This window comes from Strongylocentrotus purpuratus, unplaced genomic scaffold (assembly GCF_000002235.5).
Source record: "Strongylocentrotus purpuratus isolate Spur 01 unplaced genomic scaffold, Spur_5.0 spur5_scaffold_6, whole genome shotgun sequence".
In the NCBI taxonomy this organism is placed as follows: Eukaryota; Metazoa; Echinodermata; class Echinoidea; order Camarodonta; family Strongylocentrotidae; genus Strongylocentrotus; species Strongylocentrotus purpuratus.
The window spans coordinates 10387022-10531200 of NW_022145612.1; the positions used below are offsets into that span (position 1 = coordinate 10387022).

Here is a 144179-nt window from a genome sequence, read left to right on the forward strand (position 1 = left end):
GAATTCCCTGATGCGATGACGGCCGTTATGATGTTCCTCACTTTAATCAAAATGTGTTGATGTATGCAATTCTAGTTCCATAAACGAAAAAATACATTATTCCGATTATCTTTCACATATGAAAGAGACACCCTTGCGGGAAGATTGATAGGGTAATTTTATTTATTGGCGAGGAATGGGAAAGCAAGGTCGACATGCTTTATTGCAATAACTATACGCAGAAGAGCTCGTGCAATAAACCATTCCATGACAATAGCCTCATGTCAGTGGCAATTTCTTGTATTTTTAGGAGGTATGACTTAAAGGTACTATGTCCCATTTGCAGGCCCAAAAAATGAAAAAGTTAAATTCCAACTGCATTTGAAAGATAATACTAATTAAGAACTTCCCTTAAAAAGGTGGGGCTTGAAAATGTCTTCAAGTGGGAAAATAACGACTATTAGTTGTCAAATCGACTTTAGGGCTATAGAGCCCAAAAGTAATAGTCTTGATTTTCAGACAATTGTACCAAATGGTCATACGTTTTATGCTGCGCAAAGATTCAATCAGTTTAATCTTGGCCATCACAAGAAGTGGGTTATTGATGTACACAAATGCTCATGTACCCTTTACAACTCTTTTCATGTATGTTATTACCAAAGAAGAAAAAAAGCCAGTCAGTTACTCAATAGTGTCTGACAGTGAAGTCTAGCAAGTAAACAGGTTTCCTTGCATAATTTGAATATGAGGACACTGCTAACGTTTAAATTTCACAGATAGGACATAATATATTCATAATTCCTGCAAAGTTCTACAGCATTTGAGGTTGGCTGCAAAAGGGACATAGTACCTTTAACTGCGCCTGCCCAAAATAAATCGCGAGAAATATGTAGAAAATGAAAGCAAGAATCCCCCTCCCCCCAAGTTCGACATGCTTATGACAATATTAAGACACAAAAGGGCTCAAGTCCCCAAAATTCAAGCTCGCCCGCTCCCCCCCCCCCCCCCAAAAAAAAAATAAATAAATAAATAAATAAATAAATAAAATAAAATAAATAAATAAATAAATAAATAAATAAATAAATAAAAAATAAAAAAATAAAAAATAGCACTGAAGCACATTTTGAAATTGATTGCAAAAAAACCAAAACCCCAAACCCCCAAAAGATTCGTGTATATATATCAATAAATCTAAATAATATATATTTATCTTGAACCACTCCTACCTCGTTTACTTTTGAGCTTGATCTACCTCTCGTTGTCTGAGTGAAAAAAAGATGGATTCGAGCTTAGAAGCGGAAATCGAACATTCCTTTTATTTCAAAACATGACTCGTTTCATCCCTTATTAATAGGTTTTCCCAGATAAATGGGAGTCGTTATGTTGTTTTGCACTTTATGTTGGCAAATACTATAGGTTAATAGAGCGGTAAGGCTTTAGCAAATGATATTTTGTTCCGTTCCCATCTATCACTAGACTTCCAATTGTCATTCTGCTGGATAGCATCTTTTCTAAATCACTCTCGTTTGAGTGAGCATAATGACTATCGGTCTTTGGGTCAATACCTGTGTATTTATGGTAACCATGGCTATATTTCATTGATCAAGTATTATTGAAGTAATTCAGGCCTGAAATACGTATGCTTCTCCCTTTGTTTCTTATTGATGCTACGGGAGAAATGACAAGCATCGTAGTAATATTTATATCAAAAGCTTTTAATCAGCGCTTACGTTTCCCCTTTATTCTTTTTTTTTTCTTTATTTCTTTTTCTTATTCTTGTACAATGAGACTGTCGACCCTGATAAGACTTTGGTTGGTTGGACTCAATTCGTGTACATGTATATTATGCTGTTCACTATTATAGGCAAAATGAATTGATAATAATTCTAACGCAACAAAGTTGATGATGAATATAGCAATTATGACAATGGCCTTTGATAGTACAATGCCAACCAAAAAGGATTGAACCATAAGTGATATAACCTGTATTTACCTAAAGAGAAAGAAAACTCTTGGTGATTTTACGTGATAGCAAATAAAAGTCCCCTTTTCATACGGGTACGGCTATTTCCCCCCATTAAGTGTCCTTAGTATTAATAACTTTCGTATAGGGTTAACCCTAACCCTATTCGCCCACCCCTTCCCCCTTTTTCCCCCTTTTTTTAATAAGAAAGCCTGGATCCGCCCCTGCTCATAATATCCAATTACCAGTAACAGATAGCTGACAGAAGACTTCTAAATCTTGTAATCCTAGATCGGTTCCACAAACACATACTTCTAACCCACGCATACCCCTAAGAATCAAACTTGTCATATGTTGTCTTGTCATCAATATTTCTTTTCTTGTCTTAAGCTCTCGATTTATGTCTTCTTCCTATTTTCTTCATATTTTTCTGCTTCACCTATTTCTTCTTCTTCATCCCCTCCTCCCCTCCTCCATTCTCCTCCGTTCTCCTCCTCCTCATTCTTCTTCTTCTTCTTCTTCTTCTTCTTCTTCTTCTTCTTTTTTTTTTTTTATCTTCTTCTTCTTCTTCTTCTTCTTCTTCTTCTTCTTCTTCTTCTTCTTCTTCTTCTTCTTCTTTCTGCTTCATCTTCTTTATCTTCTTATATTTCTTCTTCTGTTTGTTCTGGTGGGCTCCCAGCTTCGCTTTGATGAAGAAATTGAGGACAATGTATAAAACATTTTAAAAACAATTCAAAGAGAAACAAACAGCGTTTTGAGACTGAACATCACATTGATTGCATTCTTTCTTGAGCTAATCAAGCCGGTGAATTTGTAATTTGCCCACACACCAGTAATGCAATGCAGCATAGTATTTAAACGGTTCATTATGCAATTACTATTTTGTTCTACGATGTTACTCTATCATGACACGTCAAAGACAGAACCAGTCACTGACACCAATCAACGTCAGGCACATGACGCCTCGTGTGAAAAGGGATTAGATGGTAACATTGACACCCCTCCCCTCCCCAAGGCACATACAGTGTATAACCTCCAAAATCATGGTCTGAATGTGTTTTTGTACATTTTAAATATGGGAATTGACAGATTATTCAAGAGGCAGAACCGCTTATAATAGACACTTCTCAATGACTATTCACTAAACAATCAAGATTCTTTAATCTGTATTCATTCCAAGTGGATGATCGTTGTAAGTAATTTGGAGAGCATTCGACTGCTGCATTTTCTCATAACTTTTATCCCCCCCCCCTGGTATTTTGTTGGGGGGGGGGGGGTGGTGCGAGGAAGCAGAGTTCATTCCCAATGGAGTACATGTACATTCGTAAGCTACAGTTATTTATGCCTATTGAAAGTGTGGATTATTATGAGTACTCCAATCGAGGAATGATTTCTGGTTGGCGGGCGTCTTTATGAATTCATCACGGGTAACAGTGAAACCGAACACCGCGATTCTTCATTTGATACTGTCAGATGGCGTGATGCATTTGGTAGCAGATCGATCGCAGAGGGGGTACCAATGGAGGCTAAAACTTCCCTGCACTCCTTCTTATGCCACTTGCGTCATGTTTATTTGCAATGCAGCACGCGCCGCCGTAAAAACACTTACCACTCATCTGATTTCACTCCAATGTTCTTCCTGTTCTGCTTCGAATCTATTTTGGTGCGCGCGAAAAAGATCCCCTCTACACTCCATTTGCATACGGGCATCCTGTTTGCATGTTAAATTTGTTTGTTAAATGCACTTGTAATGCCCGGGACGAAAAAGAAAATACTGATGTTTGAAGAAATATTGATGAAGACACCTATCCGGTAATGATGGGTGAATGATTCAGTGAAAGAGTTTTTTTTTAAAGTAGCTATTTTTCTGTCAAAGACCTTTGTGATAGCGACATCATCATGACATGAACATAGTCATACACTCTCAAACAAAGAAATAAGACGCTTTGCTGTTAGGACGCTACAATGACGCATGGAGTGACGGTCATGCCCGTTAAAACACGACGCGTCATTTCGCTTGCGTCAGTACTTGCGCATGTGAAGGCAGTTAGACCATTCACCAGTAATGCAATGTGTTATACAGTGCGTCAGAGACCGCATCAGTCACATCAGTCACTGACGCAGTGCTACGTCAGGGACATGACGCATTTCGCTTGCGTCAGTATTTGCGCATGTGAAGGCAGTAAGACCATTCACCAGTAACGCAATGTGTTATACAGTGCGTCAGAGACCGTATCAGGTCACTGACGCAGTGTTACGCCAGGGACATGACGCATCATGTGTAAAGGGCAAAATATTTAAGGGGTGAGAAATGGGTTTGTTTCGAAAGAAAGATAATGGATACATCATGTCAATTATAATTAAGTTGCAATTTAAATATATACATATTATATACAATGAATCCTGTCTATAAAGACCACCCAAGGGAGACAAGAAAAGTGGTCTTTAAAGGCAGGTGGCCTTTATTTACAGGTTCCTTTAGTTCATGATTCAATAAGAAACCATTTTCAAGAGGAAAAGAATGTGGTCTCTGTCAGGTGGTCTTTCTATGCAGGTGGTCACTAAAGCAGGTTAGACTGTATATGAAACTATGATCATGATGATTGAAGCATGAGAAGAGCGAATATTTGAGGGAGATAGTAGACATCAAGGACATCATTGTGAGAAAGAGAAAGATATAAAGTCTAAACATTGGTAGGTATCTGATACGATTTCGATGGAAACTAAGATTTGTTATTGAGCATCTGTTACTTGGCCCATATATCTCAAGTTAACTTTGATATTTCCTAGATCTCAGACATCTTTTTTTGGATTTCAATGCCAAGGCGTAGAATATTGAATATTCTACGTTGTTCATTCAAAGGGAATTTCCCTTTAAATTAACAGTATGCCCCCCGCTCTCTCTCTCTCTCTCTCTCTCTCTATCTCTCTCTCTCTCTCTCTCATTCTTCTCTTCTCTCACTTTTTTTGTCGTTCTCTCATCTCTCTTACTCTCGCTTTCTTTCTACAATTCCGTCTCCCTGTTCTGTTTCTTTTTTGTCCCGTCTTCATTGTTCTTACCCCCCTGCCCCCATCTCTCTCTCTCTCTCTCTCTCTCTCTCTCTCTTTCTTCTTTCTCTCCCTACAAAATCCATCTGCTTCCTACATCTCTCCTTCTCTCGCAAGTAGCTTCCTTCCCGTCTTCCTTTCTCTGATTCCATCTCATCCTCTCCTTCCCTCTCCCTCCAGGCATTTAACACCATTCCATCTCCTTTTCGACGTGATTAAGAGACGCCGAAGGGCTGTAATACCTATTTCACCAATCAGTCATCATACACTAGCAATAATCTTCGTTAACTTTTACCAAAGTATTAAACACTGCACCGGATGTTTCCAGAGCATAAAATCAGGTTCAATTTCACATTCGTCTGGTAATACAAGCATGATTAACAAACAGACGAAAAACCTGAGAAAATAATGAGCTAAACCTGAGGCTACTTTGGTCAAACATCGACAGTTCATAAGTACAGGTGTATTAGATCGGCTTCATAAGTTGGAACAAGATACATATATGTTGATTTTTGAAAAGGTTCGTTGGCATTCTGCTCGTAGAGGAATACATTATCACCACAAGAGTGTTCTGCTTACGCTTTTCTCATTTGATAGCTATTTTCCTCCGATTTTGTCAAGACAGTGTGCAGTATGAAGGGGAACATTTCAATTTGAACATTTTGAAAGGGATGCTTACACATGGCAGCTCGCAAGTAGACTAACCACAATACAGACTGATGCAGACTTTTAATTTGAGGTAGTGAAAAGAGGCTCGATTAAAGAAACTTTTTATACGTTCATATAATTCGAATTTTTAACAGTATTGTGTGAAATATAAACATTAACATTTCATATCCTAGATGTAATCCATTTAGCGCCTATATGTAAATTCGATTTCTAAAACATTGTTCATCATTTATTCACGCGAATTTCAATTCCATACATGTATTACAATTCACTTTATTTAAAAAGTCAGACACCTATACAGTAAATCATTTCAAAATTAACAAAACTTTGTTCATTTTTCCTCAAAATTTCATCAAATTGATTCCTTGATTTTTCTTTCACATCTCCGCACACTACTACCCACATACTACGACTTATCGATCTCTGTTCTACACACGCTCTCCAGTCTCTTCACTCAATTATCATTTGAACATAAAGGAATGTCAGTCACTCAAGACAAATAATTGAAACAAACTAAAACAAGATATGCAAATGTACTATACAATTTAATATGTACAAATGAATACAAATAAATACGTACATAATGTATGTAAGAATAAATTCATCTTGGCCGAACCAACCAACAAGGATAATCTTCATTTTTTAAAAATTTATTAACATTCATTTCCTTCTCAACAGTACAATATGAAACTGAATGTATAACAAAATTATATATGTAACAATGATTTCAACATACAGTAAATAATTCAGATAACAGGAGGCGAAAACCTGAAAAGCATAGCTTGAGTTGGGAACGCCCATAATAAGTTAACGCAGTAACTGAGAGAACATTATAGATATTATTATGAATATTACATAGTGTATAACAGAACGTTGATAGGGAAAAAAAATAGTAAACGGAAGAAAAACTGAGAAGAGAATTAAGTATTGGAAGGCATGTTCACTTATAAAGAGAAAGTTAACTCAATTGCAAAAGCTAAATGAGGATAAATTAATCATAGATAAGTTCATCTTCATTAACACAGTTGAATAAAGATAAATTCATCTTAGTTTAACAGCTAAATAAGGATAAATTCATCTTCGCCAACACCATACAATAAGGACATTAAGAGAAAGAGATGCGACAAAATTGGCAACAATAGTCAATTTTTTCTAATAGCCATTTATAATAAACGAAGAAGAAGAAAAAGAAGAAAATTAATCTTCGTTAACACAGCTAAATGTGCATGGATAAATTCATAGATCTGGTTTGTTTTATTCCCATCTTCTAACAAATTCTATCGATTTACGGCATATACATTCTTTTTGAAGGTCAAAGTTTTGAAATATTCATTCAACATCATTATCATTAAATACTGGCTACAGCCCACAAGACCGAAATGTTTGTATTTCTTTGTTTGTCGGTCTACTTTCTTCTTTTGTCGGTCTTGTAATCTATCGGACTGATAAATGTCGGTCTCATGGGCCATGAATCTCTTGGAATTTAGTTCTTCTTTTCTATATGTTCTCATCCATTCTTTGTTTGTTCGGTCTCGTGGTCTGTCGGTCTCGTGGACCGTCGGTCTTGCGGTCTGTCATTCTACCGGGGATGAGCCATACTGCTAAGGAACACGTAACGATTTCGTAATTATTTCCGCAAGAAAATGGTCTTAGACATGACAGATTCGATTCACTCTACCTTCCCTCAAGCATAGAGTCTAACGATAAATGAGATTAACATGCCACAATTGATCAACGTGATGTCACCAACCAACGTTCCTGTGTACTTTTTTCCTCTTCTTACTCCATAAGTCAATAAACCTAGCGTCCTTATGAAAACTATTCACGAGCATTTTCTTTCACTGCGTCATTTATCTGGGGACTATCACATATCATTTTTGTAAATTATTCTTGTTTATACAGTATTTATCTTATACCAGAAACAATAACAGCAGGAGATGGATGAAAATTGAGATTTAACGAGGCTGGGCAGGAATGAAAATTATCGTTCAATTAGAGTCCGTCATTTGTCATTACATTTATACTGGATTTATGGCAGAGGGGTGTTTTTTTTATTTGATTGATTTTTGTACTATACATGTACCTTCATGTTATGCGCATTCTTTCGTTGTTTTTCCTTTATTTTCTGGAGCCTATTTGATATCATTCATGAAAAGGGAAATTAATTTTTAGTAAATGTATCATCATTCTTATATTACGATATTGAATTAATGGATTAGATACTTGAATACAAACAGCTGATAGGAACGCATGCACGTGTTATTTTATCTTAGTGCATTTAAAACAATGATGACATTGCTAAAAAGGTAATATTGTATTCATTTCCCTATTCTGAATGTCATACTCTATTTGGAGATGATGTAAGATCCAATTAACAGTAATAAATTCCATTTGTTTATAAGAACAATATAAACATGTATTAAATAATGTGTGTTCTATAAGGGTTACGTGCTATTTTTTAGTGATAATGGGATTGAATGAACCCGTGGCATATATTCACGGGCCAGAATTACAATTGTACGCTTCGACATTTTGTTTCGGCAGTTTAAAAAAAAAAGAAGAAGAGGATCGGATGGAGAGAATAAACCAGAGGCCAGATTGAGCTGCCTTGTGTCTGGGGACTATCACGCAGAAAACAAGCATTGGTTTATTTTCGCTAACCAATAATTTCTAAGAAAATGGTAATTTCATTTTCAATTTATATCTTCCTTTTTCTGCTGATAAAACCGACTCGGCGAGAGAAGATGCGAAGTGGGACGTTATTATGCCCCCTTCCCACAGAGACGGGTCAATCACAGATGTCAACGAATATGAAATTGACGATTAAACTTCATTCCAATAATCGATACGATTCGCCGCCGACATAACTCGTAATTCATGAGCGTCGCGAGCTGTTTAGAAGCTACATTATACACTCCACACTACAGGGTAAGCTTTGCAAGGCGACTGGAGCGAAATAACAGCCGCCAGACCTTCTTAAACTTTGAGTTATTGCGTGGTGGGATCTATTTTCTCCCTAAAGTTGATAGTTGCTCTTTTTTTTCTATGTTCATGTTTTCTATTATCTTATCCTTCACTGCATTTCCTGTTCGATCTTTCCCCCTTTCTCTCTTTCTTTCTCTTTCTCTCTCTCTCTTTATCTATCTCCCTCTCTCTATTTCCAATTATCTCTCATTTTCTCTTTTTTCAAACCAGCTTCTCTCTCCATCTTTTTCTCGCTACGCTCTTCTTCCTCGTTTTATTTTCATTCTCTATAAAAAAAAAAAAAATGATCATGGGACCGTCCCACGCGCAACAAGTAGGCGAAAAACAACATATTGTTTACATTACTCTTTATGTATAGAAAAGATGTTTGTTTAAATTCAATATTGTGAGGATGTATACTGTTCCGTGTCACGTTTGAACTTTTAACCTCGGTGAATATAATATTTTGGGTATCTATTTGCTTATTGATCAATGTATTATTGAAAATGATGCGCAAAAGCATGGATTTTATAAAAATCAAGGCTAAAAAAGACTAGATTTTTGTTTGATATGAGCGATTTCAATGCACACTTTAAAATGAATTAACGTAAAGGATTATGAAGGCACTAAAGTACAAATGTAGTTTGTATCATAAAATATTATCTTTGCTTTTTAATAAAAAGAGATGTTCAAATATGCTTATTAATATTGATTAAGCAACACATGTTTGTAAGGAAAGCTTGTTCCTGTATCACTTTAGTATCATTAAATAATGTTTTTGTTTTTTTTATAATTATAATACCAAGATGAAAGACAAGTTATATATCTGCGTATTAAAATTGTATATGTTATTATATATTTAGTGGCATTCACTTCAACCTTTGAAGCAATGTTGTATATGAAACAATTTGATTGAAAGAAGTGTTGTTAAAGTATTTTGTTCTATTAGAGCTAAAGATAAATCCGTTTGATTGATACGGTATCTAAAATGAAATGATTCACCAATGAAAGTAAGGGGGACTCAATCACACACAATATACACACCCTCTCTCTCTCTTTCTCTCTCTCTCTCTCTCTCTCTCTCTCTCTCTCCCTATATATTTCTCACCATGTAAAGTAGATTCGTAAAATACCATTATTCTTGTAAGAAGATTCTTTTGCCCATGAGCTTGAACCTGGCATCCCGCGGCCAATGGCACCATACAGGTATTAGTAAACACGAGCACATCTGCAAGGTAAAGTTAAATCCGAGAGTTGTGGAATTTGTCACCTTTAGATTTAGATGCAATCGACAGGGGACGTGGGACGTATAGGGTGGATTTTCATTATTCATTTAGTGAAGCTTTGAATGGCTGCGTTAAACCCCACCTTACCTGGGAATCAATATGATATCCACCCCCATCCCCTCCGGCTTGTAGAAAATGCATGAATGCGGGACGATCGACGCAGGCCACGAATCTCCTCTCCTTGGCCTTCTTTCTGGTAAGTTTTGAAACAGCTTTCGAAATGTAGAAACAAATATTGACAACCAAGCGTAATTCTTGTTCGCACGTATACAAGGTAAAATAAAATTTGAATGAAAATCAATATTTTGCTGGTGGAGTTTTCGTAATCATGCTACTATGCACTTTTTCCTAAAAGAATAACCATATCATAATTATTTTTATCTGAGTTATCAGTAGCACATAAAACTTAGAATCTTATTCGCGTGGGTTGTATATATAAAGAAATTGTAACAAATTAAAGAAAATAAGTTATAAAGTTTTCCCATCAGAAAAGTATTTGCAGCGATATGCAGAAAATCTTCGTGTCGATAAGAAATGTTGTAGCCGAGATCTTATAGGGTCCAATCGTCCCCAGCCCCCCCCCCCTCCCCAAGCCAGCTTTGTGAACACTAAATCTTTGAAAGCCCAATATGATATGAATAGGGTGGATTCAAAATTAACAGCGCCCCCTACTCCCGCGGTACTTTTCAAGCAACAAAGTCCGGCCCTTAATACACAAGAATTCGGCCCGTTTTGACTTTAGACACCGGAGATAGGGGTTTGCTTTCAAAGGGAGGGAACATGCTACGCGTTCCCTAAAAAACACTGAGTGGGGGAGGGGGGGGCCTACCCACAAGGCGCGACAGGCCAATTTTTCAGCTCACGAGTCGATATATTTCAACTAGAGAAGCGCAGCAAAACACTAGCCATCGATCGGGGAGAAAGTATTTTATTTTTGATTAAAATCACCTGATATTCGGGCATCCGCCATCTCATATTCGGACAACTTTGACGTCCGTTAATTTGTATAGAAATATCTCGTTCTTGCGTATATTTTTATGACATGATAACATTTTCCATGTATTAAAGTAAGTGTCAACATTTAGACACTCCACCCCCCCCCCCCTCCCCCCGACGATACTGGGTTCCGTACACCTATGCTTGTCTAGCTTAAAGGTCAATCATCTTAAACGTATACCTGTTGATTCTAAGTGCAATGACGCCTGTTACTACATCAAACATTATTATGGATCAATGCTGGGCTGATTTAAGAGCAATTCACTATGTTTATTCGATTTTTGCGTCTCTGGCGATCCTTTATGCTGAGAAAAGTCAGTTGACATTCAGTCTTTGAATTCGAATTGCAATAAATTGCTAGGACTATGACAGGGACGATTCTGATGGTTAATTAGATTAGACATGTTATATAAATAGTATTAAAATGGCAAGCTGGCAAACGGTCATGTTTATATCAAAAGGAAAAATATTAGAATGCATCTAAAATTACTGATATAGGTTTCCTCTAATTTATTCATTTATTTACTCCGTTCGTCATTATAAAATTGTTCTGTGAGTGACATTCTAAAGACCGAATAAATTGGAAACCTAATATTAGTTCTTCAAGGATAATAACACACACAAAAAAAAAAAGCAGATGTTGTCCTCAAAAAGGAAAAGAATTGAACAAGAAAAACACCATAATTATGAAAGAAACCTTAGCGGTATAAGTCCCGCACTCACCTGAACATTTTTTTTAAATAACAATTTTAACGAAAAAAAATATCCTCACGTGATCACGGTTAAATTCTATATTGACTTAAATCGAATATAGATAAACAACAACAACAACTACTACTATTACTACTACTAGTTACGGGAGCTAACCTAGATAGTTGGACCCTGCGGTTGACCACTGTTACAGAAGCGTGTATATAGGGTGTAGCACCTGACGAGGGAGATCGGCGCCATTGAAGGGTACAAGCGGGCAGGGGCGGACTGGGACTAAAAAAAATGGGGGGGTTGGGAAAAGACATGCGATTGTGCTTTGCTGAAGCTTACTTTTTATATTTTCTTTAAAACAGTGTTATTCATAAATTTATAGTAATCAAATGAGTTATCCACCGGCCCTCAGATCAGTTCAACCAGCCCTCAAGTCAAAATATCGAGCGACCCTTGGGGAAAACTCCCAAATTCCACATGGCCAGTCCGCCCCTGCCAGTGAGTATGATGGGTGTTCTGGGTTAGAACAGTAATGAAGCCGCATTTCGAGGAAAAATATTATTTCGAGTTCAAGGTTGTTCTTTTTACGTAGAGCAACTATGATTGCTCGTATATATATTTTTTGTACCAGCAACATGGCTTGTAGCCCCCCACCAAAAAAAAATGTATGCTTACGAATCACTTCACCTTGAACATCCGAACTCCGAAGGATACGTATACAATCGCTACAAATCGTTACTGGTATGGTATATAATTACTCTTGAATGTCCTTTTCCCTGCATGGACGCAAAGTTAAAAATCTAAGAAGAAACACAAGAACAGAGCAAACAAGTCATTTTCTTCTAAAATTGCAAACCCAGAATCCTGCCTTGGTTTATGATCCTCCAAAGGCTTATATAAGCTATAAGCGGGCACGTGCCCCCCCCCCCTCCCTCCCTCCCACCTCCCCGCTCGATACGCCACTGGGTGATTTCAAGTTCGGTGTCGAAAGCTGGTGTTGGTGTTTCAACAGCAACAGCAACAGCAACAGCAACACCGAACTTGAAATCACCCAATGTTTAGATAAATTCTTGGCTCGGACCACGCCCTTCGTATTCCCAGTCAACTAAACCACGAAACAACAACTCTCAGTCATGCTTTAAGCTGTGCTATTCGAAGATTCATTTGATTGCTTTGATTTGATTATAATTATAAAACAAATTGTATCGGAAATTTAATACTTTTAACATGATAATAGATGTCTTTGTATTCGATTCATTTCCCAATCTGGGGCATGGACACACCATTCGTCAAGAGTACTATATTGTCTGTTCGGAGCATGAAGGGCGTTAACTCTGAGAAAAGGTCATTCAGCGCAACTTTAGTACCATACGAAAAACATCTGTTCATCTTGTGAATAAGGCATCTGACCTAAATAAACAGCGACAGATAGATTTTGCTATTATATTTTAAAATTAACCTTAATATGAGTGATATCATATGACGATATTTGCTATCGTCTCTGTTTATTTTGAGCGAAATTTTTATCATTCTTTCAAATTCTATTCAATTCAACCACTTTCTACAAATTTAAGTGTGATAAAATTGGATCAGGTTAACTGAAAGAGCCATCTGTTATGACGTCAGATGCCCTACCCACTTCCATTGTATCTACTTAATACTAAAACACTGAACGGATACTTCGCACAACACAAATATTATATGAATGGGAAGATGATTGTTGTAAAATCATGGAAAAGGACGTTAAGAAAATGTCAAACCATAAAATTAACGCATGAGTGGGGATACACCTTTGAATTCCCTATACAACATGAAAGTTTTTTTTACATTTTGTTCACCTCTAAAAAAAAAAAATCCCTCTATATCTTTTCATTTATTAATAAGGCACGTTAATAAATAGTCATTCAAGATAACCATTTGACAAAATTAATTAGTCGTTGTTTGATAGATTGAATTCTATTGTCAAAATGTCTAGATTCTAATAAGGAGTTGCCCATATACAAGATAATGACGTTCACTCTTTCTTAACTTTAATTGAACCTGATATGGCATGCACAATCACCTTGAACACAATTTTACCCATCATCAGAAAGAAAAACAGTCCAGAAACAAGACATATTATGGCGAAAAATAATACATCTATAAGATTGCGTTCAATAAAATTGAGATCAACAGAAGGCATGCGATATTGGTCTCCGCCATGTTTAATAACATGATCAATCCAAAATGCTGCCTTCTCTGCAGGAGACATTGGTCTATCACGAAACATGGCGGACAAGCGCTGGATATTACGCTTGTAGGAGACCTTGGTGGTGATCTCTCTGAGGGCGCTGTAGATGCTGTCCTCTGTAAGGCTGAGCTTGTCGATGACGGTGCCGATCCTGTGGGCGTCGACCTTGGCTCCGGTGTCGTACTGATCGCTGTAAAGAGGTACGACCGCCATTGGTACGGCGTGGTAGACGGCTTCGTAGAACCCGTTGTTACCTCCGTGGAAAAAGAAGGCACGTGTCTTTGCGTGACCGAGAAGATCGTTCTGAGGCAGCCATGGTGATGTATGTACATTCGAAGGTAGAGAGATACCAGGTGGGATGGTACTTAATTGGAAGATTACCTTTTGAGGAAGACGTCCGAAGGCATTCAAGAAGGTTTCCAGAATTTGGATAGGTATCGTTGTGAGGTAGGTACCGAAAGTGCAAACAATGACGCCATCTTGTCCAGAGCTCTGCATGAAGTCCTGAAGGTCACCTGGGAGTGGAAGGGACGGTCTGGTCGTAAGGCCCCCAACAGGAATCACATTGGGTGGTATGGCGCATGGGAATTCCACTGAAAAATCAGTATTTACCAAGAACAGTTCACTTTGGGCGATCAGTTGAGGAATGGAAGTATACGGGGCAATATTGTATTTGTGTTTAAGTTTGTCGTACTGACTGTGAGAGTATCCGAAAAAGTATTGCATTCTAATATAAGCGAACAAGTTCACCACGCGATTCCTGAAGTTCATTTTGTTGGAGAAACCCGTGCGCATTACTGGTACGAAGGCCAATGAATAGGACAAGGTAGATGAACCGGTGATTGTACATGGTGATGACAGAGCTGATTGAGCAATGTAAGGTATCTGGAGATGTTTAGCTATGAGCATGGGGCACAACCATGTAATATCATAGTACACGACGCTGAAATTAGAACTTCGAAGACGAGACATAATTTCGACGTCGGCTAGTAAAGCGTCGCAGTCAGCCACCGGACCGTCACTCATGATACCGGTTGATCGCATATGAGACTTGAAGACACGATTAGTGAATGCGTTGTATCGCTCGTGAACTGCTTCCACTGGAAAAGCATGGCGGAATATTTCAAACTCGAAGAGGTTGGAATATTTTGGGTCAGTGGCTCGATGGGCGTAAGCATTGCTGATAAGGAACGTTACATTATGTCCCTGTCCAACCAAACGTTCGCCCACAGATGCTGCACATAGAAAATGGCTTCCCTCTCCAAAGATAGCATTCATCAGAATGTTATGCCCACTTGCAAACTGCCCATAAAGAGTAAGAAGTAAAAACGAATGATACCAAACAGAAGCCCCCATCTTGATAGAATAAACAGTTTTCGTATATGGCTCCACTCCACTACGACTGGATGAACACCGGTAACATAATATGAAGCTACATTTTGAAAAATAAACAAATAAACAAAAACAGCATCAGTTGGAAATGGAAGCAAGTGCGCCCCCACCCGTTTCCACCATCTACAAGCGACACGTTTTGTATGGCTAGTCAAAATGGCATGCTTTCGGTTATGAAACTTTTTTCTCCTCCCCCCCCCCCCCATCCCCCCATCCCCCCCCCCCCCCCTCCTCCTCCCATCTTCCAACAACTGAGTAAAATGACCAACAATTTCCCAGACTCTTAATAATTACTTCCATCTGGGATATATATTTGCCCAAGTGAAAACACCCATACACCAGCGATATGAGAGTTAAAACACCTCCCTGTATACACTATGCTTTTGCAATACTTGTTTTTGCGTACCAGCAACTTATTAAATAGGTCAAACCAAGAGTTTGCCCAAAGTAAGAACCATGCAAAATAGAAGAAGAAAAAAAAACACGCAATGAACTACTGTTAATTTCAAACTCACCTTACCACCACTTCCATCATTTGTTTTAAAATATATTTTTCATTGTTTATTATATCATTTTTTTTCTTCCAAATTGGTGTTCAAAATGTTTACCCACAAACAAGGGTAAATTCCATCATACATCGGGCTTTGTATTCGTCATGTATTTTGTTCCAAAATGCCTGCTTTCTTTATTCCATTTGCGCTGGTTTCTTTTTTCAATCATTCGCACCCGAAAACAGGGCAAAGTCCGTTTAGACTTTGCGACGTTGGTCACTATTTTGTTGTAATCCGGGCAACCATTAATGGTGTAGAGACACAGGCAATGCCTTCAACATGGAATAAAATCTTATGATAACAATAGAATTATAGACAGAACAGAAATATTAGTGACTGGATGTAATACAGAGAGAGAGAGAGAGAGAGAGAGAGAGAGAGAGAGAGAGAGAGAGAAAGAGAGAGATAGAGAGAGAGAGTGGAGGAGAGGGTAGGGCATTTAAAAACAGGACTGTTAAGATGACAACGATGATGATGATGATGATGATGATGATGATGATGATGATGATGATGATGATGATGAATGGTGGTGGTAATGATGATGGTGATGCTTATGATGATGATGACGACGATGATGAAGACGATGATGAGGATGGTGGTGTTACGAACCTCATACGTATTCATGTATATGTTAAGTATGCGCATGAGCAGAACGAGGAGGTAACTAGCACTTTTGTGTTACGAACCTTACAATTTTCAATGATGATGATGATGATGATGATGATGATGGCGGTGATGATAATGATGGTTGTGGTGATGATGATCATCATCATTATGATCATGATAATGACGATAATGATGATGGAGATGTCGATGACGATGAGGACGAAGATGATGATATTTATTTCGATAACGATCAGATGATGAAGAGGAGATTTAATTATTATGTTGGTGACGATGATAGAAATGTGCATTTTGTTTCTATCATCCAAACATTTTGCTCTTTCGTATAAGTTTACACCAGATTTGGTTTTATTTTTCATCCCAATTCCATGGTAAAGTAATAATGTATTAATGTTTTTTTGTTTGTGGTTCTGTTGGTGTCTTGTCAAAACCAGAACAAGAACAACGAAATGCGATTTTGCAAAAGGAGTTTTCCAATAGATATTAGGAAAAGTCCAATAATAATGTAAAACGTTAAAAATATTGCGACTCTAAAAACCTTTTTCTTTTTCATTCATTACGAAACGAAGATTCTGAAATGCATTCATAAGCCACAGAAAACGGTGGGATAGACGGTTAAAGCCCCCGCCTATCACAGTCGCGGTTTGTACATACGTGTATATCAAGAGAACCACCGCGACCTAACATACTTTGTCGATAAATCGCGTAGGATGCTTTCAGTTGATCTGATTACTTCTATTTTAAGTTGTATTGTCGTGATAAAACATTCTTTACGTGCACATCGTGCAAACCGTTTGTTTTCGCAGAGGGATCATGATTATAGTCGCGCCTCTCTGAATTGAAACGAATGCCAAATAGTTATGGTTGTTGCCACTGAGGGGGCAGTGAGGGGGCAGTTGCCCATTCCAAATAAATTTTGAACGTGGTTTATTTCTAATTCGATACCAGTGATTTACAAAGTTTGCTGCAATGACATGATTTTCGGGGGGGGGGGGGTTCTCACTTTTGTGTAAATCATACATTTTTTATGATGCCGACTTTGTTTCTGCCTCCAAACAAGTGTGAAACAATTTCTGATGCAAGTGAGGAGCTAGGATATGACAAAGCATGGTTGTAGTTCGCTTTCAAGAAATAAAAATCGTTAAGTGTGACTCTACCGTTACTAGGTTGGGTCAGACCTTGCCTAAAAACACAAAATGCGGCCGCATTTGTCCGAGTTTGGCGATAAAACAGTAGCTATAAGCAACGGATACCGTCGGTGATTTATCTCTCAAAACAATTACAATTGCAGCCCTGCAAGACATCTCAATTTCCTGTACGGAACTGGGATTTTATAACATTCGGATTTGTTTCATTTCCTGATTCTGTTTTGTCCTCAACAAAAATCTTGTTTCCAGGTGATAAGGGTTTAGGGGTAATTTAACGGAGTAATGAGATAACTGAAGTTTGGAAGAAATTTTAAAGAAACGGGGAGAGAGGAAGAGAACAAAGGAGGAAAGAAAGAAGAGAAGAGAACAAGAAAAAGGGGAAGAGAGGAGGAGAACAAGAGGAAAAAGGACAAAGAGGAGGACAAGAAGAAAGGCGGGTGGTGAGAACCCAAAAGAGAGGGGAAAGAGAGGATCGTGGAGAACAACTACAAAAAGGCCAGAGAGGAAGAGACGAAGAAGAAACAGGAGAGAGGGGGGGGGGGGGGGGCAAGACAGTGGATGATAAAAGAAGACATGGGGAATAGAGGATGAAAACCAGAATAAAGGGTGAAGAGAGAAAAGGAGAGTTTGGGAAGAGAAGAAAGGGAAAGTGAGAATAAGAACAAGAACGGAGAAGAGAAGAGGAGAACGAAAAGCAATGGGGAAGGGGAAGAGAACAAGAAGAAAAGAGGAAGGGGAGGAGAACAAGAAGAAAGGAGGAAGGTGAGGAGAACAAGAAGGAAGGCAGAAGGGGAGGAGAACGAGAATAGAAGGAATATAGATAAAGGCAAATGACAGAAGACGGTGAAGGAGAAATGGATGGACACAGAGCAAGTTAGAAAATAAGGATGCATGGAGGCCATAGAGAGTCAAGGAGACAACATGACATTCGAAAAACACCCTCCACTGGCGGACTTTCCCCATTTAGGAGCTGGTGAACTTTATTGTTATAAAATGGAATATCTCCTAGCTACAAAATACAAAATACTCTGATGACGCAATGTGGGCGGACTCTAATACCCCGATAAACAGGCCTTTCGATCACAGACAGTATTTGATTGAAAACGTGTTCTGAAAATCGTGTCTCGCATCATTTGCATCCCATTTTTTCTTTTGATTCATATACCGCACTTCCATCTTTATTTATAGGATCAAAAGATCTGCAGTCAAGTTTTCTCTCGGCAAAACACTCTATTCCCTTTTATTTAGGAGAACGCGCTTTTAGGAGATCGCGCTTTTAGGATATGAACATAATATTGTTTACATCATTGGCGATTTCGGCCCCTGTCATCTCCCCTTAATAACATACTCAATATACAATCTCAGAAAGCTTGTTATTTGATACGGCGAGTTGTCTTGTGTCTTGACCTTGAATTCTATTGTCGATATGATAATCATTCCGATGGGAAAGAAAACAAGTCCTATACATTATCGTTTCGTACTTAGGTCATAACACATGTCACTTGTTATTTTTACGAGATGTTGTTTTGATAGATTTATGTCAATATGTTGTTATTTTCCAAAATCTCTGATATTTCTTATAGGATTATTCGGTTATCATGTATATGACGTGAGGGGTAAAAAAAAATCGTCATTAAACAACTTGCAAGACCATGCAGAACAGTCTCCATTTCTGTTTGGAATCAAAAGGTTGTTAGCTCAAATCAACAACTTATTAGCTCCAAAGCAGACGAAAACATAAACCATTCAATTCATAGATCGCGTACTTTAATCATTTGAAGAAGGACAATATTGGAATCTCACATGTCATTGTGACCGTGACAAAAATCTAAATCATTCTAAATCGAACCAAGTGCCCGAATAGTCATAAAATTACCCATTAGAGCAAATGAGATTCATAAGCACATTAAAAATTATAAAAAGATAAAATATTTAAATTTGAAATTTGATTGTCTTCTAAATTATAATGAAATTGTTGTATAATGGTATAGTTGTTTTGTTTTGTTAAAGAAACTGCAATAAAAAAAAACCAGATACATATAAAGTTATACGACAAACGACATTAATTAAATGTAATAATTTGTTCAAACATATGTGAATGTATTTGAAGTAGTACATGTATAACAAATGAGCTTAATCAACACCAAGGGCGAGTAGTAAGACAGCACAATAATGAGCCCCCTCCATAACCTAATAGGCAAATCCCAATTTTTGCTTTGTTTTGCAAAATTTTGAACAATTCTCTCTCTCTTTTTCACCCCTTTCCCTTCTACATTTTATCTCTCTGTGTTTCTTCCTCTCTTGCACTATTTTTCACTCCCTCTATCCCTATTTCACATCCCCGTCTGTCTTGCTCTCTCTCTCTCTCCCTCTCCTGTTCTCCACCTTGTATCTTTGTGTGTCTCTTCTCTTGCACTTTTTCTTATTCCCTTTCTCTTTCACATCCCCATCTCTACCACCACCCCCCCCCTTCCTGAATCTCTCTCCCCCCCCCCCCCCCCTCTCTCTCTCTCTCTCTTTCCTCCCCCTTCTATCTCTCTTCCTCCCTCGCACTACTTCTCACTCCCTTTCTGTCTCTCTCCCCCTCCCCCTCCCCCTCTCTCTCTCTCTCCCTCTCTCTCTATCTCTCTCACCCTCTCTCTCTTTTTTTTGCATTTGAGGCACAATTATCAATACTTGAACAAATAGATTCGTTAACAAATAACAGTTTATAAAACAGACAACACACAAATGCAAATATGCAATAACATTGAAAATTTGTAATATTGCACTTAGCTTTTAAGATAGTATCATATTCAGTTCTACAAGAGTTAACATTTCCTGTTGTCAGCTTATATTCTGCTTCTCCAAACACAAATAAAAGCAATAAAAGGAAAATCTAGATCAAGTAAACAAAAAATGGTGTCAATAGATACTGTTTGATAAGCAAATGGCTGTATATTCTCTTTACATACATAATAGTTTGCTCAGCATTGTGAGAATCTGTAAATTGGCTCCTGGCTGGATGGCTCCCTTTGGAGTGGAGAATTTGCATAGACTGTGTGGGTAAGCCTGAATCTAATGACTAATATATCTGTAAAGCACTTGGAAACATTGCTCGTTAATGAATTTTTTTAAAGCTCTATAACAACCCAGAATATCAATATCATTAATATTGTACTGTCTATATGATTGTAACCAAATGGATGATATAATATTTCTACCCTCCTTCTAATTTGAATTTCAAATTTGTGTGAGATTAAAATTTCAAATTGGAAAATCAAGTGAGCACCATTAACAATTTGGCAAAATCTGTGTAGCATAAAGTGTAATAAATATTGAGTAACAGAGTGCATTACAATGACAGAAAATCATGCAGTGCTGAATTATTAATGCAATGTAATAGCAGCATATTATTAGGTAATTTACAATTAGTGTAATAATGATATTTAATCACTCTAAGTACACACTCATCTGCATTAATCATCCTCTAAGTAGACATGAAACCTGGAGTAAATATCACTCCCACATTAATAGGATGTGCCATTTACTTTACCCTCATATGAATATTTTTCAGTTTGTGCCACATTTTCCACCTATAAATAAATATTCTCCTCCGGACAGTACAGAAAAGAACATCTCTCATCCATATTAGCGCAGCTGGGTTTCATCCTCTACACTGAAATAATAATCTTCTTAATGCATGTCCATCAATTCATTGTCTAGTTAGCACAGATTCTGAATCTCTTACATACAGGACAGATCTTATAATTCATTCAAAGTGTTTCTTCCAACAATTCAAAAAAAGCCTTCAAAGCAGCATAGCTGATATAGATGAAAGAAATCCTTACCATTTCTAGTTATCTTTAAAACACCCTTTTATGAATATCAAAACTTGCATTAAACAAATTCATTATTATAATCGACTCAAATATATCTCTTTCAGTCCATATCTGATATCCTTAATGACTTACAGCTGACGAGAAAGGTGACACATATCCTTCAACCTTTCATAATTTTTATTTCATCTTAATGATAGTTCATAACTATTAATTTTTTTACAACTAACACAACAGATCTTTCTCCTGGAGATAGTTTTGAAAAGCCTCTACACATCACAGATGAATAAATTTTTCACCCTTACCTCTTAGCTTGATAAAAACATCTTTAATGTTATATAAATATATTTTCTTTTAAAGATCTTTAATTTGGTTCTTGTAATCTGGACAACACACAGGACACATCTTAAGCTACTTGTAGAAATAGTTCCTCAAAGACTTCTAAGCAGCACAGATGAAAGACAGAGTTCCTCCTTTCCTCCTACCTTGAAATTAAAAATCTTCAGTTCAGTGATAATCAGATTCACAAATATATGAATTCTTCCTCCCCTCACAGGTCCTGAACCCTTTTCTGATACCCTCCGCGGCATACAGGGCAGATCTTCTGCACCCCCAACGACAGTTCTTCAAAGGCTTCTAAGCAACACAGATGAAAGACATGGGTGCAGGAGAGCAGAACAGTGACGCGTTTGCCTTGTCTAGGTGAGTCTATCTCTGCGTTTCCCTCTGAGATGTTCCCAAGAGGCATGATGCAGATGGGACAATCTTTCTCACATCTCTCAACGGCCTGCAGTCAATGAAAAAAAAGGGACAAGAAATAAGAGATTCTCTGTTCACTGTTCACTGTTTGACATCATATGAAAATTAATCTACCATATCTGACAGCCTGTTCTTTTTACAATGGAAACGTGTATTTTTTCACACTAAACAATCAACATTAAATTACAGTACATTGATAAATGCACACAATAACAACGATAATACATGTTTTGGCAAGACTTATTTGACTGAAATTCATCCAGAATTCATTATTGTGATGGGGGCAAAGTTGTGATATTGAAGCTAGAAACCATGCAATGAGTTTTAAAAAGTGGTTGAGGACATGGATGATTTTTTTAACCGGTTCTTAAACATGAACTACAATGCAATGAACATTCAACGACTTCCTCACTTTTAAAGGCCTTTGCTATGGAAATGTATTTCAATAGTACTCATCTATCATTTCAGATACTCTAACAGCTTTACAATATTTTACATTGATTCATTCTATAATGATCATTCAACACATATGCATCAGTACAAATTAACAATGCAATAAATTTTTCAACATACTCACAAAAATTAAAATTCAATACATTTATACCACTTTAAGAGTGGAGACCAGGAGTATCAATATTTGGTTCTACACCATGTATTCACCCACTCCCAGACTCCTTCAATCATACAACACAATATATCAATCCCTTTATAAATCACCATGTTCAGACCGTGAGGCACACTTCAGAAATCATTGACTGTTTTCCTCATCTCATTTTACAACATATGATACTACACAGCTTCAGTTTTCACGCCAAGGGCAAACACCGAGAGTTACATTGATTGTCTCTCGGTCCAACGGAGACGAGCCCCTTCATATTTCCGCCATCTGAGGTGATTCTCTCACAGGTCATACCCTCTGTTTGGAGCCAGAGGGGCATTAGCTCTGTGTTAAATTATAAGAGATAATTCCTTTCTGGCTCTAATCAAATGATCTAAGGTTTGAGTAGCTTTAGATTGCCTCTAGTACTTTCTTTGTTCATGCACAACTATGAATATATTAACATGTAGTAGGGAATAGCCTAAAATGTATGTCACAGGTTTTCTAGGTACACTGCATTGCTAAAGTAAGTTGAAAGGGGGTGGTAAAAATATTTCAAGAACTTGTAAACAAATAATTGAGATGTATGTAAAAGTATGGCTTGTGTGGTGCTTCAAGGAAAGCCACAACATTAAATATTTTCAAGGAAATTTCCAGCATGGGAAATGAAAAACAACCGAAAAGGGAGGTATATGTAGCTGATTCTTTAAACTGCAGTTCATATATTCTGTATACAACTTATATTGTTCAATGTTTGATGGTCATGCATCATATTATTATTAATAGATTTTATATACTAGAAGAATTGATCATAATATAACTACTTCATGAAATGTATTGTTATAAAAGAATAGTCTATGGGTATGATCTTGATACATATATTTGAGAGAAGTCATTTATTCATATTTGACCCTGTGAGCTTACATTCATACATTACCTTTAAATCTTACAGACAAATATCACAATTCAAAACTTACGATCATCTCTGAGATGATGTGCACATTGATATCTAAAGGCAATGTGTGGTAACCCAGTTGCAATCATTATCAAATGATAATACAACTCCAGATATGATAAAGATGGAAAAACAATAATCAAGTCTCCTCAGTTACCCCCCCCCCCCCCCTAATAAAAAACAACAACATGTTAGTCACAATAAGGCACAGGAGCGACAACAAAATCATGTGATTGAAAAGGAGATAACTTCATACCTTAATTTAAAACAAAAAGAGGCCTATAACCTGAGGGTAACATATAGTAAATTATCACAAGTGCATCACCAGTCAGGTCTAAAGCTGAAGTCAATATTCTAGGTTACACAGAATTGCATACTTTACTCGTCGCATAAAATGCCCTTGGTGGATATGGCCCACTTTCATTTCAAAAGCAAAGAACCATGCTAATGTAAGCTAAATTAAGTGAATTAAAAATCTGATGTAATGGAATCCCAGAGGCTAACATCTATGCAGAATTAATAAGGAGTGAGAATCTAGTGCGTTCGTCTCTTTTATAGGAGCTGGCGCTCATACCTGCTGACGTCAAAGCTCAATTTTGAAAGACGTTACTGAAAGGAGAAATAGATCAAGCTCATGAATTATATGAGGGAAATACCGAATGATAGGAGATACAAGATTAATGATGGTGTTGATGGTGGGAGTGACTGTCTTTGATTTTAATAATTTAACCTAGCAAGCAATCCCTATCTTTATATCTTGACAAAAAAACGCTCAGGGCAAATGATGAAGCAGCAAATGTCTCAGTCGCAAACGTTGAATCACCTTGTATTGATGTGTATATAAAACATTGCTACAAAATGTTGGTGACTAGCAGATGATATAACACATCCTCCAGCAACAACAGCTACAGGCTTTATTTTATTAAAGATTATAAAGTTAGGTTTAGATGTCATGTTTGATCCAGGAACAAATATAACTGGAGGATGTTGCATGTAATTGTCACACTGAAAAAGTTGTCCGACAGAAGCTAGAAGAGCATTATCATATAACACACAGTTAGCGCCCTTTTGCATCTCAACAGACAACATATTATAGTTTTGTTGCTGGAAATAAGTAGTTTTTTTGTAATACTGCCAAAGTAGGTCATTGTGTCAAGACAACTAGAAATTGAAAAAACTGTTTTGTTGGATGATAACATTCACAGTAAATGGATGAGTCCTTCTTTCTAGCATTTGTAAAATATATAAATAACACAACAACTACAACAATAATATAATTTCTTCAAAAAAAATGTCGCTTTCCATCTGATTGTATCTACATCATATCTATGATTCGATCCCACTTTCATCCACAGGACTTAATGACTTCCAGGAAACAGACACTTGTTTCCAGACCAGATCTAAATAATGCCAAAGAGATATGAGGCATCAAGACAAAATAACACTTCTACAGTTAGAAAAAAAATGAAAATAAAAGACCTTGGAAAACGAAAAAACGATGAAAAGACGTCCCCTACTTCTCGATGACCTATCCATCCTTCCGCTCTTTCCAGGATCCACCGGCACATATCATTTATTATTCAATATTATCTTGTTTACCTTGTACTGGATCTCGTCCCACTGCTCTTCCGTGATCGCCCTCAGCAGTGACGAGGAGTCCAGGCTGTTGAACACGCTTCGACTGTCGGCCACTGACCGGTCGATTTGCGAAAGGAATTCCTCCACCCTCATGTCATATGATCTGACTAGCCGATCGGTGATGGCCTGCAGCTGTGTCGCCATGGTGATGAGAGGGCGGAGAAGGAGAAAAGAGAGGTGTGTCAATTTCTGTTTTTTTTAATTGGGTGTCAGGTTACATGGGTATCCCTACTGTTATTACAACAAACTTGTAGGATCAACAGCAGAGTAATACCAGGGAGTTTCCCTCATCATATTATCTGTAATGATTTTTCCATTTTTAAAAATATCTTCTTTCTATGTTCTTTTCATCTCTCAAAGGCATTTCTCCTCATCATATTATCGGTAATCTTTTTTTTTTTTTCTTTTTTTTTGAAACCCACAATAAATAGAAAAAAGGCTGTAGTATTTAACAAAGGAAAACGAATCTCTTTCCGCTATACATTTGCATCAAGGAACACATTTTCACCAATGTCAAAACCTTGCCTAACCCTGTGAATTACCTCTCATGCTTTTAATACTTAAGTACCATCACTGTATCTACTTCAAAATATGTTCAGCATATACGTATTTTACATATAAAATGAGATAAAGTGCAAAATAAAATAAAATGCTAAATCAAAATGACATGAGGCCTAACTTTGAGGGAAAAAAGATGTCTGAATATATTGATATATGAAGAAGAACCAAACTTGTAAAGAGCAAAAAATATCCAATGTGCGATATTTATGTGTAAACAAAGCATGCAGTGGCTTCAGAAAATGCTGCAAATTTATATTTTATCACCCTGGACATCCTTAAAAAGGGAGAAATAGTAAGAAATAAGATTGCATAAACAATCTCTTCTAATAAAAGGTCTACCATGCCTTCCACACTTTTATGGCCATCCTCATTTGTGCTTGAAATTCCCAATAGAGAACCCATGCGTTTTTTGTAATGAGTAATTTAAAAAATAATTACATTTATATAATTTATATATGCAAGTTATGTGGCAAAAATAATACACATTGTTTCATTTGCTACATGTGCTATGTTTCATCATTAATAACACAGGAGATCTAATTACATTTTTAGAGCTGAAATGGGGCATCTTTTTTTTTTTCTTCTATAAGCATTGTACGTGCACCTAACCCAATATTTTTCCCTGTAATAACACTTTTTTTTTAGATCTATGAAACTGAATACCAGTATCTTGTTTTTAAGCTTTAGCATTAAAAAAAAGAGTGAAAATGCTGAAATGGATTCCAATGTACGTGTAGTTGAGATCCTAGATAACTATTTTCTTTTCCGCATTGGAGCCTTCAAACCTCGACCCGTATTCCTCGACAAAATGATTAAAAGCAAAGATTGGAGGCTTGCCCGAGGATATGTGGTTAGTTAGCTGGGTTGTGATAGGGCAAGTGGGGATATTGTGTTATTTGAGAAGATAGTCGGAGCAACAAAATTTCAAATCAAGCCAAACAATAAAAGGGTAGCCCAAGGATATTTGCGTCTTTCAATATCAGTATCCTGGCAAGACATCGCAGGAGGAAAGATGCCACATTTTGACATGGGATATACAACAACAGGTTGGGTGCTTTGTAAAAGATACAGGATGCATTTCAAGAGAATAATAATCTTGTAGTGTCAAATATATACCTAGTTTACATGGTTTATGATAGTTCTAAACTTGTCAAGATTTATATATTGATGTTTTACTTTATATTTCAACATAAATGATTACAAAATCTGCAGAATGATAGATATGTCAGCATTATAAAGTGAAATGAAAAAGAAAATGCAATGCTCCCATTTTTGAAGATCAACGCAACTATATGATAAGGGTGCTCACACTTAAGTTTATAAATAGATAGAAAATAAAGGGAAAATGGAAGATTTTTCAAGTGACAGCGTTTGTAATTTTTTTATGGGATTTCAGTGTTTTATTTCACCTAACATCGTTTTTGCTCTGAGTGAATCAATAAATGTACCACAACTTCAGGCCAATCCGGGGTAGCAGAGAGTTATTGACTAAAAAAATCAACATTGAATGTCATTCAATAATGGCAGATAGACTTAGATAAATACAGTACACGGATATAAATATACTATAAGAAAGAAATCTGAAAGCGTTCCGGTGATAAAGAATATCTATAACAGACAGGCCACATATGTACAAAGAGAGAGAGAGAGAGAGAGAAAGGGATATATATTATTAAGTCATTTCAGTGCTACATTTACTTTTACCTCCTCTAATCTCTTTATCTGCAAATCCATAATGAAGGTGAAACAAAGTTTGACAAATTTTCTGAGATTGAGAATAATTGAGATGCAGTGCCTGTGCCCTTCTTTGCACTATCCTTTTCCTAAATCTCCATCACACAAATACTACTTTGTGCTCTGAAGTGTATTGAACCGTTTGGGTTAACTGTTTTGAATCTTGCAACAAATTACACCAAAATATGTATGCATGTATTTTTTTCAATTAACAAGTTCCATAATAGAATATTAAGAGTGAATATAAATAGTGTACTTTTTTTTTCATGGCGATCAATACTGGCACCTGATATTTCCTTTGAGCATTACCTGCTCAGAGCCAGAAGGGCATCAACTCACATGACTGCAAACACATTTTACGTCCTTCTGGCTTTAATTAAGAAACATATTGAAACGTCAACGTATACTATCCAACATTTCACTGGATTTAAAGGAAGACTAGATCCAGAATGGTTTATAACATACGATTTGAATGTTTCAGAATGTTTCATTTAGGGCAAAGCAGCATCTTTAACACCTGTAAAATGATATGTATTTCTGGTAATAAATCACAGACACCTTTCGGTTTGATAAATGAATGTTATGACAGCAAAATGCCAAGTTCCTCAGGCAATGTAAACATCATGAAAATACGATGTTCCCTAAATAAACATCATCTGGTGATGGATTTGTCTCTTTTACAGAATTGCTGGTATATTTGTCGGCTAGCTACCATCGATTGACATCCACTATTTACCTTTTAAACTCTTTTGCATCCCAATTAGGATAATCAACCCAGATCATTAACAGAATTTTGATTTACATTATAACTACTTGGTTAGATAATCAACAAGAAAATGTGCTCCATGGAAGAGGAGAGTTCTGACTTTCACATATCCACCGTCACATTTGTACATTACACTAGATTCAATATATTTTTATGATACTCATGTATGTGTATATTTATATTATATACATTTTCATGTACAATAGGAATCAAAGAACAGGGACATAACTGACCTTTGCTTCATAGAATTTCTGTCTTAATTTTGGATCCTTAGGTGGAACAGTTTCTCTGAGCTTCTTGTACCAGGTTCGCACAACATACCCTCTCCAACACGCCTGTATCCTGTAAGAAGAAAAAAAATGAAAAGGTAAAATTAAAATGTAAGTCATCTGCTGAGAGCCAGAAGGGCATTATTGACTTGTTTTTTTAAAGTAGACAGTGAGTTAATACCCTTCTCACTCTCAGCAGATTATGTTATTTGTTTTTCTTCAATCAGCACACTTTGAAATAGTAACATAACCATAAAAACCTTGATAATTTCAAAATGTTGGCCATTGTTACTAACTTTGAAAATCTACTTGCTCCAAAAGTTTTGTCAATGACTGTAAAAAAAAAAAAATCAGCACAAGTGTATGTATACCAACAAAAGCAGTTGTATGATTCATAATTTCAGTCAACATGTTTTTCATATAACTTAGAATAACTTATTTCATGACTTTTTGTAAAATATTTGTAACCATTTCCTCCTCGCATTCAAAACACACAAATCATTTTATACTTATGCAAACCGTGTTGTAAATAAATCCTATAAAAAGAAAAAGCAAATATTTGTTCACAATGGCCTGTAATAGAAAGTAAGAGAAAGAGGGGGAAATATGACAGGGCTGTCTCTGACTGTAATCTGTGCAGTCCTGAAATCATACATCCCCTCCCCCCCCCCCCCCCCCTACCCCTGCCACACCCATACCTCAATCAAATGAATATTAAGAGCCACTTTCTGTAATGTTTGTTGACACAACCATAATGCCATTTCAGTTTGATTCAACATGCACTCCAAAGGCCAGTATAGCACTTTTTTCCATCACATATCAAAATCCAATGTAAGGAAGTTTCATAGCGAAAATGTACTAGCATGTACCACTCTACTCAAAACACTTGGTTGTATATTAGGTGAAAAGAGTATTTTGATATCTGTATTAAACTGACCTTGTAGCACAGTGATGTCTGTGATAGGTAGCACCTTCATGTATCACCCTGGTTTGGTAAGCCTGCTTTCGACACATGGGACACGTCTTACGACCGGTGAATCTCTCAAATGCTTGAAGACAATTCTAAATAAGACATATGACATAGTCAATGGTCAAAAATAGTCAAAAATTACAGAGGAGCAGAACTGAATAGCATTACATAAATCATAGTAGAATAATCAGATCCATGAATGCAGTTTATCTTTACTAACCTATCATTCTTTATTTGAACATTTCATAGAAGGCAATGTTTTGCATACTATAAGCTAAAAGATATAAATGTTAGCAAGAACCTCTAGGGAATACATTTTACAAAAGTACAAGTAAAGCCTTGTGCCATGGTAAACCACAATTTTTAATGCTGACGTAAAGTGTAATATGCTTCATGTTTCTGCATCTTCTAAGAGTTGTTGCCAGATGCAATTTATTTACACATGAACAAAACAACATTGTCTTGGGGTTGTTTTCTTGCATGGGTTTACTGCATCATATCAGAATTAGCCTTAAGTATTACCCTGAGAGCTATACCCATTGAACAGAAATTCTACGATAAAAGCTGTCATTACTATCAACAATTTTAATGAGCAATTATTGAAAAGAAACTTCTTTGTAAATGTGAGCACAGCAGAATGGTTCTAATTTCCAGAATAATTAGATTTGTATTGAATAAGAATTTACATAACGCATTCATGTAGTGGGCCTGGAGTGATCCTAAAAATCTTAGTAAGATACATTAGTAGGTGAAGCTGCTTAAGTTTGAGAAACAACCTGAATTGAAATATCACAGTCACAATTGTGAAACAAAGCAAATGTACCTGCATCAATTAAGAGAATACCAGAGTGTTTGAAATGCAATTTCTCTGATAATGTGTGTAATGGAAGGTCACTCATGTTAATTTTCATTCCCTCATCATCGCTTTTTTTTGTTCACTAGTGTTACCGTACTCAAACCCAGCGCTAAAGAAGTTTGATACTTACCCTGTGGAATACATGTGAACATGAAAGCAGAACCTGCAAAGGAGAATGAGAAAATGCATGTTGTTATCATTCTAAGAATACATATTTATGTATTACATTTTTAATTACATGTATCACAAAGAGAGCAAGCTTTTCATCTTGAACCACTATTCAACAGCAGTCTTATTTATTGTAAATACCTACATGCTTGTCACAAATGGACTCCAAACTGACTTATTTATGGCCATTCTGGGGGGGGGGGGGGGGGGTCATTTGCTTTTTAGTTGGTCTGGTGCCAGCTGCAGGGGGTGAACAGGGGACACGTTGACCTCCTCCCCATCAAACATTTCAAGAATAGGAAAAAATAGGGGGTAAAAAGGGGGGAAAAGAAAAGAAGAGAAATATAAAAAGGAGAGAGAACATAAAAAGAAGACTACACAGCCCCCTCCTCTCTACCAAACAGACTTGTTAATTCACATTTCATCTGCCAAGTAAGACCAGTTCAGTAGTCTAGTAATCCACCACACCCCTCCCCCTAATAAAGCCGGTGCCCAAAAGCTACAATCCTGAATGTACCTGTTGATGAAGACCAAAGTCTTCTTTGCAGATAGCACAAGGTTGGATGGAATCATCTCTCTTGTTAGATTGGTCTTTGACGCTAGCCCACTGGACCTCTGACAGAGGTTGCTCTGGTGCATCCACTATCCCCATCTTCTGTGCTGGTGTGATGAAAGAGATGGGATTGAATTATTATTCATCATCTTATGTCTCTATATTCTCTTCTTGTGTTTTAATATAAATAGGGGGGAGGGAGTTCAATCTGTTAATTTGCTTAGAGGAAATGGATTTGCACTGCTTCTCAAAAGAACAAGAGTCAAATAGAAATTTCACGTCACAATATATTATCATTGTTATTAAATGTTTATTAAATAACAAATAAAACAAACGACAGTTAGGTTAAGCTTTGACCTTAGCTCTCTCGACCTCTGACAAAGGTTATCACCATTTTCTGGGCTAATAATATTTGATATGATTCACTTTCCATTATTCTTATCCATCCTGCTCCTCTTCCTTATAATATACAAGAAAAGCTGAATTTGATTATTTTATTCACTAAATAAAAATGAAGCTCTTTTGGGTGCTGCTTCAAAACGAAATTAATTTGTTCTTCATACATTTTGATATGCACACATCGACAGATGTCCCAGATGTGTTTAATAATTATATTTTTACAACAGCAACTTCACATATCAAAGTCTTATCAATAATGGACATACCAAGAGAGAGTGGTTTAGGCTTTGGGTCCAGGACATACTCTTTCTCCTCGACCGGTTTCTTGGCATTCTTAAGAAGCTTCTTACTCCTCCCGGTGTCTACCACAGCCTTGGCAGCTTTGGTTGGTTTCTTGGCTGGTGGGAATCTTTGAAGAGGCTTCTTAAAAGGGTCCACAAGGGAGAGATTCTGCATCATGTGGTCTTGGATTGCCACAGCAGCCAGTGCTGTACTACTTCCCTGAATTAATATAGGTAAGAAAAAATCCATAAGACTTTTACTATTTCTTTTCCTTCATGATCACAAGCTTAATTTCAAATGTTCTGAATATTATGAATTTGCAAATTATGTTACTTTCACTAACTTCTCTTTTTAACTATTTTTTCTTCACATGTTGAATTTTTTTTTTCTCCACATGTATACACACCAGAGGTGGTATTCTAAAAGCGATGTCATGTATTATGATAGTAAAACAGTTTTAATTGTCACCTCAAATCAAAATGCACAAGTCATTAGTTAATATCTGTTCAAAGCTGACTGTATTTGTATCTAAACCTTCAAGAGGCAACTGTTCAAACACAGATGATATCAATTCTGCAAAACAGCAGTTTGTTATGAAAATAAACAGTGTTATTTGAAACAAAAGACAACATAGTTTCAGAATACGGTCCCTAATTATACGTAAAATATTGATACAGATATGGTTTTAAAATCTGATCGTGAGAACAATCTGATACCCTTGGTTAAGATGAGATTGTTAGGCTACATACGTAACACAACAGTTAAAGATAGCACATTTTTAAATTATCAAGTTGTGCAGTCGATCAAGCCTAGCCAGAGAATTGAGGCATCGTATATATTAACAAATTGAATGACAAGTGCAATCAAACTAATGTTGCAGTAACAAAAATAAACTGCCTAACTTTGCCACATGTCTGAGCTGAGCTGACCCAACAAGCTACACCGCCAAACGCTCCATTATGCATTAGGGCCTACCACTGAGCTGAGGCAATGCGCGCAGCCAAGACGGCTTAAAATAGAGTAACACAATCTGCTACACATGGGACTGATATTGAAAAAGTAGAAAAAGACATACAACTCAACTCACTTTTGGCGCTCTTGATGAACTCTGGCTTTTAAAACTTGGATGACCATAATTTTGAGACCCCATCTTAAGAATATCAGTAAAAGCAGAAGGATAAAACACCATAAAACAGCATAAATAGCCAATTACAAGTAGTTGTTTACCGTTGTCTAGCATCGACGAAAATGTTGTCTCCCTCTATCGGCTTTTACATTACAAGTTCGGTCGCTCGATCTCTCGGGCTCGATTTTATATACAGCATTTTAGAGAAAATATTTTAAAAATGTAATTTGCTATGCATGATACCACTCTTTTTTTCCTAATCCTCATTTCTCTTCCACTTTTTCTCTTTTCTACCAGGATATTTTTTCCTCTTCCTATTCTTCTTCTACAGCTGTTTTACTTTATTGCCGCTATACAGTTCTCCTCCTCCTTTATTTTCCGTCTTCTTTGTCTCCCTTTTCATCTCCTTCCTCTTCTTCTATTACTTATTAATGGCTATCTTCTTCTTTGGTATTATTAACTTTATCTGTTGCCCCCTTCCTTGGGCGAGGACACTGGATCCGCCACTCTTAAAGTACTCACAATACAGACAAGAGTTCAAACTTCAAAGACGAACTGCAAATGTTTTATAGAACAATTTTAATAGAGTAAAAACTTTAATTTGATAAATAACTTGAATGAAAAAGGGAAAAAGTGAATATGTTGAATTAAAAAATTCTTTGTAAAAACTTCAACTTCTTTCAACTTTATATATTCTATGAAACGAGAATTTGTTCAAACTTTTAAATACCACGCTTATTAGAGAAGTGACATTCAAATTTATGTACTCTGAAAATTCAAATCCGTATTATAAACGGCAATGTAAAGCAAACAACATTTATACAATTTTTTGCAATTTACATTCAATTTTATCTTTTTACCAACGCACTACTTTTACCTAATTTTTTCTCCAATTTTGACTTGCTACCAAACATTTTTCAAATTACAGTAGGCTTTTTTTTAATTTGGAAGTTAAGTAGCCTTTCTATAAATAACATATTTTGAAAAGATTTGGATACCATTGATGTATACCCTGATTCTAATACCAAAAATAGACAAGTGTTTATTCCAATTAAATTATTTTGAAAATAAGCTGCAAACAGAATTTTTTAAGCAGGAGTGATATACTTTCATGATCACTATATTGAAATTCCTCCTTAGAGTATATTCCTGAAATCCGAAATAGAAATTCATGCCAATGTATTCACCAACTTTCATTGACAATAAAATATTCTATATTGTGCCATTCTATTAGTATATTCACCAATCCTGAACATTCAATTCTCATGTAGAACTTCAATTTCTAATTAATTGAAATGATGCATGATCTAAAAACTAATACATTTTTCTTTCCCTTCCCTAAACACCTAGCAATTCCTAAATAGAGCGTCTGCTGATTATTCCTTTAAATAAGTAAAGAATATTCAATGGAAATTCTGACTTGAGATGTCTATGCCTACATGATTGGAAGACAACATAACTTATCATTCCAAAAAATAAGATCCATATGTAAAATATCTTCTTCATAAATAAGCAATTTTGCTAATACTTCATTAACTCTGTATTTTACTTCCACCTATTTTAACATCGACTAATTTAAATGATCAATGAAAATTAATTTCAGCAACGTTTTCACAATTTACAATTCTTTGATAGACCCTGCCAACATATTTACAGAGAAACTGTATATAAATACAAAACATACATGTATATGAATTCAGAATTCAACTCCTATATATATCAAAAGCACATCAGCTCTTAACATTCAGTTATTACCATATATATAATATATATAAAGACTCAGTCATGCTAGTTGTCAGCAACGTTCAAATGTATTTCCTTCTATTCAAATGACGGAAAAACAAATTTTCATTATCAATTTTTAATTTTTGATACAAAATCATTTGCAATGGGTTCATTTCCAGGTGATTAAAAGCATTAGCATTTTACATCTCATTTCATAACTATCACCAGTAAAACAACAAAAGTACTAATATATTCGTTTCATACCTACTACAAGCAAAATGAAAGAAAACAAAACAGATAAGGCAATGTTTTAGACGAGATTAAATCATACAAATTAATATAGAATCAATCATCAATCATTAATAACAATAGTATATACAAATCAAATATAACTTTCTTTTTTCCAATTATATGAATATGCAATATATCAAGAAAATTATTTTTACTTCATTTAAATCTCAAAGAAAGTATAATTGCAAGTCTTTATTCGTTAGTATTTAACAAGACATTATATCAACCATGCATGTAATTAGAAAAAGATTAAATCTACTTTCCATATACACAGTAACAAATATACATGGCATGTATAGTAAAAAAAATCCTTTCGGATTTTGAATAACAGACGTTTGATTTTAGGATGAAATGTAAAGAGAATGTTTTAAAGGAAGGTTAACAAAAAAATCACAGCCATTTATGATGAGTGACTCAATTTACTTTTCTAGCATAACAGGAAATGCCATTCAAAGCAAATGCAGGGAATGTACAGAGCAGTGGTTTATCAATCTCTTGATACTGACCGTTTTAAAATTTGGATTTGATATTTACTTCATTTTTCAAAAGCTTTCTTTTATATAACAGGACATGATACATGTAAGGCAAGTTCACTGCAATGGCATAAATAGGTTTGGATTTTGTCCTCTCTCTTTAAGCTTCATAATTTACTCCTCTATATTCTTATAGATTGTTTCAGAGTGGCAGTGTGCCCTATAAAGAGCTCTTGGAATATCTTGAATGATTCCTTTTTAGAATGTACTTTCTTTCCTTATCTGAAATTTTACCATGTATAGTTGACATATGATTCAATAGTACATAGTAGTCATAATACTTATTCCACTCAGAAAACAAAGAAATACAATATAGGAAACTTTCTCTATAAACAGTAATGTGTTGTCTCAAATTTTCAAAATGTGTTCTGCAGCAATTTCAGAATGATGATAGCGCCTTTTTGCCTTTCATCCACATTCCAGTTTGACTCGTAAAGGATTGACGTTTTATAATAATTACTGGTAATGGCGTCTGTATCTTACCTGCTATCGATGGTTCTGGCGTATATAGCCAATAATTGTTAATTGGTGTAATTAAAACAACAATGATAGTGTTAAAAATGGCATTGAGGGAATGATGTTTGTACTACAGTAAGCACAAAATTGAAGGCACTAAAGGTTTCTATCTAATTGATGCGAACTACGTAAAATATATAATAATTTCTAGTTTATCAGAAATGGGAACATAATTACATCCCGGGGGCCTATCCACAAGTACATTTAGGCCTCTGAGTGAGGAACAATGAGTTTACTTCATGATGTATACATATCGTATCCTTAGTAACCTTATGGAAAAATGTGTGAGATAATAAATGATCAGTAACATCATACTTGAAAATATATAATTTTGTATCAAGTTTTTGGTTAAGTAATGAAGTTACTTTTCATACAGAAAATATGACATTGCTTCCAAGACATAACATTATGTTCATATTTAATGTCAACAGGTTGCCGCAAGTTCATCCAAATCCTTAGAGCTTCACAAGTTTTCAGCCTTATTGTTCAAACCCATTTCTAGGTATAAGTTAAAGAAAACAAAAATTTACAATCACATACCAGAATCCTTTAGAATGAACTAATGTTATTTTGTACCCTGGTTTCTTTTTTTTACCTGCACATAGAGCAACAATGTAAATGCTACTTTTTGTATTCACAGCATTTATATGAGGCGCACCATCTCAGGGAGGAAATTCAAGAGCTCTTTCTTGATGGGAGGAATATGTTTTTCTTTGGAAAGCTGAAGAGCACACCACAGCCTGGTTCTTGCATCACTTGTGGCCTGGTGAAGTATCTTGACCTTCTCAATGATAGTCCCATTTCCTATAATACACAGAGAATAAAAGATAAACAAAGATGAAAACAAACAATGAAAGTGCATTTTAAATGTATTTATAGATGAGTACAAGAGACTGAAAGCATTTTGTAATATTATGATATTCCTACTGAAATTGACTGGAACTCATATGGTCAATCAGAATGATTTTATAATGGAACTCAACCACTTTTTTTCTACCAGCAAAACAAGTTAGTTGAAGTCTTTATTAGCAATTACTATCGTCTTGCGAGTTGCCCCCTACCTCATGAGAAAATTGGGTTTTCAAAATCTTATTAATTTCATGACATTTTTTTTTTTTTTTTATCATCCTGGTAGTGGAGTACCTAAAAGTGATTTACCGTATTTATAAATCAAAGGAGATTTCAACCCCTGGCAGATAATAATAGATGGAATGTGAGACTTTTTAATTTTCTTCTAACTTCCAATTATTCGCATCGTTCCCTTCATTTCAATACATAATTTTGAGGGAAAACACAGATTTCCCATGAACCCCTTGAAACACTAAAACTTGTTTTATACCTTTATCCAGTACATTTCTTCCATGCAGACTTTGACACTTTTCAGCTGTTCGGTGTGCTTCAACAGACTGTATGGCTGACACCCACGAGTCCAGACAAGCCTCAATGTTTGGATGAAGGGCCTTGGCATTCAGACCTCCGATCTTACTCAACAGAGTAGTCATCTGCATAAAATAAAATAGATTATTAAAACAGAAATTACAGTAATGAAGTGGGGAGCCAAGTATAAATGAGATAAGTACCCCCCCCCCCCCAAAAAAAAAAGGAGCTGTATCTAAGCCAAGTGATCACATGTATATGAAGGACTATCAATGTTAGGGACCTTTCACTGTAATTAAAAGCTCATAAAGTGATTTCAGTAGTGTCTCTGTCATAAACTGAAAGGTAATATCTTAATGTGCATAGTCACCCTGCTATGCTCTCTATACTCTTCAACGATGAGTTGATCCAAGGCAGATGGGTTTGGTGGTAGTGGAGGCACTGCAATAGTGTTAGAACTTGATATGCGCTTTCCTGGATTCATCTTCACCAGTTCCGTTTCAGTCTGAATGAGAAGGAAAAAGAAAATAATAACAATGGGTTACTGACTAGAATACTGCAGAATTTCAATGTCCAAGTACAAAATATCATGTTATACAAATATACAATGACACTCGAGGATCTAGCTGAAACTATTTGCATCGAAGGAACATCAACTAGTACTATTCTCCTGAGGGCGATAGGCCCAAGGGAGAAAAGTACTAATGATGTTCCTGAGTGCGAATAGTTTTAGCTTGTTCCGAGAATGAGTCATTTTATATTTGTTTTATATCCCTTCCATCTGTATTATTCCTTGTAAACTTCTGTAATAACATGAACCTTATGCTCATATTCACATCTTACATTCAGATTTTAAAAATTAAAAAAAAAAAAAATTTAGAACAAAAAAAATGTCAATTTTTATCTAAAAAGATTTAAAATATTTAGTTTTCATTAAATCAAGATTTGAAGAAAAAAAAAATGATTTGATTCCAAAAAAAATTCACATTTTTTTTTCAACTCCCAAATAGTAAACCAAAATAGTACTCTCATATAGACTTTCGAAAAAAGGGCAAATATTTCTGGTCATGTGACGAGCTCTCAACCAATCAAAAGCCAACAAATTTTTGATGCAGGATATAATAAACTAGATGGAATTCGACTGCGCGCAGTCGAAAATGATGCCTCCGTTATAGAGCAATTTTACAAACCAAAACAGAAAAAAAAAATTGAATTCACGTTCAATGGTAATCCATTGACAGGTTCTCAGAATATTGTGATTACAAGCAATTTCTCATATACATATATGACCCTTTGATCTTTGACCTCATGACCATAAAATCTACTCACTTCATTGGCTCTGCAAGATGTTCTGAGTTAAATAGTAATCCATCTGTCAGTTCTAATGAGAATGCGTTCACAAGCTATTTTTGCATACATAATGGGCCCATGACCTTTGACCTTTGACCTTATGAACCAAGAATCTACTCAGTACATTGGCTCTGCAAGTAACAAACATGACCTAATTTTGGCATGAATCCATCAATCGGTTCTTGAGATAACGCGATCACAAGCTGTTTTTGCATTCATAATGTGCGCTGTGGCCTTTGACCTTTGACCTACGTGCTCCAAAATCTAATCAGATTGTTTTCCTATAGTGATACACACTATCACTAAGTTTGAAGTTTAAATCTCCAGTGGTTCTTGAGATATCATGATAACAATCTCAATGTATGGAATTTCATAAGTTGACCTCTGTGACCCTTGACCTTTGACATACGTGCTCCAAAATCTAATCAGATCGTCTTCCTATGGTGATACATACTATCCTTAAGTTTGAAGTTTAAATCTCAAATGGTTCTTGAGATATCGCGCTAACAAACTCAATACAAGGAATTTCATAAGTTGACCTCTGTGACCTGTGACCTTTGACCTACGTACTCCAAAATCTAATCAGATCGTCTTCCTATGGTGATAAATACTATTCCCGAGTCTTAAGTTTAAATCTTAAATGGTTCTTGAGATATTGTGATAACGGTCAAACGGGACGGACGTACGGACGGACGGACGGACGGACGGACGGACGGACGGACGGACGGACGGACGTACGGACGGACGGACGGACGTACGGACGGACAACCCGAAAACATGATGCCTCCGGCACCACCTTCGGTGGCGGAGGCATAAAAATAAAAAGTTTTGTTCGGAGGCGGGATTCCAACTAACCCGAACAAATGTAGAATGCGACTCAAATCACCACCTCCTGTGTATTGCCCCTATCTCTTGTGAATTGCACCATAGCTTTGCTGGTCTTTGCTCACGCGAGCTGAGGTTGCTTTAGCTATGGCAAAAACTTAAATCTAGATCTACCAGTAGAGTTTGGTTGGTAAGTTAGGAGTTTTATTTATGAGATTTTGCCCTTCATTTAAAAAATATAACACATAATTGTCGGTTAGACATGTGTTATTCTAGACAGTTATTCTAGAAATGTCCATCACCTTTCATTGTTGTCCCATATGTACAAATTCATGTTTTTGACTTGCGATCTTTTTTTTTTTACTCTTTCGCCGCAAAGGCCGCACCATGACTTTTTGATATTTTCTCTTCCAAAAATACTGCGGCCTTTACGCCGGCAAATACGGCAGTTCACTTTTTCCCTAGGGAAAAAAGGGACTATGCATGACGTCAGCAAACAAAATGAACTATTCCGATGTAGTCGGCAGGAAACGTCTTTTGTAGTAAAACTATTTATTTTCATGTTGTGTACATTTCTTATGCAACAATCTTAGGATAAGGGATATAATATCTGATATAATGACAATTATATTAAAACATCAGTCACAGGCCTGTACAAAGTCCCAAATGAAATGATTTTTTTTAATGTGAAAACTTGTTGGCAAACCTCACAACCTTCTCCTTTGCAATACAATCAAAGATAATTCTTTAGTGACACTTTGGTTTCGGTCCCACCAAGGAGGCGAGATCAGTAAATCCAGGTATGCCTACCCCCCCCCCCCCCCCCTTGCAAAAAAAAAAAAAAAAAAAAAAATCTGGATAGGCTAGTAGCCCAACAACACAAGTTGTCGCTGCACATTAGCCAAGCATAGGCTTTAAAAAATCAGTGCATCCATCATTCCATCAAAAGCATAACAAAATGTAAGGATCCTTTTTTTTAAACTCTACGATCTATGTAAGATGTGAACATTGCTAACCCTCTGAAGTTTGCCCGACAGCCTGTATTCCTATATTGATCATACACATCAAAAATCAACGGCTACCAAAACAAATTGAGAGCTTGTGGGGGTGATGAGTGTAAATAAGAAGTTCCCAGAGTAACATAAGGAATCATTTTGGTGTTCCACTTTAAAGATCTAAGTAAGATGTGAACATTACAAAGTCTCACTATGCACTACCAATGAGTACTTAATACTTCTTATAAAGCTTTATGACATTACATAAGTGTTAATGAATGTTATTTGCATTGTAGCTACACTTGCTATTTGTGCGTCATAGTTAAATTGCTTCCTAAAACAGTTTTGAACCTGTGATAAGTTATTGGTGATGAAACTATAATCCAGTACTTCAATCACATTAAAAGCCCCATTTATGTTGACGTTACCATTTTTTTGTTCTCCCCCAGTCGTTATGCACTATATATTTATTAATATTATATTTATATATATTTGAAACAGTCTCACCTTCCTTCTTTCTTTTTCCAAATTCTGCAACTGGTACTGGCAGTCTTCAATAGCCGCGACAAGCTCCCCATCTAGTATTGGTGATGTAGGAGACAACGGGCTGCGGGGCAGAGAAGTGTAATTCTCAGAAAATGATGGTGACTGCTGTCTCAAGTTCAAGTTGAGTGATTGGTTCCTCTTCACCCAGCCTGGAACATGGTTTGGTCTGCTGCTATATGGATAGCGATTGTTATAGTTGTTGCGAGGAAATCCTGCAGCCATTTGGGGGTCGTACTTGAATCTAGGGTTGGTCATCGTGCGAAAGAAATCCTGCTGGTTCTTCCACTGTTGGGCTCTAGCATACCGAGACATATCAATGTCTCTAGGGTTATTGAAGGAGGGGCGTTGGAAGGTTTGAGGATAATTTGGCTGCTGAGGTGGGTAGTCATCCTGGGCATGGATGCTTTGGGACATCTGACGTTGAGGAAGTGGCGGAGACTGGGCAGGGGAACCCTGGAAATTATTGCCCATGTTGAACCCACCCATCGATGCAGGCATCTGAGAGTCTGGTTGGACAACCCCCATTTCTGCCATGTTGATGGGAGAGGATCTATTTGGAGGGAATCGGAAGGGATAATCTTCTCTCGCGGGTGGCATGTTGTTGAACTGATTCGGCTCATAGCTGTACTTAGGTGGTTTAACATCTAGAGGTGGAATCTGGGGACTGTTGCGATTCATGCATTGAGGAGCCATCTCCGCCTCAGCTCTGGAAAGTGGAACATTTGGCCAACCAACTTCATCTCCAGAACTGTAACTTCCAGCAAGAGAGTTGTGAGGAGAATCTGGATATGTGTTCTCATTCTCTGCTGCAAAAATACAATAAAAATTTGATAGACTTGACAGTCAAATTTCGAAAACTAGATTTAAATTTAGAAGTCATCAGTTTCTAGGAAATAGATGTCTTTACTCATTTTATTCATTTCACAACAAATTTGGATGAAAAATTAGAGTATTGACTGATTATCATTTCAACATATAAGATTAAAAAATATAGTGGGCCAAGGACACTTTACACTTTTCATCAGATTTCGTTATTCCCCCCCCCCCTCTTTTTTGATAGTGACTACAGATTTAATTTTACACTCTGATACTATTGCTAATTAAAGTTTTACCAAATGACTGACCACTTAACATCTGTCCATTCTTATTTTGCTGCATCCAATTGAGTGCCTCTTGGATGAGCTGGGCAGATGATAATCCACTGATGTCTGGGATTGCGTCTTGCTTCCATGGAGGGATGCCATTTTCAAAGCTGAACCAGTAAATAAACACAAACAAAACAATTTGATTCATGTTATAAGTTTCAGTAGGGGATTATGGGTGAGAAAAAGGGAATTCTCCATTGGATTAATGAAGAAGAAAAAGTCCTGCTTGACACAAAAGCATTATTTGGAAAATTTCATGTTCAAATTGATTAGACTTAATATTTAATAAGAAGTATTTTGTTTATGCCTTTATGGGGCAGAAAATGGAGTATCCATCAAGGAAAATGCTATACAAAAGCATCAAGTTATTTCATATTCATATTGATCAGACTTCAAGAAATGCTGAGCATGATGTATTTGAGAATCAACAAGTTTAATACATTACAGAGCGGATTCACTGTATTAATTACCAGTTTCCAGCTGAAAGGGTCTCTAGCAGCTCCTGTGTAAGAGAAATCTGGGTACCAAGGCTATCATTTGTCACACAGTCATCTTCGGTAGCAAGAATCTTAGTAACCAAGTCCTCAAAGGATCGGTCAAGGGGGCCTTCAGAGGTCTGGACATCATTTGGCATGACTGTTGTCTGGATCTTGCTGCAGTTACTCTGGACTCTGGAGAGAGCAAATTTAATGCAGAGAGGCCTAGTAGTAATTACCTGCTAAAATTATTTCTCTCTTTAGTCTTGATCTACTAGACCTAGTACATGGCAATGTAGATCAAGTACTAGAAGTCTGGATCTGATCTAGATAAGAACATTTTGAGGACAACCTAGTTTTAAGTATACTCTAAAGAATAAAGGAATTTTATAGCTTTGTAAATTCTGTAGGGGCATATACTAGTCTAGACATGGAACAGCTTATTAGGTTTAGACTAGTAGGCCTAACAGTATCAGCAGTAGATCCTAAGCTAAGTTAGATCTAGAAGGTCTATATTATAGATATCTAGTCTACATACTCACAATTCAATGGTACGCCTACTCTCACATGTTTCCTTTACTGAAGATCTAGGTCTAGTAGATATTATTAGTTAGATCTATCTAGATCTAGACTAACAAAGTAACAAAAGTTAGTCTAGAGTTGTGACAAACACCTAGTGACCTAGGGCCTATGGTAGGCCTAGAGTCACTAGCATTTACCTACACTCACAATAATAACATCCTCTCCTTGCTATAGTTGGGTTTCTGAACGATTTTTCAATTTTCCCTTTTGGCTTGTTTTTCACCATCATGGTTGGATAATTAAACAAAAAATCAACTAGATCTAGATCTAGTCTACTCAGAAGAATACATTTCAAATTTCAAGGCTCACTGATGTTTCTATTAAAAGATACAGCCCCCCAAAATCTAGACCATATTCATTCAATTTTTATCCAGAATGGACAAAAAAGTAGCTGCACAGCACGATATGCAAACATTCCCGTGGGACTAGAGAAAAAATAAGCGCATAGATATAGTCCTTACAGCTGGCCCAACTTATACGTCGGGGGCTCATTTCATGAAATTGGTAAATCTCTGAGTTACCATGGAAACAATGTTTAAATTGCTGTTTTGATCCAGATATTTTCTAGAGTTCAGAGTCGAGCCCCTTTGGGGAATATGGAGAAAGTCTTGCTCTTTCATATGACACCTCACTTATTGAGTATACCTTCAGGATCACGAGCAGTAGACTATTGCAATTGGTTTGAATCTCAATTTGGTAATAAAAACATTGACCAATTTTGCATTAATAATAATATAAGCGTGCAATGCACATGGATCTAGACTGCATAGGGATATGTGCAATTTCTAAGGGTTTTCGCACACAAAACCGAGTGCACGATCAGACTAGACCGAAAGCTTCAGTCTCTATACCGTCGGTTGTTCCACTGAGACTACGTCTGGCTCCACTAGACCTCCGGTTATAGAGACAGAACGATCGCCTATGCCAGCCTATGTTGAAGATATCACGGCTAGATTTTAGCCGTTAGGCCCCTCCCACAAACATGAACAAACTTGCCACGGCCGTATTGTTATGCCCCCAAAATCCCCCAAAATGTCATTTTACCTCGTGCATATCCAATTTTACATTAGGCCTGTGCGCCATCTACACGTTCGTAATGGCGTTATCACAGTTTTTCCTTCATAATCATTTTTGCCTTCGGCGTAGACTAGAAGGGATGAGATTGACGGGTAACATACACTTAACTAAAGGAAAGAAACCTTTAGAAAATGGACTGGATATTATTGAAAATATTATTCTAAACAAGAATGTACTACATGATTGTATTACTTTACGTTTCAATTTCACGAGAGAAATAGAACTCGAGAGGGGGAGCAGAGAAGAAGTGATGGAAATGAAAGAAGACTAATAGCATGAGAGGAAAGAAAAGAGCAAAGAAGACAAGAAAACGGTGTAAACAGGAAAAGGAGGAGCATGGGAGAGAGAGAAAGAGAGAGAGAGAGAGAGAGATAGCCTTGAGCTTTGGATCAGCTAATGAGTAATACATGAAACAGATTTTGAGCGGAGTAATTATCTTTCGCCGGAGAACTTGCGTAAGGAGCTATAATTTTATTTTTTATTTTTTTAAATCAAACATTATGGGGAATAGCAAAAAACGGTTGTCTTTTTTGCTCTTTTCTTTCCTCTCATGTTATTAGTCTTCTTTCATTGAGGTAATTTCAGGTCTTACATATTGATGAGCTGTTTGAAATTAACTAGGAGGTATGCGCGTATTGGGGAATGTGGCTTGCTGCTCTACTTTAAAAAAAAAAAACTTCCCATGACATGTAATGAGTGTTTAGTGTACTTTATGTGGGACGTACAGTGATAGATGGAAAGTTATTTCAGTATATTCGAAATGACTTTTAGGCAACTGCTTTTTCCTCCCACATTATCAACATTCATTCATTTCATTTCATTTACATAATGTCATGAAATGCATTCAAAAAATGAAGAAAAAAAGAAAGAAACAAAAACCCGTGAAAAAAAATATTGTCGGCGAAGCATTTGTCGTAGTACTAGTAGCATTTGTATTTAATGGGACACTTTTTGGGCGGAGCAAATGTCGTCGGAGCAAATGTCACCGGAGCAAGTGTCGCTTCATGCGGAGCAAATGTCGTCGGAGCAATTGTCGGCGGAGCAAATGTCACCGGAGCAATTGTCGCTTCAGGCGGAGCAATTGTCGGCGGAGCAATTGTCGACGGAGCAATTGTCGGCGGAGCAATTGTCGGCGGAGCAAATGTCGTCGGAGCAATTGTCGGCGGAGCATATGTCACCGGAGCAATTGTCGCTTCAGGCGGAGCAATTGTCGGCGGAGCAATTGACGGCGGAGCAAATGACGGCGGAGCAAATGTCGGCGGAGCAAATGTCGGCGGAGCAAATGTCGGCGGAGCAAGTGTCGCTTCAGGCGGAGCAAATGTCGGCAGAGCAAATGTCGGCGGAGCAATTGTCGCGTTTTGCGGAGCAATTGACGGCGGAGCAATTGTCGGCGGAGCAATTGTCGGAGGAGCAATTGTCGGCGGAGCATCCGTCGGCGGAGCAATTGTCGGCGGAGCAACTGTCGGCGGAGCAACTGTCGGCGGAGCACCTGTCGGCGGAGCATTTGACGTCGGAGCAAATGTCGCGGAGCAAATGTCGCGGAGCAAATGTCGCGGAGCAATTGTCGCGTTTTGCGGAGTAAATGTCGGCGGAGCAATCGTCGGCGGAGCATGTGTCATGGAACCTTCAGTCTCTATAACCGGAGGTCTAGTGGAGCCAGACGTAGTCTCAGTGGAACAACCGACGGTATAGAGACTGAAGCTTTCGGTCTAGGCCTAAATAAGGTCTTTAACTTGGTTTAACACTAACAGTGTCAGTAGATCTAGGCCTAACAGGCAATTTCAACAAACTTGCTCAAGCCAAGGACAGACACAATCGTGAAGTAGATCTAGGGTAGGGTCTAGACTTAGATCTAGATCTAGGGTCTAGACTTAGATCTAGATCTAGACTCTAGAACTTACTAGATCTAGGTCTACTTAGAGTTAGAATCTAGACTCTAGACTAGATTAGGTCTAGATCTAAGTTAGATCTAGATCTAGGGCCTAACTTAGATTAGAAGAAGAAGAATAGGGGTCTAGAATCGTGATTGGGACCAGCTTAAACCGTACCAGTATCACCCACAACGACCCTGTCAAATTCAAAATTGCCCTGATCCCCCCCCCCCCCCCCCCATCTCTTACTAGATCTAGACCCTACAAATTAATCCACCCGAGACGGGTATTTTGGAAGACCGTATCTAAACAGTTAGAGGTCTACGCTGTGCAGCATTAAAAGTGCATGCATATCATGATATGGTTAACAAACTGCCACGGCCTCTGGTTGTTCTGTGGGCATGCGGCAGTCGCGTCATTATTTATTGGTCCTCAAAAGCAACTTTTATCGTTCTCACTCAATATTCAAACATTAATACATAAAAGAACATTTAGTATGCATCTTAAGAAGTTAACTGTTCAAGCAAACTTACTGTTTTCTTTGATTTTGGAGTCTACAATCTTTAGAATTTCGTCGTATCGTGATCAATCGAGGGTATAACATTGATTGCTCTAACTCTGCGCGCGATCGACAGCACGCGCGCGTAAGCACAAAATAAATTACTTTGATTGGATATTTCAGCGCGCAAAAGCGCTTGTGTAGTCTGCGATGTAAGCGCGATACATCCAAACACAACATGATTGGCCATCAATATTATCTTTGCATAGTCATTTGCATAATGTCGCGTCGGCTAAATTTTTGTTTGTTGTTATCATCATATCAATTCTCGATCGCGCGCTCACGATTTACCAATGCAATGGAAATGTTAATCGTCCCACCCATAGAGTTATAATAATCTCTATGATCCAACCTTAAATGAAAAGAAAAAAAGAGGGAAGATTGATTTGTGCCCCCCCCCCCCCCGGCCACCTCGAGATAATTTTTTTTTTTTTTTTTTTTTGTGGGGGGGGGGGGGAGGGAGGGGCAACCGTTCCAAGCTCCCTTTCATGGTGCAGCGCCGGTACGTTGGTGTGATGTGGAGAGTAGAAGATCATGAGGGGCGTCCTCGACTGTCCTCACGTCTCCAAAATAATTCAATAGGGAAGATTGATTTGTGCCCCCCGGGACTCCTTGAGAAAAAAGAGAGAAAAATACTAGTAATTATTGCACATTACAACGATGCATAACAAGCTTTCTAGTTCTTTAAAATGCAAACTTCACAATTTCAAAATATAAATATTCTTTGCTCGGTCTATCGAATACATAAAGACGGACAAGGACAAATTAAATGATATATGAGGCGCAGTGTAATTGATTTTTAACATTTTAAAGGCTCTGTCTACAATTAGCACTGAAAGCAGGTACTGCATCCAGAGGGGACCACGGGGACCTACCCCCCCCCCCCCCCGCTGGGTGAAAAAACATGTAAAAACACGTGATTTTTAGCTTTTTGGGGGGTGCAAATTTTCAAATTTTCGAGGGCGAAAAAAGATTGCTCACTACTCACCCCCCCCCCCCCCTCCCCCACTGAGCGACTTTTCGGCGGGCGCGATTTTCAAATTTTCGAAAAAAAAAGTAGATGCGCTGGGGGGGGGGGGGGTAGTAGGGTTCGAGCCCCCCCCCCCCCCCCCCCCCTCGGCTAACTTTTTTGAAAAAGTATGTTAAAGAGATAAGGGCCCCTGAATGCTCATCTGACCCTAATTGAATGCCTCAAACCCATGAGCTTCATGGGGCTCAGCCCCCTATAGACCCCACACCAATTAGTGACCTGCCAATGTCACAAAATAAGGTATCTAGATAGGCCTATATGCTTATCTGACCGTAATGCAGATTTTTCTTCATATATCCGTCACAGTATGACCGGACACCCCGCGTATTATACAAAATAATAATGACCGTAAAACTTATTATCTTCGCTTAGCTTATAGGCGGTGAAGGGGGGGGGTGCAAAAATGATTGTTTGCCACCGGCGTCATAATCTAGATAGTTTACGTCACTGTTGATAATTTTCCACAGAAATCTTATTACCAAGAATTTCAGAGGGCTCGCCCACGCAATTCGTCATCGATTTATCCTAAATGACTTTCAGAGTAAATAAAATGAATATAAAGCTAGAATGACAATGCCCTCCTGTTCACTGTCCAGAGCGCTTTTCAATAAAATCAACGGTGCGCAAACCCTCGATACCGATCACTAACAAATGAACGGATTGGTTTGAACGAGTATATTCAGCACACGCGTTATGACAGTTCGTCCTGGATGACCCTAAAGTATTAGCTCATAATATTCTATTTGCATTATTTGTACAGTCATAAAATGGAGTGATCTTACCGACCTGGGGCTACAATCCTGAATATGACCAAACCAAGTAAGTAGACATTTTCTTACAAAATTATAGTGATTGAAGCTGGATTGAAACTAAATTATAGCAATTGCATGATTTATATGATTCAGCATTATAAAAATGATAGGTGATCAACAGCCTTATAATCACCTGCGCTGTTCGAACATAACAGATTAACGAATAAACCTATTTCGCTAGCCGCTAGAAGCACTATAATACATAAAGGATTTCTTGGATAATTATTGACAGAGTGGAAATGTTATAATTCACCATAATTATACAGTGTGACAGCGTATAGAAAACAGACATGTACAGGTGACCTCATTGGAAATTTAAAACAACTTCGTAAATCACTCTGTTCCCAATCTTAAGAATACTCACAACTTTTAACATTCTATATAACTGTTTATAAGTCCTAAATATTATAATCTTTCTGTTCAAAAGTCACAAATGTAGTGTTTTGCAATTAATATGGGAGGGGATGGGAATGGGGAAGGGGGGTCGAAGCCTCGAAGGCACAATGACGGCAGTGCCCCCTCAGTGCCTTAATCCATGAGGGTTATGCTAAATATACGAGCATTATTATCACTTTTATTATATATTATTCTTAATGATGATCTTAATTATAGTGATAATGATGATTTTGATTCTTGTTATTATCATTATCATTATCATCATCGTCGTTGCTGTTGTCGTCTCCGCCGTCGTCATTGTTGTGATCATCACCATCATTCTTACCGATATTTTATCACAATATTTAGGATAGCAGACATGGATAGCCACAGCTCTTCGAACTCGAGTACTCAATCACAACCACAGTGGTTCGATACCGTGCTACGGCGGATAGGTGACGAAGTGGCACCTGATGAATACCATACATTTGGCCTGAAGCTTGGAGTACCTCGGGAAATGAGTGAGGTATATTATTATATAGATATCGCTTGATAATCATTATTTTGTTGAGAGTCAGAAGGGTGTGGAGTGTTCCCCCTTTGGTTCTCAACTGACTATACTGAGCATCTTTATCTTTCAATAGTGATACTGGTGAAACATTATCTACATACAAGAACAGTGAGGTATATTATATCTTTAAAGCACTTTGATAATTATAATACTGTAACTGGATACTATTCCGCAAAATAATAATCATCGCATGACTATATACTGAAAGATTTTATGCGCTTCTAGTTTTTTTGGCCCAGAAAAGCCAAATAACGTGACTATTAATTTGAGATAATCTATTTCAGTATTGCTGTGACAACCACTGTTTTCTCTCCGACTCTCCTCCTCCACTTCCGCTTTCATAATTTAGCAATATTTTCTTTTTAATCTGTACTAGATCGTGTTAGTGCAATTATTAACACCTGTCAGTCCAAACGCTAACGACCGCATAATACTCATTTCTCTTCTGTATCATTTTTCTACCCCTCCTTTTGTATGCTCCGTTACTATGGCAATGAATGAAGAATATACGAATGAGTGAGGAAGAGGTTTTTCCCGATGTCACAATCGCTCTTCTGCGTCAGTGGACGAGAAAACTGGGATTCACTCCAGAGCAGCTGGCTGTTGAATTGGTGAAGGCTCTCAGAGCCATTCAGCTCGAAAGACTGGCATCTACAATACACGAAGGTATATCTCTGTTCAGAAGGGCGTTAACTCTGTATAATGGTATATTAAGTTACCCCCCTTCTGGTTCAAATTACATGCTTATTTCAAAGCAACTATATCAAAGAACACTTGTCAAGAATAGTTTTATTTACAATAACACCAAAGTAAAGAGCAGAGCAAATAGGGACATAATGATTATGGAAAGTATAACATACATTTGCATTTTTTCCGAATTGTACCAGTAAAATGAAAGAGTAATGGTATACATGTAGAGCAGCAACAAGGTTATAAACAAATTAAAAAAGAGATAAAAGAAGAAAACAAATATTTGAATAGCATTTTACAGTTTTCAAGTCGTATATTCGCATCCAATAAACCGGTTTTATGGCATTGTGTATCTCTCTCTCTAGAAATTCTATCCTTCACTAATTCTGGCATCACATTTTTTAATCCTATACTATCCATCTCGTACAGAAATCAAGCATAACGAGGAAGAATGGAAGGCATGTATTCTACCAAATAATGTCGCTGATACCTTATCTAAACGTCTGGAATCACAGACTATCGCGAAAGAAGACAGCCAAGAAATAGGTATATATGAAATCAGTTTAAATAAAAATAGCATGGGAAGTGATTACGGATTAATAATGGTACTAGGAGCACATGCCCCCTGTCAATATGTGTTTTACCTCTTTATACTCATCAGGAAAACAATAACTTGTTCGCCCCCCCCCCCCCCCCCCCTGGCCATATTTCAGAACCATTTGTCACAAGTTCTACATTAAATTATATTTAAATGAACAAAATTAAGAAGACGGTAAATCAGCTGATTATATTAAGAAAAGTGTATATAATGGGAGGATGATATGGGAGGGGGTTATAGGGGCTCCAGTCACCCCCTCGTAAATTATAACGTTATAATATTTTGGGGAGCGAGATTCTATTCTATCTCGTATACTATGTATATTCTTATGACGAAATATTTTCGTCGCAAGGATGTGTCAAGATTTTGTATGTTTCCCTGGCGCTTTCTCGCAAAATTTAGATAATGGAGAGTTGATATTCAGGCAAGAGACGTCAGATAGCTTGCAAAGTTGTGTTCGTTTCAATGGTTCTTCATAAAAATAACACAAAATATCACTATAATGTTGTGGTACTGTTCTTCGATGTAAAGTTGATCAATAATTATAAAAAAATGGTATCTAGCAGCATACTAATAGGCCTATTATGTTTTATTTTGACTATGAATTGTGTGTTATTGGTCTTGTTGTTTTGGGGGTGTGGAACTCGTTTTTAATTATTTTGTTCCGAGTGCACCTTTTCTTGTTGCTTTGTATTTGCTTGTCGCTTTATTTGATTTTAATTTTAAAAATACATATACAACAAATCAAAATCAAGTCAAAATAAAAATCAAATAACAAACATCTTAACTTGATTCTAAAGGGGCGGGTGGTGTTTGACAAAGCCTAAAACTTGATGGCTAAATCGATCTCAGAAATGAAGCGAACATTGTGTCACCCAAATCGATTGGCTCTCCAAGGATTTCATTGATTGATTGTTATTTTCAGACATGACCGTCTGTGCGATGAGTTCCTTATTCGACATGTATTTTAAACAGTTTGTTTCATCCAAAATCAAAAATATCTTCACAAGGCACCATTGAAGAATCTGTGATAATGCCCAATTATAGTCAACGGTCATGTCAAGGGACGTAAATTAATTTATCGATTAAATAAGTGCATATTAAAGACCGGAGACATTGCGAGGAACCATCCATGGGACCCTTTTACTCACAATAGTTCTATATTCTTTTGTATTACCCCCCCCCCCCCCTGCCATATAAACTCACCCTTTTCCAGACGTTCGTGGATCGAAGAGTGTGGACAATGGACTTTCAAAACAGAGGAGGAAACCAAAAGCGAACTATCTTATTCAACCCAATTGGAAATTTTACTAACAGAGTGTGAGGAAAATTATTTTGACTTCGATCCAGCTGGTGCATGCAATATCATCTTCCTTGGAGACAGATCTAGAGTCAACACAATCATGAACACAGTTATATACGGATGTACACTCTTAATCTGATTATTTGTACTTTGTCTTTCAATATTTATGTTATTTATTTTAATTTCATATCAATTTACTTTTGTGATGATGATGATGATTATTCTGTCGAAAACGTTGATGTATAATGGTTGTCAAAATGTATATTTCTTCTGTTAAAGTAGTTTAGTACAAACAGCCTAATAATGCTTTAGTCATAAATTGAAAAACAAACGTGCTGTCCGTCTAACAATTTGAACTGGCAGGGGCGGATCCAAAATTTTCCAAAAGGGGGGTGTTTAAGGTGTTAAGGTGTTAATGTGGAGCCTAAGATGTTCTATATTCTAAAGCATTTCTAAACGCGGAAACTGGATATTAATTTGTCTTAGCTTTTTTTCGGAAGGAAGAAGGGGCGGGGCGTGTACCCCCACCCCCCCCCCCCCCGGAATTGTGTTGCGTCATTTCACTGAAAGTTTTAAATGTAACTTTAAAATAATGTACTGTTCAACTTATTGCGAAGGAAGAAAATAATGAAAATCGTTTGCATGGAGCAGATAAAAAAATATGAAGAAAGATTATAAATGAAATAAATGTTTTAGAAGTGAAAAGGTTTGTTTCCTGAGATTGTGAAAATTTGAGAGGCAATTACCACATATTCTTTTATTAGTCATCTCCGTGCTCCTCAACATTTTATAAGTGTTTCCTGATAGCCAAAATAATATTAAATTGTAAAATTGTAAGGCAAAAATGTAAAACTTCACGTGTCAGTATCGTATAATACAAAATCGTGTAACCGACATTATAATGTCACTCTGTCTCATAGATTAACCGATTGACTCATTGTTAGAGAAGCAAGTCAACATTTAGACGAAAACTTGTACAAGGTTCTAGGTTTTAATATCGTTTGGCGACTTTTTAAATCCAAAAGTAAATAATGAATAACGTGTGCGTTATGGATAGGGACTATACGGAATCGGGTTAGTATAGGGCCTAATGGATTCAAACTATTTGAGCAGCAATTTTTTATCTATAATTACCCTTATCTTGTAAGCCTACTCTAACTCTATATATTTGTCTTTGGCCAAACTTTCTTAAAGAGGAGAAAGCAATCAGATGTTGTGCTTTTTTCAATTGATTCATTCCATACCCTGTATATTGTAACATTTATTTATACATCAACATTAAATGAATCTTAAGTTATAAACATTTGAGTTTATGCTGTTGATTTGTACGTTAGTGTTCAACTGTTCATAATTAAATAATGATCTGAAGACGCAGTGTTAACTTCCCTTTTGATCCTTTGTACGATCTTTAGTTCCTAATATTTGTTTTTCTTTAATCACGATATTTTGACAGAATATCCTTTAAAGCAGACAAACAAAATAATTTTCATTAATAACTTTGATTAGTTTCGGAGGTTTAAACTAACCAGCTTTAAAGATGGTCTGAAAATTCTTTTGCGAGCGAGCGATGCAAGTGAGAACAAATTTGTGAGGTCGCAGTGCGAAAAAATTACATCTTATAAAGAGGAAAAACCCCAATCCTGATGGGGTCATAAGCACTTTCTCATAACGGAAGACTGAAAAGACCTTTGATAAAAAGTAACATAATTATATCATCTATAAATGAGAGCGATCGTAGCGAGCAACCTTTGGTGGAAGTTGGTCTTAGTCGGTTTAAATAAGGGGAACGTTAAATGATGAGAGGAAAAGATGACACTTACCGAAAGGGATAAAGACACTTATCAGAAAAGAAAAGGAGCACGTTATTATCAGGGTTGAAAATGGGTCACTTCTTACACCTGAAAAGAGACACTTTCCAGAAATGAAAAAGGGCACTTATGAGAACAGCAAATGGGCATTTGCCGACGGAAAAGGGGCACCTATCAGATTTTGATAGAGGCATTTATCAGATGTGAAAAGGGGCAATTATGAAAAAGGGGGATAGGTCCCTTTTTAGAAACGAGAAAAGAGACACGTATCATTGTTATGAGGGAAATTATCAGAGTTAAAAGGGGGCACTGACCAGATGTGAAAAGTGGCACATATGAGAATAAAAAAAGGGGCACTTATAAAAAATGTGCATTTGTTGCAAGAAAGGGGGCACCGATCAGATTCTAATAGGGGCATTTATCGGAGATGAAAGGGGGCATTTAAGTGAAGGGGGAAGTGGCTCTTATTAAAAAGAAACAGATGCACAGTCATGTTGATGCCCGCCCCCCCCCCCCCCACTCAGAGGTCGGAATGACCGCATGCGTGTTGCCAAAATGTCCGGTAAAGGGGTACTTTTCGTGCGACAAAGTCCGGCCCGAGAATATTGTAAAAAAAAGGGGTGTATTTGACTTTTCACCCGGAGATTTCTTTAAAAAGGTTTTTTTTTTTTTCCTCTCATCTCTTTGGACTCCTAAGAAATTATTCCGAATTTAGGGGGGTACATTGAGCGTTTTTCTTGATTTAGGGGGGTCTCCAAGGCAGGAAAAGCCTGCGAAATGCCCGCGAAAGGGGGGTTCGGAAATTTTGGCAGTCCTCAGATAGGGGGTGCTTTCAAAAAGAGGGAACGAGCACATGTGTACCCTAAATAACATTGAGTGGGGGGGGGGGCGGGTGTTGATGATGTGTAATAAACGGGGCACTTATCAGAGATGAAAAGGGATATTATGAGAAGGGTAAGAGCACTTTTAAAAAGGAAAAAGAGCATTCGAAATGACAAGGGGCACGTGTCACAATAAAGGGGGCAATTATTAAAGTTGAAAAGGGGCATTCATCGGAGATGAAAAGAGCACTTATCAGGAGAGAAAGGGGCACTTGTCAAAGTAACACGAGTATCTCTCAGATTTGAACAGGGGCAATTATCGGAGGTGAAGTGAAAGTGAAAAGAAGAAACTTCTCGAACCTGAAAAGGGTCATTTACCCGAGATAAAAAGGGGCACTTATTAAAAGGGGAAGGGCCCGAAGGGGCTCTTAAATTAAGGAAAAGGGACACTTATTTGAACTGGGAAAAGGGGCACATTTTAAAATAAAAGTTTCGCTAATCCAAGTTAAAAAGTAATAGTTATTAAAAGGGAAAGGGGCACCTTGTTTCAAAGAAAAAGGGGCACTTGTCGAAGTAAAAGTGCATGGCACCTCTCAGATTCCAATAATTTGGGGGAAATTGAGAAGGTGTTCTTCTCGTACCTGAAAAGAGGCTCTTACTAGAGCTTTAAAAGGGTACCTAGGCCTATATGAGAATGGAATATGGACACTTATTACAAAGGAAAATAGGAACTTGAAAGGGGGCACGTGAAAGAATAAAAGGGGTACTTATCAGAGGTGAGAAGGAGAAGGGAAACTTTTACAAAGTAATGGGGGCACTAGTAAAAGTAAAAGGGGCACTTTTCCTATGTATAAGGGGCACTTTATCTTTGTAAAAAGGGGGGTTTAGGGGGGTTTTAGGGGGTTTACACATTTAAAAATACCAAATGGGGTTCAACCCCCAACCCCCCCCCCCACCTCCCCCCTGTGTACGCGCCTGGTTGGGGGTACTTGAAAAGGGGGCACTTAACCCCTGCCCCCCCCCCGGAGCGCCGCCTCTGATTATTCGCACATAATTTGATCGGAGGGGAGAAGGTGGGGTAAAATAGCCGCAATTTCCTATATTGAGAGAAAGATATGAATGGAAATACTTTGGATAAATTGGAAACGAAAAAGAGAAGAAATAATTAGAAGAAAAAAAGAAGGAAAAAAAAAGAACAGAAATATATATTTTTTTAATTACCTGGAAATCTTTCCGGATCATGTCGGGTTTTTTTTCTTTCTGCTTACCCCCTTCCATCCACGCCCATCCAAGCCCTTCCACCCCATCCACCCCGTATCATTTATATCTCAGACATCTTTATAATAATTCATCATTTTCCCCATTGTACGTGTATTTGACTCGCATGTGATGTAAAGTGCATGCTAGTTGCGTAAGTCACAAAATGGCTGCGCTCATGTGCCGAACTGCTGCCCGACGACTGGGAATTAAAGTTAATTTTCGGAATGATTTTCATCAAGTTTACAGATTGTCCGGTGAACATGGGCCTCTTAGCTTTGCTGTATTAAAATTGTGCAACTCTAACTTGCATCATGAATCAGTAAGTATTCGTTTTTATCTAATTATTTAACTGTCGAAATTCAGATCGCCTCACAAACTCGGAATGCATGGAAATGGGCAATACGTACACATGCCTGGGCCAGCGCGCCCGGCGACAACCCAGCGCTCCTACCATACCGGAGACGCCGGCCAGAGAGAAAGAGCCGCAGCAAACATGAACAGTTGCTCAATTCGGCCTTGGTTCTATTAGCTACTAGTGCAATTTATAGTGTCAGTACTTATTTATTTATTTATTATTTATTCGGCAATTCACAAAAAATATAACAATGTAGAATATATGTAGATCTAGATCTAGGCCTAAACAAAGATTAAGAGAATGTCAATTATAATAATTTAATATAAATACACAATCTTCCTGGAGGTCCTCTGAGTCTGAGTGCATCAGTTGGCTGCCCGGGAAGGGGAAAGCAAACTAAATCACTGTAACCATAATGGTCCCTCTTCTCAACCAACTGGCGCACCCAGAAGACCTGCAAAATATATAGCATGAAGATAATTAATATGTATAACATTTCAAAAACAAACCAGCTAACAAAAACAAAGCACAAGGAGGAAATCAAATTAATAATCATAATGTATGATGCATGACACTAGGTCATGACACTTCTACTTTTACTTCTATTTCGCTACTTTTCAAAGCCTGTTCAGCATCTAGACAAGGGTGATCTTCTGCCAACAGTGGACAGCTTGTACGAATTTATGCTAGTAAAAGTGATGATGGTGTGACCACTCGCAGCCACTCCAGCAAAGCGATAGAGAGTCATGCGTATTGACCTCTAGCGCTGCACTGCGTGCTAAGAGACAAGAGGCAGCAATTGCACACATGAATAGTAAATACACAAATTACACACAAATGAACACAACAAATACGATGTGGCTGATTGGCAAGTTTGACAGGTCAGTAGACTCGCGATTTGAATTAGTAAATTATTCTTTCTAACATCGGTAAGTTGAAAAAATTGTATTTTCAATGCTATTTACATGTTGGTGTCATCAATTGTCACTAAAGTACCAATTTTGAGTGAAATCAGTTGAGTTTTGTACAGTGGTGTTTAAGAAGTTGAGAATCAATAGAACAGCTTTTAATACACAGCCAGGATAGTAATGCAGCTATGTGTGCTTGCAGCTGGTGGCTTCCTTGAACTGTTTCAATGTGGGCAGCTCAATGATATTTGTAGGAAGCTCATCCCAGTCTTTCATGGTGCGAGGAAACAAGCTGTACTTGTAAGAATCAGAGTATGAGCCCAGTGCGCTGCACGTGCCCACTACTTACTATTAAATGCATAACGGTGCATGGGTTTAGGATCGTAATCATGATGATTAGGAATGTTCTGAAAGTACTCTAGAAAGTACATTGTACTTTAGAAAACGGAGGTGATCACTATCCATAGGCGGCATAGCCGCAACATTTTTTAATCCATTGCTATGCCATTGCTAATTGGCACCCATACTAGTTACGTTACAACCTGATAACTCCGGGGAGCTCCACTGCCGAAGGCGTCGGAGCTCCAGATTGACCAGAGCCTGCATAGGAAAACGATTCAAACAGCTGGTTGGGTCACATTTTTTCGAAATGTAAAGTCATAAAGTAGTACGGTAATTACAATTTTGACTTACAGACAGTTGAAAGCAGGTAAATGTTTTTCGACTCCTCTGGGTATCCGTTCAACCACTTGAAATTATAATTTGAAGAAGTCTGTGATGGGAAAGGGGGGATTCCTCGTCCTACATCCTATGGTGAGGAGAAAGTATGCATGTGCAGTAGCGGCTAAGCATGTGTACATGTACACTAATAAAATACATTTCTGTTTTTTTCCTTCTTCAGATGCGACAAGGCTCGTTACTGCACACAGGGGGTGACACGGTTTCAAGGTATATTTTAAACCTAGATCTAGTCTAGTCTATTATTACTCAAAGTCATAGTTAAATCTTTGTATGTAATCTTTTTTATAAATAAAACAAGTCCATGTTCATAGCGAAATTGACCTGTGATTCGATAGTTAAATCTGCATAAGACCTATCAAAAGGATATTAACTTTTAAGATGTTGAAATTGAAAGTCAAAAAATAATAACAAAATTTAATACTTCATTATTGTAGACTTCAGTATTTCAAGGCATTCAGAAAACATAATTAAAACCATTTTAATACTAGCATATTTCCCCTCATTTGTTTTAGATAAACAAATCGTTTTGTACTTGTTAATAGATGTGACATAAGTAGTAAAGTATACATCTTACACAAGTGCCTAGTCAAGTCAAGTCAACATTAGCAGCATTTATCAAAGTGGTAAAGATTTTGGGATTATTTCCTGATTTGTTTTCTTATTTTCTTTTCTTCCTTTCCTTTTCTTTGTCAAATTTTGAGTAGCGTTTTTACTTGTTTCACTCTTAAGTAAGTAAGTACAGGTTGCCTTTTTCAAGTACCGTAGTTATTTTGTTGCTCATTTGTATCATTTTTTCAGAAGAGAATGATGGATAAGAGGCGACTGAGTACCGGGTATCAAATATATCCAGCATTGATCTGACTAAGAACCTGTTGAAATCCTGTTGAAACCCTGCAACCCCGCCATCCTCCCTTTTTTTGTAGGAGGGGGAGGGGGGGGGTCAAAGGGGAGGGGGTCAAAGGGGAGGAGACATACATGTTTTTTTATGGAAATTGCAATCAGTAAATATCTTGACTAGTAGTATTAATCCTTCTGTTTCTATTTTGTTTCATGAATACTCCATGTGAACAGGCAGTGGAGGAAGTATAGAAGAAGCTACAACACAGGTTCCGAGGCTGAACTGTTCCCTAAAGAACCAATCCAGCCTTATAAGCTTATAGAAAGTGAGCTTCAGTCTCTTCATCCAAGTATACGACAGGTATGTATGTACTGACAAGAACAGAACGTTCTAGCTTGTACAGTATTGCATAACGTTAACATTCTGAAATTGAAATTGTTGAAAAGATCATTTGTTCTTAATTTGAATTTTTGTTACATGCGAAAGGTGAAGTTTACGTGTTCACCCTGGTATTAATTTGGTTGCAATTGCAACAGAAACCTTAGGAGATCAAATCACTGAAAGTTTGAGCAAAATCTGATATAAACAGAGAAAACTATGAATTTGAATTTGTAATCAGGTAACCCGAAATTGACAATGTTGTTTGTATAATATCATGTAAGATCCTCTGCTATTTAATCTTTTTTTTTTTTTAATAATTTGTTTTAATTATTTTCTAAAAAAAATTAAAAATTTGATTACCGGTTTACATACTGTACACCTTAGAAATAATCATGCACAGATGTTTTGACATAACCCCTGTATAGACACCTAAGCAAATTGAAATTTATGAAATTTTCTTTACAGAGCAAAGAGGAGAGGAGCTGGCAAGGTGATATATATATATATATATATTTTTTTTTTTTACTTTAAAAAAAAATTACAATCGTGCCAAGGAATTATCTTACAAATGATATTCAATATTCTCTTTCTTATTTCAGGAGCTGTGTGGAAGTTGCCCAGAGCTAACTGAAGTCGCCCAGTACTATTTTGATGGCAAGGGCAAGTCTTTCAGACCCATGATAGTTCTATTGATGTCTAGAGTATGCAATCTACATAATTCTTTAACAGAAAGGTATGCCATCATTCATCAGTTTGCCTCACAATAATTTCGCAAGCAGAGAAAAATGTAGTTGTGTCATGTTCAACTTACCGGTAGAACTTGCTACGAATGACTCAGACTTTCATTGCCTATTCTGACTTAGGAAAGTTATACAAAACTGGTATATATTAAAACGCTGTATAAAGAATCATTGTATAGCGAGAGGACAAGAATACAACGTCTTATAATAAAACTAATTTTGATGAGGTCAGTGGACGTGAGAGTTGGCCAATCATTAATGCGGGCTCAAGATATGCCTCGCGTAGTCATCCGACTTTTGTACAATGTGATGTTTAGACTAGACCGGGACCCTTATTCTTTATACAGGTATTATTTCTATGTTAGTATAACCATTTTTTTAAATGACCAATTTCATTTACATTCACAAAATATTTGTTAAACTAAGAAAACAAGATTTGTGAAGAGGGATGCTCTAAAAATAGAGTAAAAAACAAATATCAGAGTATACTAATAATCATGAAAATATTTTACTCTAAAATCACACACATTTGCATATGCTCACACCTGCTCAAACCACCAGTCATACACACAAAATATCTGAAGGGAAAGGAAACAAGACAGGAAGGAAGAATAAAAGTTGTTGAGTTTAAGGATGTTGGACATATTTTAAACTTATTTATTTATTCCATGAGAGCATAAATGCATTGACAAAGCGATATGAAACAGAATCCAGGTGGTGCTGGGGTACTGGTTTTAGTGCTGTGTTGAATGGCATTGTAATAAAGGAACTTTGTACAGTGGGAGTATGCACTCAAAGGTTATGAAATTAACAACACTCCAAGTTCTACAATGTGTTTTTTTTTTTAAATTAAATAAATAAATGAATAAAAAGTTGAGTCCAAAGTGAATATGACATTTAATGTGGGTGGTAATAAACCAGAATTATATTGAAACATAAAGTTTTATATGGACACAACAAACGGATGTGCACCTTCATGTGAATCTTCTATTATTTATTTTATTTATTTTCTTTACTCCCATTTGAGCCTTTCATTCTTTCTTTCTTTATCTCCAGTATAAAAGATTCTCAGAAGAAGATTGCCATGATAACGGAGATGATTCACACGGCCAGTCTGATGCATGATGATGTGATTGATGCAGCAGATACAAGGAGAGGAAAAACGTCCATCAATGAATTATTTGGCCAAAGAAAAGTAAGATGGCTCTTCTTTATTTCTGCATTAATTTGCCAATTATCTGATCCACGCTCAAGTGACATTTGCTACAGGTTTTCATTTGTCTGAGATATAGGGTTAGGGCACCAATTGGGTTTAGACAAGGTTAATGTGTATAGATAGGGTTAGATATCATATTGGGCCCATGGTTAAAGTTAGAAATGTAATTATTTTTAGAAATATATAAGATCCAGCGGTTGATTTTCACTAGAGCATGTGTCCTACAATATATATTATTACCAGACAGTTTTGTTCAAGAGGTGAGGTGGATCAAGCTTAGCTTTATAAGTGGCATAATCTTCACATCCTGTTTCATCTTATCTTCTTGTGTTATTCTAATGTTTTAACATGATGCATATTGCCAAATGAATAATGAATGAATGAATTAAATAATTAATGGAATCTCAAACTGCTTCAGTTCCAGTTTTCACCCCTATGTAAATATACACCTGTGTTCATTTAATTTGTTTTATTCTCTGATTCAAGAAAAAATACTTGAAAAATTGTATAGCATATTCATTCAACTTTTACTAATAGACTCTAGAATATCCTAGACACTAGATCTATAATGAATGCATGGCTAGATAGCGGTGTACCCTTCTTGTTATTGTAAATTGGAGATGGTGAGCATTTGACAGGATTAAGATTTTGATTTATGGTATCCATTTCATATCTTTCTTTGTTACTTTGTCCAGTCTATTCTTGCAGGTGACTTTGTGCTTTCTATATCATCACAAGCCCTGGCCAGGATAGGTGATCCAGATGTTGTTATAGTACTTTCCACTGTCATAGAAGATCTAGTCAAAGGTAATGGGAACAAACACAAAACTTCCTTTTTGTTTTTACTTTCACCCATAACAGGTGTATTTTACTACAACCAATTATCTCGCATTCATTTTTCATTGAACAACAAATTACAAAGTAAATATATATTAATGAATCTACAAAATATACATTTTCAACATTTTAGGTAGATTATACAGTTTTCCTGTTCCATATTTCAAAAGGGCAATGTTGGTGTGTTTTTAAGGTTAAAAAAATGCACCAGAATTTGTCTTTCTTTTCATTTTTTCCATTTTCGTTTCTCAAAATTCAGTTTCTACATAAGCTCAAAAGATGGTCCAAGTTTCATCTTTACTTCTCTTTTAGTTACCTTGTTTTTCAACAAAGTGATGATATTGAAATCAAGGTCTACATTATAAACATCTTTAACTGTCTGAATTGTTTTTCTTTAATTAAGGGATATTCATTCCACATTCCAAGAAATCATGAAATAAAATCATCTGCACAATTACATGTTTCACACAAATCTGAATTTCTTAGTTGCAGTAAGCACAATACAGCTATCTGTCCAATAAAGACCAAAATCGTCAAAGGTCCAATGGTGCGTTGTTTTACCCAACCATTTCAATTGTTTTATACTTATTAATCACTAGGCCAGCAGCACTTTCAAAATTATCTAATTATTGGAAAAGGATGGCTCTTTTCTTCCCTTTACGCATCCTATTTGCTAGGACAGAAGCCATTAGTTTACAGTCATATTTTAACAAAGTTATTGGTCTCTACTTATTTTAATCTTCTGATGCTTATTTGTCCAAGAGGAAAAACCTTTTGATGTTGACGAAAGGGTTTGTGTCATAAATGGGAGCTGATTGATACACGTCTAACACCTGTCAGACTTATCCTCAAAATAGATCCTCCACAGCCCCTATCCTCTGTAGGCCATTCAAATTCTTAGTAGATCCTAGATGTTTATGGAGTGCTATGTACAGTTCTTCATGTAAGAGTGACTTTCCATCCGTGGGTACATCTCTTATTTTAGAAATAATGGTTTGATCACACCTTTTTATATCCATGCCCATGTTGCCCTTGTCTCAGGCTTGTGATTTTGTGGTGCCTGCATACATGGTTCCAAGCTCGAGATGTAGCGTCATGCTATCCCTGTGATACCTTCATCCCTCAATTTGTTTGTTAATATCCAGTCAAAGTCATTCCTTTTCATAATACTCTACTAGATAAATGAAATCATTTTGCAAAACTGTCACTCTCAGCTTTCCTGCTATGAAAAACAGTAAATCAGCTTTCAAATCTGTGGAAGAACTATCTAAATCTTTATTTCTTTCTGTCTGGTTTTGTCATGGCCCTGCTTAAATGAATAGTTGAAATTTATTGAATTGATCAAAACTAACTTGAAAATGTTATCAATCACAATTCTGTGTATAAGAGATTGTTAGGGAGTGATTGGAGGATTCGCGACAATTTTGAATGAATTGTAACTCAGTACTCTTCATAAAGTGTTTGACTATTTACAGATGTAAATTACTACTCGTCTGCTTATGGCATTAAATAAAACACAGATAAATCTACTTTGATTAAATTGTGTCCATTAACTTAAGTCATTACCAAGCTTTTTATAGTTCCACTTTTGAATGTCCAGGCTCAGCTTGATAACACTTGCTGTGGAAAGCATTCGATAGCCAATGGGAAGATACAGTAATGCGTTGCCTCTCTTTCAATAGCAGATATTTAAGTTTATTGTGTTGGTTTGCTTTTAGGTGAATTCATGCAGCTTGGATCTAAAGATAATGAGAATGAAAGATTTTCCCATTACCTGATGAAGACTTATAAGAAAACTGCTAGCCTCATGGCTCACAGCTGTAGAGCAGTAAGTACAAAACAGTTGTGGTAAACTGTAGTGTTATTTTAGTTAGATCTTATGGATTGGTAAGAAGGTGAAAAATAGCAGGAAGAGATGATGAAATGCAGGATTGGAAAAAGTGTAGATCCGTGACTAGAATTTTTAAAGGACTTTAAAGGTAAAGACCAGTTATGGTCATGCGATTGCATTGTGAAAGAAACGTTGTGGAATCGATCAGAAAAGGTTGATCATCTAGCATCTAGCATCTGCAAGGTTCTGGAATCATCAAAATGATAAGAAATTTGGCCCATTCTTCGTAAAGTTACAAGCACTATACACAGAAAGATGTATATGGGACTACCCTATATCTCTCACAGACCATGAGAGAAACAAATTTACCAAATATATAAATTAGTAGGCGGTTTCCCGGCAAATTTTGTATCATCATGTATTAGTCAAAACATATTCTTTCACATGATTGGTAATGAGAGCTTCCATTTCATTTTTTGAAATTGGGGCATTTCCAATACTGGTCTTTACCTTTAAACCTTGACCACGGTTCAAACCTATATTTATATTTCTACACACATAGCGGAGAAAGAGGCAATGTTTGCTTTTATTTGTTAATTGTAGTCCACGATGGAGGTTTCAAACTTGGTTTGAATTTAAACATCTTCCGTGAATTTCGGCTACAGAGTCAGGATGTGCAATATAAGATTGATTTGATTTAAATGTTCGTAAAGTTTCTTATGATTTATAAATGAGAATAGAACATAACTATCTTGAAGTGACAGAAATTACTTGTGACTAGGAAATATGCTTGATTTCACTTATTTGAACCATTACAGTTTTTAATGAAAGTTGTATCATATCTCAAATTTCTTTATTACTTTTCGTTCTTGCAGGTGGCAATGTTAGCAGACTGCAGCCCCGAAGTGTGTGAGATTGCCTACCAGTATGGGCGTAACATCGGCATGGCATTCCAGCTTGTTGATGATATCTTAGATTTTGTATCATGTGATGATGCAATGGGCAAACCTACCTCAGCGGATCTCAAACTAGGACTGGCTACAGCTCCTGTGCTCTTTGCTGCCGAGAAGGTCTGCATTAAAAAATATCCAATGTCATTCGTCTTTCATCTTGGGGGAACATACAGTCAAGCTATTCGGTCCAGTTGTTTTAGCAGGGATGCCCAGTTTTACGGCTTTTTGCATGATTTCATATTCAATATAATGATAATAGTTTTGTATACCCATGGAAGCCTCATTAATTCAAAGCTGTTTTTCCTAAAGGCCCTGCAATTATTATTACCCCAGTGATTGTCAGGTACCCATTTAAACCTGGATGAGGAGTGGCAAATGTGGAGTAATGTCTTGCCAAATGATGTTAATACCATGTTGTTACCAAGACACATCTTCTCAGGTTTCAAGGGTTTTCAGGCTTTGTATGTTTAGAGTATATGGGTACTACCAACTGGTTTCCCTGTTAAAGGCTGCTTAGCAAAATGTATATAAACTCATATCCAGAATGCAAAAGACATGAATTTTGGTAATATCAGTGAATTCAGAGTTGTAATTTGACACCTGAATGACATTTATTATATATTTTTTAAACCTCACTAAGGTTTACATATACAGTAGGCGCGGGATGCACTAAGGTTGTAGAGGTATTTACCTCTGTATCGTATAATTATGATTAATTATTATACAATTAATTTGCAATCCAGATGCATAATTTTGTGCCAATGCATGTCACTATGCTACCTTAGCCATACTCTGGTTTTCATCACTGACAAAGGACAGGCCCACTTTCTTTTAAGTTTTCTAATTTTCCCCAAACCTGTTTCATTCCTGTGATTTTACAACTTATATTTGAAAGCAACTTAGTGGAGGGCCAGAGTTTTCATTCTAACCAGAGCGAAGCGCATCAAAATTAGTATTGGATGCTTTGTTCTTTAGTACCCAATAATAATTTAGTTCATCGCGTATAAAAGTTATGGTACTGCTATATATTCAGTTATTAAAGATAAAGTAATTTTCTTGTAATTCCTCCTTTATTGTTAATTATGTAATAAATGAAGTAGGAAGAGGATAAAATGAAATCAGTCAGTGAATAAGTTTTAGCTGTGATTTTCATTCTGTTTGTTTGTTTGCTTATTTGATTTGTATGTTTATGCAGTCATTCATTCATTTGTATTTTTATACTTGTGTATTTGTGTATTTATAATAACACAAATTATATATATTGATTATATAGTTGTACACCAATGCTTTGAAAGACTGCAATTATTAGTGCACCATATTATAATTTTATGACAATATATTTTTGTTTTCCCTCACAGTATCCTGAGCTAAATGATATGATCATGAGGAGGTTCAGCCATACGGGGGATGTAGAGAGGGCAAGAAAAGCTGTAGCAAATGTAAGTACATGTATCATAACAAGGTCACTACAAATCAGTTTATGGTGCCTTTGCAAATGTTATTCTTTCTAGATGTGTCTGTAACACACCATAGAATTTTTTTTAAAATGTCATTAGATTTATTTTAAAGAGGTAAAGCTAGAGTAAATGTATGTATTACATGGTAAATTATTTGTCCATTACTTGATTTGGGTAATCATGGATGACAAATATTTGAGCTTTTTAAAAATTTTACTATTTTTCCTCCATTCATCAACTAAAACACATCGCAATGTCTAAAGCTTTGAATACCTGATTACATTTCCATAGTAATTGCCTTTTATTTAAGTCCATTTTATTTTGAACGGGGCTTATCAGATACATGTTTATTATATTATACAGATTATTGAAGTCATCAATGACTTCAATAAAGCCTATCAAATTCCTATGCCTGCATAAGGGCGGGAACTTGAACTTTCATCAAATTTGTCTTTCTTTCTTTTTTTAGTTTGGCACTGAAAGTTTAATGGAATATTCTCTAGAATGTATAATCTATCATTAATATATCACCAGATGAAATTGAATGTGTTGTTTAGATGTAGTTAGAAAAGGTGTTCCCTTTAAAATGAGTATTTCTAGAAATGTATATACGTTGTCCTTGCATCCATTAGCTCCCTTCTTGCCACACACAAAGATACATTCAGAAGTAAAAGATACTGCCCTCTCATGTCTGTTTGGAGCCAGAAGGTCTTAACTTTGTGTTAAAATATATGACTTATTGCCCTTCTGGCTCCAAACAGTCAATATGTACAAGCTTAGATGAAGACTTCACTGCACTCCAATGAACCCCCATCCTACTTGATCAAGCAGAAAACTGAAACTTAATTACTTTTTTTATTCATGCATGTCGGGGATGGACAGTCCAAATAGCCTAATGTGGCATTGTGGCACATCACCCCGTTAATTCACGGGAAGACTCAGGAAAGAATTCAAAATTCAGAGTCTGGATACTGCATAATTGCACCATAAAGTGACTTGGTAACATTGTTGAAGGTTGATGAAATAATTGCGTAATTTTTGTATAAAATGTTACGTATTATATTCCTTCTACTGTACTAACCCTCTGACATGCAAAAAATCCTGAAAAAATTCTCAAACCACAAAGATATCTATGGTTTTCTTTGAAGGCATCACTGTGCAACACTCTCTAACAGTGATTAACAGTAAATTCTCCCAACTGCTTTTGAAATTTCCCAACCATTTTTCCATGAAAAAAGACATAAAACAGGCTATTAAAAATCTTTTAACACTTGAATGTCTGGAACGGCATGTAGAGCCAATTTATTGCCTTGTGATAATTAACATTCACCTAAAATGTAATTAAATTGTTAAAATAAAGTTGGGAGAATTAACGAATCGATCAGATCAGTTTTTCTCAATTTGTATCATTGATGATGGTCCGTTTTCACTCATATTTTCAGATTATCTTTAATTGTATATCTAGCATTGAAGTCACTACCTCAGCACCACTTTTTCTCATCTGAACAATGTTATCAAGTCCCTTTAATGTCCCACTTTTTCTCAAAGATCAAATAAGCTTTGTTGAGCTAGAAGATATACCTTATAAATAAAACAATAATTAAAACAAAACTGAGTCAAAATGTGAAGCAAATATTAACAAAGAGCTACAGCAAAAAGTTGTGACCTGGGCCCGTCTTATAAAAATGTTGTGATTGTTCCAAATCAATCGCAAACCCTCTAATCAATTCCAAGTTTGCATTCCCTTATCTCTTTTGTACATAGTTGCGATTTATATCCACTCTTTGTACGACGGGGTCCTAGAATGCTATATACATACATAAACTTGTTGATTTCATTTGGCCAGATATCATCACAAGGTGCATTCAGCTTTGCATATTAAAACTTCCAATTCGCTAACATCACCAGCTATTATGCCTTTTCCATGCCGAATGCATCTTTTCATGCCACTGCATGTTGTTATGCTATGTATAGAAGATGAGTGACATTGTCTTATCATCATTCTATGTGGCATAAGTATTTGAAATGCTATAAACTCATTTCCTTATCTCTCTCTCTCTCTCTCTCTCTCTCTCTAGACTGATAGTATACAACAGTCTCGGTTCTTGGCTGAGCAGCATAGCAGAGAGGCAGTGAGACAGATTGAGAAGCTAACAAACTGCGCCGAGAGACAAGCACTTATCTACTTAACTCAGGAAGTCTTATCCAGGCATAAATAGTATGATTTTTTACTACCAAAAAAGTAATTAAACTGGTGCGTCGTAGGAGGCTAACCCTTGGATATGCACTAAGTGTCCTTTGTTTGCAGGTGGTCATTCCGCAGAGGTGGTTTTATCATGGTGAACATCCCCAAACAAACTGGCCCTGTTTAGTTCTAAGATACAAACTGCCTTTATTCATCTCTTTTTATCCAAATCATCTCATCTAAAGAGATATCTTTCATCTGTGACCCTGAAGAATTTATTCAGATATTTATTGGTGAAAAAGAGACGGAGCCTAATATCACAAAAGTCACTTTTGTGTGGGATGTTGCCGGTGAACCACTGCTTAATTCTGCTTCTATGAAGTAAAAAATGATTCTTCTTTTAGGACTGTCTTCTGTTCTAACCTATAGATGTGAATATTGTTACTCTATTCATAAGATGGTCTATGACATCCATCTACCCTGTTACCTCATTTTTGTATCGGTGGTCGTAGTAATAAAGAGGCTGAGGTTATTCCTTTATATAAGATTGGGGGAGGACAGAGTGCGAGTCACATGCCAAAGATGTGATGAACCTTGTCTTCTAGGCATTTGCGAACTGTGTGAACTTGTCTTGTTTAAGAGTGATAGCAATTGATGCATTGTTGGTGCTCATGCAATTTACATCCTTCGCTCTGGTGTTAAAAGAGGTGTCATGGTCGAGTGGATACTTTCGGGACTGTGGATCGCATGGTCCGCCGTTCAAGTTCCGCCATGGCACTAATGTCCTTTGGCAAGACATTAATCTACTCGACCCAGGTGATGTAAGTGGATACCTGGCAGGAATTAATTCTTTGAAATGCTAGAGCGCTATAATGGGCAGCCATGCTAAAGCTAGGGTAATAATGTGGAGCGCCAGTAGTGTCAAGTCTGACAGACATGAGCGCTATACAAGAACCCACTATTATTATTATTAAAATATAAATAAGGGCACAATTATCTGATCAGTTTCTGTCAATGGAAGAATGGCCGAATTTCTACTTACACCTGTATATCATCAGCACATGAAACCTGTCAGTGCATTAGAAGGTCGATTGTGTTGTAAGTTTGATTCAGGTGCCGGTTTTACAAAAACTAGCATTACACTCCAGATTGCACAACCTCTGTCATACTACCCGGTGAACTCAAGATTGCTCAGAAGCATTGCCATGACAGCGCCCTCTATAGTCCAAGCCCAAACATCACTGATGTCACAATGTATTTTTCACTGGACCCTGAATGGGTCATTGTTTGCGCACAAGAAAAAAATGAACATCATTATCTCTTCATATATGAAGTTACAACTCCCATCAATGGTGCGGTCACAAAGACTTTCTAGAAATCAACATTAGGCAATAGCGTTGTCTATCACTTCTCAAAATGTTTGAATATTTCAGTGATATACACTGTATTCCATCATCTGAATTTCATTTTGATAGGCAATACAATGGGGTATTGAAATTGCCCCTAAGTCTTCACAAATGTATTCCAGAAACTTCTTCATAATGCCTCATTCAGATATGACGTGGCAAAACCGTGGAATTAAAAAAATAAATTATGATGACTTAAAGCTTATCTGCCGTAGTTTACAGGAGGGATTATACTGTCCTGCAAGGTTACTGGACAGGTGGTTATCTCATCAACTCAGCTCTCAGTTAACACAAGAAAAAGAGGATCATGGGGGACCAATGGTCACCGATTAGGCATGGTTTGTTATATAGAGGGCGCAAGTAGCTACAAGTAGTGCAGTGGGCCTTTAAAGTGTATTACGCTTCACATTTCTGTATCCCATAACACAGAGCAAAGTGAATATGCGTAGAATGTCAGTTGCTGGCAGTTCCATTCATTTAGACGTTAAAAAACTGGTTTAAATGATCTTTAACCCTACGTTAACTGGGGGGGGGGGTCAATTTGACCCCCCCCTGTAGAAATTTCGCGACTACTCCGAAACCGCGGCAGATATAAAATTTTCCTCTCGTGACTTTTTACTTTCGAGTGTTACGCATCTTTTAAAACAATTTTTTTGAAAATCGGACCTACGGTTACAAGGTCGCGTGACCTTTTGTCTTTGCATGTCAGCCCGAAAATCGCTCATTTTCGTGATTTGTGTACAAAACATATGTAAAAGTCATTTTTCCTAAAAATAGATAAAACATTGGTTATTCAGTCTTGTTTAAAGTTTAGATGTTTGTTTTGGGGTCAAAATAGTTGAATTGTAGTAATAAATGAAATAAAACAACAAAAACAATAAAATACATAAGTTAAAAAAACAATGAAATACATAAGATATTATAAAAACAAGAGATAACATAAGGAATAACCTGGCTCTTCCAATTTTTTGTGTTGTATTATTATTCCAAATGGTCTAATAAATATATGTAGTGAAAAAGAATACTTAAATATGAATAATCTATGATTTATGGGCCGAAATGTGAATTTTATGACCTTATTTGCATAAATTACCATAAATATGCAAATGAGTGAATTTTTCAAAAATTTGAAATTACCATAGTATTCTATACACTTCACTTGACATGCATGCAAATTTTCGCGGCGATCGGCGGTGAAACGGCCGAGATCTTAGTGGGGGGTCAAATTGACCCCCCCCCAGTAAAAACCTGGTCTGAAATAGCCCAGTTAAAATAGGGTTAAAGATCCATTGTAATCCACTGAGAAACAACTGTGGTCAACCGAATGTCCTATTTGTCAACTAAGTTGACAATAAAGATGAAGTTGAGTTCTGGTCATGCGATTGCATTGTGAAAGAAAAACGGTGTGGAACCGACCAGAAAAGGTTGATCATCTAGCATATAAGAATTTGTGTGTATTGCAAGGTTCTGGAATCATCAAAATGATAAGAAATTTGGCCAAGTCTTGGTAAAGTTACAAACACTGTACACAGAAAGATGTATATGGGACTACACGAACACGTGGCTTAAAAAGCTGCCACCCCCCCCCCCCCCCCCCCCCGATTTTTACGATGTTACATGCATATTTAGAATATGAAGGCATTTGAAGAGCCATGCTTTTCAGGGAACATGTCTTATCTGATGTTCTTCCACACTTGCATAATAAGAATGAGTAATGCTCACAAATTATTTTTCACCTCTTCCCAGAACTCAACCTTCTCTTTAATTAAGCACTCGTTTTGCTTTCAAAGTATATTTCTATGCGAGAATACCTCAAAACTGTATTTTGAAATGAAATTTAATTGTATGTCCATGACTGTGTTCAAAGTGTGGCTCTTGATGTATGAATGATAAATGATTTGTGCTAATGACGAGTGCAAATAATTTTAGTTTTATTTGATACAATCTGAAATTGTAATATTCTGTTTATGTGTCTGTGTTTCTTAAAACTACAAGTATGCATTGTGCTTTTGTTTGTGTGTGTGTAATATAGCTTTTAATTGGATGTGTTGAGCTAATCTGATACATTTAATTATGTGAAGATATCAGACAGTCTACGAGAAGCCATATGGTTTCAAGTATCTAGTACACTAAAAGACGTCTCATTGAAAAGATTGCCAGAATCGTATGTTACTCGCACAGTTCTGTATCATGTGTGATTACTATACTTTGATTGTATCCAGGCAGGTACTTGTGGGTATACACAGCCAGTAATTATCACATGCAATATTTAGAAGGAATATATTGATGAGAAACTAAGGACAAGCTGCAATTGAATCGGTATTCAGGTGATAGTACAAATCTTCAATTGTTAATCCAAGAATGAACAAGTTTAATTCTTCCAATTTATTGTCCAAACAAACCCGGTATCAAGCAAAATTATGTGTACTATGTTTCTAGAAAAGAGGTTGTTATAGATGTAATATTTAATGATTACAGTATGCTAAGTGCAGCAATTTCAATGAGTTTATGAAAATATTTCAGTATGCCTGGTGTGTAATTAAATACAAGTTGATGGAGTCGTATGTCCTTCTAGATTAAAGAAGTAAGTTGAAATGTGAGAATGTTCATTCAAGATCAAAGTGTAATGAAAACCGTGTACCGGAAATGTTGTCTTGAGTACTGGTCAAGAAGGCAAGTCGGACAGATATAAAATAAAATCTATTCGTCAGTATTTTGTGATTTTATTTTCAGGGAACAAGTACAGAATCAAACAGCATCTTCATTGATTTATTTTTGCGGCTAGGAATGAGTTAACGGGTACATCTTTACAGAGAGGACAGTAGGCTGCAATCCACATCAATTAGGATTATTACTGGAATGGTTTGAAAAGTTTGGTGCCAGTAGCTTTGGCCACGAACATCATTATAAATACTGTATTCGGTCATTACCCTTTGTTTTCCAACTTGAATCAAACTAAATTGATTAGCTTTTGTGTCTTTATGTTATTGTTATGTTTTTTGTGGATAGGTGATGCAAATTTGACTGCCAGAGGCAGGACTTGACAGTACCTTTAAATGGTGCTTTTTCTCAAATAAACATCAGGGATTCTGACCCGGGTTTGTAGGAATCTCTAGGAAACCACAGGAAAGAGTGACCATCTGTTGCACTAGTGTCTAAATATCCAGTTATCCACAAATATGCATATTATCATTGATGGAAAATAATTGTTCTCAATTCTCAATCCTCATTATGAATATACATTGGAAGACATCAGAAACAATCACTTATCCTGCTTAATACTAAGCCAGAGAAAACTGGATGGAACCCCTTGTATTTGCAAGTAAAACTGCACATCTGAACTGTCATGAAGTCAGGCTTGATGGAGATGAAGTTTTCTCAATTCTCATCAGAATTTCCAAATCAAAGACAATCTCATTAACCTGGAATCATCTCTGAAGGGATAAGATAGATATCCATGTTTAAAGTGCCATAATCATGCAGTCAGTTGACAGTTAAGTGCGATAAAAAAGAAAATCAAGTTACATGAATTTATCATGGTTAGATTCATTTAACAATAGATCTCAGTGGATTTTTTTATAGTGTTATGCTTCGTTTGTGTAGTGTGAAGTCATTTGGTGAAATTGTGATTTCCATTGTTCAGGTATACAAATTAATGAGAGCTTAATTGATTATGTCATTTTTGTTTCATATCCACATGTGATTATATTATGGTCCTTGGTTTGATTTGAATATTTAATTGAAGTGATGATATAAACATTTTGTGACCTAATTCCATTGAGAAAATGGAAATTTGAGATGTGTTTTATAATCTTCCAGAGATATAAATATAGTTTATGCACATGATATTGCCTTGATCTTTGATTTTTAGATGAAAACGAATAAAATAAAATCAAGTATTTTAAATATCTGTAATACGGTGTCTGTGGCTTGAGTTTTTCCTCTTTCTATTGATTTTAGATTGTTCGAGATATAGTAATGCCAGGTTGTTCTGACATGTTTGCACTGAGTGAATTATATTTTGTGCTCGTTATGCTTGCATATTTTTCCGTACCCGAAGAAGAATAATGTGGTGACAGTTAGGGGTGGCTGAAAACAAGAAAAACGTAAGTCAGGTTTAGAATGTTCATGTATGTTAAGGAGATGCAAGAAAAGAAACATTCCAAACTTCGTATTGAGCAGAGAAGTTGTGTTGTTGCTGTTGTCGTCGTTTTGTTGTGTTTGTTTTTTGTTTTTTTAATCTTTGTTGTTATTATATCAAGGATATGGTCAAAACGTATGTGAGCTTATGGTTTAACTCGTAAAAGATAAATGTTGATGAAAGGAGTGTACATTTGATGGGAGCAAACGGTTGATATGTTATTCAAAGTGTGGCCCTTTCGATCTTAACTAAACCCAGGATATAAACAGGCGCATAGTTCCATTCTTGTATTTCACTTTGCGAAGCGAGCTAGCCAACAATTTGGCCCCGATTTTAGTTGTTGTTTCACAGCTTTTGGACAAGTTCGTCATTTTTAATAAACTTGTATTTGTTTATTTGTATGTTTTGATGTTGTTCAAGACAAGAAGGCAACACAATTGTGCTCTACATGGGCTTAAAATATTGGGAGATACTTGCCCGGAGTATCTCCTCTGATTGTTGATGTTTGACAAACAACCTATGATGTTCAATCTTCTTTCGCAAGAAGAAACAATCAGAGAAAATGTCAATAATTTATGAGGATTTAAAGGCAATTTGATGATTATATACCTTACAAGAGCGTCTACACTTAATTGAAAATTGTTATAATTTTGTATTCTTGTTTAGAAATTTATCGGGGGCTAATCACCTCTTTGCCCCCTTCAAATTTAGTGCGCAAGTGCCAGGCGGGGGCTGTATGCAGAGAACATTGCTAGTAACAAACGATACTTGTAAAGTTGTACAATACCCTGAATACTACATATTGAATTGGGGCGTAGGAAAGAAGAATTTATTTTGTGGAAAAAGACAGGGAAAGGGATGACGATACACATAAGTGCATAATAGAAGATTGTAAAATATCATTCAATTACAAAGTATTTAAGAATAGACGGCAAATTAAAAGACCACAGATAGAGTGTATGTAAAGGAATATAACACCTGTAGCTGTAGAAAGTAACTCTAATCAAGTCGGATCAAAGTGGATGGGAAACAAAGTTTTGTAGAAACAGAGGGAGGGGAAAGTAAAGTGGGATGGAGAAAAAAAGAAGGGTTTCAAACCTCAAGATTCAAGAAAATTCGGTTAGGGAGAGTGAAAGAAGAAGAGAGGGGACAAAGAAAGGAAAAGGGAAAGAAAGAGAGAGAGAGAGAGAGAGAGAGAGAGAGAGAGAGAGAAGAAAGTCTTCAAGCTATATACACTCTCATCTAGTTTACCTAACCCCTTGTTCAGATCGGGTTCTGCCCGTGTTATGAAAACGCTGATCAAGTCTTTTTCTCTTTTCTTTGAAAACTCGTGATATTGTTTTAGAGATCAAATTAGGGTTGGAGAAACGTTCGTATGATGCACTCAATGTCAATGTCAATGGCGAAGTGGCGTATGACCCGAGGCAAGTGTCGATCAAAGAAATTCGCACTAAATTTTGCTTTTGGTAGACATTTTTCGCCCTTTTTATCGCAAAGTCCTTTCTCAGCGCCTTTCCCTTTTCTTGTCTCGTCCCCTTACCCTTTATGTCTTCTTCCTCATTTTTCGCGCAGCACACACCCACGGAACCGAGGTAGGGGCTTTTTTTATCTCTGTATCCCACCCCGAAATCATTGGGATTTTCGAGATTTTTTAAAATAATTTTGAGAATATTTATGTTGGGGGAAAAAGGTTAGCCCTCCACCCCCCCCCCCCCCCTTCTCCTAATAATCCTGGATACAATCGGGTGGTAATATCACATTAACAGCAGGCACGGTTCTACTTCTGTTTATAGAAGAAAAATATGGGAGGACTTTGGGGCCTTGGGAGGAGGGCTTCATGATTCTCACATTTATTTCCTGCATGTGCCTCGCTTAAATTCATTTATAACGAAAGAAAACAATGGGATGTGGGCTTCAAAATCCTTGATTTAATCCCTGCTATTAATTTGTGACGATTGACTAGTGAGCAAACGATGGCTTGTTACGAATAATGAAATTCAACCCCCCACTGTTCTACTTGTAGCTACTTGCTCCCTCTATATAGAAAACTTCCCAATTCGGTGCCTGTTGTTCCCCCATGATCCTCTTTTTCTTGTTAGTTGAGCGCTGAGTTAATGAGATAGCCACCTGTCAGTGACCTCGCTGTGTGGTCTAATCCCTTCTGGCCCAGTAGTATTGACGGTCTTTAAGGGGTGGACCTGCACCCTCAACTTTCTCAATTCTCTTTCTTTTCTGTGTTTTCCCCCGTTTAGTACATGTTGGGTTTTTTCTCGCACTTCTCGCCGCTCTCACCCCACCCCCATAACGACATGCAACTTGCATGGTCCTATACTTTTGTTATATTTAAAACAAAGAAGATAACAAAAATATGAGAGAAGAAGAATCCTTCTCATATTTCCTTCAGAAATACAAATACAATGTATGTCCTCTTTGCCATAATGGGGGACGCACCAATTACTCTACTTTTCTTGTTTTCTCTGCGTTCAAGGGGTGAATTCGTACGAAATATTGGAACTGGTTAGATAAGGACGGGTACAAGATTTTCTCTTATTGACTCTTTACAGACGTTTTTCTTCACCCGTGTTTTTTCTGGAGACTGCACGGTATGTGGAAATGGAAGAGAATATAATTAGAAAGAGCCCCGGGCAAGATTTACGTGATCGTCTGGACGTTCAAAAAGATGGAGGGGAAAGCCAAAGAAAAATATTTTCCAACTTTTATTTTCATTTCACCGCGTCAAAAATGACATATAGGTTGATTTGAGTTTGCTGAATCTTTAGAATCTAAGAAAGAGAACGAATATAGGTCGTAAGACGTTGCTAACATTCAGACCTATCTTGAGAAGATTCACAGAACTAGCCTTTTTAATATTTTTTTATTTTTATAAAGAAAGCAAGTTTAATATGAGCACCGAATTCGGATGAAACGAAAGTAAAAGTTCTTTGCATGTCAAAACCCCCGCCCCCATGTCTTTTTATACTCATCTTTAATAATCTCTCTCTCTCTCTCTCTCTCTCTCTCTCTCTCTCTCTCTCTCTCTCTCTCTCTCTCTCTATCTATCTGTCTGTCTTTCTATCTCTCTCTCTCTCTCATTAAGTAAAAACATGTTTTGTGAACTTAATTTACCTTGTCTTTCTACAGCCATTTGTCTCTTTTGTTGTGTTATTCTCTCTCTCTCTCTCTCTCTCTCTCTCTCTCTCTCTCTCTCTCTCTCTCTTCCTCTCTCTTTATCCCCCTCTCCAGTTTCTCTCCATCTATCTCCCTCTCTCTCCTCCTCCAGCTTTTTAATCATTTAAATTCTCATTATTTTGATCACAGACCGGTAACCGATTTAAAAGCAACATGTCCCAATTAACAAGAACATCGACTGAAAACAGTGTATTGTCACATAATAACTTTTATTTCCAACATCATGTTTTATCATCACTATTAGAACAAAAACATATGTCAAACAGCAAACAACTGGTAAATGTATAAACAATAAGTCCTAGTCTGGACGACAATAATTACTGTACAATACATTTTACATCGCTATATCCAGTTTCATATACACAAGAACCACCTCGCCGTACCTATATATTCCTTGAAAATTTCAAACATTGTTCAATTTTTCTCCCATTTTAATTGACGACACTTTCAACTGTGCCGAGGTTGAAAAATAAAAGATAGCAGAACAAATCTTCATCCCTGTTCTACGTTATTAAAAAAACCGTAAGTAACTAAAATGTAACAGGATTCCTGTCACAAACTTTCTTACCCGTTATGGAAATCCTAACAGCCACATGTATATTGTACATGATTTATATTTTCGTTGTCATGTCAGGCAAGAGTAAATTTCATTGATTACGCACACACAAAAATCGATCACCTAATGAAGTCTTGACTAAAGATTGAATTCATTAAACGTTCCACATGTCAAGATTGATGTGAATTTCTGAACAAGATATTTGCCTATATTTCGATGATTTCATGGCTAAAAGCATGATATCCTTTTTACTTTAACAAAGAGGGCGCGACATAGTTTTCATAATGTTATGTCATGACACGTTCAATAAAGCTTGTCTCCTACTAAGCTTCATGTTACATCAACAATAATATAAATGGTCAACTTTTAAGTACTATATCCTCGGTGAAAAAGTGGATCTGTGGAAAAGTGGAGACGACGTACTAGCGCATCTGAGGATGTCAAACAATATCCATACGAATCATTTAAAGTGATGAAAGTTTGCACAAAAAATAATAAGACAAAACGTAGACCTTCATCGTCGGAAAGATTTTGGTCATGTTTTCTGGGCTATAGTCACACTCACAAGAATTCTGTTCAACATGTAAAGCTTTATACAAGAAATGAAAGAAAGAACAAATTTCAATGAAAATTTATGTTAATTTTGTGTGCTATACAGTCATGTCGCAGGGGTATATTGAAAGAAAAATGAAAACAAAACAAAAAGCGTTAATAGAACAACTTGAGAATGAGAGGATTTTAGGAAACAATGTTTCTACAAAAGAAGACAGCTTGACACAATGATAAATGGTCATCTCACCATACCTTCCAGTTTACCCCCCCCCCCTAAATCTTTAAAACATGTAAAAATTTGACCATACAAGATCGAATCTTGAAATGGTGATGAGAAAGCGAGAAAAGTATTTCATAAGGCTCAACTACCGAGTATATCTCTGAATATTTCAGCAGATATTTTGTCAAAATTAGCTCTTGATAACTCATGACAGTTTAGTTCTCCACCTTTTAACAAGTGATTGGAATCTACAAAAAAATCAAATAACTAAACAAAAGTACTTTAATTGTTTCCGATAGTACTATATCATATAGGAGAAAATGGATTGAAATATTATTCATTCCTTTTTTAAGTACCATCAATTTGTGCAGGCGACAATGCGATATAATCAATTATGCTAGTAGTTGGCTGTAAAATCATTCTATACGCCATTATGAACATCAGCCTTCAACTTCAACGGCCTTCAAAAACTCCATACATCATGGCTAACAGAGAAAAAAAAATACATGTATATAATTGTTGTTTAATCGTCCTTTCAACTTAGTTGTTGTCTTTGTAACGGGCTGAACATTACAGTAAAAACCTCTTTACTAAACATATTTAAACTAGTCAAATTCATTTCAGGACTGAGAATCCATGTATCAAGCAGGAACCACAATGTTCCTGTTTTTTTTTTATATAAAGGACATTATTGGGCAAAATAAGTATCACTTTTGCATCCAAAGTTTACCTTTAATATTACTGAGGCAAACGGTAGATTGAAGAAAGAAAACAAGAAAAACTGTTGTCTTTCTCCTCCTCTTTGCAACCTCTGAAAAGTTAAAATATTATAACAAATAATGTCAGATTCCAATAAAAACAATAAACCATTTTGTTGGAAAACAAAGAACGACGAATACCTATAATTCCCATTCCCGATAGCTAGTACTGGATTGGAGTACAGTTGATTTAACTACGATTACTTGATGTACTGTTTGGATTGTTTCTCTTTAACATGCATGATGGTCGAACCATTGAGCTAAAAGCTATAATTTCTCTTCAGAATTAAAAAAACAACATCGTACAAGACGCATACAGGTCCGTCTTTCGATCCACTGTCATCTCAACAGTTGCCATGACTTTCACCGCTCACTTAGGTCTTCATTTTATTGGTAGGTCCTCTTACAGAATTTCATACTAAAGCTTCAATCAACACAAACTCGTAGGTCCTTCCACAAATAGTCGCAAATCGCAAGACATTCTCTTCTTACCATGCATAATGTCTACATTAAACCCTGTGAAGTACTATTATAAAACAAAGAGTCTTGGCATGATAATATTTGCACTGGATATCACGCCTCTCACTAAATGTCCTTTGGAGGGGATGTAAAAATCCAGACTCAGTCATAATCTTCCTTTATGTCTAATCGATGATGAGGCGGACTATTTGGATCCCCATTATCCGAACCGCCGTAATTACTCGCGTCTGAACCGTTGTCCAAACCGCACGCGCTATCAGTACTGTGGTTCGACACTATGCTGCTTGCGTTGGCCAGGTTACCCGGAAGTGTATTGTTGAGTCCACTAGAGCTTCCGGGTGGTAATCCCAATTTGACTTCCATAGCTTGCAGACGTTTCTCGGCCAATTCGCGTTCACGGGCTCCTTTGCAGCGTTTCCATTTCATGCGACGGTTCTGGAACCAGACTTTGACCTGAGATGGAATATAAATGAAGAAGAAAATGGGAAATTAAAAAAAAAAAAAAAGCTAAAACCGGGGTGCATATTCGTTAGCCATGTCTGTTCGAAACATCAAAAGAAACCTTTGAAAGAATATCGTCTTTAACATAACCTAGATTATAAACTAGAGAAGAAAAATAATATTTTGACAGGCAAGATGAATTACAAATCCAATAATACTCATGGTCACATATTGTATAATTATCTCTGATGCCTTGTCAGGAAAACTGAATTCGATTAGCAAGTTAGCAACATATCAAAGTCGATGGTATTATATCTCGCAGCTGCTATTCTTGAAATTTAAGTATTGTAATAATGAAAAGCTGATAATTAACAATCAACTTTCACTATACCTAAAACGACCATTATGAAACTATAACTAAATTAATAATAGAATTGATGATCTAATAATTCTATTGAACCGACGAGAAATACATGAATGATGCGAAACTTCTATTGACACAAAATAATCACAGACTGGCTGCCTCTGCCTTTGTTTATCGCTAACCTAGATGGCGCTCAACCTTCTTCTTTTTTTCGACCCAGAAACCCAGACGGTCTACTTGCAACGGAGTGCTGAGCCCATCTTTCGAACACTCTCTCAACCTCAAATAATATATCTGCGTAATGCTTTCAAAAACAAATATCTCGACATGTTTTGACCCACTTTTATGAATCCATTTCAAGCTCTTTGATCTTTCTGTGCCAGCCGTGTGGAAACAGCTGGGGCAAAATACTACGATATTTTGGATTTGGAAGAATTGAAATAATAATCGGTGCTCGTGGTATAATATACTGTAGTCCTAAGGCATTTTTAATATGTTATTCCTAATGAAATGATTTGATCCGAGCTTCGTGTGTGTCAAGTTATTTGATTTTAATGTTTATGATCACGGCTACAGCATAATCGTCGGTATATAGAACCTTTTTATTTAATTCTGTCCTTGCCGTGTTAAGTCGAGTTTTGAGCCGCATTTCATTTGAGCTGAATTTACGACCTAGTTTTAAAGATCAAAATTAAAAATTAACGTCACATCTTATAAAATATTATATTGGAAAATTATTCGCAACAATTATTCGCAACAATCATGACTAGCTTTGATAACACATGAAGAGAATGTATCTGTAAAGCGCTTAGAGACATCGTCGATGTATTTAGCGCTATATTAAAGCGAAACATTATTATTATCAATGTCATTTTGTAATATTTAAATTTGGTAAAGTATAAAGGCGTGTACATAGATATTTTCTAAGGTTGAGGCATCACTCGAGAGATTGCAAGCGCTCCCCTCTGAATAAGAGAGGACAAAACATATAGAAAGAACGAAGATGAATCCTTACACAATAGAATGTTCTATGAATATTTTACTTTCTATCCATCATCTCTCCTTCTTGCTTCGTACCCTCCTTCAAAATTATGCCATCCCTTTCTCCTATATTGCTTACAACTCTCCTAAATATCTTAGTATTTCTGCCCCACCTTTAATATTGTCCATTTCATTTCGACTTCTTCGCCTTCGTATTCTCCTTCCTTCTATCATTTTTTCATCCATACAATCTTCAATCTGGTATCTTCATATTCTATGTGAAATTCGCTTTCCACCAGTGCCCTCCATTACTTATAGATCCGTATACCCCTAAAAAACCACCATCCTCACCACCCCATACTCTTATTTCCACGGAGTCAAATTTCACTCTAAATGGCGTCAGCTGGGAGTCAACTCTATTCCTAGTTAAAGTGACACGGTTTCCGAATCAATTTGACTCGGATTGTGTGGCATCAGCTGAGAATTGACTCAATTCAGAGTCAAGGTGACTCCTTTTCCGTGTCACTTTAATTAGGAATAGAGTTGACTCCCACCTGACGCCATTCAGAGTGAAATTTGACTCCGTGGAAATAAGAGTGCACCCCACTCCTCCTCTACTTGTCTTATACAGGCTATACCACCCTTCCTGAACCCCTCCCCCTCCCACCCCGTCACCATCAACAACAAAATAATATCCAAACTCCTCTCTATCTCCTCTTCGATCATGCACCCACCTGTCTCTCGGTAAGGTTGAGTGTGACAGCGATCTCGTATCGTCGAAGTCTTGTCAAGTAGTTATGATGGTTGAATTCATTCTCTAGTTCTCTGATCTGCTCCTTGGTAAATGCCGTTCTTTCTTTACGAGGTTTGGCTGTTAGGTCGAGCTGCTTGTAGCCTCCCTGCTCTCCGGGTACGTTCCCTGCAGGAAGAGAAGAAAAATGTTGTTTTTAATATTCTTCATAATGCCACATTTAACATAAGACAACGTCCACAGTATATAGAAAATTTAATGAAATCGTGTTGATTTGAGCAATATTATGGAGATGCCCTTTAATTAGTTTAAAGGGATAGTTGAGTTCTGTTTTCAGACCGCAAATGCCTGCAAAGTGCAGGGTTATTGCTCTTATTCTTCTCTATGACATTTCTAGTACCCTTTTAGAAACTAAAATTGCTATGAAGGTAATTTTAGACCCCAAAATGTGTGAAATTTAGCCAATACGAGCATTCCAATTCAGCTCCACTTTAAAAAAAACACGGTGACCGTTAATTAATTATTTAATTAAAAATAACAATACATGGGCCGGCTGGTTGTGCGTAATAATTATAAGCAACACAAAAATGCCATCAAAAAGCCAACATCGGCATCGGCTGAAATACGATGTAAAAGGCGTTATTTTCAACGGTTTTTTCAAATTTTTCAAAATATCTAATATTTGTGGTGGTAGGCCTACACAAGTATTAGAAATCGTTATATTTCAGCCGTCTCTGAACCGATTTTGATCAAAAAAAGATGATTTTGTCATTTAAATATTATGTTCTTTCAAATTTGACACTTAGTTTTTCATTATCACTCACAAAATAATTTTGTGTAGCGCCCTCTGCAACAGAACTCAACTATCCCTTTAAGCGCTTTAATAATTTTGCTTCAATTTCAATCTTATAAAAGTATTCAAAAAATGTAGGCCCTATATATTTATCAAGTCCTGATTCACATTTGAATATCAAGATTAAACTATAAACAAAATCCCTATTTGTTTTGTCTCGTTTTGCTTTGACATATTTTGTTTTCTTTTTGAGATTTTTTCCAGACAATATGCTTCTTCTGATATTCATCATTTTTGTTTCTCTCAATCGGCCAAAGAAAATTGCCTCATGAACGAAGCTTCTATCCCCATTATTCAACAAACTATATTTTCCTCCGTGACACAATTTGACAAACGAGTTCCCCAAATATCAAAATACAGATTCCACAAACAGCCTCAGTGTCACACGATTCCGACCCCTCCCCAATCCATTAGCCGAATACGATGATGTCACTGACACTATACGAGCCCTTCTTGGGTGTTCTCTCGGCCGAGTGTAGCGGGCCAGGAATATGCTTTACCGTCCCTCTGTCAGCACACCGGTAATGGCGTTTTGTCGGGACGTTGAAGTTCAACGTGATGAGTAGATATTTGATATTTGTTGCCTGTATTCTGATCTGCTAAAGCTTTGCCGACCATGAACAAGCAAACTGTCGCTATTTAACAGAGATTTCATCTGCTTGAAAACCGTATTGATATATTATTTGTACACATTTCGTACGTGAAACAATGAAAACTATTTTCCCCTATATTCGATTGACTCATCTTCCTCACTTCCTCCTATAAGACAATGACATCGTGCAAGTGATGTTTATTTATTCGATTAATTCATACCACTATTTTGCACTGCCTTATACGACAATTACACAATAATTATATTCCACAAATACACAGAAATCTGTCACGAGAGGTTATTTTTTTTAATGCCTATAATTATCTTGTGTATAACTTAGATTTGGAGACAGATTCCTTTTGTGTGACAATTATGATCATAAAGAATCGTGCAAACATATTTCGCAATCAGATCACTACAGCCATATCCGTATTTTAGAAATTTTAAAGTTAAAGGTAAAGACCAGTTATGGTCATGCGATTGCATTGTGAAAGAAACGTTGTGGAATCGATCAGAAAAGGTTGATCATCTATAGCAACTAGCATCTGCAAGGTTCTGGAATCATTAAAATGATAAGAAATTCGGCCCATTCTTCGTAAAGTTACAAGCACTATACACAGAAAGATGTATATGGGACTACCCTATATCTCTCACAGTCCATACATGAAAGAAACAAATTTACCAAATATATGAATTAGTAGGCGGTTTCCCGTCAAATTTTGTATCACCATGTATTAGTCAAAACATATTCTTTCACATGATTGGTAATGAGAGCTTCCATTTCATTTTTTGAAATTGGGGCCTTTCCAATACTGGTCTTTACCTTTAATAAACGTGTTCTTTTTCCCCATCCATCTAGCTTGACTAGCTAGTTTTCAATGCCTACCCATTTTCATCAATTTACACCTCCTCCTTTCATTTCTAAAAAATATTATATGGGATTTATTCCCGCCATGTCACCCTTCACCCTTATAAAATGCGTGTGTCAATGGGGGCTTACCGTAAGCAAATTTGGTAATCAGTTGAATTTCCCCCAATTTCCGGTATTACATCCTATGTATACGACCAAAACAATAGTCTGCCTCCTAACCGCAAAGAGATGGGTTTGTTTTCGATTCTCATTTCGACTCTCACTCTCACAAAACAACACATCTCCTTTGAATGAGAACGACCACAGCTTTATCCAGGGGGCACAGGGACATGTGCCCCCCCCCCGCCACCCCGTTAACAAAATGCAACATGTATACCGTAATGCTATGCATCCACACTTTTCGAGATGTGCCGCCCCCTCCAATTAAATTGACTTTTTAATAATATTTCCTTACTTTTGTCAGATATTTACAAATGGGCGTCCCCCCCCCCCCCCCGGAAAAGAATCCGGGATCCGCTTGCACCAATGACTACACTCCCCATATCCATATCATGTCAACACGCGTTGGCATACAGGACCTATTGAAAATATTTGCGGCTACAGAGGAGCATAGTAATGTTGGGACTTCAATTCACATGCATGAAACGAAATCAATAATCATCATAATACCCCTATCGATCAGCCCATAGAAATAACATAAAATCAACTTTCTACTTTATATTTTCTGAATAAATGAGGAAAATAATGGCAAGGAAACCAAATTATAAATACCAAAACAAAAATAAACACCAGCAGAGAAACTTTGAGCAGACATTTACGAGGACGGTCGAACAACAGCGAACAACAAAAGAAACAGACATACATGTGAGAAAAAAACGGTATGAGCAGTACGATGTAGGGAGGGATTTTCTTCAAACCACAAAAATCATTAAATCCGCAATGTCTACCAGCAAACGGCTTAGTCCTAATTGTCGAGTAATTTGATCAGAGGGACCGCCTTTATTACACACACATTACCATCCGTTCCTCGAGGCATTAGGAAGTAGTTTGCGGGTCTGATATCAGTCCTTTCCATCTGAATCGTAACGTAATGGTCGTTATAAGGTCCCCCACCCCACCCGTATCTCCATCCTCAGCTCCAGGTTTGAGAGGGGATACCCAGGGATATGTGAGTTTAAATGGGACGTTAACAAATTAATAATCAAATAATCATTGTAATCCCCCTCTGTTTCTCTTTTAACTGATTTATTTGTTGTTAACATTGAATCTAGTAAGTAAATTTATATGATGGAATATAATTATAAGACACCAACAAATGTATGGGATAGCCCATTAAAAATTAGTGATATTCGTCTCCCGTCTCCCCTGCCCCTTCTTTCCATCTCTCTCTCTCTCTCTCTCTCTCTCTCTCTCTCTCTCTCTCTCTCTCTCTTCAACTATCTTTCATAATGTTTGTCTTTCTCTCTTCCCATCTCCTCTCAAGTTCTCATTTTCTCCTTTCCTCCCCTATCCATCTCACACACTCTCACTCTCTTTCTCATTTTTCTCTCACCTTCTCTCTAAGCTCTTCCAATCCCCGTGCTTGTCTCAATGACCAATTGATGATCCTATCACTCGGGGCGATGCAGGGACAGAGCCTTGTGAAATGGGCTAAAACAAACGCCCCTATGACGCTGTACAAATGCCTAGAACAATAACCGTCCTATTTGCATTGTACTGAGCTGAATGGGTCCTTTCGACCCTTTTCCCCATTGTCAAGGAACTTCTACTTGTCGTAGGTGTCTGCATGTTCAAAATCCGTTCAAACAAATGCATTACGTCCATGATTCAAACATGGAGAAGTTATACTGCCATGAAAGCAAAACCATAAACCTTAACCTATAGGACAGTTGTACAGCCATTCGGTTTTCCCCAACGGCACCCAAACTTCGAATTGCAAATCTAGAGCGACGATTCATTTCCTAATATTATTATTTGTCAAGAATCTTTTTAAAGAATATTGATGTACTTCATATTAATATTGAAGTTTCAAATACGATAATAAGCATTCAATGACCCTTACCACAACCCAACATGCACCTTCTCTTTCACATCTTCGTGTATAGAACAAAAAAAACCATAACAGGCTAGTGAATGGAAAAATAACCCAGAAGAGGCTGCCTGCATGTATAAACTCGATTCAAAATATCATAGGGTCCACTCGTAAGTACTTGTATATTTATATCCAAGAATTAACGACCATTGATGATGTTTGGTTACTTTTCAACACGGTCATGATGGCATACATCTAGCGTGGTCGGGCCGGGACACGCGCCGTTCGGTTCGTTTCGCTTGGCGGATATCGCCATCACGGCTGAACGCGTCGTTGATGTCAACACGATGTTATAATGATGTCGAATGATGGTCTTCTTACGCAATACATCAATCACTCCGACGATGATGAGGGGATGATGGTCAGTGCGATGACCATGGGAGGAGAACATTCTCTCTTTGCGCTGGCCAGTTATAACATTACTTGGACATGACTAGTTGTCAATCATGTAAATCAGCCTTGGTAGTATCACCTGCTTTTAATTCTAGGATCAAGACCATTACTTCAGGATATGTGCCTATGTTACGTGTTTTTCTCATGTGAGCTGCATATAGATTGATTTTTCGTGAGGAGGACGATCATCTGGCTGGGTTTCTGGTTTAACCATGTTTACATGACCTCTTATTTATCCTAATCAATAGGAGACTGGGCTATATACGACAAAGCAGGAATCCGAATTCCTCGTAATACCATGGATATACTAGCGACATATCCATGGTAAAATCAACAAAATCAATAATATCGATGGTAATATTAACACAAAATTAGTTCGTTGTGAATTTGGGATTTTTTTTTCATCACTCTACACAGTCTGGAAAAAAAATTACGACACACTCATCCTGAAACAATCTAATATGGTTCCTATATATTTTGTTAATATAAATAATAATAATACCTACATTTTCGAATTTGTTTGTGAATTCCTCTTTGTAGAGGGTACGTTTTTGCAAGTCAAAATGTCCATGTGTACCAGATGTACATTTTGACCAATGCGTGTCCCTGATTTGACTGGCACTTTTGTTATGCATGTATTTATCATTTGGGGATCCATCTTTACCCCTACCAATGTGTAATAAAAAGGGTCGTTTTCTACCCCGTTAGTGGACGCTCCCTGGTAATCTGCACCACTGTCCATCTGTGAGTCGTAAATAATTATAATGATTTAAAGTCCTACCAAATAGAGGTCGACGTCTGATTTTAAAGTCATAAGGGGCAGGCAGTGACCACATCGTGACGGTCAAATCTGTACTAATGGTTTCGAGGTTCAGTTTCGACTCATGCACGTTATACAAATACTGAGGGGGGGGGGGCATCTGAATTTATTTATTATTTAATATCAACATGTTCGGTTTTTATTTTTTCAATTTTTTTTCTTCATACGAATATCTTTGTTTATCATCTGATCATTACATAACGATGTCTTCAATTGCATGTACTAGTACATGTACATGTACTCGTTTAATACAATATTTTTCAGCCATCTCTGAAATTTTATTTTTCTAAAGACGATGTATGTAATTACCTTAAATTACAAAAAATGCAAATGAAACCACGTTTCCACTATAAACCAATCGTTCCATTCAATGTTCACCAATGTTTTACTCTAATGATTAGCTACTCTGTCAAAAAAGGTGGATTGTTTCAAATCATAAGAACTGTAGGGAACTAGAATAAACACAAAACAAAAAATGTTTCTGCGAAACGGCCCCCAATTATGCCCCCATTTCATGATGGACAAGGGACGTGCCGTCAATTTAAAGTGAAAAGCCGGGTTCTATTTCATTAATGTACTCTGTTGTTTCATGATGAATTACCATTATACATGTCAAAATAGAGTGGAAGAACTCAAATAGTTTCGTTTAGATGATCGGCACTGCACGTTCCTTAGTATTCACACGCCCCTGACTCTGATATGTTACGACAATCCCCGCGAATTATGATTCATACATCCCTTGATAAACTATTCCTTTCCCAATCATTTATCTGACATCCTGCTCTTTAATCTCCCCAAAATATTCTTCAATCCAAAACATGAAAATAAGATGTCAGGAAAGCAAACCAGAGGGGAATGTGCTCCAATTATTTTCTGACCGAACTGGGGTTTGGGGAGGAAGAGAAAGAGAAATGAAATGAGGGGTAAAATATAGAAGATGATGGGGCGGGGGGGGGGGGGCGGCTCAGTACATGATTAACGGCTGTAGAGGGTTGGTATCGTTCAGGTCGGATGGGATGAGTTATGGCTGACGACAAGACTTAGGGCACCATTCCAGCCAGAAATTAAAGGCTCCCATTATTACATACATGCGAACCCAGCAGTAAGTAAAGCATCGAATATAATTTTATTCGAATCAGTCATTTGTTGGCACTACCAACACTCAAAATACCAAATAATAGCTTAGTGATGAAATCCTACTCAAATACCTCCTAATACTATTCTCCCTAACTTTTAGTTATCATTCTTTCGTCTTGGTACTCCATTACTACTCCTATTCTTGTCTTCATCATCTTCTCATTATTGTTTTCCCCATCTCTGTTTTTTTTCCAACGCCTTATTCGTTTTCCCTTAATATCACCTTAGTCCCTTCATAAAGTATATATCCCACTTATTCAACAGTGCAATCTTTTTCTTTACCATTTTGTCACATATTTTTTTTAATCATAATTTCTTATCTGCTCCGTGCTTTAACCAAAATCGTTGAGGGACTCGTTAAAAATTTGCTCCGGTATTTTCTCGGATCGTAACCCTTAGCTACGGTTCATCGTCTGGGCTATATTTCTTCATATCAAACGAGTATTGACTGTGACACCGAACCGGACAACTCATTTTTCATTTCCATCTCTTTTTATCCTTTCTAAATTTCATATTATCTTCATGACGAAGTACCTGGTGATTTTTCTGGGCCTGATGACCATGAACTCGTCTTTCTTTTCTTATAGTATTTAGACGATTGTTGTTTATTTACAGCTGCTGGATTTTTTATTCCAAATCCTCTTTCGTGGGTCGATAAGGGAATATCTTAAGCCGCATATGAAATCCACAAAACACGGATTAGATCACTATCGTCAAAACCAGGATTTGTTTTCTTCGTCAAAAAATACTATAACACTGATCACGAGTCAAAACGGGAAACGTTCTGAGATTCTTTTTTTCCTTCATTTTAGTCCACCAACTTCATTGTATCATGATGCAAATGAGGGTGGGGGAATATAAATATTTCACTTCGACCTGCTACAGCAAGTGGTTTACTGCAGTGCGAAAGTATCTACATCTAGGCCTTAGGTCTAATTCGGGCCTGATCTTAAACACTAATTTGTTATCAATGCTTAATGTAACCATACCAATAATCAATGTGATATGGACCGAATTTTCGTTGGAAAACGGTCATTGTGTTTATCGCGAAAGATTATCTATTACTACAGACCAATGGTCTTATTCAGTCCTAACCTGAGACGATAATTTGTGATCAAGAATTATTATTCTCAACGAAAGATATAAATTTCTTTCTTTCGAAAACTGATATCTTCATCCTCGTTCAGAAACGGGGGATTTTTTATCGCTGGAGAACAGACTTTACGACGTGTAATTTCAGCATCTTGATATGGTATGACAGGTGCGCGACTTTAAACCCTTCTGCGCACCGAGTGATGTAATATCTGACCAATCAGAGCCATTCTTATTCGCTCCTGAGGGAATTGGAACTTCAGAGATTACAGGGCCCATACTGGGAGTTGTTTTTCATCGTATTCTTTACTACCATGTTTCGACTTCCTTTCCGCATTCACTTATTGCAGAAAACAGGTGGTTCTGAAAAACTTTACAAGATTCATAGATGTAGGTGAATTTATGAAGGACAAATTTGTTTGGATAATAGCAGTAATAGTAGGATTGGTTCTTAATCATCGTATCGTAAAATTTTACGGAAACGTCGTATTGTGGACATTTCCCGCGTTATTTAGATTTATATCATGAAAATGCTTAATGATATTATTTCTTTTTCTTTGTAGTTCAGTGATTTGCCATGGATTTAACTGCTAAATCAGATAGATTATAATCCATCAAGACGAACTTTTGTCACGCTCTGTTTTTCTTCAAATTCTAAAGACGTTTACGTTTAATGCTATCATTTTCATCCTAGCACGACATAATAACAGTTTGCAGGCACAAACCCTATAGTCAGTGTCTGCGCTATGAGACTATGATAAGCTCTGAACTTTATCTGCTTTTCTTATTTAACCCAGCCAGATACTGACTTAATATGTAGGCTCTGCTAAAGGCGTTAATAGGAATTGTGATAAAGTGTCAAATTTGAGTCTGTGCTTGCAGACTTACCTGATGTTATGGTTTGATGTCAAAGTAATAGAGAAGTATTAATTGGACCCGAATGACCTCTCCTCATTAAACCCAGATGGAATTTTTCCTTTTGTTTCCTCTTGTTTATATGAGATGCGTCGTATCTAATTACAGGGAGACTTTGGTCGCTCTCATAAACGGTATATCGCTCAATTAAAACACAAGTCACGAAATGAGGTATGTTGTGACAATGCTATATATTTTTACAACTCGTTAAAATGAGAAGGCCCCAAGAGGTTACTAATTGCACGCAACTGAACAAGACACGGATAATATTCATTACAGCCACAAAACAACATCCCTGTCGAACAGATTTGGATGTTGTCTGTCAATAAAGTTTAGACGAAAAGAAATTGAAAACAATATTCTTTCACAAGAGCTTTTAATATTTGTTTTTCAGGGAAGTTATGCAAATGCTCCAAACTTATTCATGGTGATTTTAATCACGTAGAAGGACCCATAAAACATGGTTATATCAGTGTAGAGTATACAGAGAGCAATGTGGTATATTATTAGTGAACGCTCGTGATACTCATACGAGAGGTCACAGGTTCGATCCTTGCTCGATGCTCACATCCTCGGAGAAGGTGTTTTACCCACAATTGACATTGTATGGTCAAGTTTGTTTCTATCATTACAGTGTGCTAAACTACAAACATTATTTCAAGATCACATAACATGTTATGATTTCGAACCCCTCCTCTTTTCAAGGTTAATGATGATACTTTGTATTAGACTATAGATAAAACCTACCGTTGCTATCTGGACTGCCTTTTATCGTGAGATCATCTGCACAATTTGTTGTTTGCTGGTGATGTCCCAGTGCCGTGGGCGACACGATTGGCGGACTGGATGCGGTGACAGGGGGTGATCCTCCCCCTACTCCACCACCCCCTCCGCCTCCTCCTCCAATCCCAGTCCCCGATGACTTGAGAATGTCCAGGTCGTGTGTGGAGATGTAGTCGGAGTGTGTTGGGGTGTGGTGCGCGGAGGGGTATATGCGGTAAGCTGGTGTGTGGGGGGCAACGCCCCCGGAGTGGAGTCCACGTGACCCTGCTGCCGAAGCCGCCACGCTCCAGTCCTGGTATTGGGTGTGGTGGGAAGGGGCTTGATGGGGGTGGTGGACACCCCCTGATGCAGCCGAGTGGTAGGGCATGCTGGGTAGCGACATCCCGGATCCGCCCAGTGATCTCTGTGAATCGAGGGTGAAAAGAATGAAATATGATTAATTATATGATTAATTATTCGTTTATTTATTTTATTTTATTTTTTTATTTTTTTTCGGGGGGGGGGGGGGGGGTCTTCTTGGTTTTTTGATGTACTATGATATATGATCTCTAAGAATGCTCTCCCATCAAATCAACAATACTTGTATTACATTGGTTTATTGGTTTTTCCCACCTCCCAGTATTCAATGAAATATCATCACCATTACGCCACGTACTCGTCAGATGTGCGGACAACGAATAATACGTTAACGTTTTAACAGCACATCTCCACAACACATTTCATTCCAGTAAATTGCGCAAATTGCTAACAATAACATCTTATTCATTCTGCAAAAAAAATAATGGTGGGTAGGGTGGGGTAGAAAGAAAAGAAGAGAATGATATGACTGAAGAGAAATGGGTCGAGTTCTAGTGCTGAGAAGATGAAGACTGACCGCGTAATATATCACACCTCGCACCAAGTAATACAAGAACGATAACGATGGATATGTATGCAAATGACACCGAGTATCATTACACACATAGGGGGTATCTCGCATCATGATGTGTCATAGGTAGGAGTATCATAATAGTCATCACTATATTCCATATAGGATATCATGCGGTATATTATATATCTCTTATAATTTCAAATCATAACAAAATCGTTCAGAGACATGCGGGTAGTATTTGACCTGTGACATTGTTATTTCAGCTGGCTGTAAACTAAACTTATATTCGAAATAGATATACTATATAGTTTCTTTCCTCCCGTTCAGAAGTTGGTGTGAAATTCGTTTTAATATCAACTGAACAGTTCAAGAATGTTACACTACGGATTGAATCTCGAAAGAGATATATATCTCAGCTGTAATGGACGTTGGAAAAGGTGTTTCTCAGCAAATACAAATATTACGAAGAAAAACAGCAGTTTCGAATACCATTAATACAGCCAACATACGTCCCCAACCCCAACCCCCCCCCCCCCCCCCATATCATCCCCTCCCAATCACGGACCCATAATGGAACTTTAATTTGGTTGCAGTAGGTCTACTTGGCCCATATAGTATGCCATAGATCACAAGAAAGTTCTTACAAAGAAAGAATTCACTACAAAGAGTTTCTAGAGGAGTATTTCCTCAGACCCCCACATCGTTTTTCAAGCATTCGACTCTTAAGTAGGCTGTTTAGCAGCACAAAATACATTTTGCCCCTCCCCGTTTACGATGCAGAAACTTTTCCTTCATCAACAACAAAGAACGACGCCCTCAAGTTCTTCAAAAAACAAGATGGATTTGGATTTACCAACTACATGGTACCCTCATACTTCAATACGATCCTTGGGGAAGGCCTTACTCCTAATCTATGTACTTTTCGTCCTGAAACACTACGTCTCTTGAGCATGTAGATTCTGTTAGGAGCCAGAAGGGCATTGTCTCCTTTTCTTTACATTATGAGTTAACGTTCTTCTGACCCTAAGATTTGAGTTCACAAAAAAGACAGTAAACTATACCTCGTCCACTCATATAACAAGATGTGAAAGGCAAGGCTGGCGGTCGGATCCGTCAGGCTACCCGATGCCTGAAACAAATTTGTAGCGCCATCCGAAGCGATATTCGTCACGAGTGAATCACGGCGAGGGTGAGATGGGTATTCACCTGCTCACCTTTCATCACAAGTCCTCTCCTCATCTCTCTCTCTCTCTCTCTCTCTCTCTCTTTCTCTCTCTCTCCCCCTCTCTCTCTCTCTTTCTCTCTCTATCTCTCTATCTCTCTCTCTCTCTCTCTTCCTTTTTTTATTTCTTTACTCCTCTCTCTCTCTAGGTCCTCTACCCCCTATCTCTCCCCCTCTCTCTCTCTCTCTCTCTCTCTCTCTCTCTCTCTATCCACTCCCATTCGACCGGATCATCCAGTCAACCATCCATCTGTTGTCCGTTCATCTATCCTCCACTATCACCAACCTCACCACCTACCTCAACCTATATACCTCTGCCCATGAAGTTTACTAGCACCATGGAACTAAGTGCCCTTTCCCTAGTCATAATCACGCGAGTTCAAAAAGGCATTCGATAAGATCGTAGTAGGTGTTGATTAAAAGCACAATAGTTAAGCTAAAGAGTTCATCTTCATCTTCAAAGGGTCTTGCCTCTGGTGCTTTTGGTAAACACATACAAAAGGTCTTTCGCACCTTCAGGCATCAGCATTTACAAATAAATACAAGAAGCCAAACCAAGAGATGCTCATGAACATTTTTGGTTACATATTGATCATGCTTTTCAATTTGATGTCAATAGCATGAGGGGAATTATTCGGATAAAAAATATAATTATTTTGTTTTTCTATTATAATGTAAATGAAAGATTCATATAGGACGAAATAATGAAAACGAGAGTATGAGGTAAATGTAGCCATTTTAGCATACACTTGCAAGGATCCGACAAGTTGAAATACTATCCAACCATACAGCATCCTTTACTAGTGCAATGACTTGAATTTCGTCATGGTGGTCTGATCATCCCATCGCCGCGGCTTATTTTCTCTCCATCATTTCACATGATTAACAAATATGACTAAATTAATGTTGCTCTTAATTAAGCTGCGTGTATGAACGCAATGATGCGATGTCGGGCATGTCGCAACACAATCGTCATTCTGAAGATCATAATCCAAATGTTGGGGAGCTAAATAGACTGATTTAATAAAAGACGAATTAACGTTTCACGTGCTTGTCTTTATAGACGATATAAATACCACCAAAAATAAAAGTATAATTTCTGGTGTTTCTATTTTTTTCATTCCAATTTAAAAAGTTAAAACATATAAAGATGAAACAATGACAATTTTACTATTTTGAGTAAAATACGAGTTAACATCAGGACCTAGATACTTTTGAGGCGAATCCAACACGAACAAATATTCATACATGGAAAAATAGAATAAGATATTCCCAGAATAACAGAATATAGTCAGTGTTGTCTTCTGCATTGTATCCCCTTGATTCTTTTGTTCCAGCTCATTTCTAGCGAAATAAAAAATAAAAAATTACGTGACCCCGTAATAAGCGGTGAAATTAAAATGTAATGATATTGAGATATTTCCAAATTAATGTTTGATGATCAGAATTCATTAATATTTAAGGAGTTCATATTTTAGATGATTATATTCCCCTTAGTTGTAGAATCTCTGCAATTGTAGAAATAGAAAAATTCACACGCAGAGATATCCTCTAATAACTCTGAACCTTATCTCGTAAAGGTCTCGTCCGGTCCTAGACGGAAATAGATCAAAATATCAAGCTATACATTTCCTAAGTTTACCTTTCTAATCATAATATCAAATCCGAGGTCTGCACACGTTTAGTTCCTGTGGACGTTCAGTATAAAGACGCTGAGGAAATCTCTTGTTCTTTGGAATATTTCCTCGCATGAGCCGCTATGATTTATGGTCCCCACGTGGAGTGATCTTACAACATTGTTTCAAGTCGGTTATCAAGAGGAAAACTACGTTAACCTCTTGACCCCTCCAACAAAAACCTGTCGACGTTTCGGGTGGAAATATTGAAAATCCCGCGATTTCCGCGTAATTTAAATCTACGTTTCCATTGTTTCTGCCCTTTTTCATAATTCACTAATGAAGTGAGAGGTTCAAGCGGTAATGACTGCCTAAGCTTGCCGACGATGTGGCGCACAAAACGACTATCGTGTGAGCTGCATAACTGTTAAAAGATAACTGAATATCACTTTCATAGGTATCCTGGATGTTTGTAAATTCCCATTCATTCTCATATGGTTCTAGTTACCGGAAGAATCAAGCGTAAAGGGCTCTCACATTTACCCATCCAGGACATGCAACTGCATCATTTTGCTGTTGCTGATGCAAATATCACTTTATCATCCTTATTAAATATACAACTAAAAAAAAAATGGTATTATATCATATGCATCTGTATTAAGGATAATGGCATGATAATTGGACTGAAATTTGCACTGATTCATATCACTAAACACGTATTAATGAGAACGAAATTATAAAGTGCGAAGAAATCGCGATGTTTTACTTGTGTGCTTCATTTATCATTGCCATCAATACGAATGAACAAAGGTAATGGCGAACCAAATAGTTCAAGCCCGAGCTGATTGCACATAATATACACCCATCCTTTCTTTCTCTCGAAGCCACGGAGGCTGCAAACCAAACATGATATAAGTAAAGCGATGAGAGATGGAGAAGAACCCATCAGGTCGGGCTAGCGCGTGCTCTGTTTGGATTGTAACAATTTGATGTTTTCCCAACAGCAAGCCCCGATCACTGGGGTATTTTCCTACCCTCCCCAATGCCAAGATCGCGTCTTCTTCGGTTTCATCTCGCTCTGTAGTGAAGTGGAGCTGGACGCAAGATGATGGGAGCTTCTTAGCGAGCGAGCTTCGATACTCTTACGCTGATCGGAGAATAGAGTGGGGGATAAGGAACAGTATAACCCCTTCCCATTAATGTACGATCGAATTAGAATTCATAATTGCAGTTGTGCTCGAAGTCATTAATAAACTTTAGAGAAAGATATCAATACGTGTACTATGATACAATGAAATTAGCATGCTCTTGATTCAAAAGCTAGTTTCGGAAACGAAACTAAATAATTTCGGGAAATCGGAAATCGCTACTGTTGAAATCCTTAGGATATAATACCTTATGATGGTATCAAGTGTCATTTTTATACACAATCATTTGTTTGGATATTAATTACTACACAAAGTACACAGCATGGCACGGGTGTCGAAATGATGATTTGACTTGTACTATTTGTAGTACAATCAACAAGGCAAGAATAAAGACTGTTGTTGATGATCCAACGTTCATTCCACCCCACTCCCTCGATACTTCAAGTTCTAAAAACGACGTTGGTCGCCCCAGAGGCGTGCTGCCGTATTAACTCGACTGTTGACTCAAAATATTGTAAGTGAAAGAGATCTCGGCATCACAGAGCTCGGGAAGCAAAAACCCAAGGTGTGTATCGAGGATGAGAGTAAGACAGAGCCCTGCTAAGAAAAGCCAAGCAAATAGAAAGAATTTTAGAGTTGGTGCGAAGGAAGGTGAATACCCCCACGAATTTACACGTGTGGGATTAAGCTAAATCTCCTGGTATAAACTTAATTGATATGAAACAACATGCGACTGATCTTGATCAAATATTAGTCCCGATTCATTGTAGGACAGCGGTCCTTTGCCTTTTTTACTCTATATAGAAAATATACGTAATGCACTACAAGAATACCTTTTTGTTTTCTTTTCTGTTTTCGCGTGGACTAATTTTAGCATTGAGCTAAGAATCCGAAGTGCAGCCACGCGGCCAAGGCAGCCCTTCTTCTGTTATTACGTAAGCAATACATCTTCCTTAGATGTCGATATACCGGCGGAGAAACAGGCAGAGTCAAAATGAGGATGACCGGGCATTGGATAGTTAAAAAATTAGAAGACTACAACTTCGAAATTCGTACAATGGTACAGTGGATTTTAAACAAATCATTCATTAACAAATGTCTATGCCTGGCGAGCCCGAACAACTTTTTTTAGATGCAATAATAATTTGCTGAACGAAACAAAATACCTTCAACAGATTGCAATATCAATACGTTCTTTAATGTTTTCTTTTGTTCTACACCATTGCATTGATGAATCATCTCCTCCATGTGCTTTCTGCCACCCCCCCCCCTCCCTCTCTCTCTCTCTCTCTCTCTCTATACCAACATGTGTTGGTAGTACCGTATTTTTGTATGGCCATTCCCTTCAAGACCACGAGAAAAATCCTGACAATGATACCACGAAATGTCCGCTACATGCATGGTCACGTGGTTATTCACATACGTTTTATGGTATGGGACTTCAGATATCGTAAAATTTATCATGATAAATAGCTTTTGTAAACAGTACGTGAAAATCTGAATACGCTTATACTGCAATGCATAAAGAAACAAAAAGAGAGTATCGTATCGATTTGTAAAAGGATATTAGACGGATATGAAATAGGTTTGTAACCACAATACAAACAGAGTATTTCACTTGTATCCGTAGTCTGATCACAACATGAAACCATAACAACGCACTTTCCGACTGTAGAAATTTCACGTACTACACACCAATAACACGTTGTAACCAAAGAATCTTACTATGTAACCTCTGTTCCCTCCTTCCCTATAATAAGCAGAGATGTGAATGACTTGTAAGGTTTTAGGTTAGAAAACAGGGATGGAGAGGGAAACGGGAGGATGTTTTGGAGGATAGTATTCCTTACGCATGCTCTACATTTGCTATGCCATAGTCGAAATGTTTTGCAACTTTATCCCTGCCGAAGTTGCACTGAATTTTCTGAAAGGAACTTTTCTAGCTCCAAGTCGTTGGAACTCATAAGCGAATTATTGCAATGACGACCTTCGTCATTGCCTTGTGTTCCTTTCTGTTTTCACCGCTTGTCACATTTATATCTCCATGTTTGTCTTTCTCTCCCCTTTTATCCGTTTTCTCCACCACTCTTTCTCGTCTCAACATCATACTCTCTATCTTCTGGATTTAGCTTGTACAATCTCAGATTATACTGACACCAATTGATACTTTGCAGCACTGCTTGTATATATTACTTGATTATGATATCAGCAGCCCATTTAGGTGCTGTTTGTTTTCTTTCTTTAGTACAATTAAAAACAAGAATGATTCTAATAGAAGAAGCAAAACCAAATGGAATACACAGTAGCTAGTGATTAGATTTGAGAAATCTACATTTTAAAAAAAGATTGCGAAAAACAAGCCATACTAATTTGCACGTGGCTCATACTACAACGCCAGCTCCTTTTCAACTTAAAAAGATGATCATCAATGTCCTTCTTTTTTTCCTTATTCTGTCAAAAAATGATACTTTTTCCCACGATAAAGTTGGCTGTCCTGCCATGAGCTGACTAAGACCGAATCCTGTGCCAGGACACCACTGGGCCTGGGTGTACGTACCGACAGGATACGCCCTGGAAACAAGAAGAGTTGCACCGTCTAACGATTAAAGGACGCTCAGGTTCTCAAACATATTCCGCCTTCTATGGCTTCTTAGTAGGATTTTTCTTTCTTTTATTTAGAAGAAATGTAAAAATGTATTATTGAGATAAATCTGTTCATCCTTACCATTACAATCGCCGAAGACCTGTATGGTTATTTTCTATCTTTCTATAGCTTCTTAGTAGGATTTTCTTTTTCTTTTATTTGGAAGAAATGTAAAAATATAGCATTGAGATATCTGTTCGTCCTTACCATTACAAACTACGTAGAGACCTGTATGGTTTCTTCAACTAATCTTTGAGGATTATTGTTCCGCTAATTGCTTCAAATATTCACATCAAATTGTTTATTTTCGGCATGGTCTTCAAGAGCATACTGTATTCTATCTGAATTGGTTCTAGTTGGTTTCTATTTTGATGCCCTATATGATATTAAACCTCAATGAAAGTCGGAACAAGAACAGCTTCCTGGATTGGCTGATCATGATAATGAACATACCGCAGTCATTAAGGACGATCTTTAAATCTCTCAGGTGAACCAAACAAAGGACCTCCAGACATTGCTATTCTCAGGGTGTGTTTAATCCCCTTTTTGTTTTTGTGTTGCCTTCTCATAACAGTATTGTGTGAGGTTCGGAACCATTGGAGTTTCCTTGCTAGGTCGGGCATCTGCACGCTATTGTACGTCTCCCAGCCAGTGTGGCGCCAAGCTCTTTCCGTCTGCACTGCACATGCATCCTGTCCAAGCCTCGATTGCTTCCCCTTAAAAACACCGAGGAAACTCGGGTATGACGCGCTCCAAAAATGTTTGCACACCTTCTTTCCTATCTCGTTATCCCTCTTTTTCTGCCTCCCCATACCCCCCCCCCCCAAAAAAAAAAAACTATGTCCCCCATCCCCTTCCCCCCCCCCCCTCTCTCTCTCTCACTCTCTCTCCCTCTCTTTTTCTCTCGTTCTCGTATACCTTTCTAATAATTTTGCCCTCTGTTTTCCTCTCTCTTATATGTTTTCTTTCTCTCACACTCTTTGTTTGTTTCTTCTTTCTCCCTATCACTCTTTGTCTATTGTCTCCATATGTATTGTATAGTATTTATTAAACTTCATTGATGTACATTAGTATTCTGTCTTTAAACATATAAATCAATTGTATCTTATGTATCTGTATTGATCAATCAAATTTATCGAACCATTGAGTCAATGAATAGCAGTTTTTAAATAAAGTAGTAAATAAAGTTATAAAATTATACATTTAAAACAGAGTGCTTCTCTCGGGCATTGGCGTCAAACGCTACTATTATAATGCTATGAAGCCTAAATAATATTTGCCTGATCAAAGTGTGGTTTTTATACATTATTTCATTTAAAACTAAACAAACACAATCGGATGATTCGGATCGAAAGATTTTTCTAAGAAATAATGAGTGAAAACGCCTCAAGGAAATAAATCTCGGTTCACGACAAAGATGATACACCTTGAAAATCTTCAAAGTTTTGTCTTCCGCAAATTTGTGTTCTGAATTCAAAAGAATTAATAAAGAAACACATGTGCCAAAATAGGCTCTTGAAAATACGAGTCCTTGTAAAATATCGCTTTTACATCCTTAAATAAATACTAGCGAATTATTTATCAAGTGGAATGCTCTAGTTTCTTCGTTGTAAATGAAGACAAATGTAAATAAAGAAACAGATGGAGAACGAAATAACAGGTGAGGTTGGTGAACAGGACAAATAGCAAAGTAGAAGATGGAGTAGCCTATAGTCTTAAACTCATACTTGAATTTAAAACTGAGAAAATTTCAAGAAATTATTTTGTTCTTAATCAGCTTGAAATACGTTGTTTAGGCAGGAACAAGTACAATATAAGGCCTATTTTTAAGTGTTTCAGTGACAATACACGAATAATTTCAACAATATATATTTTTTAAAGACATTAGTGATCATAACATTGCAGAGATTCGACAGTTTCTCAGACTTCCTACCAAAAAAAAATAGTAACCCCCATTTCACTATTTTTAGACGAACTTCATTCCAGCAATCGAAGTGCTAGTATTTAGGCATGCACAAGTCTCTAGCCTAGGATGGCGTATACTTGTGGAATTTTAATCATAGTTCTAAACTTCCCGCTGTTGATTCGCGGTGCGAGAGCGTAATGACCCGATATAACTGAACTTGACCTTTAGGTCATTTCTCTCTTACATGACACGACCTACGACCTGTAATCAGCATAATTCTCTGATTTTTCGACCAATGACTCTATATCTCTTTCTCTCCCTCTTCATAAATAATATTATATCCTGCATCAAAAATTTGTTGCCTTTTGATTGGTTGAGAGCTCGTTGCATGACCCAAAATATTTGACCTAATTTTAGAAAGTACTATATGAGAGTACTATTTTGGTTTATTATTCGGGAGTTGAAAAAAAAAAGTGATTTTTTTTTTTTAATTGAATCAATTTTTTTTCTTCAAATCTTAATTTAATGAAAATAAAATATTTTAAATCTTTTTAGATAAAAATTGTCATTTTTTTTTGTTCTAAATCTTTTTTCCCCCAATTTTTTTTTTTATTTATTTTTTTTAAAATAAATTTTTGATGCAGGATATAAAACAAATATACCATGCCTTCTATTCGAGGTACTGGTTAAACTATGGGCCTCGGTGACTCCAAAAGTACCATTTGCTTCGGGGCTTAGCCCCTCAGCAAATAGTACTATTGGAGTCACCTCTTGCGCATAGTTTTAACCAGAACCTCTCAAGGCAGTGTATTTTTGTATACTATATTGTAAAACGGAGCACATGTGCTGTTTGTAATAGTTCTCGCTTAAACGACAATGTTTAATAAAATCATTTAAAAGGGCCGAGGAGTCAGTGATCACTCTTTCAAAATGGTAGATTTAAGATTGACACTTTAAACATGCTGGATCAAATACTAAAAAGGTTGAAAGCATGTTAAAACTCTTAATCTGACATTTTGAAAAAGTGGTCACTCCTCGGCTCTTTTACTTTTAGATGGTGATTTAACATTGTAGTTTTTAGAGTGTTACATTATTTTGTCACAAATGGGCTCTATAACGCGATATTCATTTTTAACCAGGACAATGCATTTTAATATTGGGGACTGATATCAGACATAGATATGTTAAAACAGGGGTTTTCGATTATTTTCGCTCAGCAATCAGAATTCAGAAGCCATACATTACGTTGACACGTCGCTTGCTATGAAATAATTGTTGGTGTTAAAAAAAAAATACATGGAACATACATGTATCACCCTGGGCTATAATGACTGTTTATACACTGTGCCTGGCCTGGTCATACACCAACTGCAGGTTGAGCTCACTTTGAAGAGTTGAGATTTGGTCATGCAACTACCATTTTAAAATAAAGTGTCTGAAAGCAATTGAGAAAGGTTGAGTATGTAGTACAAACGTATTGGTGTAAACTGGGAGGTTTTGAAATCACCAAAATAAAAAGAAGTTCCTTAATATTGCTGGCAGTCGCATGCACTGCATGGTACTACATGCATATTTTGGCATGACAATTTGGTCCGAACGTTTCATTTAGCTTTTTCTCGTCATATTTCAAATATTTATGAGGGCATAATAATATGATGAGCAACGCTTTTCAGGGGACAAATAAAATACCAAGTTAATCTTGCAAACTGACATAAAAGAGATCAAGATAGCTCACAAATTCACCTTCTCTTTAATTAAAATGCACATAAGTTTACACACAGCCTAACATTGTCAACGTGATAAAGTACTTTATACCATCCAAAGATTCCAAACACAGCCGAAGAAACGATTATACTTTAATTTGATTATTTTCGCGTCTATTTTCTTGTTTTATGAATTAACTTTCGCTCAGGATGCTAAGGTATGGAAGTTCTCCTCTTCCTTCTGGTAAATGTAACTTGCAGATTGGATTCCGGTGAATGAAATTGATTACCTAATCCATATCCATTCATGCACCTGACGAATCACGTGGTGGAATCTAGGTCACGTGATATACTGTCTTAACAGGGTTATTAATGAATGAATCATTCTGGTGCACTTTAATGCTAAAATCACGTAAAGAAAATAAAAGCATGGAGAAAAAAGTTACCCTTGCATCCGTCACCTTTGACTTGCATTTAAAAAACATAATTATGAGAAGAAAAAAAAATGAAATTTAATTAGAAAAATGTGGGAAATCGTTGGAGGAATTAACGTATTATGGAGGCGGCGCCAAAGGTTGTCAGACTAATTCCTACGGTTTTTATCTTGGTGAAAAAAGTTCGTCTTCGAGAACAAAAAAGGGCAAGGTCACATTTAAATTCACACGTCAAATCCAAGTTTTCCCAACTACGGCTCAGCTAAATAAATGAGGATTTTCAGTTTTTATTAAATTATTTCCTCTCGGATTTGTTGGTGAAGGTGGTTTGGAAAAATCGACCAATCGCGGTATTCGGCCAGGAATTGAATTTTTTCCCTCAATTTCACACAACAAGTGAAAAACAAATTTAGTGATCGCTTTCTTCTTCTTCTTTCTCTCTCTCTCTCTCTCTCTCTCTCTTGGTAGTGGTATCTATTTGCAATTTCCAACATTTTTCACAATACGACTTGCAAAGGGCTGCATTTAATATATTTCATTAAAGCTGACTTTTTAAAAAAATGCTTATAAAAAACATTATGTATTATATTCTGAAGAGAATATGTTCATAATGTCATAGGCTCTCCCATTATTTTGGTGTTAATCAACTTGTTTCGTTTTTGTAATTCCAGTCCATCTGAAGACTAGATAGCGTATAAAATCTTATTCATATTCATACCACTCACCAACATTTCACAACTCCTTTGATCGTACATCGGCATCTTCTCAAAATACATGATGTATTTTTTTTATTATTATTGTATAGCATGTACATGTTTTATGTTTGAAGTCATTATTGAACTGCATTTTGGCTCAGTACAATCCATTTTTCATTTGAACCGTCAATCTTAAAGACACCGTTTAGTTCTGGGTGATGCAAGACAATTGTGAAAGAAAATACCTGGAAGCAAGAATTTGTGTATACTATAGGTTTCGTAATCACATAATCCAATGGACTCAATCTAGATGAAAAGTAAATTCACTTCACATATGAATGGGTACACGGGACTACACATACATTTGGTATGAATGTTTGACCCAAACAGTTCAGCTATTTCTTGACGTATTTTGAATATGAACTTAATGAAGGCATTTGAAGAGCAAGCTTTTTTCAGGGCACATTTTTTTAAAAACTTTCTTCCAAACTGACAAAAGATAACGCGAAAGCTCGTCATTCATGTTTCATCTGTATACTAGTATGCAACCGTCTCCTCAAATCAAACGGAACCAGTGCAGCCCCTGTCCAAGGGGCGCAGATGGGTTATTAATTATGGTAAATCTCGTATATCCCGTGGAAAACTGGCTTGTTGACTGATCTCATCAATTATTCACGAGCCAAAAACATGTGAATCTCTTGCTTCATCTTGATTTCCCTCAAAATAACCCCAACACAAGACAACAAATCTTTGGCCGCATATTAATACCCTACTGATTGCAATCATAGAAATAACAATCCAATAAAAAATAAAAAAAACATTAGTAATTTTGGTCTATTGGTCCTGTAAGAGCAAAAGTAGAAAATTCGATAGTATGTTGTGGTTTATTAAATACTGCGGTAATTTGGGTGAGATTACATCTTCATGAAATATTTCAATTAATACTTCGAGGGGCACACTGTACTCTCAACCTTTCATCTTCCAAAGTAAACGCTTTTGAAAAGTAAATTAACACATTTCAGAAATATCAAAAACATATACATACTATGATTTAATGCTATTATTTGCGAGTCTTAAAGCTCCGAGAAAAAAATCCCTGTAAATCAATATAACTGTTATACCACATAATATTGTTTGTGTTTTTAGCATGAAAATAACCAAAAACCTCTTCGGCATCCAGTTTGTAAATAAGATTATACCAAGAATACAGGACATTCCGGTACACGTCACATAAGTCTGTCACTTCTTTACGACCTGCTACAATCCACTGCAAAGAGAAAGGTCAAGTTCTATAAAGATATCAGCACTATATTTTCGATGTTATACTTTCCACAAGCTTTCATCACGAAACACAAACCGTCAATACATCATCAGCCCTAACTCTAAAACAAAATCTCTTTAGCCCGATTAGGTTCACATTGTGGCGAGTACCAGGTCTGTGGACTTCAAGAAGGCTTATCGTGTATTCTCTCACGACTTGTGAATTGGATTCGCTCGTTTACACATGGCTAACATACGAAATAAATATGTAATACTAGAAGTACATACAGGCCTAGGTTTTTTTTTTTTTAAAGACAAATACTAAAATGTATCGATGGATAATGGTATAATATTTCTCACTTTAACGATGACCTATTTTAAGATATATGATTTTTGAAAAGTTACTTTTTGATTGATTCTTTATCGGTCAGCGTAATGCTCAGATACGCCAAAGAATCATGTTGTAGTTTATTGTACAACGATGTTTGGGATATTTTCTTTGTATTAGATTTCAATTTAGAATAGAATAAACATGAAAATTCACTTACGAAAATTGCAGGTCCTATGGATATTTATGAAAAGACGCGGTATGAATATCGTGATTATTTTGCATAATTATTATTCTGAAAAAAATATTTTTAAAAGGCTGACTAGTGGTTAGTAAAGCACTATTGAAGCGATTTTGGCACTGTAGATCATGAAGGTCGTTCTACGCCTATGCTACCAATTTACTTTATCTAGTGACATTATAGTTATACCAATACTAGAAGAAAATGTTGAACGAATGAATCTTGCATGAATCATTTAGGTAGGCACCCACTGACCCCAGGTCCTCCTGTCTACCGTAACGAATAGATACACACAAACTGATCGCTTCAAGCAACTCTCAATGCATTTTCATCTTGGTCCTCTAAAGGAACAAAAGTACAACAAAGAAAATAGCAGGCTCTACATCTGTGTCTCATGTTGTTGGTTTGTTTACCAATATCTCTTTAATTTTCGGAGTATTTTGAGTGGATACAATCTGGTTTCTCCCACCAATGATCTCGTCTGCCTGGGTATAGTGTGTTGATCTACGTGAGATTGGGGCAGTTGATAGACGCGGGGATTATGTCCCGACCAACTCCGGATTTACGAGCCCGCCGGAAACCATATGCCAAAATTTATAACCATGGGGATATATCAAAACGCATGTCTATAAACCTAATATATGAAAAATTCTGATGTTATGATAATATTCGGAAGAGAAATGATTGAAATAGACTAAAGCGTTAAAACAGAAAACACCCCTGCGACTGCGTTACGGGGTGTTAGAAATTAGAGCTTGAGATTAAATCGTTGCCGAGAACACAAACAGCCATGAAGTCGTGAATGCATAAAAAATAGGCCTAAATAATACATAAGTTCCTTTATTTCATTAAATGTATTTTCTTTCTCATTTATGTAAAAAGGCATTGTATAATATTTTGAAATGGCTGTTTCTTTTATGATATATTTCTTGGTAATGGTTCCATGATGGTGGACCCCAATGTTTGGAAATCAGCTTTTGCTGTTAGGCATTTTTCCACCCAATGAGAGAAAAATAAGTGACCGAATGAACGAACGAACAAAGGAACTCATTAATTGATTATTTAATTCATTCATTTATATTAATTAATTAATTAATTGATTCATCCATTCATTAATAAACGAATGAATGAATTATACTACTGTGCCGTTCAAACCGACCACGTGGATCGATAAATTTGATTGTGATGGCAGACCTGAGTTTCCGAGCAATTTCCCCTCCCCCTCCTCGATCACTCCTGTAAACAGGGGAAAACAAAATTGATAGAATAGAAAGGGGTATGCCCCTGTGGGGGTGTTATGACATCGTCAACAATCGTGATATCCGGAAGGGAGCCTTGCGAAATGTGACAAACAAAAATGATTTTTCTACCACGTGGTGTGGTGTGTTTCTATAATTTCATGCTTGGTTTTCCCACATAAAGAAACTACGCCCATTCTGAAAGGGGGAGGAGAACACAAGCTAAAGTCGAGTTCATTTGGCGTTCATGGAACTTGGAACTTAAAATGTATTAGCAATGAAATCACAGGACGCACATTATAATTCTTCAATACACTACTCTAAAGCTCAAGTGTTACTGAGTTTTTCAAACCAGCTTTGCCAAAGGTTCTATTTGTCAGACGAGATCACCTTTTGATTACAAAATGTGTTTCAAGTTTAAGCTATAAATATTAGACAATCGTGTCATGGTAAAACAAATTTATTGCAATCTGCATTTCAAAATGGACACCTCGAAATTGGATATCAAATTTCCTATCAAATTGGGTAAATATTTCGAATTCCGTAACATTATGAATGGGTACCCGCTGACTAATGTAACAGAAAATACCACCAAAAAAAATCATCTATGGTGTCCCTAAAACGACAGGGTGATTATCACCACATGAGATTCTTTATCATTTGTTTCTATGTTACAGAAGTAGACCAGTCGTGAACTGACATGGGTGCAGGAGGCCATTGGTGAATGAGTACGAGTATGATAAGGGTATTGTGTGTGCATAATGTTTATATAGAAAACAAATACTATGGTACGAGGGCCCAGGCATAAAGAATGGAGATAGTGTTACGAAGAGAAGATGTACAAGGTTTCTTGTCTGTATATCCGATGTCTGTAACCCACTTACCTTTCTCTTATATACTGCCCTATCCATAGGCCTGCTACAAAATTGAACATTAAACAACATTCAGCTGCATGTTTCTTCCCGATATCGTATTACTACTAGTAATAAGTAAGCAACGAAACGCAGCAAAATGTACAGCAAGAACTTTCCCCCAGTTCCAAGATGTTCAACCAAAGGTCATGATCATGTGAGAAATCCTATACATCATGATAATCCGTATAATTATTCTCAGTATCACTTAATGGTTGTTATCATTGTATGTGCTAAACCCATATTGTTGGTCCACGAGCCCACGACCCACTTAGTTCTAACTTCTAAATGCATAGGCCTATTTCAGTTGTCTTTCCTTTGATATAAATTATCCAACTTTTGAAGAAAAAAGGAGCTAACCCTAAGCTGTCCAAAAGAATATTTGAAAAAATATAGGTACGAAAACGATATAAATGTATTTTTTGTTTAAATCCTGTACAAGTATAAGCACCCTTTATGAGATCGAGTATCATAGGGTACGAATAGAAATCTTATTAAAAAGGAGAATGATCCACCAATGCCCTAACTAAACAGTAATTACTTTTCATACAAATTGCAAGGATTGTTCTCCATCAAACTTTAAGACCAGATAAGTTCAATAGTAACTTTGATTTGTATTTTGAGGTTTCAAACGGGGCAAAAAAAAATGAATGACCAAAACATATCGAATTATCAATCAGAGGCATACCTTTCATCTCAAAATCGTTAGGGGTCAGCAAATTACAATAAATTCATCTTTTGATTTGATTGTGCTTATATAACAGCCAATCATGTCACTAACGATATTTTGAAAAGACAGAAAGTCCTTTCAACCTGCAACAAAACGAGCTATTTTGACACCGCAGCCTGGACCAGCGAGATCTTTAATGATGATGTATCGGGCCAGCTGGTGTGCGCAGCTGAGAGAGAAGAAACCGAGAAATTTATTAGCACTCAGGAGAGGACGTCCATATTTACATCTTCATGGTTATTTCCTCAATACAGCTCATTCATGTAGCCAAAGCCAAATAAACTGACCACACACATACATGGCACGTGAATGTAATGTCCCGGATCATAATGGGGGTTGTTTTGTCGTTTGATGATTGGAATGGTAACGACCGTGGCGTTGAAAGTTTGAAAACAAACCCCAATTAAAATAGTGGAGTCGCAGATGTACCGCTGAAAGATTACAGCGCGCATCATGGAGCCAAAGGAAACGATGTAGGCTACAACGATTGGTCCTCGTGCGCGGTTCGTCCTGATAGCGAAAAGTAAATAGGCCTACAACAACGGCCATTTATTTTAGGTTATTGAATATTGCAATTTAATTTTTACTCTAGTAATAGCTTGAATTCCAATTACTTTGATTTAGTTTGAAAAAATGATTATAGATAATATCTATGATCAGATATCTATTTGTAATCGTTACCTGTGTTTCACGCGAAGACAAAGACTGAGACTCAAGGTCCATGGTCAATGTAATCAAAGCAATGCGAATTTTGAAAAATATTTTTAATGCACTCTTTTATGTAATCAGGGACAAAATACTCTAACAGGGGCTACTTTTCAAGCTTGTTGCATGAAAATAACACTCTTTAATTCGTTTTGCATTTAACTCTATGCAAATTTTGGGGGGCTCTTTTTGGCATTTCGGGGGCTAATTCGCCCCGAGCCCCCGTGTATTTTTTTCACTGTATGTAATCCAAAGTAAAGTGATTGTTTTTAATAAAAGCTAATCTGAAGACGAACCATTTTTTTGTTTTTTTTTGTTTGATGGTTCGTATTTGTTTGTTTTTTTGTTTTTCACTTTCCTCCTCTTCCTTTTTCTTTGTTTTATATGGTCTTGTACAGCGGATTGCTAATTTATTATGATTGAATGAAATAAAATTTGCAGAATCATTTGCTTATAATGACACTTCAATTCATCACAATGTATTTGTCTTATAATTATATATAGGCCTCAAAGTCTTCCAAAAAGTATTTCCATTTTTCTCCATAAAGATTATTTGAACGGTTATAAGGGATTAAATCGGATATAAGTATAAGTGATTTTAACGCGCGTCACTATTGCAGAGAATCGCTGACCTTATGTTTTCGGATTTATTTTCATTTTCAATTTCAAAGAATTGTACTTTTTTAGTCCTTCTTTTATTGGTGAAAATTGACAGACGAAGATTTGGCCTTGAATGGTGGTTTAGAAACAAAGGAAATGGTGGCTTCTTTTTCGGTTCCTCCCATAACAGCCGGATGCATACTCAGCTATTGGTAGGCACGCAAGCGAGAGCTTCCATAGTTTGAGCAGGGATATGTGAATTAACCTCCCTGGTTTGAGGAGAAAATATGGTTGGTTGGATGAGCATGCGACAAGGACCTCAGCATTGATCGTAAAGATTTACTTTCAAGCATTTAGGCTTTTAGCAAACACATTACGTTCTCAAGACCTTTGCAAAGCGTGGACATTGAGGATGCTAAACATGTATGCATGCAGGACATTTACCAATGTCCGGAAATTGTTTTGCGTTTTCTGGGTATATACTTATTTTAACACATAAACCAAGGAGCTACAAAGGAGCCTTTTGCAGTTTCGTGGACATACATTTCGAGATTTCAGTTTGTGTTCAGTATTAGCTTTTGGTTTTGCAAATAGTAAAAATGTCTTCTTAACCGAAAATATAGATGAAAAATATATTATGATATTATGATAAAAGTAATGAAACGCAAAATAATAACACAAATAATATCACATGTTTACGCGTAAAATTAAAATATAAGTCATGTCAATGGCAAAAATATGGGGAAACGTTGGACAACATCCAAGAGAAGATAACAACTTTCATGAGCTGAGTTAGATAGTACAGCTATTCCATAACGCTGAATTGAACGATGCATCTTTCAAGCACCAACTTAAAATTTGTATCATTTTAATAGATGAAAAACATCTTCACTTTATCTTTGTCTTCGTAACTGTCACATAATATCGTAACCACAATGTAATTACATAATATTAATGGTGCACGGTGTTCTCTGTTGCTAAATCTTCCTTACTTTACTTAATGATAGCATGGTCTATGGACGATATGGAGATCATTATGAAGAAAAAAATGTATTTATCATGATCAATACTAATTTCAAAAAAGTTGTATTTGTATCATTTACAATTCACAATTGTTTTTGCAATTGGTTACTGGTATATAGCCGAGAATAGAAGCATTAGGTGCTCCAAGGTGATAGCTTGAAGGTGAACATAGAATGGAGATAATGATTCAGTATGTGGTCAATATTTTGGTTCACCATCGTGACCAAATCCCCATGGGAAAATAGTCAATGGACTAAAACACCACCACATATAAAACCATAGGCACGATATACCTGAAGTGAAATCAGTGTATATAAAATAAAGTGAACAAAGATTTGAGAATCAATGAAAATGCCACACTTGCAAAAGGTTGCATGGATTCACGACTATTATCACAATAGTGGTCTATCATTTGGAATGCTTTGTTCGCAAATCCTGCTGGCAAAACGACAAATAAAAATAAAATAAAAAGTAAAAAGTATTGAAGGATTTGACAAAATAACAGATCAAAGAAAAAGAGTCAAAATATTTTCTCCTCGTTCTAAGCAAACTACGTGGCTTCCTGTTTCTGTTTTCAACTTGCAGTTCCAGCTACTTTCTTTGGTTGTGTGAAAATGGGGGATGGGGACGAAAAATCAAATTTGGAGGATTACACAAATAAAAATATTATGATAACCAGGATTAAATTTTGTAATGGTATTCTTGACAACACGTGACAACAATCAGATTGGTTTGCGGCGTATTGGCTAATGATGATGATGATGAAGATGATGATGATGATGATGATGGCAACATACGAATAGAATTAGCCTTCCAGCCCTTTCATTGATGAGATGTGAATTAATGACATCCCCGACCTCGCCAGGTAGATTTGGAAAAACGATCCCGCCAACAAATCACGCGTCAAAATAAAAACACGTGGAAGCTTAGAGAGTATACATGAGTGAAGAAAGAGGTGATGTAATTTAGTTGGAAGATGAAGAAGATGGGGGAAATGGATGTTGGGAAAAGATGCGAGTTTGCTCTCACCTGATAGTGCGATTGATGCGCGGGGCTCGGGATAGTACCGGGGTAGTGGTGGAGCATTGAAGCGCTGGTCGGACCATAGAGTGAGTGTTCCATCATAGCGATTGCTGGTCGAATCTTCCGCCGGCAACAGCCCGGGGAAGGTCACGAGACGGGAGAAAGAAAGCTAGCGGCGTGTCCCTCGATCTAGCGACAGTTCAGGAGAACCTCTCCTAAAGACGCTGAAAAATTACAGGAAGAATCCGTACGTGTGAAAGAAGCTGTAAGGAAGGTCGATAAGGATTTCCAATGATTCACACCAATCGAAGAAAGGTCCAAAATAATCAGTACTGAACCATAGATAAAGTTATCTCAAAGGATAAAAGTCCCCAAGCCTAATGATAGTGAGTAAAACTGGAGAAGTGATCAGCGCGTCCAGCGGCAATGAAAGCGGTCGAAACAATGCGTCAAGTGAGACCAATACAAGGCTGATGAAGAACCAGCATGCGTGGTCTGTCGTCTGCTCGGAGTCCGTTCAGCTAGCTCACCGTATCTGCGCGAGTCACACAGTACTAACTTTTGGTAGCAAAGTATACCTCAACGCCTCCGATGATTTGGCGGGGGGTACCAATGTTGGCTGCCCTCACCTTATTTTATCATGCAAATAAAGTCGGAAAGCAAGATATATTCTCTTCTTTCAACTTTTCTTTTCATAAGATGGTTGATTATTCTCGCGTTTACCAGTGTCCTTCCGTGGATGTTCAGCTCAATACTGCCATTTGGGATCGGATGAGCCAATTGTTGACAAGTGCCTAAAAAACAAAAAAACAAAGAACACGAATTAAATTAATAACGAACATCCATGAGTGTGATTATCATTTTTCTGTTTGAGACTTCAGATTAAGTTGTATTTCATATGCAATACTACTTACAACTGAAGTGATTAAAAAAAGAACGTGCTACGCCCCCCACCCCCACCTCTTTCTAACGCCCCTCCCGGCCACCACGGCCTCCAACAAATAGTCCTCATACAATAATACGCCCAATGTCACACCTCATTTTTTCATTTTCGTTTAAGTCATGAAAATGAAAGTGAATGTTATTTATCTTTCTCTATGTGTTCTTTCGCAACCTCGATCATCTACAGTGTAAATAATTTCTGAACTTGGTTCACAAACATGCTTATACATCGTTCCAGTTCCTTTAAGTCATCCACTTGTTTTCTGTTTTCGCCTATAAAACACATTCTTCTGTTGTCACCTTTAAATACGTATTTTTTGTCCATGCTATTTAGATATTAATCTGTCTGGCGGGACTACGACATATTTTTCCTTTTTTATTTTGCAAGTATCTTTACCTTGAAGAAGTTAGATAGTGCTATCTCAATAGTGAGATGCACAGCGGTAATTTTCAAGTCTGCAGTGGTCAATATTATTTTCAAACATATGTTTCGTCATTAAAGATAGAAATAAGAATACGTAAACAATTTTGGCGTCCCCTATCAATAAGTGGCTGATGAAATTTAAGAAAATAGAAACGAATTTTAAAGCCTTTTTGAAAATAGTCCAAGAATTTTCCATTCTAATGCGAGATGCTCTCAAAACACTTCTATGACCATCATTTGAAGTACGTTGTACATGTATATTTCAGTGATGGAATTCAACTGAAATAATTTGGAGCACTGCCAATGTTTATGGTATTAATGATAATAATAATAATAACATTCCGCTTCTATAGCTTTTATATAAGTAAATCTGTGATACCATTTTTATTCGTTATCTTATAAATGAGATTAGAATATATTAAACGTCAGAATGCAGTTTGTTCTTTATATCTCTTTCCGCCAATAGTATCATAGTCCTAGATAGGAAATGAATAAGTTTAAATCTTTGTTTTATATTACCTCGAAATGCCCCTCTTTTCGTGTTAATATGTTCATCTCCTCCCCCCCCCCCCTCCCCCTCTCCCTCTCTCTCTCTCTTCTCTATTTCTCTCTTTCTTTCTCTCACTCACCCTCTCTCTCTCTCTCTCTCTCTCTCTCTCCCACTTCCTCTTTTTTTTGTTATTCACAATCACTAATAATCTTCTTCTAAAATAGGCATGACTAGAATATACACAATATAACATAATGAGCAAACAACTTATTTCGTAAAAATCCCCCCACACCCCTGAGTGTGCTCAGTAGACCATTAACATTTTCAATTGGTTCTATCTTGTTTTATCCATTGCTGTTCTTTTGTTGAAAAGGTCGTCATTCTTGTTTAGATGATTCTCATCAACATCTTAATTTACCAAATCGTGATTTCATAGACAGTGTAAGAATGGCAGACTTGAATAGACTTAGACCAGGTCTCAAACACGAGAGGGCGGATGTCATGAAACATGGTTTTGGCCTGCACCTTACAACACTTGAGTAGGTCCATGGTCTAACCGCCAGAGTGATCCTGTCTTGGTATGTACAGCCCGGATGTAGAGTCAAAATTATATAAACCATGGACCTACTAAACCATCAAATTGTAATCACGAATGACATGGATAACATTGAAAGTTTTAAGACAAATTGCATGTAATCCTTGCTGTAACTAAGAAGGCATGTCTAGAACCTAGAGGTTTCCTTCAAATTTAGGAGTCTTTTTTTTTTTTTTTTTTTTTTTGAAAATATGATCTTGCGCGCAACCTTCATTCTGTTTGTTATCACCTTTCATCTATTTCTGTAGTCCACATGCAAACCTTTTCTCTTTACTGTATCCCTTCTCCTCTCACACTCTCCTTGTTTTCTTTGTACATTGTTCGTGTTATGCGTATTGTTTTGTTTCTCCTTTTGTGTCCTCTCTGTTGGCAATTATCCTTATTTTACTCATGTAACTTACTATTATTGAATACTACCACCCGAGGGGTCCACGATTTACAAGCATCGCTTCACAGTGGACCTCTCCGTTTCCAGCTTAACATTAATAAATTATTTTAAGCAGCAATATTTCTTGATATTCAAATATGTAATTCTGTTAAATTCATATTTTGTATTGCATGGTTACTACTTTGATTGTTTATTGTAATGATATTTCTATGAATACTCTATTCTTTTGCTGGAAATGAGAAAAAATAAAATTGAATTTAATTGAAATCAAAATAACCATTAATCTCGAATAGCAAAAAACAATTTCCCCCGGGGAAAATAGTTTTTGGAATGAGATATAACAAAAATTATGGCTTCTGGCCAGGTGGCACATATTCATTACCTCAGCCCAAACATGGTACATGAACATTTTGACAATACTTTTTAAAAGCCTGCTGCTCATCATCAGTGGCAGGACAAATGTGAATATGGTATCATTATTTCTACAGGGTATTAGTCACCCTTTACCATGAAATATGATTCAAGGTCACATAGATAACAAGTCACAAACTTATTTTTCTATCTTCATTTTTTCACTTCCACTACTATTATTTCTACCGCGTTTATCACTTTGTAAGTAAATACTAAACTTTCCTCTCATTCTAGTGGAGGAGCCAATATTTTAAAATAAGAGGGGGGGGAGTACTAAAGACGGTAAAGATTCTTTTTTGGGGTTCGGGGGACCGCCACACACGGAGATGACTCTCGCACCCGCTCTTCAAAACTCTTCAGCTTGGGAATGCAAGAGCGGAAACAAAAGAAAATACACAATTTGTTATAATAACTCTCAGCCAAACAAGAAAACATTTTGATATACCCAAATAAGAGTATAACTGTTTTCTACCTAACATGGATAGTTTACCGACAGATTATTCAAAACTATGTTGGAAATTAAGTCTGTCACAATGTTGCACAGATTCAAGCTTGGTTCATGGTTATAGCTGGTATTCCACGGTTATACGGCAATGATTTTATCTTTATGTTTATTGTAGTTCAGCGTTTTTCTTTAAGGGTAATGGGAGCTTAATTCTTTTATAATTACTCCCGACGGGAGTTCACCCGGATGATATATCAATCAAAGCAACACCACCAAACCCAAGGGGCTCCACCGATTGGACTTCTTCTTGTGTTCCATTGTTTTCAGCATCCACCTCACACTAATGGTTAGTGTGATATGTAACAGTCAAGGCTTTGGCACGATAATCCCTTGTCTTATTAGGGGTGTTCTATATGATCTGTGCTAATGATCTAAGAGTCTCTTGATGATTATCTTGAAGTGGTGGTAATGATTGGTGAGGATGCTTGCCGTTCCTTGCGTAATAGGGCTTGTGACACCCTGGGGTGAGTTGCGGGTGAGTTGCTGTTAGATTCCTTCCGAAATCATCATGTAGCTTTAATGAGCGATGGTCTCAAGGTGCGTAGCGTCCTATCAGACCAAGTAGCTTTGATAAATGACCTCTTCTAGATACTGGATAGCACGGAGGAGAAAGGGGTGGGGGTGAGAGAGGGGTAAAAGCAAGTTTTCTGAATTTCTGATTTATTGCAGGGAAAGAGTGGGAGAGAGAGAGAGAGAGAGAAAGATTTCTGAAGCGCCACATGTTCCAAAAATATTGACAAGCTCACACCCCCCCCCCCCCCGCGCGCTCAAAACTATAATACAGTTGTAAAATATGAAACAATCTACTGTCATCCCTGTTTGTTGTTGGATGGACGTTTGGGAATTTTTCCCATTTGTTCATTATTGTTGGTTGGTTCGTTTATGGTTTTGTGGGTGTCTTGTGTGTAGGGGGGGGGGGGGGGCTAGAGAGATCATGAATCCTCTTTATTTCCTCACATGTAATATGACTTTGGATTCAACCGTAAAAATAATGGAGAAATATGAATAATTTTTCAAAAAACACATTATATAACTCCACATAATGTATCTGTAGTGCCATCTCTTCCCCCACCCCCCTCCTCGTCCTCACGTACTATGCCCGGTCCGTATGGGACTGAATAAGCTAGACCTACATCATCGCATAATATCCCGATCTATTTCACGTTAAAAGCAATGGCTGGTATACTTTGACCCCGCCCTTTTGGGGTCAACCACAAATAAGCCACTTTTCCTTTCAGGTAGTTCATTCATCATCTTTATTCCAGCTCTGGTATATTGTAAATAAACATTTTCTGCGCATAAACTTTGCCAGAAAGTTATATATACAAGGGCATGCCTATGGTGAAGTGCAGTTTAAACCGCAGAGCTGTCGTATTTAGACGAAAGAACACGAAATTTGAGTGGTATTTGCTGGTGTTTGTGATTATACAGCGCCTCAAAAGGAAAAGTTTAATGTAATACCTGACGATTAATCCCAACTCCCTGGTTTACCTACCCTTATGTCTATTAACTGAAAACATTAAACATAATTATCTAGACACATAAACTGATATACTTTTTCCATGAAAATGAAATCGACACTCTTAGAAGTATCGAGTAGTATATTTAAGAAATAGTTGACCCCTGAACGGCAGAGGCAAAGTACACCAAGACTAAGTGCCACCGTGATCGGGAAAACCGAGAATGGGCATTTTTAGTAAGACTCCAAATTTCTTCAGATGGACACATTATGACGCTTTAGAAAAAGATGAGAACCTTTTAAAGACCTGTGTCTCCTGTGATCAAACCTATGACATTGACACTCAAGTGTACGCTTTAGTAATAAAATATCGTCAGAAATATATTAATTATGAAGAATCGCCTACACATCTCTTGCATCCTCCCACAAAACCAGGCGAAGAAAAAAAAATCTCAATTTTTAAGAGCCTCAATCATGTTTATTGTAGTCGGTCTAGTTACTGAGACGGATATGGTAAGGCTACTTTATAGTAGCCCTGTTTGACTAAATTTGATAACATCGGTTGGAGAATAATGGTTTGTATTTTGTGGCCGGATATCCGATGACTTGATCCGCTGGAGGTGGGAAGGCGCCACCATCGCGACCCTGAACTTGGGTCGTTGGAGAGATTCGGAAGTGAGTAACGGTCAAATTCACACGAGAGCTGCATGAGGACGAGAAAGAGTACTCTTAAACTATATCAAACTAATTAAAGTTTAAAAATTGTGATATATAATTACGGGCCGGCCGGCCGGCCATGAATGAGGAAAGTGCAACATAATAATCATTGCTGATGACTAATTTAGACACTTCGAGCAATCATTTCAGGCCGGTCAGTTTGACAGGACAACTGCTGCCGGATAATTTCAACCTGGACATCCATCATATCCCGAGGATAGTTGCATAAAGCTGGACAACTACCCCTAGGAAAATTTACTTCCATAAAACTGCCACTCCCCCCCCCCCCCCCCGAGGACAACTTCCCAATGAGAACAAGACCCCCCCCCCCCTCCCATACAACTTCCCCTCGGGAAATTTTCCTCTGACAATTATTTGCATAATGATGTCCGGATGATAAAATTGCCCTTCTAAGTAGTCATTTTCCTCGGTGTATTCGTCCCGTGGTATTAATTGAATGGTGATTACGTTAAGAAATACCAGGGAGGTGTGTGTAGTGAGTTAGTTAGGGATAATCGTCCATGGGTTTTCAGGGGCTGAGTGTAATTCTCATACGCTCTCTAGCCTACAATCGGAATGGACTGAAAATTGCTTTGGATTTTTTATTTAAAAAAAAAAGTTATTTCAAATTGTTCAATACAGACTAAGTTTTGTTGGATTATGGATTAACATAATGTTTACCCCAAGTTACACCCAAATTTCCAATGTTATTTCTTATTGAATATAATATCCATATTGGCGCTTCATAGAATTGTATAGACTATATTTTTATTATCATTACGTAATGATTACGTAATACGAATGTTTTTTGTCAGCAGAGACAGAATATTGACATGTCAATATAATTGTATATATTATACAATAATCTACTAGTCCTGTCTGTAATTATGGCAATATGTAACTATGTTCTTTGAAAATACATGTTGAACAAGATACTAGTAGCAATGTTAAAGGTATTACAAAGTTTTGGTATGGGGTCATGAATTTGGTTCAAATTAACATATTGGAAGCATATGCGATCCTACAATATACATGGATCATTGTCGCAGTTGAAATCGAGTCTAAAGTTATGAAATTATAAATAATAAACTCTTTATGTTGTATAGCTCCCTCTCAAGGTCGATAATATTAATTTAGCTATGAAACAAACTTTCTTGACTAAAATCGACCGATTAGCTATTTCCGTTTGAAAATTAATAATCCCAACTACATATTCTGAGATTTTCATGGTCGCAGCTACTATTGTACGGCCATAGTCGCTATTTGAAATTTATCAAAATTTACCGGGAGCACCGGTAAATTTTTATATTCAATTTTTCTCGAAAACAGAAGTGTTTTAGGGGGTAATTTTGTTGGTGCTTATAATACATCCACAGGGGCATCCAAATATATCAAAATAATAAATATTGTAAAAATTCACTATCTACCCAATTTTCAAAATTTCCCAAAACTTTGTATTACCTTTAATATTGCAGTTACCTCCCCACACCAACGATCACGGGTACGGGTATTGGTAGAGTCAGGTGAAAGAGTTTAAATACAACAACTGTTTTGCCGAGAGAGAATTATTGAATTTACATGGGAGATATTCTATATTTCATCGCAAAAATATTGGTAAGGAAAAGGAAAAGATGACTATAATAATTAAATGTGAATTCAGAGTTTGGATGGAAGTCTCTTCTTTCTTTCTTTCTTTCTTTCTTAAAGGGATCGTTTAACAATGTTAAATCTGAGATACATGGTCCTATATGTTACCAGTGTCTCTGATGTGGTGTAATATTTAAGCCCTAAAAAAAGTAGCGCTTCAAAATGATCAAGAAGTGCCTCAAAAAAGTAAAAATCTTTGAGTGACTGGTTTTACCATACTCGTTTTCCCCAATAGACTGTAGTGTTATGAAAACCGTTCGGCGAACGGTTTTCAAAATTTGTAATTCCAATCATTAATATCTTGATAATCAGACAGGCGATCGGCTTGTAAAAGTCATGGAGTTCCTGACTGACCTAAAGGTTTATAATTATCATTGCAGCATGAGCTAAATCAAGGATTATTTCTTAACGATCTAAGACAAAGTTACCGAATCCCTTTAATATCTATTTGTTTATTTGTTCAGTTGTTTATTTATTCACTTTATTCATTCATTCATTCATCTATTCATTTATTAACCAATTTAGTCAACCATTAATTGTCATTGTATATAATTATAATCATCCATCATCAATCTTCATCATTACAGAAAGTACGTCGAATTCGTTTAATACTGATCGTTAGATTCAGTGTCATAATGCATGGCGATAGGGTGAAGGAAAGTTGTTCGGTTATATTCTTTTATCTTTTTTTATGTCAGTAAAGTTCTCGGAATCGTTGTTATCTCTTGTTTGCACCTTATACCCTTTTATACAACCAATGTACTTTATACCTCCTTCTCTTCTTAATGCAGTCACCCTTATCACCGTATCTGTGACCCTACCAAATCAGATCAAGTTAGCTCAGGACCGATCTATGAGAATTAACTCTTTTTGCGTGCCCAGATGTGCAGGACTTAATTCTTTGTCTGCCCAGGTCTTACAAATAAGAGAAGCTCTGGTATAGACAAACTGGCCGACATGTGTTCCAACATGGCGTTGCTCATGCGCCGGGGCAGGCCTGGCTACGGAAACAGGCAAGGTCCCGTCTCATCTCAGCCGCTCAATCCACATCTGTCTTTTATCCTTGGGATTTGCTCCTAGGTAGACACGCAGAATGTTTTTGCTTTTCCTTTCATTTTGATTCATCGTGACCAAAATTAAACTTCCTCCGTCTAGCCGCTCGGATAACACCAACTTAATTATCAAACCTTGATGCAGTAACGTGTAGCGAAATTTGGTTTCTCACATTATTTTGTCACTGTCTTTCAAAGATCAATTACCTTTAACCAAACTTTATAAGGATGGTCGCAACCAATGCACGCTTTCTAAATATTTCAAAAGATCGGAATAAATGTTTTGTACTCTCTTGATTCCATGCAATGAACTTGATTATGCGTCCATGGCTTAGCTCATTTTACCGACAAATTCAAAGCATGTCAAAATAGCTTGGAGCGCATCCGCATCTTAGAGATAGAATGGGGTTTCGTTTGTTGGTAGTGGAATAAAGTGGAATAAAAACGTCTTGCATTCTGGAATAAGAAAACGTCCAAATGAAAACAGAGCTCCAATAGGCATACCCTTTTGAAGACTATGAAACTCGGTGTGAGTGTAGTCAGTGGATTAGGGGATTTATGAAAGTCGGGGGAGAGTGTATTAGTATTACAAACTATCTGATTGGTGAAATTGATCTTCCTGGTCTCCCCCCACCCCCCCCCCCTCTCTCTCTCTCTCTCTCTCTCTCTCTTTCTCTCTCTCTCTCTTTCTCTTCTCTCTCTCTTTCTCTCTCTCTCTCTCTCTCTCTCTTTCTCTTTTTCTCTCATTCTCATTTTTATCTCTTACCTCCCACTTTCCCTCCTCCTTCCTCACCTTTTTTGTATTAATCTCTTCATCTATTTCTTTCTCTCTTTCACCCCCCCCCCTCTTTCTCTCTCTCTCTCTCTCTCTCTCTCTCTCTCTGACTGTCCCATCCCATTCCCCCATCTTTCTCTCCACTACTCTCTTTATTTCTGTTGCCCATATTCTCGACAACAATATAGAAATTTCGATTTCTTTCTTTTCAACTCTTTCCTTTTATTCCCTGACCTGTTTTAGAGGGGGCGTGAAAAAGTGTTTTGAGTCCATCAGTTATATCAGTTGCTAATTATAACACCCATTGGCAACAACAAGTTGTTTTCTACTTTTATTTTCGTATTGTCTTTGACGTCGTCTGTTTTCTGCAAAACTTCACTTTGAGAATTGTTTTCACAGTAAACCCACCCAGTGTTAAATTGTTTGTACTTGAATCTATATAATATATAAACAACAACAAAACAAGAAAATAAATACTTATGTAGCCCCTGGTAATTTTTTAACATGTCGTAAACTGTGTGAATCATTTAGTTAAACAGTATCGCTGTATTCGTTCTTTCAACACGCTCTTCGCAAAATATTGCCTTCATAAGAGAAAGGGGAGGGGATGGGGGAGAGGTGAAGGGCGAGGATGTGTTATTTTGTCGTTACATGGCTATCATTAATCTAACAGAAAAACACAAATGCAACATGGTTGGCCGACATGATCAGCTAGAGGCCAGATAAGATAGTGATGACACCCTATCTCACACCCCTCGCCTCCCCTATAAGCCGTGTCTGCCGCCCCTCTCTGTGTATTATCCCAGGCCTCGATGAGCTCAAGTTTGTGTATTATAAGAAGTGATGGGGGATAGAACGAGGGGATTAGGAGGTTTATACATCAACCTCGCTGACCCATTAAAATGGTTGTAGCAGAAATAGTTGGAAAGAGATGAGCAGATGATAGAGAAAGATTGGGAAATGAGAGAAAGAGTAGAGGTGAGGGAAGAGAAAAGGCTAATGAAAGAGAGAGGGGAGGGAGAGAGAGAGGGGGGGGGGGCGGACGTGGAGAAGAAGTGATAGGGGGGAGCAAATGGGGAGAAAATGAAATATTGAGAGCACAGGAATGATGTTAAATAGGTGGAAGAGAGAGAGAGAGAGGGGAAAGAAGAGAAGCAAAAGTGGAAAGGGAGAGTGAGAATGAAAGAAAGAAAATAAAAGGATTTTTTTTTGTTTAAAGCTTGAAGATACTGCATGTGGACCAATATGAAAAACATCACTCGTCCTGATAAGGGTGTTACATTTCACAAGTGGTAACTAAATAGATTCATAGACAAAACAATGACAAAAAATAATGAAGGGGCAGAAACTAATGAGCGTGACATTTAAAATAAAAACATGAAGAAGATGCATATCAAGCTTGGCATTAGCCTCTTGTCGATGGCCCTCGCTTTGTTGGAGTCCGTAAATTCTGGCGAGCGAAGCGAGTCAGAGAAACCGAGCGCCAGAATTTACGGACTCCAACATTTAGCGAGGGCCATCGACAAGAGGCTAGCTTGGCATCCGATAGCGTTATACAAACTGATATTGAAAACAAATGGACGCAAGGTTACAAAGAAGACTTTAAACAACATTGTTTTTGAAGAATAAGTCGCTATTTTGCTCAATTAGGCCTATCTTTTATTTGCTATCTATGTTTGCATTTGATCTCTCAATGCTATTTTTTTTTCAGAGAGAAATTCGGAGTCATGACAACAAGACCTGAATCCCCACTACGGATCATGGTAAAGAAATTAAAAAAAAGGCGATAATATTTTTCACAATGTTGACAGAGGTATACAAACAGGTATACCGTGCATAAGGCCCTAGAGTTAGATATACATAATTTATTTCTTATAGTTCTTTTTTCTTTAGAACTTGAAAAAGGCTGTAAAAAGCCGAAAGCTCTCTCAAATAATGTTGAATCTGAGGTACGTCCTACATACGTTCTAACTACGTCCTCCGTCCTACGCCTCCGGACTCTCGCATAATAATTTCTCACGCCTATCTAGAGATTACGTCCTACACGTACGTTCTTTACGTGGGACTACGGGCAGATCTATAAGGGGCGATTGCCCATTTCCCCTTAAATAGTATGAAGACAAAAATATTAGTAATAATTAAAATGGAATTATAATTCTGAAAAATAAAGGTTATAAAATAAGGCCGTGGAGTTTTATACATTTCTTTTGTTATTCAGAGAATTTAGAGATCTTTTTTATCCTGCCATTCTCATTTTTTTAAAACTCATCTACCCCCCCCCCCAATTGAAAATACACCAGCGCCGCCCCTTGTATATTTCCACAATAAGTTGGAACTATATTGGGAGATATTGGCTTCGGACACGGTGCAGGTATTGGGAGACACGCACTCGGCATCAAACATCTGGCGTAGCTGGATGCGGCCCAGTAACGGTGTTGCAAAATAAACCAAATCTGATGACACCATTACTAGTTCTTCTTCTGCCCGGTTTGGAGATAAAGATCTGTAAAAGTTTTAACTCTCATGTATATTACTGTAATATAACACTATACTCTTTCAAAATGCAATAAACCCTACATTTTCATACATACTGCTTCAACTGCCCAACGTGAGGGATACTATATATATGGGCAATTTACGTGTCCAATTTGGGCGAATTGTAGCATACAGGTGAGGGTGATTATGCAATAACTTACACACGTTTTGCATAAAATTATCCAAGTTAGTAGAACTCATAAATACCCTCGAGTTTGTAAATTGTTTACGCAGTACTTTTAAAAAACGGAATGCAGAATTTTATTTTCAAGAGATAAAAAAAAGAAACAATTATATGTTTTGTTTATAAACGTTGCAACGTATTTTGTATATTTATTCTAAAAAGCAATCAGTGAGTTGTGAATTGTGTTCACGGTGCCTTTTTGCGAACAGCTTGAAATGTATTCCTGGACATTGCATATGGGGAAGCGGGGTGGGGAACAGGAGTACAAAGAGGGGAGAGAAGGCGTAAATCTACCGCGTGACTAAGAAAAATTATAAACTAACTATTCAACCCTATAAAGTTGCCAAGGGCTGACGGCAAATCATGGCGTCTAATTTAATTTTACGATTTTACAATTGATGGAATCATTTCGTTCGCAACGAATGAAAAAAGTATAAGATGGAGGGTAGCCATCTAGAATTAGTTGCTGTTCAAAATTGAAGAAGAAATTTCTTTTTTCAATGCATTCTGTATTGACTGATATGAAAAATAGGAGTTTCATTTTTCTTTGAACCAAGTTTAGTGATGCCCGAATTATCGATTATCTCCAAAACATAATTACGTAGCCATTCCTCAAAGCCATTTAGCCTATGGACTCGGCCGGAACTGGGCTCTGTTTTTTCCATTCCGAAAATTTCTCCATTCTTTTCTTGTATTATAAAGTGCTTGGGTTTGAGGCCAGGTGCGGTGTGGAGGTGCGAACAATTGGATTGGCACGCCGGCTGATTCGGCGTGACATCCCGCTAGCGTCTCGTCACAAAAATAGCTGCTTCGACTGCAACTTGATGACACATGTGCGGGCGGGTTCGACCCCCTCACTATTGGCTGGCCGAAGACAAACCAGGGATTGGAGCCGAGTGAGGGGAGGAGAAGGGTTCGTTATAGTCAGAGGATTGGTTTTGAAGAGAAAACATGAAAAAGGATAATGTGTCGAACATTCCATGAAATATATGCTTTCGTAGAATTTATGCTTATGAGTTTCATCATTGTTTGAATACGAAAAAAGGGGGAAAGTAAGCCACAAAGAGAAAGAGAAAGAGTTTTTTTTTTAAAGAGAGAATGCACAAAGGGAGGGGTTAAAACAGGGCATAATTCAAACAAACAAGACAGAGAGAGAGATAGAGAGAGAGGGAGAGAGAGAGTGAGAGAGAGAGAGAGAGAGAGAGAGAGAGTGGACAGCTATAGAATTGACAGAGGCAGATAAACAGATAGACAGATTTTTGGCGGTCCCAAAGTTTCGATTTCGACTTCCAAAGCGAGAAAATGACCAAAAGGAACCGAGAAAGAACGGCAGAGATAAAAATATAAAATGAGTCATGATCGCAAACAACTTTTACAACATTTTGATTTACAAGTCATTTTTAATGAAAGGAGTTAAACTATATAACAAAAGAAAATACAGAAAATCGAAAATGTATATGAAGGGTAGGCTGCTCATGATTATAATAAAAAATATATAAAGAGATATAAATAAACTTTAACCTTTCCCCCGAACGTTAATAAAACTCCCTCAGAAAACATAAGAATATTATAGAGTCTAATTGCTTGTTTTCTTTGTTTTCCCTCTTTAAAGATAGTACTAACCTCTTATTTTTCCGTATGGAACTTCGCATTATACTATAGGCAGTTTAAGACAGAGCATTTTAGCATTTGTTTTATAATACTTTAGAATGCTGAACCGTCAGCGGTTTACATAAATATTTCGAAGAGACTTTATTTTAATTGATTTAAACACCAGAATTGTCGCAATGACATTTGTATTCTTATTTTTGTTTGCAAAACTTTCTAGATCGTCCCACTAATGTAACTAAATTGTCCAGAATAGACACCAATTTCGTCACTTCAATGTTGTTTCGAGGTTACGTTACGTCGAAATAAAAACGTCATTAGAGTGAGAGCTCATAATTCCTAGAAACTTCCACCTCAATTCTTATACAACATGTTCTCAAAATCAAATTCGCAATGTTTACATTCCGTTTTCTACCCCCCCCCCTATTCTTTTTGAACTCCCGAAAGATGGGTACAGCTTTATAGCATTCACTGCTGGTGTGGTGCATCCAAATATACGCGCGCCAACTGAAAAGTGCAATTTTATCAAACTCACTCGACGACCTCCTCTAAATACCTTCCATTCATAGTATGGGACATGTAGTCGAGCCATGGTATCCCATTGACTAGATTCTAAGCCTTCATAGGCTTAGTTTAAACGATCTAGCAAACTCAAATCATAAAACACTCACATCCATAATGTAATCAAGCAGGAGAGCTAGTCAAAGGAAAATATAATCAGCCCCACTTGGCAATGAGTTTGAGCACTGGGTTAGCTATAAAACTCCCCATCAGACCACGCCCTCGCTTGCTCTTTCACATAATTATATAACGATAAAGAGAGACTGGCTTGGTTTATTGTGTTATGGCGATGACACCAAGCCCAAGTCTAGAGTTTTACCGTGGTATATATGTTAAGCACATGTTAAACCAATGATCGTTAGAGTACATGTTGTACAGTGTAAATATTGCAGTGTTATGACGGTGAAAACTCGGTTAGACTAACAGACTATTGTAGAGACTTGATACCCTGTTTTCACTTAGGCCTATATCTGTAATAACTCTTGATTTTTCTATGAGAGTCATGGAAATGCTATCTGTTTTCAAAAAATATTTGTATAAATTATATACCTTTCAACTTGTACTCAATGAATAGATTAATGAAAGAAGAAAATACTCTTGGTCCATCATGTCAACTTCTATACCACAACAAAATATATACTGACAATATACAGTTAATCTTTTTAATGTAAATATCTTTATTAAAGCGATATCAGAAAATTACTCTATTCTTTAAAAAAGAAATCGTCAAATTGGCAACTCAACAAAGGAATGTCTAAAGAGCCTTAAAATGAGGATGCTAATATTGCCTTGGTAATCCATCAACGAAAAAAGAAATAGAGAACAAGCATAAAGAAAGATGATTGCGTGCAAGATCGACAGGTCGTTAATACACGCTTGTGGTTAAGGTGTGATAATACAATATCATCCGTTCAATGAAGAGGAACATGTCTTAACAAAATAACATGACCCATAACCATAATTCATCTCTCAATAATATGATATGCGTGTGATTAGCCTTCAAATTGGCCATGTCAATAATTACGCATGCTCAGTCCGTTCCACTGCCGAGCACGAGGTCGTGAGTACACGCAATCTTTCTTTCTTACCATCCTAAAGATTTGGTTTGTGCTCTGATAATCTCTCTTTTAGATTTGTAACTTGAGAGCCTTTATATATATATCATTATTTGTCTTTGTACTCTGGTGACCCTATATTTTGAATTGTGACTGTACTTCGTGGGCTGGAGTAAAGAGAACACTTTAATACTAAAACAATGACTCAGTAATTAGAAGTTTGACATCTACTTTAGATATCTCTTTCACTTTTCACTCTGTCTCTCTGTCTCTGTCTGTCTTTCCGTCTTCATTATCTCTGTCTGTCTGTCTCTCCCCCTCTCTCCCTCTCTCTCTCTCTCTCTCTCTCTCTCTCTCACACACACACACACACACACACAAACACACCAACACGCACACACTATCCATCTATTTTCCTAATTCTATATTGTCTATCTATCTATCTATCTCTTGCCCGAGTTTGTTTATTGCCATTACTCAATCCCTTCCATACTAAAATAAACATGAATTGCTTCGTATGCTACTGTTTGGCACAGAGTTACTCCAGTGAAGCTATTCCTGATTTAATCTAAGTTGTTTTTTGTGTGAGTGCAAATCAAGAAGTCTTTCAAAATATATTATAAAATTATGCGATATGTAGTAAAAATGAAAAAAAATGAAAAAAACGTTTCATAACAAAATGTATAAAATCAGATAATTGCCTTACAGTCCCATGCAAGTCTCATACGTTGCTCTTTTTTATCTGCACTTTCTATTTGCAGTCCATTAAGCTTCGGCGTTGTACTCCAACCCCGGGCAACCTGATATCTTTGGACATTAATGGATCTAGGAACAATTAGGGACCCCTTGTAAAAATCATCAAGGCTGCCAGGCATGCACCCTATTAAGACGGGACCATTAACAAAATGAACTTCACGTTAACGTCACCATCGAGACAGATCCACAAGGCAAATATTATGAGCTCGTCTTTCTTCGCCATCAATATATCGTTTCAGGGGAGGGGGGGGGGGTGCAAAGAAGGGAGAAAGTGGCTTTAAAGTTTTGATGGACAGGGACGTATGTAGGAACAGGAATGAAAGACAAAGGAATTATAGTAATGAACAAAATTTTAGGGAGATAATAACACATTTTAGGAGCGCCTCATGTGAAATAGCCACGTAAAATGGCACCGACTGTCAGGAAACAAAGATATGAATATCAGTATGGCTTTAAAAATCCTTAATCCTATATCCAATCACCCAACTCAAATAATGTCGAAGGGCTCAATTAAAAAAAAAAGGAATAAAATCCAAGTTTGTTTAAATTTGCATCTAAAAGCCCTAGGACTTATGTAAACAACAAAATATATATAACAAATGGGGTTAGCTATTAAGTTTAATATCAAGTCAAACTTTTTGCATGACATAAAAGAGAAAAAAGCGCAAGAAAAAAAATTACGATATGTACTTTTTTTCCTTAGGTTGAAACGGTTAAAGACAGTGAGAGAAGACTAGTAGTAGTTTGAAATTTGGAAAGACAGATGACACTATCCAGACTAAGCGAAGTGAGGAATTAATAAGCTTGAGTGGTGCACCTGATATTGTTACCAATTATCGCTCGCCATTTCACGTCTTAACCTCGTCTGTATGTCTCTGTCTCTCTCCCTTTCTCTCTCTTCCTAACTCTCTCTCTTTCTCTCTTCTTAACTCTCTCTCTCTTCCTAAGTCTCTCTCTCTCTCACTCACTCTGAAATGTCTCTCTATAATTATCCTCTTTCATTTTCTTTCTTCTTTTTCTTTCTATATTGTTCCTTTTCTCTCCCTAATTCTGTATCGCCCTATCCCACACCTCTTGTTTGCATGTTATCTTCACTTCTAAATTAGTTTTTGGTTCACAATATTTTGAGTGCGGTTATTATGATCATTTCGACAAATTATACAAGATCTCTAACTGTATATACATGCAGTTTCTAATGTGCCATCTCATCCTTCTGTCCTCTTCTTACATTTTCTTCTTAATTCTTTATCTTCTATGTACCTTTAGTTCATTCTCTCATTTTCTCTCTCTCTCTCTCTCTCTCTCTCTCTCTCTCTCTCTCTATATATATATATATATATATATATCTTCCTCTCTCTCTCTTTCTCCCTCTCTCCATTTTCTCATCCGCCCTCTCCTCCTAACCCCTCCTAATGAGATTGTAGGTAGTGACGGCAGCAGCTAGCCGAGCGTGTCTGTGCCCGTCTTCTCACCCGTGTGTAGTGGGCCGACAGTTCTCACGCGATGATGGCAGGCGTCACGACCGACAGCCCTTCAAGCAAACGCACTTTTTTTCTTTTATTTCACCCATTTTCTTTTATATTTTCTATTTTCTGTCTGTCTTGTAGTTCCAAGCTTTTTTTTTTTTTTTTTTACATATTGACATACGTTTCATTATAGTGACCCTGCCTAAACATGAATTGTTTCTACAGTGAGATGTTGAAATTGTCCTAAGAAAGCATGTTCAGACTGTTTTGTCCACATAAAAATTATATTAAAAGTTAAAAGAGAAAGCTACGGAAATTGCCTTAGAGGTCGATTTTTTCGTATTGCAATATTTTTATATATTTTTTGTATTACCTCTTTTGTTTTATATATATTTTCGATATATGACTGACAGTCCTGTAGTCTTTAATGTTATGATGTTATTTGATTTCATCGAAGAACTGACTAACAAAGCGAATTGCATTTGGTAATAATAATAATAATAATAATACTCAGTTCTTTTATAGCGCATAACACATTACAGGATAGCATGTCCCTATGCGCTTCATATATATTGGTAATTACGATGTCATTTATTGTTTATTATCTAACTCATATGTTACGATTCAATTTAGACAATAAGAAATAAAGAAAAAGATATGTCAAATTTTTGTGACAAAAATATGCAAATAAAATGAACCATTAGCATTATCGTCATCTTTTTATATATCATCTTTTCTGACATATGATTTGTATGAATCTATTGTTCTTTTATTTTATAAATATTTTGTTTGCTGTTAATTTGTTTAAACTGATTATCAACCATACCCTGTAAATGTCAACATGACTGTTATACAGTCTTATCATATGTTCGGATATTATAAAACATAATTACAGAGAGAGAGAGAGAAAGAGAGAGAACGGAGTAATAGTCAAAAAGTTAGGAAGACACTCATTGAAGGTCACTTACATACAAACCGATTTTGAGGTCAAAACAGTCCCTGGGAATATGTTCCCATCGCAGAAAAAAATTATAAGAAATATAACGGAAGTAAAAATTAATATCCGTCTTGTGGTAATCTTTTGGAGGATATGCAAGATCATAATTCAATTGTTTTATGAAATAGAAGATAGTCTTTTAGGAAGCGCAGCTTTGAATCTGGCGTCACTAAACCAGCATTTCCATCCTTTTATGTTTTTCTGTTTATTCGTTTATTCTTCTTTTTTTGTAAAAGTTTTGCATGCCTAATTTAAATATTTTGCTTTAAAATGTGGTTGGGCTTATCAGTTATGTTCAGAAATCTGCGAACTTATTTAGTTTTCAATAGGCCTACTTCTTATAATTATTTCATTTTCATTTTCATTTCATTTCTTTATTGTGTCCATATATGATAATTATTATTTATATTTACATTAACAATCTTGCTTTAATATGAACATAGGAACAACATATAATTGACAATCATAGGGCCCTGTTTTAGTATACATTTAATATAATATACATGATCATGATGAATATACTTTGTAATACTCTTTCTTCTTCTTCTTCTTCTTCTTACATGTATTATAAATGTTTGAAACCCTTTGAAAGATTCTTTACAAAACATGGGTTTGGGTTTGTTTTACAGTTTTGTTTTGCCTCTCGCACATGACTAGTATGGGATACCTCAAATATTTTTTTTCTCACCCTCTGTCACTTCGGTACAGTGTACATTAACATGTAGGGATGGGGTAGTTTTGCTTAACGGTTCTTTTCTTCAGTGACGTTCTCCTATTTAGTACAGACGGTCTTCACTCAAGCTCTGCTTTTGTGGTTTTCAAACCCTTTCTTTTACACTAATTACTGCCCTACGTTTAATGTTTTATACTTGTTAACAACTTAGGAAATACATTTGAATGTTTAAACAATTAGATCAAACCATTCAACCTCTTGATCCTAGCAGCATGTACACAAACATTATACATGCAGTGTCATACTAATTCCAGTGATGTCAAGCAGTGACAAATCATCTCGGCCCATTATCATTAACTTCTCAACAACTTCCCAATCCACTTGAAAAATAGGAAGTATCGCCCTGACCGGCCTAATCTGAAGAACAGACTCCCTCCCAAGTCAAAAGACAAACGGAGAAAAGATGCTCCGTATCTCTGCGAAGTGGGTAAAACAGACACCATGACACCCTTGTCTTATGAAGAAGATGATGGTGTTGGTGGTGGTTAAACGATTACGGGTTCTCATTAACGAGACTCGAAGAGAAATCTTAGGTAATCAATGAGGACATTGATGCATCCCCTAGGTCACTTTGGATGAAGCAAATGATGCTTCAAAAAACGAAGACAATTCGGAGAAATTATTGGCATCACCTAATACGGTGATGTTCACGTGTCCACTTCGATCAGCAAATGACCCAGTCAAAACTTTTTGAAGGACTCTCAGTTTCACCAGTTTTCCAGTTCTCAATTCATTCCGGCCTGCCACGTGCTTAACTATCAGCTCATTTAAAATAGGCTGATATCGTCTCCTTTACAATCTGCATGAACATAATCATTAGAAGATACTTTTGTTTTAATGCGTTTGCTAGCTTTTTAGTTGACAAATTGTTAAAGCCACTGGACTGTGGACCGCATGGTATAATTGGGTACCCGTTAGCAAGTGATTCCTCCAATCCTCTATCAGTTCTCGAGAGCCTTAAATCTGTGCCAAAATCGAGATGATAATGTTATTATTCAGTGCTTCGTATCATCTGGAAAAGTGGTCTATAAATCAAACTATTATCGATTTCTTGCTCATAATCGTTCGTTCTTTGAGACTGTCGTTTTTTCACCCCCTAAAAAGTACGGGTGTCTCGATAAATTACAACATTTGCAGTAACAACTAACTGAACACAATAATCTTTGGTTCAAACTCCTTGTGATCTCCCTTCCTTCATTTATTTTTCATCTTTCCTTTCACTCTTCATGTATCTTTCATCCGAATCTCACCTGATCATTAATTTCTCCTTAAAGGTAAAGACCAGTAATGGTCATGTGATTGCATTGTGAAAGAAACGTTGTGGAATCGATCAGAAAAGGTTGATCATCTAGCATCTAGCATCTGCAAGGTTCTGGAATCATCAAAATGATAAGAAATTTGGCCCATTCTTCGTAAAGTTACAAGCACTATACACAGAAAGATGTATATGGGACTACCCTATCTCTCTCACCAGACCATGAGAGAAATAAATTTACCAAATATATGAATTAGTAGGCGGTTTCCCGGCAAATTTTTTATCATCATGTATTAGTCAAAACATATTCTTTCACATGATTGGTAATGAGAGCTTCCATTTCATTTTTTGAAATTGGGGCGTTGCCAATACTGGTCTTTACCTTTAACCTGAATTGGGAAGAAGGAGCTAGCCTCCCTGAAATCTAAAACGACGTTGCGAGACGGAGGAGAACTTTAATCAAACAGATGACAGCGTCATTAATCACCAAATGTCTCCACACCACACAGTTTGTCACTGACAAGCTGAACTTTTCTACCAGGTCTACCATAGCTTGACCCCTCTTAGGCTATACGAACATTGTTATGAACTGGAGAAAGAGGGAGAGATGATGGAGAGAGAGAGAGAGAGAGAGAGAGGAGAGAGAGAGAGAGATAGAGAGGGGGCTAACTAGTAATAGGCGAGGGATACAGAGAAAGATATATTTATAAACATTTATAAATGATGGGATAAGGATAGACAGATAAAGTGTTAAAGACAAAAGGAGAACCAGAGAGAGAGAGATAGAGAGAGAGAGAGAGAGAGATAGAGAGCAATAAAGATAATGTGAAAGAAAGGTAGAGGGGAGAGGGAGAGAGATACAAGATGGGGTCACTAAAAGACAGAGAGAAAGGGGAAGGACAAAACAGATTGACAGAGGGGCAGAAAGACGGGGATCACCTCATATTCATTTATTTGGTTTTGCAGGCAGGTATGTAATTAGGTAACGGCCAATTTGTCTCAATTATTCATCCAAGCTTAAGGGATATCTCTTGCATTTCTCTTAGCTTTTTTTTCTTCTTTCATCTCTTTTCTTTTTCCTGAGGAATGCAAAGTCGCTTAAGGATACCCCGTCAGATCATCAGCGCGTCAGGAGATGAAATGAGGTGTGGCAAAGTGACACGGAATCACTTAACGATTGGCTTGGGGATGGGTGAACGTCGGGGGGGGGGGGGTGATAATGACCTGGGTACTCTAAGACAATGTACGGTAGGACCATGATATGCGATAGGAGGATATGAAACTATACTTTCCTGATACTGTTGAACGGACAAACACAGGCAGAACTATAAACAATAATTGTTTAAATAAATAATTTAAGTATCATAAACTGTATTTGGGTCCTTCCGAGTAGCTTTTAATCAAAGCTCAAGTTTTTTCATAATACAAAGAAATGGGGTTTATCTGGAAAAAAACAAGTTCATCCTTCATAAAATCAGCGAACATATCCCTTCATAGTTAAAATGAGATAATGCTTGACAACTTTATTAACACTTATAGCTGTATCGTAATTCTTCATGTTTCTCATGTATCTTTAAATATTCCATATTAATTCATTTCAACGAATTTCGACCAGTCAGAAATCAACTTGTAACATTTTTTTACCAGTCATTTCAAAGGCATATTCCTCAGTAAAATATTTTTGTTCCCTATCTCGCAAAATGTCTGAAACCAAGGTTATTTCGTGCGTACGCAGTTTTAAAAGAGCACGTACGACGAAATGATACGAGAGAAATCCTTTTTATTCCTATTAAAAAAAAACTTGGTTTTATTCATAATAATTCTGCATGAAGCTCAATATCTTTCATTCCGTAATAAGATGGCAAATGCAAAAACGAACTGAAAAACAAGAGAAAAATATTTTGTTCATCTTTAGAAGATATTGACATGGTCAAGATAGGTAACGTCACGCCATTATGCTTCACTTAATATATTGGGTAAATAAACATCTAGATATTATTCTTGCATATTCGAGGTATGATATTATACCGTAATTTGCTTTTTTTGTAATTAATCAAACCATTTAAGGGGCATCCCAATTCGATTGCAGGGCACGTGCCCCCCCCCCCCCGACCCATGTAGCTAGTCCATTGTTTCTGGAACAATTTTTACACAGATTTATTTCGAAGTAAAATGTATGTACATATTGTCCTTCGTTATCCACGTATTATTTCATGAGGCTTCTTTGAGTATTTTGTTGATTCATTTTAATCACCTGAGTGTTAAAAATATACACGATTAAGGGTTATTTTATTAATTATTTTGTAAGCTTTCTTATTTTTCGTATTCCTTTGTTGAAGCACTTCATAGTATCAACGTCATTATAACAGATTTTTCTTGTGAAACTTCCTGTTGTTTCAAATAAATTTACTTATTGTGTCCATGGCTCTGCTCCACAGTATACAATTTACTTATTGCATTCCGTCCAGATCTTTAGCTCTCAACACTCCAGATTTCTTATTCTACCTAAGCTCAAAACCGAGTGAGGTGAACAAACCTTTGCTCATGCAAGGTCTTTGCTGTTGATTGCTCTCTCAAGAGAGAATCATAATAGCAAATCAGTTGAAGTGTTTACAACTGATATTAAAATGTAACTGTCAATTTGTTATTATCAGATGATTTGGAAGCCTCACAATATACTTATGTTTTTTAATGTTTTTCATAACAAAGCTTTCAAAATATCTAATTTGAGACTGTTTATTTGACATTGCACTCACTTTACCGTGTAGTACTTACATTCCTGTATAAAGATGCACTTATACATAGATGTGCTGGCAGAAAAATATTCTTTCATTTGAATTTATTGATTCATCTGTCATACAACAAAATTTCTTTTTCATTGGTTGAACAATAAACATCAGGATAATACAAAACAAGGAAATGTAAAAAGAAGTGTTTCATGTTTCAAAGTTAAGCTTTTGTTCTGTATGTATGAGTACTATTATTGTAAACTGTCTCTCTCACACACACTCTTTCTTTCCATCGCTCCCTCCCTCTCTCCCTCTATCTATCTATCTATCTATCATGAATCTATCTTGCTCTCTCTCTCTTCCCTGGCTCCCAATTCCCTTTCTCTCGCATCGATCATCTTAGTCCCTTCTTGTCCCATCATCCCTATCGTGCTTCTTCCTGGCATCTTTTGTCGGCCTTTAGCTATCTCCATTAATTTCTATCAATTTATACGGGAGACCCTTGTGCGTGGGGTCTGTATGTATACGCTTGCCGCGTACCGAAGTTTTGGCGGGCTTTTCTTAACTCTCCTTTCTTTATCACTTTGTCCTGATCTCAAAGCAGACGACCGGGCAAGCTCTAGGTGCACTAATTCGCGCGGAATGGTGAGCCCGCAACTGTCAGTTTTAATCCGGACAGACGATGCGTCTGCTTATTAACGTAAAAACAGGCGCGTAACAGATGCTGCTGGATGGATGCAGGTCTGACGAAAATTTAGCCGAACTTTCTTCTGAAGGGAATTATAGAGTTCAAAGATCCATGCATGGGCCTACTACTGCCGTTGGAACCAATTCAAAATAAATGGTTCCAATAAGTTTAGAAACACCTTATTTGTACTAAAGCTCATTAACCAATGAGGGACTGCCCTGTGCCATACATTTTAAGAATTATCTTTCTCCATGTGCAATGTCACTAATGCAGTTTATCAGTTCAAAGAATAACGAATGAAGTCAAATGGAATAAAATCTCAGTTAGAACATTTTCTTAGTTTTTATACATTAAGCAGGGACGGCACCATACAGATTACAAAAAAAAATCTTCCATTTTCTTCGGCTTGTTTAAAAGTCACTGTAACTTCCTCTGTTATCTTTTGAATTGGCAGCCTGTAGGCCCGCGACCAAAACCTACGAAATGCAATTTTTGACCAATACATAAATAGTTTGGTCTTCTTGCTAACGTGATCTTGCGAATCTGTGTCTCTTATACAGTGTTATATAATTCATGAATGCTGAAATATAGGCTATGATTGAAAATGTTTAACTTTTTATTTAGAAGTACACAAATTCAAAAGATGGCTTTTGATGTTCGCGATTGTCACGGTGTAGGGAGCGGGTACACATTCACTAATCTGAAACATTTAGTCATTGGAAAACACAGTAATACAATTTCGTATATGGTTAAAACAAATAAAGACACAGAAAGGGGAAGGGACGTTAGCATTATCTATCGACCTTTTTATTTCCCTTTCCCTCCTTCGCGATAGTCATCTACTTGTCCTCATAGCCATATTTCTCTTTTCATATCTCCAGTCAACATGGCCCATTGACAATGATGTCGACAAATTGATGCAGATCCTACGACCATCATTACATGTCGCTTGCACTAGAGTACAGGAATGATAGATTTACTGACAGACAAGCTCACAAACACTAAACTGTTATTCTACTCTTTATTTTCGCTGTTGTTTACCTCATTTCGTACTTTTTGTTATTTTGCGCATTGCTTTTTTCTACAATTAATTATATTTTTATCTCTTGATTTTGAAACGGAATCCTTCTCTTTTTTTTTATTGTCTTGCTTTTTTCATTTTCATTCACTTTCTTAATCAAATTCTATAGATGAATCCCTGCCTTTAAAATATATTGGATGATTGCTTACAATCATCATATACGGTTCATGATATTTTATTCAAATGCGAGGTAAAATATTAAACATGTTGTTTAAAGAGTGCTCTAATTAATATGTTAAATATATGTAACTTTAAAGTGGGCTGAAATGTCCGTTTAGAAATTCATGGATTTTCGGAAAATCTTCCATTTCGTGTTCACTTATTAGGATTTATCCATTATCGAAATTTTTCTCGGGTTACCTGTGCTTCACAGAAAAAAAATGTCTTGGGAGAAGTTTTTCCAACCGATAGACAAGATTTTATTCATGTTGATAATTGCCACCAACAAAAAAAGAATTTCCTGATTGAAAACGGTGCATTTTTGACGGAGGAGGGGAGGGGGGCCCTGACGTTGTCTCATTTCGTTTAAAGCTAAATGAAGCAACAACAGAAAAGATTATTATTTGGTCTATTAGAACAATGACGAAAAAGTGCATTACAATAATGCAAATTGACCATCGGAAATTTTTTGTCAGATACATGCAATACATTTTTCAAGGTAACCATCTAGTTTTATTTGGCTGCCTGAACATCTGTGATTGATAGCAAAAACTTTTTAAAGTTTGAACTTTGTGCTACGCTTGTATACGATTACAAAGTATTAAAATTTTATGCGATGAAAACGAAACAATAATTCCATGGAGAAAATGGGAAAATCGTTTTAAAAAAATGCAATCACAGATAGCCAAGTTCAATCCTTTAAAATCTGACCAGTATTTTCCAACTACAGGGTAGGCATCTGACAAAAGGAAAAAAAAGAACTAGGCCAGCGACCTAGTAAAAACATCACTCGGTACACTAACCCAAATAATACCTGCTGAATTCGAATGAATTATCAGCTATTCCCCTCCTTCTTTTTCCTACTTTACCTTGGCAACGGCCATGTTATTGCTCATGTTGTAATATTTACGGGACCACTGAGATATGGGGATAAATAATCCTGCCCGGATTTGGGTTCCTTCTCGGAGACGGGACAGACGATGAAAATAATGGAACAGCGATGACGAAGCGATAAATAAAAAAGAGCTAGAGATGGAAAATGGTCCCGAAAGTTTTGCTCGCCATTTGAAGTGCCTTGATACTCTATTCAAGATGGAGCTCGTAATTTACCCATTCGTGTAAGAATTTCTTTTTATCTATTTATATTTTCGTAGTGTCCCCTGATAAAATAAAAATAATGAAAGGAAACTTTTACTTTATATTTCATTAAATTTCTAGCTAAGTTGATTAGACGGACGAAAAGATTGATGAGGCATCTAGCTTGGCTTCGTGTTCTTGTTCCTATATACAATCATTTGATTTCGATATTGCCAGAAGCATGTTCACTATTTTGCCTTTTCAAAATACTATTTTTGAGCATCAACATTATAAGGACATTCTTTACAATAATTTTAAACCGTCCTATATAGGCTTGGTACTTCATTATTTGCTATCAGGGAGAGGTCAATTTATCACAGTGACTAAGAATTTTCAACTTATTGTGATGCTATAATAGGTTTAATATTGTTTCTATTTCTGATTAAAATGGGGTTCATTCTCAGAATCATATTAGGTGAGGAAGTTTTCTGAAGAAGTATGTACCGAAATTCTCTCCGTTTTTCATTCCAGAATGAGATTAAGAATCAGTCAGCTATTTCATATCTCCATGTTCAGGGTTAAATTCCAGCCTACGGCGTCGCATCGTCGTACCAAGCCGACCCACCGGCGTAAAGTACAGGTGAGCTCGATGGTGATGACAGACGTGCTGCAATCATCTACCACTCCCAGCAGAGCGAGCGAGTGGGACTGGGCAAACCGACAACGCTAGCTAGCTCGATCTCGATCATATCTCTTCTCGCTGGAAGATTGAATGTTTTACGTCTAGTCAAGAAAGCCATCATCTCGATTGAATTTCAATTCCGAAAATAGCATAACCCTAAAGAACAGATCGTAGGCTTACATCGATCCCGGGAGAGCAATTCGATCTGTAAATCAAATTTAATTATCTATTTGAATACAATCAAGTGCATGGAGGCAGTTTACAATTAGTACACAGTGAAATTTACAGCTTGAACCCCATTCAGCTTTTCTTCTACTTATTTTTGCGTTGTTTTTTCTTCTTTAAATTGTATTTATTTGTGAATTATCCGGACCTGATTTTGTTAATTCTTGACAATTAAGCATGATAAAATGAGACTGAAACTAGAAATGGTATGCGATTTCAAAATAGAAAATAAAAAATAGAGGGGAATAAAGAAGGAAGTATCATGACGTAATATGATTATTGTATTCAATGTAAATTCTTGCAGTTAGAAAATAAGAAAATATCCCCCGACCCGAAATCCGGAAGAACTTAAGGGGAGGGAGGGATAAAAGAGAGAGAGAGAGAGAGAGAGAGAGAGGGAGAGAGAAAAAAGATAGAGAGAGATAAACATAAACCTAAATGTAAAGGGAAGGTTGTCACATTTTGTATTTCTTTCATTCACAATAAAGTACATTCCACCCCCATTGAGAAGATTTAAAGAAATCCCCGGAATGCTGCAGTTCCATTACCTTGCGGCTCACCCCAAACCCAACTCGACCCCTCATCGCCATCGAGCCGGGCCCGCTCCTCAGCCGTCACGTCCTGCATGTCGAAACTCCTCGTGCCCTCGTTTCGACTAATCTCGCCCAATCTCGCCCAGCAATCACTCGATATTCGCCCCTGGCAGTCAACTACTGGTTATTTACAAAGTCGAGAACTAATTATGGCAAACTAACTACATGTATCATCCCAAGGGATCAATTTTAATGAAATTTGATAGGGGTAAAAGACGGATAAAAGTGATGTAGAAGTGAATTATGACGTATATAGTTCATTTTTTCATAAAATAATGTATCATTCAATTTTTGTGTCCATGTAGACGACAGGTTTCTATTTTTTCTTTATACTAATATATATGTTATGATGTATGTACACATATATTACTTGATTTGATTTATTGGTTTCTGCATCTTTTTCTCTTTTTTTCATCATACATTTTCATGAACATAATATGGTTTGATGCAATATTTTAAGTGTATATAATTTTATACAGATAATAATACTTGACTCCATTATTTTGTTATAGTGCTACAAAATAATTTTTCATGCAACTCAATGATTTACATATTCATGAAAAATAGTGGGGAATGCCAAACTTAATATGCCGTCGACACCTGCAAGTTTTCTGTGATGAGGTAAAATCATCCATAACATCCATAACCGTATATGGTTACTGTTTATTTCTGCTAAGATGTCATAAAAAAAATTCAAAACTTTCTGCACCCAAATACACAGTATAGCAATCAGGATGATATATAATACCGGGAACAACATTTTCAAAAATTCAGACTTCTATTTGCAATTGTATGGCTAATGTAGAATTGTAAAGTTCGCCTTTTAATTCTCAAAGGGGTGCTGATTTATTTTGAATGTAAATGAATATAAACGCTGACCTTACATGTCATGTTTTCGCATGATTAGATGATCACTTTGGCTTGAGGGCAGCTGATCATGGGACTAGATTTTGGCGATTAAATCTCGAGATAATCATCTACTAATGAGGTATGTATTACAAAGAAAATTAGGAAAAAGCAAGATCAAGTTGTACAGTGACCAATGTTTTATTTTGAAATGAGATATTGAACAGTAAAAGATATTGTTTCATGCCTAAAGGTATGACAAATATTTTGTATGGCATTTAAAGTGTTGCCGTGTTGTTTCATTTTCGATTTTCAATTTTCTTTCTCCTCTCCCGCACTATACTTCCTTGTTTTTCTTTTCAATCTCTGTTTCCTGTCTTTTTTCTTCCCTTTCATTATCATTGATATAATACTCCACCACTACTACTAGTAGTATTAGGTAGTAGTAGTAGTATTAGTAGTAATAGTAGTAGTAATAGTAGTAGTAGTAGTAGTAGTAGTAGTAGTAGTAGTAGTAGTAGTAGTAGTAGTAGTAGAAGTGGAAGTCATGGTAGAAGAAGTAAATAATATGTATGTATATATATATTTCTTTCTCTTGCAAGAGATAGATACAGATCATACAGAGGAATAAAATGTGAAAACATAAAGTTACAATACAACCTTATGCAATTTAAAGGGAAATGTACAAGTTAAACAAACCCCTTCCACTCGGCGGGGGGGGGGGGGTCGATAGTCTAACCCTGGCCCGCTTTTGTTTCCTATTTTTTGAAACATGTCAATGCCGAACTGATCTTTTTCCTAAACAAATGACTTCCGATTTTTCGACAAATACCACGCAATCACAGATTCGCGGTCTGATGGAGCTTTACGTCAACATGACACGGTGTTTTAACATGAATAACGGCCTCAAATCAATGTTCAAGTTGAGTCGAATTTTCTATTCTTATTTCATAATGTTTTTCATGCCAATGTTCGTAGCATGCTCAATATAAGAAGAAAGTATTATTGATGTATAAAATCCTTTGATATCTAATCTAGATAATGTCCGCATTTTCTTCTACATGTAAGTGTCCGAAATATATTAAATTCTGTGTTTAAAAAAAAATCGTTCATAAACGAGCATTGGTTTAAAAAAACCTTTCCTGGTAAATCATATTTCCAGTTTCAGATTTGTCCTAGTATTCAACTCCCAAAAGAATGGGGGCATCATGCCCCCACTCCTCCTTTTCCATATTTCGCACTTCCTTCGCTACGCACAAAAAGTCCCTGCAAAGCTTCATAAGATATGGTATACTTTTTATAAAAAGTGTTACAAAAAAAATCTGTCTCATCTATATTTGGGATCACATGACCTTTTGTGACCGCGTGTCAGTCCGAAGTGGAGAAATTTATGAATTTTGTATCTAACTAGATGAGGAATAGCAGACTGTATTTTCTCATTTTCTTTTTGAATTAGTTGTTATGTCCCAAGTTAAAGTTGATTATCACCTTCTTAAAAGAATATAAATACCGATTAAGAAAAAAATATTTAAAAACAATGACTTTTAAAAGACTTTCAATGTTTTACGGTTAAAATCAATCTTCCTGCATGCACACTAAAAATCAAAGAAAGTGTGAAGTCTGTACGAAATTATGTTTGCACATCAGTGAAAGCAATCAAAAATTGAATATACTGCCTGTCTCTTTTTTAAATTTGAAACCTGACTTCATGTTCAAAGATAAGTATTCAGTCACGTATTCTAATAACTACTATTTCACATGATATTGGCACCATTATATTTTAAGAGGAGATACAAATTTAGCATTAAAAACTACGAATTTATTGCGTTCTAGTGACATGTTCGAATCGAACATAATTTACATTTAGCGTTAAACAGTAAAAGACAATAGATGCAAAGTCTTGAATATTATTTTAAAGGTAATTTTAGCAGATTATCACAAACTTGTTTTCGCTTTTGATATTTTAGACAGGAATCAACCATCTTCTCCTTTTTATTTACCAATACTTCATTATATTTATGAAATAAGTCTACCATAGCACATATCAAACTATAAGTACAGATCGAAAGTAACTTCACAAAAATCTGCGGAGAATTATTTTTTGCACTATTTTAGTAACGAAACAATGGTTTTATTTCGGGTCTCTTCTCGAGGAACAATAACAACTAAAGTGACATTTTGGCTTGGAAAGACAATACCCTCCATGGCGACAAGAGAAGGACAAGGCTAGAGATGGCTTTTTAAATCAACATATTCTATTTCAAAGTATAAGAATCATGTTATTTAACAGGATGAAAGTTCAAGTGTTACATGATACCTTGAACGAGTGTAGAACATTGTCTTTATTCAATGTGTACACAGCTGCAATTTAAAAAAAATAATTTCCATGATCCAATTTTCAAACAATTTTGTGGAAGTCCTCCATCGGAAAATTTAGAACCCGATGATTTTGCTGTCTTTGAATACTTATTGAAGAGGTTGCGCACACGTATCGACAAGTTTCTTTCATTTTCTTGTTTGTGAACTTTGACAAAAACGTAAATATATGTAAGACAATAGCAAGAAAATAACAGTTAAAACTGTTTTTTAATTCTTTTGCAGAATTATTTTCAATTTTGGTAAAATTTACCCTATCATCCTCAACAAAACTTTTAATGAAATACGTACAGATGGAAAGCAATATTTATATTTAACATAATAATTATGGAAGACAGATTAGAGCATCACAGATGATGGTGGATAATAAATTGTATTGCATCATTTTTCCCAAAGTTAATAAATACTCATTTGAATTTTACTTTGATTATTTAACAGATTTTATATTGATCTTTAATGTACTTTTATAATTACGGTCATTTGCTTTTGAAATTGCACTTGTTGAAGACAACCATCATCGATGAAATTCACGCCATTTAAAAATATATTTGTATATCAAAAATAAAATAAAACATTCAAACTTAAAGGTCCTCCGGTTGCAAGCTATCGTGAACTGAAAACGTAGGTTATTTTTAAATCCTGACGGCGAAAAACCTCGTAATCACGTCATATTTTCATTGCCTTTTTTGGCTTTTAAGAACTCTTTGGCTTTGAGACATATTTAAATAATCTCCTAAATTGTCCCAACTATTGGAGAACGAGGTGTCTGAGAGAGAGAGAGAGAGAGAGAGAGAGAGAGAGCGAAAGAAAGAGGGGTGGGGGAATAGCGGGACAAGAGAGAGGAAGTGTGTGTGTGTGTGTGTGTGTGTGTGTTTGTGGGTGTCTGTGTGAGTGAGTGTGG

The 144179-nt window shown here is 36.8% G+C and overlaps 6 protein-coding genes across 7 annotated transcripts; 2 read left to right on the forward strand and 4 right to left on the reverse strand.

Annotated features, from left to right (window-relative positions):
• Nucleotides 1-13621: 13621 nt before the first annotated feature.
• Nucleotides 13622-16957, reverse strand: LOC581862 (UDP-glucuronosyltransferase 2A1-like). The gene is made up of 2 exons (XM_030972959.1): nt 16878-16957; nt 13622-15140 (listed from the first exon to the last, which is right to left on the reverse strand). The coding sequence occupies exons 1-2, from the start codon at nt 16955-16957 to the stop codon at nt 13622-13624; spliced, it is 1599 nt and encodes a 532-aa protein (XP_030828819.1).
• A 3284-nt stretch (nt 16958-20241) lies between these two features.
• On the reverse strand, nt 20242-33226 carry LOC581813 (RING finger protein 32). Its single transcript, XM_781796.5, has 8 exons — nt 32966-33226; nt 31863-32097; nt 31162-31304; nt 30607-30639; nt 29588-29712; nt 28615-28723; nt 25282-25452; nt 20242-22157 (listed from the first exon to the last, which is right to left on the reverse strand). Exons 1-8 carry the CDS (start codon nt 33116-33118, stop codon nt 21921-21923), a joined length of 1206 nt encoding a protein of 401 aa, XP_786889.4. The 5' UTR covers nt 33119-33226; the 3' UTR covers nt 20242-21920.
• Nucleotides 33227-33581: 355 nt separating this feature from the next.
• LOC100890498 lies at nt 33582-46894 on the reverse strand. Of its 2 annotated transcripts, none has more exons than XM_030972452.1 (7): nt 46847-46894; nt 42778-42978; nt 42287-42414; nt 41124-41965; nt 37817-37951; nt 37409-37571; nt 33582-36873 (listed from the first exon to the last, which is right to left on the reverse strand). In XM_030972452.1, exons 2-7 carry the CDS (start codon nt 42939-42941, stop codon nt 36713-36715), a joined length of 1593 nt encoding a protein of 530 aa, XP_030828312.1. In that variant the 5' UTR covers nt 42942-42978; nt 46847-46894; the 3' UTR covers nt 33582-36712. The 2 variants fall into 2 exon arrangements, with proteins under 2 accessions (XP_030828312.1, XP_003723425.3); XM_003723377.3 differs by having other exon boundaries at nt 41124-41968.
• Nucleotides 46895-48536: 1642 nt separating this feature from the next.
• LOC576238 lies at nt 48537-53552 on the forward strand. The gene is made up of 5 exons (XM_011683412.2): nt 48537-48721; nt 49459-49615; nt 50164-50326; nt 50780-50896; nt 52165-53552. Exons 2-5 carry the CDS (start codon nt 49469-49471, stop codon nt 52260-52262), a joined length of 525 nt encoding a protein of 174 aa, XP_011681714.2. The 5' UTR covers nt 48537-48721; nt 49459-49468; the 3' UTR covers nt 52263-53552.
• A 2703-nt stretch (nt 53553-56255) lies between these two features.
• LOC576167 (decaprenyl-diphosphate synthase subunit 1) lies at nt 56256-68629 on the forward strand. Its single transcript, XM_030973209.1, has 10 exons — nt 56256-56459; nt 58305-58351; nt 59216-59342; nt 59963-60096; nt 61160-61298; nt 62015-62126; nt 63875-63984; nt 64863-65057; nt 66299-66379; nt 68476-68629. The coding sequence occupies exons 1-10, from the start codon at nt 56304-56306 to the stop codon at nt 68614-68616; spliced, it is 1242 nt and encodes a 413-aa protein (XP_030829069.1). The 5' UTR covers nt 56256-56303; the 3' UTR covers nt 68617-68629.
• An 8877-nt stretch (nt 68630-77506) lies between these two features.
• On the reverse strand, nt 77507-113043 carry LOC577108 (homeobox protein MOX-2). Its single transcript, XM_030972836.1, has 4 exons — nt 112274-113043; nt 91934-92372; nt 82405-82589; nt 77507-80337 (listed from the first exon to the last, which is right to left on the reverse strand). The coding sequence occupies exons 1-4, from the start codon at nt 112367-112369 to the stop codon at nt 80026-80028; spliced, it is 1032 nt and encodes a 343-aa protein (XP_030828696.1). The 5' UTR covers nt 112370-113043; the 3' UTR covers nt 77507-80025.
• Nucleotides 113044-144179: the final 31136 nt, after the last annotated feature.

Excerpts from the sequence above, each read along its gene's own strand:
- LOC581862 (XM_030972959.1), bottom strand. The coding sequence starts at position 16,957 with ATGAAAAAGAAAAAGGTTTTTAGAGTCGCAATATTTTTAACGTTTTAC. Across the intron at positions 15,141-16,877 it reads CTTTTCCTAATATCTATTGG|GTTTGCAAGTGGGCATAACA; the intron begins AAAACTCCTTTT and ends TCTTTATGGGCA.
- LOC581813 (XM_781796.5), bottom strand. The coding sequence starts at position 33,118 with ATGCTAGACAACGGTAAACAACTACTTGTAATTGGCTATTTATGCTGT. Across the intron at positions 29,713-30,606 it reads GTTCACATGTATTCCACAGG|AATTGTCTTCAAGCATTTGA; the intron begins GTAAGTATCAAA and ends TGTCTTATTTAG. Across the intron at positions 25,453-28,614 it reads AGAAATTCTATGAAGCAAAG|CTGCAGGCCATCACCGATCG; the intron begins GTCAGTTATGTC and ends ATGGCGACACAG.
- LOC100890498 (XM_003723377.3), bottom strand. The coding sequence starts at position 42,941 with ATGCCAAATGATGTCCAGACCTCTGAAGGCCCCCTTGACCGATCCTTT. Across the intron at positions 42,415-42,777 it reads ACCCTTTCAGCTGGAAACTG|CTTTGAAAATGGCATCCCTC; the intron begins GTAATTAATACA and ends TTACTGGTTCAG. Across the intron at positions 36,874-37,408 it reads AAGAAATGTACTGGATAAAG|GAAATGGGACTATCATTGAG; the intron begins GTATAAAACAAG and ends TGTGTATTATAG.
- LOC576238 (XM_011683412.2), top strand. The coding sequence starts at position 49,469 with ATGGATAGCCACAGCTCTTCGAACTCGAGTACTCAATCACAACCACAG. Across the intron at positions 50,327-50,779 it reads GGCATCTACAATACACGAAG|AAATCAAGCATAACGAGGAA; the intron begins GTATATCTCTGT and ends CATCTCGTACAG. Across the intron at positions 50,897-52,164 it reads AGAAGACAGCCAAGAAATAG|ACGTTCGTGGATCGAAGAGT; the intron begins GTATATATGAAA and ends ACCCTTTTCCAG.
- LOC576167 (XM_030973209.1), top strand. The coding sequence starts at position 56,304 with ATGGCTGCGCTCATGTGCCGAACTGCTGCCCGACGACTGGGAATTAAA. Across the intron at positions 62,127-63,874 it reads CATAGAAGATCTAGTCAAAG|GTGAATTCATGCAGCTTGGA; the intron begins GTAATGGGAACA and ends GTTTGCTTTTAG. Across the intron at positions 65,058-66,298 it reads TGCTCTTTGCTGCCGAGAAG|TATCCTGAGCTAAATGATAT; the intron begins GTCTGCATTAAA and ends TTTCCCTCACAG.
- LOC577108 (XM_030972836.1), bottom strand. The coding sequence starts at position 112,369 with ATGATGGAACACTCACTCTATGGTCCGACCAGCGCTTCAATGCTCCAC. Across the intron at positions 82,590-91,933 it reads AGGCAGTCCAGATAGCAACG|GGAACGTACCCGGAGAGCAG; the intron begins GTAGGTTTTATC and ends CTCTTCCTGCAG. Across the intron at positions 80,338-82,404 it reads TCAACCTTACCGAGAGACAG|GTCAAAGTCTGGTTCCAGAA; the intron begins GTGGGTGCATGA and ends ATTCCATCTCAG.